The sequence below is a fragment of the Ictidomys tridecemlineatus genome, chromosome 11 (genome assembly GCF_052094955.1).
Source record: "Ictidomys tridecemlineatus isolate mIctTri1 chromosome 11, mIctTri1.hap1, whole genome shotgun sequence".
Classification (NCBI taxonomy): domain Eukaryota; kingdom Metazoa; phylum Chordata; class Mammalia; order Rodentia; family Sciuridae; genus Ictidomys; species Ictidomys tridecemlineatus.
Genome location: NC_135487.1, coordinates 16,875,406 through 17,015,881, shown reverse-complemented (window position 1 = coordinate 17,015,881; position 140,476 = coordinate 16,875,406). Strand labels below are relative to the sequence as shown.

Genomic DNA, 140,476 nt, shown 5'->3' with positions numbered 1-140,476 from the left:
CCGCCGAGAAATGAAAAATAAATATTAAAAAAAAGAAGTTTGGGGAAAATGAAAAAAAAAACATGTAATTCAAAACCACAAAGCCATAATCAAAGCATCAAGTGAATCCGGGTCACACTATAAGCCCCAAATACCTTTTTCTCCTCTAAAATTGTTCTTGTCAGTCTTTTGGTTATAGCAATGAAAAAGCTGACTAAAACCAAGCATGTGCTAGCAATGCTTATTATTATCTTATAAAATTGAGAATGTACTATACATACTGTTCAGTAACTTGCTTTTTACCTAAGAGTATATCCTGTGTAGCACTTTTGATAAACTTAAATCTTTTGCTGCGTGTGTTCAGAATTGTCATATTGAAGATGAGTTGCGTGCCCTACAGTTCACCTAACCAGTCTCCTTCCATTGGACATTTAGGTTATTCCCATGTTTTCCTTCTCTAAATAAAGTTGCACTGACCAAGAAATGGCCAGTGCCAGTTGACTATGTGATCTTGGTTATGACCTCTGTCTTAGTTTCTTCGTGTAAAAGGAAAATAACAGCCGGGTGTGATGGTGCATGCCTGTAATATCAGTGGCTCCAGAGGCTGAGGCAGGAGGATTCCGAGTTCAAAGCAAACCTCAGCAACAGTGAGGCACTAAGCAACTCAGTGAGACCCTGTTTCTAAAAAAAAAAAAGTAGGGCTGTGGATGTGGCTGAGTGCTCCAGAGTTCAATCCCCTCCCCGGTACCCACCCCAGACACCAGACACACACACACCAAAAAAAAAAAAAAAAGACAGGTGAAAAACCAGCCTCTACCTCAGAGCAAAGCCTGTCCAAGGAAAGGGGCGTGACCCTTGTCCTTAGAAAGACCCACAGAGGGCTGGGGATGTGGCTCAAGCAGTAGCGCACTCGCCTGGCATGCTTGCATCCCGGGTTCGATCCTCAGCACCACATACAAACAAAGATGTTGTGTCTGCCGAAAACTAAAAAATAAATATTAAAAATTCTCTCTCTCTCCCTCTCTCTTTAAAAAAAAAAAAGAAAGGGGCTGGGGATGTGGCTCAAGCGGTAGCTCGCTCGTCTGGCATGCGTCTGGCATGCGTGCGGCCTGGGTTCGATCCTCAGCACCACATACCAACAAAGATGTTGTGTCCGCCGAGAACTAAAAAATAAATATTAAAAATTCTCTCTCTCTCTCTCCTCTCTCACTCTCTCTAAAAAAAAAAAAAAGAAAGAAAAAAAAAAAGAAAAAAGAAAGACCCACAGAGCACTCCTAGGCACATACCCACCCTGCGGAATTGTTTATCTACAAATACAGGAGAGATCTGCTTCGCCAGGTGTCCCTGACTCAGTCAGGCTAGGTGGGGACCCATAGCAACCCCCTCGCAGCCACCAATCAGCATGAGACAGGGAAATACCTGGGATGCCAGATGACCCTCCCAGTAGTTTATGGTGGTTGATAACATGTTGTTCCCGCCAGTGAATGTGCTAATCATGTTTTAGAGTTGTTTTATGATTTTCCCGCAGTGTTTGATGATTTGCTAAGAGATGCTATGATGTATGTGGGGGTCCCTGCCTTCCCCAGAGAGTGTATAAAACTGCTGCAAACCCTGGACTCGGGGCCTCTCGGCGTCACCAGTTGCTGTGCACGCAGAGGACTTAGCTAGCTCGCAATAAACACCTCTTTGCTGCTAACATGGATCTCAGTCTCTGGTGGTCTTTTGGGGGTCCTGAATTCAAGCATAACAACAGTTTCCTCCTGGGTGTTCCAAGACATCTCTGAAAGTAACCCTCAACTTACTCTTTAGTGACAGGGTGCTTGTGGCCACACAGCGGTCCTTCTCACTGGACAACAGTGATGATGAATAAAGAGTCCACCTGGGTGGGGCCACCATCCCCTCCTAGCCTAGCTCGACTCTCTGGGGATCCACCTATCACCTATACTCAGTGGCTAGTGGCGGGGGACAGTGTGGAGGTAAGGAAAACCCAGGCCTCCCCCGCCATGCTGACCCTGCACAGGCTTTCTGCACAGCACGAGGTGTGGGCCATGGGGAAGTCAGCTGCAGGGTCAGCGCTAGGTCGGGCCTCCTAAACCCCAGCCAGGGAGCTGTCCTCGTGGGATGGGGACACTGAAGTAGACAGGGCAAAGGACAGAGAGGGCAGATGACAAATGATCAGTGGGAAAGAAGGGGCTAATTCAAAGAAAAGGAAATGAGATGCTAATACTCCCAGAGCACGCCCTGCCCCCACCAAGGTGACCGAGCCTCCAGGGAGCAGCTCTCCCCCCCCCAGGAGCTGCTAATGACACCCGAGGAGCTTCCTTTCTTGCCTTTCATAGGCAAGAAAAGAGGAGGAGGGGGCTGAGAAGAGAGGAAACCTAAAATCCGTAAAGCGGAGACCCCTGGACCCTGGGCAAGAGCTCTTCCGGGTCCCCTCCTCTCCAGGGGAAGAGGAGTCCCCCGCCTTCTTCTGTCTCCTAAGTAAAATTTGCTTTCTAGCTTGCCTCCGCGTTTCTCTGGTGTTTATTTATTTTTTCTTTATTTTAAAGAGAGAGTGAGACAGGGAGAGAGAGAGAGAGAGAGAGAGAGAGAGAGAGAGAGAGAGAGAGAGAGAGAGAATTTTTTAATATTTATTTTTTGGTTTTCGGCAGACACAACATCTTTGTTGGTATGTGGTGCTGAGGATCGAACCCGGGCCGCACGCATGCCAGGGGGGCGCCCTACGCTTGAGCCACATCCCCAGCCCCTGGTGTTTAATTTTACTTATTTATTTTTAGAAACAGGGATTGAACTCAGGGGCACTTGACCACTGAGCCACATCCCCAGCCCTATTTTGTATTTTATTTAGAGACAGGGTCCCCTCACTGAGTTGCTTAGAGCCTTGCTCTTGCTGAGGCTGGCTTTGAACTCTCCATCCTCCTGAAGCCAGATTTAAAGTTAGGTAGTTAGTGTAGTTAGGAAAATCGGGTCTAATACCGAGTGAAATCTAAAATGGAGGCCATGCTGGGAATGACTCAGGGAAAACACAGGACAACTCATGGAATGTTAATGAAGTTCCGAAAAGGGCCTAGGCCAAAGTCCACCTGGAAGTATTAATGAACAGCCCCCAACAGATTTGAAGACAGCCCATCCCAAAGAAATGTTAATGAGCCCATCACAAAGAAGTGATAATGAAGTCCTTCCTGCTCAGACTACTTCTTTGGCCCTCCTGTGTCCCACCCCTGGGGCCTTCCAACCTACATTCCATCACTGAAAGAACTATAAAAAGGGGAAACAACCGCACTTCCACGGATTCCACCTCTTGGGTCCCCTTCTTCCTCCGGGAGAAGTCTTTTCTTCTGTCCTTTAATAAATTTCTAATCTCTACTCTGGCCTTGCCTCGGCGTGCATCGGGGAGCAAGAACTCGTCACCGGTCAACAGCGGTAACACTCCTGCCTCAGCCTCCTGAGTCTCTGGGATTACAGGCGTGTGCCGCTGCACTCGGCTTCAGGTGTTTAATCTTCAACAGTGGGAAACGAGGACCCAGTCCTGTTGTTCAAGAGGGGCATCAGTGTGGCCTTCTTCAAAGGCCCCGGAGTCCTGGGCTCTGTGACAAGGTGACCGGAGGTGGGGCACAGACCCCCTTTATTTCACAAGAGCCAAACCCAAGCCTCATTTCTTCTCCCTCACCTTGAAGTGGCACCCCCCCTTCTCCACAGAAAAGCCCTCTTCACCAGGGCTGATTTTAGGACTGTCAGGAAAGAGTCTCTTGCAAAAGAGTCCATTGTAGATAAACTTCCTATTTTCGTGTCGCCCTGTTTACTTGGCCACTGGCCGAGAAGATACCAGCACTCCAGGTGCTGGACACCCCCTTACTAGTTTTTCACAAACGTATCCAGTATAGTACTTTGAAGAAATGTGCAAACAAGGCCTCTGGCCTTGAGCTGGGCTTCACAGAGATGTCTACATTTTTAAGATAAGTTACAACTGGGCCCATGGTAACAGCTGGCAGGGGGAGGAAAGAAAGGGGAGAAGAAGCTCTCCCCTCCTTTGGTGTTGTCCTTGAAGGGTTAACTTGCCCAGAACAGTGAAAGAAGAAGCTGCTTTTATGTGAATTTCTGCAGACTGTGAACTTCTGAGCCCCTCCCCTTACTGTAAGGGTCCGGCGGAGCGTCTGAGAAAGAGACCACACAAGAGACTGGCTCCATGCAATTGGCAAAAGGGGATTTATTGGGGATCCATTCCAGCGTGCTGGGGCTCCGTGCTTACTCAAGAAGGGAGAGCAGCCCAGAGCCCAGAGTAGGGGTCAAGCAGAGCTTAAGTACACTTTCTGGAGAGGGCGGTGGGCTTTGCATACATCAGAACAAATCATCATGAGGCGCGGGAAAATTGAACAACAACTCTGAGACGTGATTGGCACATTCATTGGCGGGAACAGGTCGGGCGGGGGTGATTGGTCATTCCTAAGCGGGTTACACATTCAAACTGATTGGTTCGGGCCCTGTGACAAACTGCACCGGGCCCTAGGCTAAATGGCCAGTAGGGTGTTGTTTTAACTATCTCAGGAATCTGGGTGTTACAGAGGAACTTAATAATACCTAATCTTTTACATTCAAGCTCTCCAGCTTAGAAACTTTACCCTTTCATTACATGCTGAAACTCCCTGAACTCGGGGTTCAGGGGATGGATTGATTACAGCAAATGCTGTACCCTCTGAACCTGGCTGCAGCCAAATAAAACTGCTTCCTGCTATTGAAGCCAGATTTAAAATTAGGTAGTCAGTGTAGTTAGGTAAATCCGGTCTCAAATCGAGTGAAATCTAAAATGGAGGCCTTGTTGAGAATGAATTTCCGGAAAAGTTGAGCAACTCTTGGAATTTTAATGAAGCCCAGGAAACAGCCCCCAACAGATTTGGAGATAGCCCATCCCAAAGAAATGTTAATGAACAGCCCCAGCAGATTTGAAGAGAACCCATCCCAAAGAAATGTTAATGAACAGCAAACTTGACTCAGAAGTGCCCAGATTACTTCTTTTTTTTTTTTTTTTTTTTTTGAGAAAGAGAGAGAGAATTTTTTAATATTTATTTTTTAGTTTTTGGCAGACACAACATCTTTGTTGGTATGTGGTGCTGAGGATTGAACCCGGGCCGCACGCAAGCCAGGCGAGCGCACTACCGCTTGAGCCACATCCCCAGCCCCCAGATTACTTCTTTGGCCCATCTGTGTCCCAACCCTTGGGACCTTCCCACCTACATTCCATCACCAAAAACTATAAAATGGGGAACACATTCACCCTTCAACTGATTCCACCTCTTGGGTCCCCTTCTTTCTCTGGGAGAAGTCATTTCTGCTGTCCTTTAATAAACTTCTAATTTTCCACTCTGACCTTGCCTCGGCGTGCTTCTCTGGTGTTATTCTTCAACATTGGGGAAGCAAGGACTCGTTACCGGTCAACAGCGGTAACAGTATCTTTGGTGCCTTGCCTCATTTGTCCCTACAACAACCTAATCTTTTTTTTTTTTTTTTTTTAAAGAGAGAGGAGAGAGAGAGAGAGGAGAGAGAATTTTTTTTTTTTTAAAGAGAGAGTGAGAGAGGAGAGAGAGAGAGAGAGAGAGAATTTTTAATATTTATTTTCTAGTTCTCGGCGGATACAACATCTTTGTTGGTATGTGGTGCTGAGGATTGAACCCGGGCCGCACACATGCCAGGCAAGCGCGCTACCGCTTGAGCCACATCCCCAGCCCGAGAATTTTTTTAATATTTATTTTTTAGTTCTCGGTGGACACAACATCTTTGTTGGTATGTGGTGCTGAGGATCGAACCCGGGCCGCACGCATGCCATGCGAGCACGATACCAGCTTGAGCCACATCCCCAGCCCATGGCCCCACTTTAAAATGATCACAGCAGGAACTTGCCGCAGGAAAGACTGGGAAACTTGGATGGATTAATAGAGTCAGGACTGAGAGATTTAGGATAAGGAGAGAGACCTGTAATCTAGAGGGACACACCCTCAAACCATTGAAATTCGGAATCCAGCCACCAGAGGCAGGAAAGATGGTCCCAAATCTGGACCCAGCCCTTGGCCTGTGCCCCTGTAAAATGAGGGAAATACACAAGTGCAGGAAAACTGGTAGAAAATTGTGCAGCTCCTTCCCAACCCACCTCCAGCCCAGCCCCTGATACAGCCCTTTTATAAATATTGGAACCCCTGCCCAAGTCAGGGCTGCTTCTGGCTCTGAGACCACCCGCATTCTCCCTTGAAGGTCTGTCTGCTTCCTGAACCAACCTCTGTCGACGCCTCTGTCTGGCTCCATCACACAGGCCAGGCCGAGAGCCCCGCTGGTCCAGAGTTGGGATCCCCCTCTCTTCCAGGGCTCCTGGGGCTCCATCCCCATGGGGTCCCTGTGCTCTGCCTCAGCTCTGTACACAGGCCAGTGGGATCCGCCTTGCGTCCTGAGATAAGGGCTTTGGCGGGTGTCTCCCCTACCACGCCCTCAAGTGGGTGTGGGGGACCCAGTGAGGGCTGCGCTGGTGGAACCCCTGCCCAGCGCACAGAGACGTGGCAGGATGGGCTCCAGGTACCCACGGTCGATCCGGAGCTGCCTGCCCCTGTGGGCCCTGCTGCTGGAGACAGCTCTCCTCCTCCTCATCTTCTTCACCGCCTACGATGTTCCCTTAATGGACCAGAAAACGTTCATGGGGACCTATCAAGGTGAGGGTCACACCTCCCCGCTGGGGAGGTGCTCACAGAGGTGAACAGGGGCCGGGCTGGAAGGTCTGAGGCTCCCCAACGACAGGACGGAGGTGTTCCTTTCCACCAAAGTCCCAAGGAGAGGAGGTTTCCTCTTCCTCCATGGAGTGCACCAGCTGGCGATGTGAGCAGCGGGCATCAACTCCTCCACGAAGCCCTCCTGGGTTTGTGGGCACAGAGCTTGGGGTCTCCTTTGGGTGTACCCCGAATTCCCTGGGCCGAGGGGTCTTTGTGATTCTCAGCTTCTTTGCTTCTTTGGCAGCAAGGAATTTTGCGTGGTGGCTGTTGATCTGGGGAGTTTCCTTCCTTTTGGGGGTCCCTCCTGTTCCTTCTGGTACTCTCTAGGCTGCCCTCCCCTGCTTTCTTCTCTCTTAGTGGCTGGAAAGTCTGCATTCTGCCTGCAAAACCAGAGCCAGAAGGCATGACTGAAGGAGCGTGTAGGATGGTGGTTATTTTATGTGCAGCTAAAAATATCCAGAGACTGTGATGAGAACAACTATAAACAAGACAGATGTCCACCGCGGTGTGACTTGGTTTTTTTTTTTTTTTTTTTTTAAATCTTGAGACATATTTCAAGTCTCTGGTTGGGCTGATAAATTGTTAATGGCAGTAGATGGTCTCCTTGCAAGATGTCCTCAAGGTATCGATGCAGCCTGAGTCCAGATGTGTGCATTTCCTAAGTGATGTCAACGGAATAGTGAACTGGATTTGAAGGAGAGGCACCCAGGGGTCCCTGGCAGAGGCAATGAGAACAGAAGCAATTCAGGGAAGGGAACGCCCACCCACTGAAGCTTGGCTCTCAGCGCCACAGGAGCAAGACCTGGGCATAATTTTAGTTCATTTAAAAAAAAATTTAGTTGTCAATGGACCTTTATTCTATTTATTGATACATGGTGCTAAGAATTGCTAGACAAGCACTCTACCACTGAGGCAAAACCCCAGCCCTCAATTTATTTATTTTTTTAATCCAGTGCGATCTTCATTCCAATTCAGTGCATCCGTTTGTTTCTCCATTCAATCATGCACATCCAGCTTGGGTTCCAGATACCTGCAGGTTAGAGCTGGTGTTTACTGAGCACCTACTTTGTTGCTACCAGGCAACGCACCGTGTGCTTTACATTAAGCCTCACGGCAACACTATGACGTAGGTCCTATTATGGTCTCGGTTTTTCACGAGGAAACTGCCCACGTGGACGTTAAGTAATTTGCCCAACGTTGCCCAGCTAGCGATAGCATAGCAGATCTCAATTTAGGCATCCTGGTTTTAGTTTCCACGCATTGAACCATTGTGTTCTGTACAGGACGGTCATTTGCCACCTAACCAGGAGGTGTAGGAGCCACTCATCCAAACCCACAGGTTGGCACCGGGGACCTCGTTCTCCACCCACTCTGTGCTGCTAACCTGAGTTTAAAGTGTCGTCAGAAACTCGCTTCCTATGGAAGCACAGGGGAGGACCCGGGGCCCGGGCAGGGAAGACAGGGCGACAGGGAGGGCTCCCGAAGGGAGGTGGACTGTCCAGCCAGGTCTCTGGGCTCCATAGGAGTTAACCACGAGGGAAGGGAGGGCAGTCCCCGGAGCGGGGGACCTGGCCAGGGTTCGACACTGTGGTGTTGCTGGAGCAGAAAGGGAGTGGGGGCCCCAGCGGTGGAGTAGGGAGTTGGCTCCATTCCGCTGACCTGACAGGACGCAGGGACCTCAAGAGCTTGGGTTTGGACCATGGGGAACCCCCCGGGGCATGAGACCAGTGAGGCGGTCGTCCCAACTGTCCACCTGCAGAGGGCTGCAAGTGTCTCATGGTGCTCACCTTTCTTTTTCTTCTTCCCACGATGCTGGGGATGGAACCAGGGCCTCCCACCTGCTAGGCAAGCGCTGCCCACTGACCGCACCCCAACTGTAGGCAGGCGTTTTTGAGCATGTCTGTAGACCCAGCTACTTGGGAGGCTACTTGGGAGGCCGAGGCTAAGAGATCCGGGTCCAGACTGGGAGCACAGCAAGACTCTGCCTAAAAAAAAACTATATATATAAACTATGCACACATTTAAAATGTTTAAAGAGATCAAAATGAAACACATGCTAATCAGTACCTTCGTAATAATTTCAAGTTGTCTTTTTTAAAGATATTTATTTATTTTTAGTTGTAGTTGGACACAAAACCTTTATTTTACTTATTTATTGTTACATGGTGCTGAGGATCAAACCCAGGGCCTTGCACATGCTGGGCAAGTGCTTTACCGCTGAGCCACAGCCCCAGTCCTCAAGTTGTCTTGATTAAGTTCCTGTCAGATCGGACTTTTTTTTTTTTTTTTGGTACTGGGGGTTGAACTCAGGGGCACTCAACCACCCCAGCCCTATTTTGTATTTTGTTTAGAGACAGGTTCTCACTGAGTTGCTTAGAGCCTCATCCTTGCTGGGGCTGGCTTTGAACTTGTGATCCTCCTGCCTCAGCCTCCCGAGCTGCTGGGATTACAGGTGTGTGCCACCGCACCTGGCCAGATCTGACTTTCGATGGACTTTTTTTAGCCTCCGAGTGACTGGAGGGTTGTGCAGGAGGCATCTTGCTCTTCCCTTCTCTTTCTGTCCTCCTGGCTGGCCTTAGCGTTTGGCCGGCCATCTGTGTTTCTTTGCGGGGCTCAGTTAAGTCATGAGTCCATTTTGTGTAGGTTAGTTGAGTTAAACCGACGTAGCTTGATCTGTCTGTCCACTTAATCTAATCCCGGCCGTGTAAACGATAGTAAATATTTAAACCTGCCAAGTCGAAAAAGACATTTTGAGTCAATCAGGAAATTTGGATATCACATGAATATTGTATGACATACAAGAAAGATCGCTAATTTTGTTAGGTGTGGTAAAAGCATATGTTTTTGTTTTGTTTTGTTGTTTTAGGGTCCTATCTGTTGATAAGCATATTAAAGTGGTGTGGTATCTGGGGTTTGCCTTATGCAAAAATAAATAAATAGACAGATAGGTAAATAAACAAATAAATAAATAAAAGATGGAGAGGAGTAATTTCATGTGACAATCATCGAAATTTAGTAATAGGTACGTGGGAATCACCATGCTATGTTCTCTCTCTCTCTCTCCTTCTGTCTCTCTCTCTCTCTCTGTCTTTGTATGCTTACCATTTTCTGTAACAGTTAAGAAAAAATTTAAACTGGGCTGGGGATGTGGCTCAAGTGGTAGCGCGCTCGCCTGGTGTGCGTGCGGCCCAGGTTGGATCCTCAGCACCACATACAAACAAAGATGTTGTGTCCGCCGAGAACTAAAAAATAAATATTAAAAATAAAATTAAAAAAAAAAAAAAGAAAAAATTTAAAAGCTCTGCCATTCCTTGCAACGTGATCATGATGAAGAAGCACTGATCGACCTTCCCAGTAGCCCAATATTCCCTCAGGGCAGCTTCGGAGCCCAGGAGCGTGGAGACTGAGAGGTCAAGCACATGGGGGGGGGGGGTCCCGGGTTGACCTGAATATTAAGTTGCAAACTGACTAAGTACTTTTCGGAAGAATAACCTAGACCTGTGGTTCTCAAAGCGTAGTCCCTGAACAAGCTGTCTCAGTATCCATGAGAAATGCAGATTCTCAGGCATACTAAACAGAAATTCTGGGGACGGGGCCCAGCCATCTGTGTTTTTAAGAACCTTCTAGGAGATTCTAATGCACATGAAAGCTGGAGACTAAGGAAGCTAGACCAGCTCAAATTTTGCCTCTGCAGCTTATTAACTGTGAGATTTTAGGCAAATGATTCAACCTCTCTCTGCCTCTTTGCAACCTGAGTCACATGATGACAATACTTATTGCATTAAGTTATCAAAAGGATGCCAAAGAATAATTATATAGATTGATAAACAGTATCAGCTTTTACTACTATTATATTATTATATTTTTATCCAGCTTTAATTTCTTTTTAGGTGAAAATGAAACTAGAAATGTTAATGGTTTCTTGCTTCAGCCCTGTGGATGTCTGGAACATCTTCCGAGGTGTGTGTTCCTTGTTCTACTGACCTCTGACTGTAGATGAGGTCAGATGAGCAGAGTCGGATGCAAGAGATGTTTGGGAGATAAGATGAGCTGTACTTGGTGAAAGAGGGAGGAGTCAACCATGTGTCCATGCTTGTGATTGGTGGATGGCTGTGCCAGTTCCTGAGATGAGAAGTACAAGGACAGGGAACAGATGTGGGGCAAATGGAACGGAGGCGCCTGTGTGATACTGAGGAGCAGCAAAGTCTACTGATTATCGAAGGCACCATAACAACCATCTCCAAACTAAGTGACTTAAAATAGCAACCATTTAATTTGCTTATGACTAGGATTCTGTGACTCAGCAATTGAGTGGGGCTCATCAGATGGACAATTTTTCTGGTGATTTCGCTGAGGGTCTTGCGTCTGTACTGGGGAGGTTTGACTAGGGCGGGATCATCTCTCATGACCTCATCTGCCTGTCAGCAGTAAGAACTGGTGGCAGCTAGGACCTTGACTGTGGCGACAGGTTCTCCCAGACCCTCATCTGGCACTAGGAGCGCCCCCCACAGTAAGAGAGGGTAAGCCCTGGCGTGGGGTGCTTGGCAAGCCTCTGCCTGTACAATTCTACCAATGTCCCACTGGCCAAAGCCATGTTTCACTGGGGGCTGCCTCATTGGGAGACCATCCCAATCCTGTGCTGTCGACACCACCCGGTGCCCTGTACTTCTCAGAGGCACAGAGAAGGGCTACAGGAAGACAGGAGGGCTTTTCCAGTGACATGGAAATACCCTGAACCCTGGCACCTTGCATAGCTCAGTCTTAGACTGTCCCTCTGGGAAATCTCCTTTCCTCTTCCTGAACTGCTGCCGGTGGGAGCTGAGTGGGTGTAGAGGCCGTGGAGGAGGGAGGCAGGCAGGCCGTGGATGTCGTCCCAATCAACAGAGGGGAGCACAGGGTGGGGGTCCATCCCAGGGCCTGGACACAGAAACAGGCCCAGGCTTCAGGGATAGTAGTGCTCACTTTTCCATGGGCCAGAGGGAGGGGCCGATGGGCGTGGGCACATCCAGAATCACAGGGGCACCCCCGCAGGAGGCCGCTGGCCATGAGATGGACTCTGAGAGGCGAACTGCATCATCCACAGTTCATTCTTTGCAAGTGAATGACCAGGCCTGGGGAGGGAAGAGTCTTGTCCAAAGCCACACAGCTGGTAACTGGCAGGGGCCCGGAGTGGGCCCCCGAGGCTGGGCGAAGCAATTTGCAGGGCCAGCGAGCTCAGTGCCCACAAGGCTCCTCTGAGGGTGGCTCGTGCCATTGTTTCCTCACCATTTTACTGGGACACAGGCTGAACCCTGGCACCTGCACAGATGCCCACACGCTTGGCCACTGTTCGGTCCACGCTGCATGGAGAGGCAGGACCACACAGTGGGGAGGACTGTTGGAATTCACACCCTGCCCCTGCACTGGCTGTGTGGACCGGCCAGGTAAACAGCACCCTGTCTCCCTTGATCCAGATGCAAAAGGGGATCCTGGGCTGCGGAGGGCGGGGCTGGGAAGCACTTGCCCTGCGGGTGGGCATCCTCCAGTGTCCCTGCTGTTCACAGGGAGGCTAGCCGGCTGCCTGGTTGGGCCTTCTTTCTCCAAGTCATGGGTTTTCATTCACCTCTCCAGAAGGCCTGACTTCAAATCCATCTCTGGGCCCAGTTCTTGGGGGCCTCCGCAGCAACCCACTTCTTATCACCCCTGAACACCTTGAGTCCATTAGCTTATCAGACTGATGCGGGCGGTTGACACCAATGGAGGTGCCCTGGGTGGGGCCCCAGGGAGTGAGTCAGGAGTTGAGTGGGTCTGGGCCCGGGAGGAAGTGAGAGGGTGCAGGGGCCCGGGGAGGAGGAGCCTGAGCGAACATTACCCACCAGCTGGGCGCGTGGGTCCTGTCAACAGCTCCTGGAAACTGCTGCCCTAATCTCCTCTTCTTGGCAGGGCACCATTCCCCCCTCCAGGACAGTGCAGGGACTTGGGGAAGAAGGCCAGGAGCTTTGACACCTGGAATCAAGTTGACGTCTAGGCCAGGAAACCTCCCCTCCCCAGCCCTCTTCTTTGACTTTCTAGCCCCAGGGCCCCACCTCTGCCCTCATCCTGGGGAGTCTTCACTCTCCTCCCTCCCCTAAATGGCTCTTCGGAATATTCTAGAACTGCAAGGACCTGTAGGGCCTGTAGGAATGTGAACCCCAGCTTCCACGTGTTGCAGATAGGGAAACCGAGGCCTGGAGGAGGGACCCTGCACCAGGAGTTCAGAGCTGGGATCCACTGGGGTGTGCCGGGTGGCGTTGGGAAAGACACATTCTCTTTGGTCCCCTTGAGGAAAACAGAGGGCTGTCCCTGATCCCTGGGTCTTCAGTGGGTCTGGGCCCTGTGCAGACAACATTGCAGCAAAATGGCGGCTGAGCTTTGTTTAACAACAGTGTCTGACAAAAGGCTGAACTTAAATGTTATCTCAACTGGGGTGTGCTGTGCCCACCCGGCCCCAGGCCTCCCCATTCCCAGTGGTGCCTGCCATTGGCCATTGTACCTCCCTGTGCCCCACGTGCTCCTGAAGGGATCTTGCCCTATTGCCAGGAGGACACAAGCAGGAGACGGACACATTTCCTGCACCGTGTCTGGGGGGGGGGGGTACAGAGTCGGATCCTCCTAACCCTGTCCCCACCCACTGTCCAAGCCCCCAGATCCTGGGGTAGTCGTCCTTCCTTGGGGGCCTCCTGCATCCCCGGGGTTGTCTGATTGATCTGGAAACGTCAACAGCCACCGAAGGTACCAGATGTGGAGGACCCTGGGTGTGCGCCCTCCTCTGTGGAAGTGGACTTGAAAGGATTCTGTAGGATTTTCTCACTCTCGAGATAGCGGGTGTCTCTCTCCCTACAAGGAGCTAATCCTTGGTTTCCTAAATCAATCTTGGCTTGAGCCTTTAAATAAATAAATAGATAGATAGCTGGCCCCCAAGTGCAGGGGCTCTCCAGGTCGGGAGGGCTCAGTGGTGAGAACCTCCTCGGCGTTATCAGGGCCAGGCCTGGAGACCAGAGGCAGCGAGTTCTTATCGCGCTGATTGTCATAATGATGGTAGTGAACAGCTACCGGTTATCAAGCGTCTTCCTTGTGTCCGGCCACACGGAACACTGGAACAGAGTGTTAATTCCTCCAGAGCTGCCAGCCCCCTCCGGGGAGGGAAGAATCGCCCCCTTTAAGCTGAAGGAATGTAAGCAGCATTTAAGGCCACGAGGTGGACATGTCAACCAACGTTTTAGTAGGTCAAAACTGGCCCCCTGTGGGCAGTTTAATAAGGTGTAACCTGATAGGAGATGATGGAGTCAGGACCAAACAGAACCTCTGAACTTGGAGGTCATGCTTCCTTCTCTCCCCCTCCTCCTCCTCCTCCTCCTCCTCCTCCTCCTCCTCCTCCTCCTCCTCCTCCTCCTTCTCCTTTCCTGTGTGTTCTGCCTCCATGCTGGCTGCTGCAGAAACAACGTTAAACATGGAAAATAAAAGAAAGTAAAAGTCTCCCAAACCCAGAGACAATGTCCATAGGAGGAAAAACAGAAAAACCCTTCAGGATCTCTCTCCAGGCATTAATACAGTGCTTATGGACACCGTGGCCTGTGCCCTTCTGAGTCCCTGTGTGTGTTCTACCATGTGATTCTGGCAACCCGGTGACGGAGGATTATTTTTGTCATTCAATAAATGTGAATGGGAAGAGGAGGGAGCAGAGAGCAGAGATGTCAAAGGCAGGGGCTAGGGCCAACTGTAGGCGGGTTACTTACAGCCTCTGCACCCTGGTTTTCACATCTGTAGGAAGGTGATGGTAACCTCCTCAAAGGCTGTTCTGAGGACCAAGGGAGATGGAATATGAAAAGTGTTTAAACACTGTCAGCACATCATATACACTTCATATTCGGAGGCTCAGAGAGGCTGAGTAACCAGCTCAAGACCACACAGCTGGAAAGTGCTCATTTGAACCCAAGTTTGCCTCGTGCTACTGTAAAGCTGCTAACCATTTTTCAAAACTGGAATCAAATCAAAGTGCTCACTCTTCCTTCTGTGGGGGCTCTCCCTGCCATCAGGTGGGACTTTTCCACTCCCCTGCCTCAGCAACCTCCACTCAGGCTCTGAGGCCAGGAATGTCGAGGGACACTGGATGTTTTCTGCTGACCCACCAGGACCCTCGCAGCTGGTGGCAAAGGGGAGAACTGTTTTCGGGGAAGGTAATGTGGTTCATATCCAAAGGAGTTCTCGGCCTGCCTCTGCCTCCTCCTTCCTGCATGACCTGGGTCGCATCACCAAGTCACCGCTGTGGCCTCATTTTCTCACGTGCATGACCGGGGGTGTCCCTGATCCCTAGTATTAGCAGCAATCACCTTTACTAAGTGTCACCTATGTGCCAAGCACAGATCCCAGCGTTCTGCCCTTGTCCGTGTCATTATGCTCATTAATAAAAGTAATTGTGACATTTCCCGAGCGCTCACAGTGGGCCAGGCCTGCCCGAGGTTCTTCACCAGCATGAGCTCCTCTGTCTCACCTCAGCCCTGTGCAGAAATGGGCGATATCCCCATCGTTCAGATGAGAAAACTGAGGCCAGCAGGCAAAGGGATTTGACCAAACACCCTGAAGTGATCCCCAGCGGCCCTCCAGCAGCCTTCAGTAAAACTCATCTCACGCCCACTTCTCTTTGTGTTCTCTTCCTCTTCCTTCCCCACCTTCTTCTCTGAGCAGTCTTCCAGGAGTTTATCATCATGGCCGTCCTGGGCTTGGGCTTCCTCAACGCGTCTTTGCAGAAACAGGGCTGGAGCAGCGTGGCCTTCAGCCTCTTCATGCTGGTCCTGGCCGTCCAGTGGGCTATCCTGACAGACAGCTTCACCGATTGGCTCCTCAGTAGGAAGGTGCCCAACAAACTGACCAGGTAACCTTTGGGTCATTGAAGAAATAGGATCTGAGAGGGAAGGTTCTAGAAGAGTAGGAATGTCTCTTTCTCTTTCTAGCTCTGAGGCCATGCCATGCTAAGGACATTCATATTCTGGAATATTCTTCATTGTTTATCCCAAATGCACAGTTAGCTGGGCATCTGCATTTTATATGATACCCCTGGTCGGTGGTATCCTGGGCCTTCAGATCTGCAGCCCTCCTGGGGTCCTTGCTTTCTTTATGATTGATTATGATTTTATGAAGTCCCTCAATCAACAAAGGCTCATGGAAAAATTAAGAAAAAGAGTAAACAGAAAGAAACAGTCATATCCCACCTGCAGAGACAGCCTCTTGAAAAGATGCATCTTCAGAGAGGAGGCGAAGAAACAACCAGAGGTTGCTGACCTTAAACTGACTTTGCTGCATTTAGATACACTTGTATTAGACACCAGGAGCCAGCTAAGCTAAAGCGTGGTGCTAGAAGTCCCAACAGTGGACCACAAGTGATACTGGTCAGAGAGGAGCACAGAATAACCCGGGGCCATTCACGTTCTCGGGGTTAAGGGTGTTAATCTGGGTGCTCAGCACTTGATAGGAAGAACTAAGTGACATTGTTACCTTAAGAATTTTGTTGTTTGGGGGGGCTGGGGCTGTAGCTCAGCAGCAAAGTACTTGCCTAGCATGTGTGAGGCACTGGGTTCAATTCTCAGAACCACATAAAAAATGAACAAGCAAAATAAAGGTATTCTGTCCATCTACAACTACAAAAAAAAAAATTGAGAAAAAAAAAAGATTCTCTGAATGCTGTAGCTCATTGGTAGATGTTCAGCATTCCTTGGGCTCAATCCCCAACACCCCCAACGAAAAAAAATTAAAAAAAAAAAAAAGAATATTATTATTTTTCCCAACTCTGCCGTGTCCATATAATGGTTACACCGTCTTAGGCACCTGGGGCATCTGAAGCCCTCTGAGGCCACCGCAGCCCCACCTAGACCTTCTGGGCACCGCTGTTGAACAGCTGTCCAGGAGCCTTCACAGGTATCTTGTTTAGCCCTTATAGGTCGAGGTCACCCTTTATACATGAGGTAATGAAGGCTCAGAGAGGGAAGGTCACACAGCTGAGCGGTGGCGATGGCTGCAGCTTATACAACTCTCTGTAGGCTTCCTCACACACTCCAGAGGGGTTGTGACGCGGAACCCAGCCTGGCCAGTTCCCCAGCGGCCCTGGGTGGGTTGAGGGGGGTCTCCACAGTTTTCATTTTAAAGAGTTGTGGCGCTGATTCCCAAGGGAACTGGATCAACCCTGGTATCCACCTGGGCGTCACAAGGGTCCCCTGAGGGACTTCTGACGGCCTGTCTCTGGGCACGCAAGCCCTCAGACTTCTGCACTTGAGCAGGTCAGAGTGGGCGGTGTCTCAGGGCTGCTCCTTTCTCATGTCCCCTGGGACTTCCTGGTCCCTGACTCAATCCTGGAGACAAGATGGGGCCATTGGGGACCTGTGCCACCTGGCCCCAGACCACCTGGATTCTCCTGGCTGGGACCCTCACTGGGCTCCATGGGGACAATGGGCTCCCTCCTGCCAGTCACCAGAGCTGGGCGGATGGGGGCGCCTGGGCCGTCCTGGGGACAGGGTCCTCTGCCTGTCTTCCTGGGCCTCACTTGAAATCATGCCACCTGGCTTGGCACTGAACAGGTTCTGCCCTGAGTGGCAGGGTGGGGCCATGTTGAGCTGCGTCCTTTGTTTCCCTCACAGAGTAAAAGCTGGGTAGAGGATGATTATCGGGAGAGAAAGCGAAAACCAAAGGAACCGTCTGAGTGATTTTTGTGGGTGGTATTGGGGCTTGAACCAGGGCTCAGTGTGTGCCAGGCAAGTGCTCTAGCACCAAGTGACACCCCAACACCATCCCCGGTTTTTGTTTTGTTTTGTTTTGATACCAGGGACTGAACCAGGTGTGCTTTAACCACTGAGCCACCTCCCAGCCATGCTCCCCCTCCCCCCTCCTTTTCCTTCTTTTTTTTTTTTTTAATTAATGTGAGACAGTGTCTTACTAAGTTTCTGCAAGTCCCTCTAAGTTGCTGAGGCTGGTCTTGAACTTGAGATTCTCCTGCCTCAGCCTCTCCAGCCACATCCTCAGCAATATTTTGTATTTTATTTAGAGACAGGGTCTCACTGAGTTGCTTAGTGCCTTGCTATTGCTGAGGCTGGCTTTGAACTTGCAATCCTCCTGCCTCAGTGTCCCGAGCCGCTGGGATTAAGGTGTGTGCCACTATGCCCGGCTCTGATTTTTAAAAAAATTATTATTATTATTATTATTACAGTTGTAGATGGATAGGATATCTTTATTTTATTTATTTATCTTCATGTGATGTTGAGGACTGAGTCCCGGGCTCACACGTGCTAGGCAAGCGCTCCACCACTGAGCTATAACCCCATCCCTCTGAGTGATATTTTTAGGGCTGTATTTTGAAAGTTCCAGAGGACTGTCCCTGGGTGATAATAGCAATGACCACTCTTCTTGTCTCAAAATGAAAAGTGAAAAGAGCTAGGGATATGGCTCAGAGATAAAGCAACCCTGAGTTCAACCCCCAGAACAAGAAACAAAACAAACCAAAAAACCACAAAGCTCTTGCCGGTGAGAGTCCTCAAAAGGCCCAGCTGTCCAGGCATGATGGACGTGCAGCCACCCCTGAGCTAGGTCGCTCCTGGTCCCTTCCCCATTCCCCGTGCCCCCTCTGAAGTGCTTGAGCCTGGAGCAGGACATTATGTCAGCAGTGGACACTGAGGAGCTGTGTCCAGACTTTGGAGCTCGGGCTTTGGATCCGGGCAGGTGGGTTTGAAGGTTACATCTGACACCACCTGGAGTGCGGCCATTGTCAGGAGTCGGTTCTTCTCGTCCAGTGTCTTCTGCACGATGGGGTCCTGAGGGGTCACTCATCACGGTCTTACAGTGGTCACCCTGAGGATTAGCTTTTGGTGGTGACGTTGTCACAAGCCTGTTGTAGAGCATTGTGGTCATAGTTGTGGTGGATGTCACAACAGCAAGGACTCCCAGGGTGGAGGGTCCCCAGAGCAAGATGCTCAGGGGAAAGTGGACTGTGCGGCTCAGTGCTGCCTCCTCCGGGAAGCCCTCTGAGGAGTCCAGTTGGCGCCACCCTCTCCTCCCCAAGACCCCTCTGGCCTCTCGATAGCACAGGCTCTTAGCCCACAGGCTGGGGGGGGGAGAGCCTACTCCCCAGCTTGGTCATAAGCACCTTGAAGACAACCAACAGTGGCTTTCCCTCCCTCCTGCACCCCACAAGGAGCAGGTTCATTTGCCAAGAGGAGGAAGGGGTTGGCACAGCGGCAGATGCCAGCCTCTGGCCATGGGCCAGGTCTCCTGCCCGTGGGGGTGCTGGGTGCACTGTTCCTTCCCATCCCCAGGGCACCACCGGGAGATAAGTGTGATCATCATTCTTATTTTGCAGACAGGGAATCAGGCTCAGGGAGATCAAATAGCAACTCAGGGTGCGAGGCTGGGATGGGAGCCCAGCGCGTCCTGCATCCACAGCCAACCTCTCCATTGCCAGCAGAAGGAATGCAGAGACAGGGTGGCAGGGACCCATGGCGGGTGGGCCGACAGGCCAAGGGCGCCCTCTATCGAGCGTCTGTGCATGGTGACGGCGGAAAAGAAGTCCCCGGGCAGAACCCCAGTGGTCAGGCCAGGGGGCTCCTGGGCCCGGTCGCCTCCTTGACTGTGAGAGCCTCCGAGCACCGCGGGTAGGATGGGCGCGCAGAGCCACCTTCGCTCTGCGGGGGACAGGGCAAAAGGTACCACCACAGCGACAGCCCTCTTGTGGGTGAAGCCTTCTCTCCTTGTCCCCACCTTGTGTCCTCAGTGCCTAGACCAGGGCCAGGCAGAGAGGTGGCCTTCCCACGTGGTCACACTGGCCCTCCCTTGTCCTCCAGTATCTACCCGGCCTCCATGAGCGCCATCACTGTGCTCATCTCCGCGGGGATGGTCCTGGGGAAGGCCAACCTGGTGCAGCTGACAGTGATGACGCTACTGGAAGTGACAGCCATTGGCATCATGAGGACAGTCGGCTCGACATTCTTCCAGGTGACTCCCGGTGCTGAGGGGGGCTTGGAAAGAGGGGCGAGAAGGCGAGTGGGGGTGGGGAGGGCCTTTAAAAATATAAAGACAGGGCCAAGGGGGTCGCAGAGGGTGGTCTGTGCTCAGTGTTTGAACACCGCAGAGTGTGGCCTCTGTTTCCACAATAGGAACCTGTCGGACTGGATATTCACCAGATCATTACAGGATATTTAAAAAGAGAAGGGATTCCCGGGCCCTACCCGTGGAGGGTCCAGCAGGTTGCATGGCCAGTGTCTTCTTTTAAATCAGCCAGTGTGTCCTCTGTGACCTCTGTGATCTCGCTGGGAGAGACATTCACTCAAGTCTAGATCTGAGTCGGGTGCGCTGATGCTCTCCTGTCATCCCAGCCAATCAGGAGGCTGCGAAGGAGAATCCTAAAGTCAAGGTCAGCCTCAGCAACTCAGTGAGACCCCGCCTCAAAATAAAATACAATAAAAGGGGCTGGGGCAAAAGCTTCCTGGGTCCAATCCCTAGTATTGAAAAGAAAAATGAAAAATGTAGGTTTGGAGCAATCGGTGAAGGGGATGCCCGTCTAGAGGCCCCTCTCAGCTCCTCTGCCATAACCAGGACCCCGAGTGGAGACCTGGTGAACTTCCTGGCTGACAGATGAGAAGGATGCCGCCCAGAGGGGGGAAGGGACTGCCCACAGTCCCACAGCAAGACAGTGGCAGAGCCCACGTGAGAACCCGAGCTCTAGCTGGGTTTAGGAGAGAGAGCACTGGACTTGGGGTCCAAGACTGGGGTTTGTCTCCCAGCTCTGCCACGAATCCTGCAGCCATTGGGTTCAAATCTCAGCTCAGCATCACCAGAGCACTTAACCCCCCCGTGCCTCGGTGTCCCTATCTGTAGATTGGGGTGACATCAATCCCCACACCTGGGGCTGCTGGGAGGAGTCCACAAGTGATGGGGGCGGTGCCTGGTGTGTGTGGGGGGCGTTGCCATGGCAATGATGTTTTCCTCCTCCTCACCATCATCCTCAGGCTTGATTGACGGGCATTGTTGAGGTGGGGATAAGGAAGGGGGCGGGGCCACAGGGGCTGGGGCTCAATTTGAGATTTTGGAGGTGGCCGTTCCTGGTCAGGAGTGACCAGGAGTGGCAAGGCCTGAGGTGTGACCGTGGGTGTGGGTGGCAGAAGTCAAATGTAGGGAAAGGTTTCAGAGCAGAGAGGGTGAAGGAAGAGAGGGGAGGAGCGGGGACCAAGGTGTCCTTGGCAGAGTGACGGGGGGGGGGGGGGGGGGGGGCGGGGCAGAGGCTGAAGGGCAGGTGCCAACATCTTCCGGGAGGAGGCCGCGTGTCACTGCGGCTGGGAGGGGCAGGTGTGGGCAGGTTCTCCAGGTAGCTGGAGGAATGAGAGGGGCAGGGCAGTGGTCCCCGCAGGAAGTTCTGACGGTGCCTTCACTTTGGCTCTCTTCACCAGCATCTTCTCTTTTTCTTTGTTTTTTAGAGGAGGGAAAGTTTGTTTTATGCTCATGGTCTCCGAGGTCGGGTGGTCAGCGGACTCCTTGGCTCTGGGCCGCAGAGGAGGCAGAGGGTCATGGTGGAGGGTTTGGCGGAGGAAAGCCACAGGGATCAAGGCAGCCAGGAAGCAGAGAGCGGGAGGGAGAGCGCGTTGGACTTTCTTATAACCCTGCAGACCAAGTGTGTGTTTCCTAAACATGTTCTCCTGCAGAGCCATGGTTCAGTGATGACAGCTGAGAAATTGACATTAATATTATTACCTTATTCAGGTGTCACCAATTGTCCTAATAATATCCTGTTATAACAAAAGAAAAAAGTTATTTTTTCTGGTCCAGAATCACCTCTTCCATTGAGGGCTCCTGTCTTTTTAAAAGCTTATCTGTCCTTAATCCCTTAATCCTTTTATCCTTTTATCTTTCATGATTTTGATGTGTTTTGAAGTCACAAGCCAGTCATCTCAACAAAATGTGGGCTTGTCTTCCACTTCCTCCTGGTAAGATTGAGCGCATGCAACTTTTGGCAGAAATCCTACAACAGCAATGTTTCCTTTGTAGCACATGGTTTCAGGAGATATGTTGTTGGTTTGTCCTGTTAACTGGACATGTTAGCTTTGATCACTTGGTTAAGGTGGTGGCTGCCAGGATCTTCCACGGTGAAGTTACTCTTTTCCCCTCTGTAATTAATGAACCTATGTTGGGAAATGCTTCCTGTGAATACTCTGTTTCTCATTCGGCTTCCACCAGCTGGATTAGCGTTGATTCTGGCCTGAGTCAATCAATACTCTGACAATTGCCAACCTCTGTTTTCTAATTCCATGTTCCCTTCTCCGTCTATTATTTATTCACCCATCTATTTATATCACTATGGGCTCATGGACCCACATAGGCACAGTCTCACTTCCTGCTTCTTCTGTTTCATATAATAATAGATTACAACTCCTTGGTTCCAAGGGAGAGAATATCATTGGTGCTTTCTTAGGCAGAATGAAAGGAATTTAGAATAAAGATTTCAAAACTGTGTGTGGTGGCACACGTCTGTAATCCTACCTACTCTGGAGGCTGGGGTAAGAAGATTGCAAATTCAACAGCAATTTAGTAAGGCCCTCAGTATCTTAGGAAGACCCTGTCTCAAAATAAATAAATGAATAAAAAGAACTGGGAGGTAGCTCAGTCACAGAGCACTCCCGGGTTTAATAGTCAGTTCACACACACACACACACACACACACACCACAAAGAGAAACCCTCCAACCTCCAAGGGTGGAAAATGCAGCTAGACTCAGGAAGGGACTGGACCCACAGGAGGATCGCAAGTTCAAAGCCAGCCTCAGCAACAGCTAGGCACTAAGCAACTCAGTAAGACCCTGTCTCTAATAAAATACAAAATAGGGCTGGGGATGTGGCTCAGTGGACAAGTGCCCCTGAGTTCAATCCCTGGTACCCCCCAAAAAATATATGTATTATGTGCTCTCTTTTCAGGTTTTTGTGGTACCAGGGATGGAACCCAGGGATGCTCTACCACTAAGCTACATCCTCAGCCCTTTTTATTTTGAGACAGGTTCTCTCTAAGTTGCTGAGGGTCTCACTAAGTTGCTGAGGCTGGCCTTGAACTTGCGATTCTCCTGCCTCAGCCTCCCAAGTCACTGGGATTAGAGGTGTGTGCTTGGCTCTTTGCAGTTCTCATAAGGGAGTTGCATAGACTTGCATATTTATGTACAACATAGGGATTCTTACTGTCTTTCGTCCATTTCAGGAGCATTTATTTAGTACCTATTATGTACCAGGAACTCTGGTGGCAGTGAAACCATCCAACTCTGCTGGAACTTCATTCCAGAAGGCAGGTTCAATGAACAAAAAATAGCCAAAAGATGTGGTGTGTTCAGTGGTAAAGGATACGATGGGAAAAAGTAAAATGAAGAAAGGAAATTCGAAGAGCTGGGGGTGGGGGACAAAGTGTCAGGGAGGGCGGGCAGGGAAGCCTTGCCCACGCAACTGAGGGCACTCAGCACAGGGGTGTCTGAGGACAGTGGCACAAGACCCCCGCAAGGCAGGGTTGTAGATTGTGTCTGCCCAGAGGAGTTCAGAAGGTCACACAGGGTGACAATAAGAAACGGACAGAGCCTTGTTTGGCACTGGTGTGGTGTGAAGTCTCTGGGGACAACGCACCTTATTGCTTGCACCCAGGACAGACCACGGCTTCCACCTGCCCTTCTTCTGCCCCTGCTGGAAGGAGCGTCCAGGCACCTGAATGGCCTAGAGCCGGGGCCTGCTGCGGGGTGAGGAAGGAGCAGGTGGAAGGGGGTGCGCAGGAGGTGCTGAGTGCCGGGGCAGGGCTGGAGCAGATGGCGGGGGGCGTCCTGAGGCCCAGCAAGAGTGACCTTGACTGAGGCGGGACCCCCTGCAGGACTCTGGGCAGAGCAGAGACGAGGTGGGACTCAGGTCAACTTCTGCTGCCTGGAGAACAGTCAGTGGGGTAAGGTGGGAACAGGGGTCCTGTGGGAGGTTATTGCAGGAATTTGGGGTGACAGAGTGGCTCAAAGCAAGGTGGGGTCCACGGGGAGAGACAGGAAAAATTCCGCCAATTCTGGACATTTGGGGAAGGCACAGCTGCAGCGGCTCCCAGCAGCCCCCTAAGTGAGCTGTGAAGTCTCACTAACTTAACCCCCGAGAGGTGAGACCAGCCTGTGTCCAGCAGGCGCTCTGGGCTGCGGTGTGGCATCCGAGGAAGTCTGGTTGCTGCCTGTTGCAAAATTTCTATCCCTCGTCCCTCCAGGCGGAGTTGAAATGCAGCTGAAAAGCGGGAAGAAGGGGGTGACGTCCATGTGGCCCTGTGACTCACCTAAATGGACCTGGGAATTCACCCCCGCTGCCCCTGGGCACCTCCGAGGGGGAGGCGGCTGGCAGAGGCGGGAGAAGCTCGGAGTGCACCTGGTGACTTCCAGTCGTGCCTCCTCCAGGAGGCTCAGAGGATGGGGACACTCACGACCCCCTGGGCTTTCCTTGCAGTTGGACCACCACATGGACATCTTGTTCTTCCCCACTTTCGCGGCCTATTTTGGGGTGATTGTGGCCAGGTGCCTCGCAAAGCCTCTTCCCAAGGGATCGGAGAAGAAGACCCAGATGGCCACGCCCTCCAGTCTGTTTGGCATGCTGGGTAAGGACAAGGTGGCCTGGCGACCCCCTGCCTGGGCCGAGCCTCGAGGTGAAGTGTGCGAGGTGAGGGGACAGCAGATGGCTCAGGGTCCTCCTGGAGGTCGTAGCAAGGGTGAGGCTCCATCCTTCCTCCCAGGGCTGTGGTGAAGATGGCTCCCCCCCTCCATGGAGGGCCTGAGGCCCTTCCCGGGGACCCATGCTGAGTTCCTGCCTTTGAAAGAAGCATTTCCTTCCAAGGGCCCCTCTTCACTGGTGCCCGATGGACAGGGAGGCTCACTGCAGCGGAGCTTGGGTTCCTCCTTTGGTCCTCAGCTGAAGGGAGGGAATCGGGCAAGTGAGAAACTGGGGCCCTGAGTAGGAACAGGTGGGAAGGATCCGGGAGTAATGGATTCTGAAAAGCCGCGGGGGAGTGACCAGCTTAGGTGGCCGGGAGGGGCTTGGAAGAAATCAGGCAGAAGTCCTGCGCTACTGCGCGGCACGCCTGCAAAATCAGCCGCTCAGGAGGCTGAGGCAGGGGGATCATGAGTTCAAAGGCAGCCTCAGCAGTTTTGCAAGGCCCTAAGCAACTCAACGAGACCCTGTCTCTCAATAAACTATTAAAGAAGGGCGGTGGGGACTGGGGTTGCGGCTCAGTGGTGGAGCGCTTGCCCCACATGTATGAGGCACTGGGTTCAATCCTCAGCACCACGATAAATAAATAAATAAGTACATAATAAAGGCACTGTGTTCAGCTACAAAAAAACAAAAACAAAAAGGGCTGTGGCTGTGGCTCAGTGATGGAGCCCCTCTGGGTTTGATCCCTGGTACTGCCCCACCAAGAAAAGAAAAAGGAGTCAGGCGGAGGGCCCAACAGCAGCAGGCACGTGAGTATGGGGCCATGGGACCCAATTGAAGCCGCACTTTGATTTTTCAAAAGTGAGCCTTTGGGGCCCGGGGTTGCGGCTCAGTGGTGGAGCACTTGGGAGCGTGTGTGAGGCCCTGGGTTTGGTCCCCAGCGCTGCAGAACTAAAGGGAACTAAGCCCCGGGTTAACATGGGCAGGCTCGGGCGGCTGGGGTTAGATTCCATCTCCTGGACCTTGGTTTCCCTGCCTGTGGAGCCTGCTGGCTGGCCCCTGCCAACTCGAGGGTCCACCCGAGGTGGTGCCGTGGACAGGGGCCAAGCTGAGGCTCGCCAGCTCTAGGGTCCTCCTCTGAAGCCCCGGAGGCTCAGGACTGTGGGGCCCGAGTGTGGCTCTGGCCAGTGACCCTCTGGTCCCCCCCAGGTACTCTCTTCTTGTGGATATTCTGGCCAAGTTTCAACTCTGCTCCGCTGAACCTTCTAGAGGAAAAGAGGACGGCTCTTCTCAACACCTACTTCGCCCTGGCAGTCAGCGCGGTGACGGCCACCTCAGTGTCAGCTTTGGCTCACCCCCACGGGAAGATCAACTTGGTGAGGAAGGGCCTGCTCCCACTCCAGAGCAGCCGCACGGGAAGATCATGGCTGACAAAGCCTTCCTGTGGGCAAAACAGGAAGGAGGCCAGGTGGCCACCACGGCCCTGGGACTTAGAGGCTGTCACAGGGTCACAGGCTCTCTGCAGGGAGTCGTCGAATCACCAGTGTTTATACACACAGGCCCCCATTTCAGCCCCATTTCTGCCAGTAACTGAAGCCAGCTACCCTCCATAAACCTCCGTCAGCAGAACAGACGCGATCAGGGTTACTCAGCCTCTCCTCTTTTCCCAAGAAATCTCCAGATGGAATTAGCATCATCAGAAGTTAAAAAAAAAAAAAAGTTCCAATAGTCACATGACCTTGGTCAAGCCACTGCAACTCGTTGAGCCTCAGTTTCCCCATCTGTAAAATGGGAATGAAGAGAGAATGCACACAAAGTGCTTAATGTGGACTGGGTGCTAGGCGGTGTTAGCTGTTGCCATTGACTTAGTGGGTACAAGTTTGGGGAGGACACAAGAGAAATCCAGAGGCAAAGCCAGTTCCCATGATGATCAGGCAGAGATCCACCAGCCGGAGGTTTGGGGAGAAAATGGCAGATGTAGGGCACGGAGCAGAGGGAGGGAATGTGGTCACCGATGACAATTCATAGCCTAGTTCCAGCACTGAGGGGAGGTTGACATTGCCACATTCGCGCTCCATGGTGACAGTCTAGGAGCACACAGGTGTGGTCATCTGTGGAGGCAGGACTTGGTATAGGGTCAGGAAAGCCCAGAACCTGTGCCGGGGCCCAGGGCTCTGGGGCCTCGTGAGCAAGACCAGACTCCAGCTCTGCAGGAGTGAAGGACACCCAGAGAGGGGACCCAGGAACAAGGCCTGCCTTATGGAACTGGATCCTGTCCCAAGGAGTGGCGAAACCCTGCTCTTCGAAGTGCCCAAGAACACATCACAAATAAGGGTGGCCAGGGTGCTGGGCAACGTCCCCTGCCCACTGATTCCCTGTGTGCTTCCCAATCAGAAGGACTGCTGGCTCCCAGCCTGAGGGGTGGGACTGGGGCAGGCCCATGGATGAAGGCCATGTCCCCACTGAGGGACAACAGAGCAGGAGGGACATTACAGGTTGCTTTGCAGCCACTTTCCAGCTCCGGGCAAGGCAGGTCCTCCGGCCTCGCCTCATTCACCCCTGCTGTTTCTTTGCAGCTTCACGTGCACAACGCTGTGCTGGCTGGAGGCGTGGCTTCCAGTGCGCCAGCCTACCTGATTTCCTCCCCTTGGATTGCCATGGTGCTGGGCCTGCTGGCTGGCTTGATCTCCATTGGGGGAGCCAAGTGCCTGGTAAGGAATTGGACAAGGAATACCCTCTGCTTGGGCTTCATCAGCAGACTCCTGAGTCCCTGGTGGGCACTCTGGGGGGCCATGGGCTGTGGTGGGCATGTGCTGGTCCTTCTTAGGTTGACTTCAAAGCCTGGGAGAGGGACCCACCCTGGTTGGCTGGTGCAAGGGTGCTGGGGAACAAGTACTTGGCTCATTCAAGTTTGCTCAGGCATAAGAAGGATCTGTTTTAAGAATGCCAGGGTTTCTAGAACCCAAGAACAGGGATGTTTCTGGAAACCCTGGAATGACTGCATTTGAAAAGATGCCAAGAAGTTTCTGCTCTGCTTCTTTCTTTGCTTTTCCTGAATATCTGCTCTATTCTCTCTGTGGACCTGCCTCCTCTTCTGCTCCACACGGTAGAATGTGGTCTTTTGCTTCAAGAAAGCAGCCAGGTGGGGCTGGGGAGATAGCTCCCTTGGTATAGTGCATGTACAGGGCCCGGGTTTAATCCCCAGGAAAAAAAAAAAAAAAAGCAGCCAAGTAGAATCTCTTGGTCCCAATTTCAAATTTTCTGGAAAAGGGGCTCCTTGGTTTAACTTGGACTGTGTCACTTAGGCTGTGTCACTTTGCATGGGCTGCTGCTAACAAACTGTGTGGGTGGGAGGAGCAGCACCCAGAGAGGGAAAACCCAGCTGATAATCCAGGTGCTGTCCACTCTCCATAGTTTAATTCTTCCCAGGGATGGATTTTTCTCCCTTCAGTACTCAGCAGGTCATGATTACACCAGAATCCTGCACACAATCGGTTATCAAGTATTTCTAAGAGAAATGTCTAGGGACAACACATCCTAAAGAGTTTGAAGACCGACACAGAGAAAAAGGACTTTTGAAGACTGAATTTGGATAAACAATGGACATTCCAGGAGTCATTTCCAACTCAAAATAAAGAATTGACCAAAGCTTGATTTGACCAAAGATAAGGCCCTCTGCTTTTCATCTCTGCATGTGAACAGATGTCTTTTCATGTCCTCTGGCTTTGGGCACGTGGCGCCCTCTGGTAATCTCAGCAGCTTTGGGAGGCTGAGGCAGGAGGATGCCTCAGCAATTTAGCAAGGCCCTTTCTCAAAATAAGAATAAAAAGGGACCAGGCACGGTGGCACACGCCTGTAATCCCAGCAGCTTGGGAAGCCAAGGCAGGAGGATCAAGAGTTCAAGGCCAGCCTCAGCAACTCAGCAAGGTCAGCCAGATGCTACTGGAGTTTAGATGTCTAAGCTGGCCTGGGTCTGGTCAGGAAATGTGTCCTGGAGCAGAAGACATCTGAGGAGAGTGGTGACAGGTAAGTCATTGAAGAATCGAGAAATGTATTTGAGGCAGAAGGAGCTGCGTGAACAACAGCTTGGCAGCCAGGAGAGCACGTGGCCAACCAAGAGACAGAGAGACGTTCTCGTGGCCAGAGCACGGGGTCCCCTGGAGCTGGTGGAACCACAGAGGTGGAAGGTCGCATTGCCCGAGCTGAAGGACTGACCTAAATTCTTATTCTGAAGACAGTGGAGGTTCCGGGAGGGACAGCCTGACGCAGCTTGCACCTGGGCTGTCGGAGGAGGGAGCAGCGGATGGGAGTCAGTGGTCAGGGCTTTCCTTCGGACTTCACCTTCAACTTGTCTACACCAAGGTTCACCCCCACGCCCCCCCACAGGGGATATGTGACAACACCTTGATGCAACTAGACGGGGTGCTACCCGCGTGTAGAATGTGGAAGCCAAGCCGGGCGCACACCTGTAATCCCAGCGGCTTGGGAGGCTGAGGCAGGAGGATCGTGAGTTCAAAGCCAACTTCAGCAAAAGCAAGGCCCTAAGCAACTCAGTGAGACCCTGTCTCTAAATAAAACACAAAATAGGGCTGGGATGTGGCTCAGTGGTCGAGTGCCCCTGAGTTCAATCTCTGGTACCAAAAAAAAAAAAAAAAAGAATGTAGAAGCCAGGTTGCTGCTAAACATCCTACAAGGACAGGCCGGCCTCTCCCTGCCCCCAGCACGGAATTATCAGCCTCGAATGTGAGTAATGACCGCACAAGTCCCTGGCTACTCAGAGTGTGGGCCGCGGAGCAGCAGCGTTGGCACCACCGGGGAGCTTGTCAGAAACTCCAAGTCTTGGCTGGGGCCGTGGCTCAGCAGCAGAGCACTTGCCCAGTACAGGTGAGGCCCTGGGTTCAATCCTCAGCACCATGTAAAACTAAGTAAGTAAAATAATAGCAGAAATGACAAATCTCGGGCCCCACTCAGAGCCACTGATTCTTCTCTGCGTTTGAACAAGTGTCTCAGGGGATGTAAGTGCACGTTCGAGTCTGAGAAAGGGCTGCTGCTTCTATTTGTTTAGAATTTATTCTAATTTGTTATACATGGTGGCCGAATGCAACTCATTGCGTATTACACATATAGAGCACAGTTTTTCAAGTCACTGACTGTACACCAAGTATTTTCACACCATTTGTGTCTTACACCTGAACTTAGGGTAGTGATGTCCAACTCGTTCCACGTCATTTCTATCCCCTTGCCCCCTCCCTTCCCCTCCCTCCCTTTGCTCTAAGGTTCCTCCCTTCCTCCAGTGCTCCCCCCATCACCCTTATGAGGCAGCCTCCTCACATCAAAGAAAACATTGGACCTTTGGTTTTGGGGGATTGGCTTGCTTCACTTAGCATTATATTCTCCAACTTCATCCATTTACCTGGAAATGCCATGATTCTATTCTCTTTTAGTGCTGAGTAATGTCCATCGTGTGTATACACCACAGTTTCCCTATCCATTCATCTACTGAAGGGCATCTAGGTTGGTTCCATAAGTTAGCTAGTACGAATTGTGCAGCTTTAAACATTGATGTGGCTGTGTCCCTGTGGTCTGCTGTTTTTGAGTTCTTTGGGTATAGACCAAGGCGAGGCACAGCTGGGTCAAATGATGGTTCCATTCCAAGTTTTCCAAGGAATCTCCATACTGCTTTCCAGATTGGCTGCACCAATTTGCAGCAATGTATGAGTGTGCCTTTTCCCCACATCCTCGCCAACACTTACTGTTGCTTGTATTCTTGATGACTGCCATTCTGACTGGAGTGAGATGAAATCTTAGTTTTGATTTGCAGTTTTCTAAGAGCTAGAGATGTTGAACATTTTTTCAGGTTTGTTGATTGATTGCATATCCTCTTCCAAGAAGTGTCCGTCAGTTCCTTGGCACAGTTATTGATTGGGTTATTTGTTTTTTTGTGAGAAAGGCTTCTTTAGGCCAGCCTCATGTCCATCACCCTTGGTGGCCTGGATACCTAGGATCTGTAAAAAAGGGTGGGGAGGGAACAGGGGAGTGTCACTTGCAGATATACTTATAATGCTATTTGTCCCCAGGCGAGTTTTAACTACGTGCAGGTGACCCAGGACTTCAGCGGTGTGCACTACACCTTCGGCCTGCCGGGCCTGCTCGGGGTGGCCACCTACATTATGCTGCTGCTCTGGAACTCTTCATCCAAGGTGTGGGTACCTCGGCTCACTTCCCAGCCCTGTCGCAGTGCACTAGGAAGTGTCCCCAGAGCCCTGGGAGGCGGGTGCATTCGGGCCCAAGCACTTAGTAGGCCTCAGGAAATAAGTTGGTCGATAACTTCTTCCTATGTGACGGTTGTCACTTCTCCAGGCCGCTTCCTCCCTGGGGCAGCTGGGTGCAGGGCCGAGGTGGGGATCATGGGCTTCTGGACAAGAGGCAGGTTATGTGTCCCCCAGAAAATGGATAGCAATAAGCACTCAACTTATCAGAGCTTTTTTTTTTTTTTTTTTTTTTTTTTTTGGTACCAGGGATTGAACTCAGGGGCACCTGGCCACTGAGTCACATCCCCAGACCTATTTTGTATTTTATTTAGAGACAGGGTCTCACTGAGTTTGCTGAGGCTGGCTCTGATCCTCCTTCCTCAGCCTCCTGAGCTGCTGGAATTACAGGCGTGCGCCACCGTGCCCAGCTTGTGTGAGCTTTTGCTGGATGGGGCTCCTGTAAATTGAGACTAACATTTTTACAGATGAACTGATACAGTGTTGATGTGATCACTCATATCATCGTTTGCTGCCTGCTTTCTAAGTGCTACTCATTGTACTAAAAAAAAAATATATATATATATATAAATCTCTTCAGTGATCTGCCCAAGGTCACTTGGCTGGAACCTGACTCTAAGGGTGGCTGAAGTGGGGTTTGAGCTTGTGTTTGGAAGCATCTCTGAGAAACTGTGGAGGGGTGGAGTTCTCTTCCACCTCTTGGATCCTGGGGAGCTCCAACAATTGAGGTGACCATAGCCCCAAATTGTAGGAAGCTTCTGGGGTGGGGAGCCGTCCATGCAGGAGTACTGAGTGAGGAGGACCCCCCGCCCCCCGGGAATGGGGAGGGTGGTCTGTGTGGAAAGGCAACGGGTACCAGTGATGTGTCTGCCACTGTTCTGAGAGCTGTGTTACTCTAGGTAAATTGCTTCCTCTCTCTGGGCTTCAGGACTCCCTTCTGTAAAAGCAGGGTCCCAAACTCAGAAGCCCGGAGGAGCCAGGCACAATGAGGCCCACCCAGGGAGTCTAGGCAACCATCACTGTGCAGGGACCCAGGCTCAGTGTCACCAGGTCCAGTGTCTTCAAGGGAAGCCAAGGTCCACAGCTCGGCACGTGCTCCCCAGACACTGGTGAAAACACTCAAAATCATGAGTAACGTCGGGCGGACCGTATTCTGTTCTGAGTTGCAGACTTTAACCTGTGGACCAACCACCTTCAAGTCCCCGGGGTTCTGTGTGGTTCTGTGGTTCTCCAGGGTGGTGATGCATCACCAGGGAACTTACCAGAAATGCAAATCCTGTGGCCCCACCCAAACCTCCTGGGAACAGGACCTAACGATCTTCTTCTTCTTCTTCTTTTTTTCTTTCTTTCTTTTTTTGTACTGGAGATTGAACCCAGGGCGCCTAACCACTGAGCCACATCCCCAGCCCTTTTTTGTGTTTGAGACAGGGTCTTGCCACAGTCAGGCCTGCCCGGTTGGAATCCTGAGAGCCCCTGGTCCCAAGCCGCAGAGCTGGGTGCTTGTTCACGTTCCCCACCTGGACTTCTGCTCTGGGAAGCACCCATGAAAGTCTGGCCCAGAAGACTGCGGACAGGACGGTGTGAAATCTGCAGGCAGAGCCAGGGCCTGGCCTGGGGGTGGGGACATACCACTCCCGGGAACTATGAGTGCAGTGATGAATTCTCCTTCATCCATTTCTGCCTTCCCGTGGCCTCAGGACAGTCCAAACTGTTATGGGCCAGATGCAGTGGGCCACGCCTGTACTCCCAGCAAGTCAGGAGGCTGAGGCAGGAGGATCACGAGTTCCCAGCCAGCCTCGGCGATTTAGGAAGGCCCTGAACAATTCAGCAAGACCTTGTCTCTAAATAAAGTGTAATAAAGGGCTGGGGATGTGGCTCAGTGGTTAAGTGCCCCTGGGTTCAATCCCCGATACCAAAAAAAAAAAAAAGGGGAAAAAAATCTATAAATAAACAAAAATGTGCATTATAGGTCAGTAGATGCAGGTTTAAACTTCTATTCTGCCACTTGTTATTTTTAAAAAATCTTTTAATTCGAGTATAATCCACATCCAGAAAAGGAAGCTACCATTTGATGACATATCCATGTAAACAGCACCCCACACCTCACCCTGCCTCATCCAGGGTCACCACTAACCTGGCTTCTCGAAGCTTCCGTCTGTTTTGCCTGCTTTTATGCTTTATGTAGGTGCAGCCGCAGAGGCGGCCTGTGCTTTGCATGCCCAGAGTCTTTTGCTCGGCACTGACTGTGGCGATTCATCTAGACTGTTCCTTTTTCACTGGAGAATAGTGTTCCATCGTGCTTGGTCTTAATTCATACAGGTGACGAGTGGCAGTGCTAAGGGGGCCGATGTCATTGGAAGGAGAATTTAATGTTCCGCTGCAACGAGAGGCCCAGCACCCTAGGCAGGGGCCACACAAAACCATATCACATGCAGGGGCCAGGGGGCAGACAGCATGAGAAGGTAACTGGCCCAATGTCTTTATGACAATAGCGGCAGGGGCGTAACTGGGTGGGCATGTCCCCTGTTGGAGTTCATGAGCTTCCTTGTCTGCAGAGAGCCAAGTTGAAGGAGAATGAGGTGAATAACTCTGGCCATGAGTTTGGCCTTATGGTTGATGAGTCGCTGGAGGACCAGTGAGGACAAGTGTCCCGACGTGTGAAGATGATGTGATTTAGTGTCCGTTGTTGATGAGCACGTGGGCAGTTTGAAGTTTGGAAGGAGTATGAATATTGTGGAGTTGCCCCTGTGAATGTTCTAGCACATTTGTTTTGAGAATGCGGAATGCACTTCTGTTGAGTTTAGGCCTAGAAGTGGAACTGTTGTATCATCTGGTGTCCAAATGGGAAGTCTTGGTCAAAATCACCGGTTTTCCATGACAGTGCACGCATATCTAATCACCAGTAGCATGGAAGAGCTCCCCTGTTTGTGTTCTCTAACACTTAGTGTTTTCTTTCTTTTTAATTAGCCATTTAGCTACCAACATAATGTTTCAATTTTAATTTCCTCAAGGATTAGTTAAAAGGAGCACTTAGCCGGGCCTGGTGGTGCATGCCTATAACCCTGCTACTCAGGAGGCTGAGGTAGGAGGATCACAAATTTGAGGCCAGCCTCAGCAATGTAGTGAGACCCTATCTCAAAAAAAAAAAAAAAAAAAATGAGAAGGGACGGGGCTGGGGTTGTGGCTGAGAGGTAGAGGGCTCGCCTACCGTGCATGAGGCACTGGGTTCGATCCTCAGTACCACATAAAAATAAAATAAAGATATTGTGTCCACCTATAACTAAAAAATAAATAAGCAAATAATAAAATACAAAGGGGTGGTGTGGTGGCTCACTGAGAGAGCACCCTGGGTTCGATCCCCAGGACTGGGTGGGTGGGGAGAGAACGTCTGCGGGTTCACACACACGGGCTGCGTTTTTCTCTAAAAGTTGCTGTCAGTGGATCAAGGAATTGGGCGATTTACTTGATTTTTCATTCGTTCCACAAACACTTCCCTGAGCTGTCGCTGGCCTGAGTTGAGCTGGGTGCTGGGGAGGAGGTCCACTTCTCAAGGTAGACAAAGGAGGTAGAGATAGGGGCCTGGCCACCTGGAGGGGCCTTGGCTGCCTTTCCAGCCGAGGTACTAATCCTCCACCCCTGCCCTGCCCGAGGGTCTGCAGGACCCCCGACCCAATGCCACTGGCCAGGAAAGCCAGGTTTATTGACTGGCCAAGACGAAACAGCAGTGCAGTGAGGTTCCTCTTTCCTCATTTCCAAAGGGGGACCTGCCCACCGCCTGCGGAGCTGGGAAATGAGAGACAGAAAAGACTTACAAACTGCGTGTTTGGCCGGACGGTCTGCGGCTGCAGTGGAGGGGAGGGAAGTCGCTCCCAGCTCCCAGGGACCCTGCACTTATTTAATTTTGAAAGCGATGCCCTGGGGGCTGGGGTGGTGGCTCAGGGGCCTGGGCGAGGCCTGGGTCGGATTCTCAGCAAGACAAAGTGATGCCCTGGGGTGGCCTTGGGAAGAGGGGGGACCCGGGAATAGAGCCCGGAAGTATACTCCAGGAATGTGGGGTGAAGATAGGGACCAGCTGGGGCGGGGACCGTGGTCTCCTCGTGTGGCCCATCCTGGCAGTGGCTGATGTCAACTGTCCTTTCGTCCTTGACGACCTCTGCCGTGGGTGCCTGAGTGACCCTCCGCTTTGTCATCTCTAGGACTGGCAACCAGATGCTCACGATGATGGGGGCTTTCAGCTTCGCCGTGTTGATGAGCCTGGCCTCCGGCCTCCTGACAGGTCGGTATGACGCGGGCCCAGGCTCCGCGGGCACCCCGGGCTGGCTCCGTGGGCACCCTCCCCTCCCCGCCCCCCCAACGGACCCCTCAGCTCCAGCTCAAAGAGGCAAAGGGCTCAGACCCTGATTTAAAAAAAAAAAAAAATCATAGAATAATTTCAGAGATGGAAAGGCCCTCGGAGGCCGCCTGCTGCCGACGGGCAGCCGGGAGAGGCCATCACACCTGCCCAGAGCTGCCGGCTGCATTTCACAAGCGAACCCTCCTGTTGGTCAGGCCCCCGTGGGACGTGCCCTAGGAGGGGGTGGAAGCCAAACAGAGGCCCAGTGGCACAGAAGAAGACACATGGGCTGGGTGACACTGGCCTTTCCTCCCTCTGCCTGGGCCTGGTTAGCTTCTCTGCAAATGAAAGGGTTGCAGTGATGACCACCGGGCTTCCTGCCCACGGGGAAAGTATGAAGATGATTCTTAAAGGGACCTGGGTCATTTTAGGGCATGAGATTGGCTCAATGCCTGGCCTTAGCTGTCAATAAAATCTGAGGTGACTGAGTGGACACGGAGGAGCGCTGGCCCTGGGAGCTGACGCTCTGCTCCTGGTGGCCGCCTAGCCCAGCCCCGCCAGCCAAGCCCAGGCTGGGCTGCTGCCTTTAGCAAATGGAAACTCAAGGCGCCCACTTTTCAAATTCGGAACTAAACCAGCACCCTCTGTTCTATCTGGCAACTCTACATGGGGACTCTCGGACTCCAGCTGCCGTCCTCGCTGGTATTTACAGGGTGACACCAACCTGCACACTGTCTGGTGGGCGCCTGGGAGCCAAAAACAGAACAGTGGGAAGGACACCTGTGCACTGCTGGAGAGCCAAGGCCAACTCTTTAGGGAGCTGGTGCCTAAAACCACTGGGCAGGGCGGGCGGGTGGCTCCGTGGTAGTTAGTGTCCCTGCCTGGCCAGCTCCAGGCCCTGGGTCCCTGCCCACACCACACACAAACTCTGAAAAAACCTGGACAGTGGGAGGGGCCAAAAGCCTCAAAAAAACAGAAAGCACCCGCTGAACTGCCGAAGCCAGGCCTGGGGCTGGCTAAGGGAGGCCCCATGGAGCCTTGAGCCTGTCTACAACACTGTCCAGCCGGGCGGGCTTCCCAGTACCGGTAGACTCCAAGCAGCAGATGAGAGGAGGGATAGGTTCCAGGGGTGACACACATGGGCAGAAGTTGGAGGTGGAAACACAGAGCCCAGGAGAGGACAAGCAATTCTTAAAACCAGAGCCCAGAACAAGGAACGCTTGGGCAGCCAGGCGCAGACCAACAGGCCGGCTGGACACAGGCCTCCAGGCGCACGGTGTGTTTCATGGATGGATGTTCCTAACGATGGCTCTGGTTTTTTTTTTTAAAGTCTCTAAATCTGTTCAGTGTCGTCTCTTAAGACAAGAAAATATGTTTTAAGCCAGGCGTGGTGGTGCACGCTTGCAATCCCAGTGCTTGGGAGGCTGAGGCAAGAGGATTGCAGGTTCAAGTCCAGCCTCAGCAACTTAGCAAGGCCCTAAGCTGCTTGGCAAAACCCTGTCTCAAATAAAAAATATAAAGGGAGGGGGAATGTGGATCGGTGGTTAGGTGTCCCTGGTTTTAATCCTCTGTCCCTCCCCCCCACAACACACACACACAAAAAAAAAAAAAAAAAAAAAACATTTTAGAGAGCTGTTCATCAGTGATAAGAGGAAGCCTTAGTTATCTGGAAATTTCACATAGGCACTAGAGAGGATTTCTGAATAATTCTAGCTATGAGATGAGTGCTGTTTACACCCTGCATGCCAGTATCAACTAGAGGTATCAATTCACAAAGAAAAATATCAATTCACAAAGCACGTGACTTCTCTTGTTAATCTTATTCAATACACTGGAACCAATCATAATTTAAAATGCCAAGATAGCTGGGTGCAGTGGTGTGTACCTCTAGTCCCAGCTCCTCAGGAGGCTCAGGCAAGAGGATTGTTTGAACCTAGGAATTAGAGGCTAACCTCAGTAATACAGTCAGATACTTGTCTTTTTCTTTGGTATCAGGGACTGAACCCAACCACTGAGCCACATCCCTATTTTGTGTTTTATTTAGGAACAGGGTCTCACTGAATTGCTTAGAGTTTCACTAAGTTGCTGAGCCTGGCTTTGAACTCATGATCCTCCTGCCTTAGCCTCCCGAGCTGCTGGGATTACAGGCGTGCGCCACCACACCTAGCTAGACCCTTGTTTTTTAAAAACCTCCCCACATAGGTATAGGGATAAACCCAAGAGGAGCCAAGGGATCCCGAGGGTGAAGCTCTCTGGGTAAGAAAAAGAATAGGAATAAAAGCAAGTGGTTATAACTATCCTCTCTACATAAGTGGAGTCTGTTTTAAAATGATTTTTAGTTGTCATCAGCCTTTATTTTATTTATTTACCTGTGGTGCTGAGGAGTGCACCCAGGGCCTCACCCATGCCAGGCAGCGCTCCCCCACTGAGCCACAGCCCAGCCCCCACCGGTGGAGTCTTGAGTTGAAGTCTGGGAGGTGTTGAGGCTGGTGAAGACTGACCGGCCAGGGCGTGTGGGAGTCTCCATCCATGGTGGCTCTAGTGTTTTGAACAGGTCAGGTTTTGAGCAAGGCACCGGTGCCATGGACTTTCTGCTCCGGCTCGGGAAGGGTGTCAGAGTCTGGGCCGCCGAACCTGCTCAGCATCGTCTGGACCCTTTGCTGCTCTTGCCCATTCCTTTTAGAAAAAGTCCACAGAATTAGTGAAACGGGTCCAGGAAGGACAGTGCTTCCACTTGCCTGACCCCAAAGGTGGGCCCCACAGGATTTCTATTGAGACCCCAGCGTCTACGCACAGTATCCTGATTCATCTTGAGATCACAAAGGCTGCGCTCCGCGTGTTTTAACACCCAATTATCATTTGTTTAAGGTTTGCTTCTAAGACTCAAGATCTGGAAAGCACCTCATGAGGCTAAATATTTTGAAGATCAAACTTTCTGGGAGGTAAGATTTTTTTTTTTTTTTTTACCAACTCACATGATAGCTTCTGAGTGGATAAGATTAAAAAGGTATCTGGGTGCCCATGTCAACGTGGTGTTTATCAGACAAAAAACCAGGTGAACAGCATCTGGGAGGAGCAAATCCATGGTGCACGCGCCTGAGAGGGGTGTGTGTGTGTGTGTGTGTGTGTGTGTGTGTGTCGGTGGGAGCTGGTAAAGGTCATTGTCACCCCAAGGCCTCAGTGTCTCTGAAGATCAGGGAGGAGAGAAGAGCCACGGGCCACACTGGCCCTCCCATGTGGATGACTCAGCAGGCAGATAGTGGGACCAGAGGGTCATGGAACCTCCACTATAGGAGTCGGAGACACCCCAGAAATCTTTAACAGCTGCTCAGAGTGGAGGCGTGGCCAGTGCAGGCCCTCACAGTGACAGCCCCGAATCTAGAACACAATTCTGGATAAACTAGAGTGGACACAGGGAAACGTGTAGAAGAGGAATCTGGGGTCTCGTAGCCAAAGGATTCAGCACTTACAGGGCTCAAGGGCTGGGGCAGACTCCGACAGCGTAGCTTTCATGGTCGTGACTGCTCTAGAAAGGGGGTCGGGATCACGCCCGCCACCCACTGCCCTCCTCCCTTCCATTCACGACCCCAGCGCACAGCACTCGGATGTGTGTCCTTGGGAAGCCAATCCTCCAACCAGGGTCATGGCAGCTGGGCAAGCAGGGTCAGTATGGCCAAGGGAGGCTGGCCGAGAGAGGTCAGGTGAAGGCCCAGCCTCGTGCCTTGTGAGCAGAAGAGGCACCAGCTCTTCTCCCAAACCAGTCCTTCCTCCACCGATCTCCAACACACTGACCGTGAAGGAGACACAGAAGCAGCTTTGCTGTGGGCCTGGGCGAGCGTGCTGTCAGGGAGCAAGCAGAGGGGACCTGGAGAGAGAACGGCCTCTCCTTCCTCCTTCCCTCCCAACAGCTTTATTTAGATACTACCGACATGCCATGGATCACATTTACTTAAAGTCTACTCACAATTGGACCCATTTCACATGTCTATGACCCCATCACGCAGTCAAGACAGGGAACACGTTCATCACCCCCAAACATTGCCTTTTTGAAATTGCTCACTCTTTATCCCTCCTTGTTCCATTCCCTGGCAAACTTGCTCAACTACTTTCTGTAAGTGTAGTTTGCTTTTTCTTTTCTTTTCTTTTTTTTTAAGAACCCAGGGGTTCTTTATCACTGAGCTACATCCCCATCTCTTTTTGCATTTTTAAAAACTTTGAGACAGGGTCTCACTAACTTGCTGAGGGTCTTACTAACTTGCTGAGACTGGCCTCAAACTTGCAATCCTTCTGCCTCAGCCTCCTGTGTCGCTGAGATTATAGGCATGCACCCCAGTGCCCAGCCCTATCTCACTAGGCTGTATGAAGATCAAATGAAGCAATAATATTTGTAACAACATCCTGGAAAATACAAACCACTAAGTGAATGTGGAAGTTTATCACTAGGGGTTTAGCCACCCAGGGAGGGTTGTGTGAACACAGTGGCTCTCACAGAGCAAGCCTGCTGTTTCTGATTTTGTGCTAGATGCTTTGCAGCATCATCAGATTTTATCCTCACAATAAGCTTGTATGAGGGCGAGTATCCCAATTTTAAAGATAAGGAGATTGGGGCTGAAGGAGTTTAAGTAACTTGTCCAAAATGACAGCTAGTAGATGGAAGAGAGGAATCAGAACAGATGTCTCCTTGGCTCCAGAGACACCACATATGCACGTGCTGCGGGCAGCCAGTGGAGAACAGCTCTTCTGCCCACCACCACTTGGGCGGTCTGCTGATTTATTTTCTTGCAGCTCAGTGGAACCATTTATTCAGAATAATACCATTTCCAGCTTACATTTGAAAGCCAAATATCCATTAAAGAGGCAAGGATTCAAACTTGCACAGCTGATAAATCCAGGAGTGTTTTTTGTTTGTTTTAACTGTCCAACAAGACATTTTAAACATTATTGGATACCCTTATTGTACTTCATTGAACCAGTTGGAGTTGAAAGGACCATTAAAGCTAGCTCTGGGGCTGGGAGTGGGGCTCTGTGGTAGAGCATGTGCTTTGCTTCTCTGAGGCCCTGGGTTCGATCCCCAGTGCATAATAATAATGATGATAACGATGATAATAATAATCAATGAAGCCAGCTCAGCTGTTCCTTCCCTAGGGGCCCACACTTTGGTGCTGTCTGAGACGGGGTGTCCGACTCTTCCTTGTCTGGTTTGTGAATACATGCACATTCATGCACTAACTTATTCCCCTACAGATGAACTGCTAATCTGTGACAGACATTAAGTTCTGGGAGACCAACTAAATGAAAACAGTTCTGGGTCTCAAGGACACAGATGTGCTAATCTTTTGTTTCCCTGTAGTCATGGTGATTCTCAATGGATACTGATTTATAAAATTCAGTTCAGAACATATTTTTTCATGGGTCTCGTCTTTGCTGAGAGAATGAATCGTCTCTCAGCTCCTTCAGTTCTTTATTTCAATTAGTAAACCATGGACTTTATTTCATGCTTTGCAAAGCACACAGACTCCCTGACATCTACTGTTTAAAATTAACTCCACAACCAACCTTTCTGAAGTCGGATGAGGAGCTTTTTTGTGAGTCTACAGAGGGCAGGCTCCTGTTCTGAGCGTGCTGAGGAGGACCCAGGAAGTGGGGCTTAAGCACTTAGCTGGGAAGAATCTGCGTGTGCACAGATCCACCTAGTAGGACTGTCACCCTGGCAGTAGCTGCTGGAAGAATAAGAGGAAGGAGGTCATGGGTTGGGGACGTCACGGAAAATCAACTTGAAGTTGCGCTGGACTGGGCTAGGCAGCCGGAACTGAGAGGCCCTCCAGGGGAAGAGAGCGTTTGTGAGGACAGATGGAGTGTGCAGCAGCCCGGCTCCGTGGAGTCTGTGGAAAGGCTGTGAGGTGGCTTGAGCCCTGGTGACTGGAAACTCCCAAACTGGAGTGGGGCAATTTCGCCATAAAATGAAAGTTTTAGGGGCTGGGGATCTAGCCCAGCTGGTAAAGTGCTTGCATCACATACACAAGGCCCTGGGTTCCAATTCCCGGTATCAGGAAAAAAAAAAAAAAAGAAAGTTTTGCACTCAGTAGGGTGGCAGGACCAGCAGGCAGGGTGGACAGTGCGCTGCGGATCATCCACGGGCTTCTGGCTGCAGTATCTGCAGCACCACACCAGGAGGCCCCTGGTGCTGCGGGTGGAGCCCAGGCCTTGGTGTGTTCAGCGTGTGCTCTGCCACCGAGTTACACCTCCAGTGCCTGGAGGTCGCTTTTTAAATGATTTTATACCAAGAAATATAAACATCATTACCCTCTGGACCCCAAAATGCAGCAAAATGTGTTGAGTTCCTCTTGCTGTTTTTTTTTTTTTTTTTTAAGAGAGAGAGAGAGAGAGAGAGAGAGAGAGTGAGAGAGGAGAGAGAGAGAGGAGACAGAGAATTTTTTAACATTTATTTTTTAATTCTCGGCGGACACAACATCCCTGTTGGTATGTGGTGCTGAGGATCGAACCCCGGCCGCACGCATGCCAGGCGAGCGCACTACCGCCTGAGCCACATCCCCAGCCCCCTCTTGCTGTTTTAAGCAGATGTATTATTGCATAATTTTTTAAATTATGAAATTTAAAAAACCTAGCCTTGCCACCCTGGTATCACCCCCTTCTGGTTTTAAATAAATGTTCTAAGCACACAGGAGGGTCCAATAAATGGTTGTCAATGGAAGGAGAAAAGCCAGCTTTTAAAGTAGGAAAATAGATCAGGAGCCTGCGGTGGCCTTTTCCGGTCTCAGAGGCTTAAGAGCTCTGTTCTGGAAGGGGCTCTGCATGCTGTCCTTGCTCACCGGGAAGGTGAAGGCCTGGGCAGTTCACATTGCTGGGCTCCATTTTTTTTTTTTAATCTATAAAATTCGATCGGGGCTGGGGATATAGCTCAGTTGCTTGCCCCACATACACAAGGCCCTGGGTTCAATCCTTAGCACCAAAAAAAAAAAATTTTTTTTTTAAATAAAAATAAAATGAGATCAAACTCCACATTCTAAAAACGCTCTGAGGCTGTAGCTCAGTGGTGAAGTGCTTACCCTGCATGTGTGAGGCACTGGGTTCAGTCCTCAACACCACATTAAAAACAAGTAAAGATACTGTGTTCACCTACAACTAAATAAATATTAAACAAAACAAAATGCTCTGGAGTCAGCCAGACCTGGGCTCTCCTCACGTGAGCTTGTAGAACACTGGCCTCCCCTCTCTGCAATGCAGGTCGTGCTAGCCACTCTCTCACTGGGTAGTTGTGCCCTGACTGATCTGTAGGAAATGCCCCCAAGGTCAGCACCCCACCTCCAGCCAAGGACTGTAACCCAAAGTCACAAAACACGCAGTGCGGCTGCTCGGCAGCATGGCAGGCTGACCAGGCACTGAAGAACTCGGTGCCCAGTGGGGGATGCAGAACACACTTCCGACAATTTCAACTGTTTGCAAAATGGAGTATGCTACTTCATGTGATAAGAGTGAGCGCCCAGGGCTGGGGATGTGGCTCAAGTGGTAGTGTGCTCGCCTGGCATGCATGCGGCCCAGGTTCGATCCTCAGCACCACATACCAACAAAGATGTTGTGTCCGCCGGAAACTAAAAACTAAATATTAAAAAATTCTCTCTCTCTAAAAAAAAAAAGTGAGCGCCCAGTTTCCATTACTAGAGGTTTTCAAACAAACACCAAGTGACTATTAATCTAAATGCGCCAGGTATGCTGAGGCACACCTATAATCCCAGCAACTCAGGAGGCTGAGGCATGAGGATATCCCAAGTTCAAGGCCAGCCTGGGTAACAAAATTAAAAAAAAGTGTTCAGGGGCTGGGGTTGTGGCTCAGTGGTAGAGCGCTTGCCTAGCACATGTGAGGCACTGGGTTCAATCCTTAGCACCACATAAAAATAAATAAAATGGGCTGGGTGTGGTGGCACATGCCTGTAATCCCAGTGGTTTGGGAGGCTGAGGCAGGAGGATCACGGGTTCAAAACCAGTCTCAGCAAAAGTGAGGTGCTAAGCAATTCAGAGACCCCGTCTCTAAATAAAATACAAAATAGGGTTGGGGATGTGGCTCAGTGGTCGAGTGCCTGTGAGTTCAATCCCCAGTAACCAAAAATAAATAAATACATAAAAGTATTTTGTCCATCTACAACTAAAATAAACCAGTAAAAAAATTAGGTTCATATAAGCTTCAAGAGTTCAAGCCACAGCTGTACGAGGTGGTGCACACCTATAATCCAAGCTACTGGGGGCAGAGGCAGGAGGATCGCTGATTGAGGCCAGCTTCAGCAACTTAATGAGAACTTGTCTCAAAAAAAAAAAGGATAAAACTGGAATCAGTATGAATATAAAATGTAAGAGGGTTCATCTCTAATATAAATGTTTGCTTTGCTTTTACAGTTTCCTCACTTGGCTGCCGGATTTTAAGCAAAAGCATCCAAGAATAACACGACAGACTGATCTTGGAAACAAGCCAGCTTCCTGTCCCTGGTGCCCATCTTTGTACGTGATATCACTACAGCAAGGTCTTCTTATGTTGAATGGCACAAGGTCAGAGATGGATTTGACATTAAAAAATAAAAAACTGAAAACTTGCTTAAGTAGTAATTTAATGATAGTTTCAAATAATATGATTTCATTAAAGATGATACTACCAGACCAGATGATACTATGCAGACACATAATTAAGGTTTTGGCTCAATTCTATTAACAATCATTAGATTCTTTCTCATGCTTAACAGAAGGGTGCTAGACAGGTAACTGTTTGCAGCAGCAGCAGAGCAGAGATACAAACTGGAAAAATGAAGAACTCACTCACATTCAGTCCTTGCAAACATGCTTTTAGCCCAGCACTCTGAGCTTGTCCTGAATTGCATTGTGGGGACAGAGGCTGGGGTCAACCGTGGGATGGAGATGGACTGTCTCAGGATTGAACTAGTTACCTGACCTTGAGGGAAGATGTTTCCATGGTCGTTTCATGTATAGAAGAGTGGATGGATTTCAACTTGTGAGATGCCCTCCCATTTCCACATTCTATACATCTATGCAAAAAAACTCATAAGCCCCCGGGCATGGTGGAACATGCCTGTAATCCCAGCAATTTTGGAGGCTGAGGCAAGAGGATTGTGAGTTCAAAGCCAGCCTCAGCAACTTAGCAAGGCCCTAAGCAACTCACTGAGACCCCTATGTCTAAATAAAATACAAAAAACGGCTGGGGATGTGACTCAGCAGGTAAGCACCCCTGGGTTCAATCCCTGATCCAAAAAAAAAAAAAAAAACCCAAAAACCTTGTGAGTCATTTCTTGGGGGATGACAGCAGCAATATTTCCATTTCTTTGAACAGTGTCCTGATGACAGGGAAATATTCAAACTACCAGTAGGCAGACAGTGGCTGACATGGAAGAGTCCCATACATCCAATTCATCGAAGATAGAGCTTGTGTTTCACGCAGGCTAACATGTACCCTATTTTGCAGAGATAGGAAGCCTGGGGGACAAAGGAGTTCCAAGAGGAACAGACTCAGGGCTTCTGGTAGCTAAAATGTCATTATGATTGACCTTGCTGGTCTGTTGAGCTGAGTGGCTCAGCTCAGATATAAAATGAAACACAGGATCCCAATTTATTATCAGAACAACAAAGAAATGGTGTCGCCTGAGAGCAGGTGTCAAGTCCTTCTCCTTTCCCTCTTTCCCTCAACGATAAACGTGAACATTAGAGTCCGGGACGCTGTGACCTGGCTGCGTTACATCTTTCTTCCTTCCTCCCGAATCCGTGGCAGTGGACGAGTGCCCGGGAGCTGGGTCACAGGCCTCTCTCTTCCAATGTGCTCGCTCCCCCATGGGAGCCCCTCAGGTGCTACTTATGCAGAAATGTGGACAGAAATTGTTGGTAAAACTGCATAAACCAAAACCAAAGTATAATGAGAAAGAAGGCTGGCCACTGAATAGTTTTGAAAAACAAGAAAATGTTTATATTTAAGATTTGACACAAAGAGGCTACAATTAAATAACCACATTAAGTCTTGGGGCACTTCACTGTAGTTTTGGACTCAAATCAAACAATTCTTATATTCATAAATCCATAATTTCTTTTGTGACTTATTTTAATTTTACAAATCAGACCATGATAAAACCCGACAGGAGTCCTCGTGTGAAACAGTGTCCCTCGGCGCTGCGAGTTAATCAGTGCACACCGCAGGTGACTGGGCTGGCTGCCCTCGTGACTTCAGCACTGCGCACCTCGAAGCGGAGACTACACTCGGAAATAAGTTTAGAAAATGGCTTCACAAAATACGGGGGGTGGGCGGTGGGACACCCACGCAGGGCTTCGAGCTGCATGAACCTCGCCTTCACTGCCACAAGTCTTCTGTGCGGCCAAACTTAAAAACCAGTCCTCTGTGGATAAAGCAGAAACACCACGTGACTGCCCGGAGTGGCAGAAAGGGACAGTATGAGAACGGTGGGACAGGAGCACCAGAGTGACTGCTCAGACTGCCTCTCTGCGGCCCAGCGCCCTCCCATCCTGCTCAGCCATGCCACTGGCCACACGGCCTTCCCAGACCTCACCCAGAGGTGCTAGACGGGCATGTGATGCTTCCAAGTCAGCTGACGCTTTGTGACCCTCACAGACCTGATTTTGTCAAATTCACTCAACACCCTGTTGAAGGGCGGGGCTGGAGCCTGGGGCCTCTGCTCGCCAGGCAAGTGCCCCCTCACTGAGCTGCTCATCTGGTCGGCAAAGCACCTTTTTTGGGTGTCCAGATGTGATAGATGTGAGGGCCATAAAGATAACTGAGAGTTCCTGTCCTCAAACTGCTCACGTATGTTACCACAATGTGGCCAGCGGGGGGGGGGGGGGGGGGGGGGCACAGAGATGCAGGGCTCAGCCCACCCGCAAGGCAGGGAAGGCTGGTAGGTGACAATGTATGGGTGGCTCTGGGGACAAACAGGAGTTCAGTTGGAGTCTGGTGGGAACAAGAGCCTGCAAGGGATGGACTAGATGCTTCAGGGAGAGCAAGCAGCACCTCAAAAGGCAAGAGGCCTCAGAGAACCAGCGGCCGGGGAGGAGTCCAGCGCTTGCCCAGCACATGAGAGCCCTGGGTTCCGCCCAGCACTGCCCCACCCCCCAAATCTCAGCGGGCATGGCAGAGCCAGAAACAGCAAAAAAACCCACGAAAAGCCCAAGTGACGGGTGTGTCAGGAAGATGCCCTCCCAGCGCTCTGGCCTTGGGCTCAGGCGACGTGTGTCCACGCTGTCCTCCAGGCTCCCACTGGAGAAGCCCAGAGTGCAACCATGTTTATAAAAAGCTGTCTGGAGTGTAGAGGACAGGTAAGAGTCCATCGGGGCCAGGTGACTGTTGAAGAGACGAGGAGGAGGACAGGGCACAGAGGCCGCCAGGCTTCAGGGAGCCAACCACAAGGCGGCCAGCTCCCATGATGCCATGTGGAGTGGAGAGGGCAGAGGCCAGCCTGCAGGCTGAGGGGCAGCTGGTCCTCAGTGCCAGGCAGTGGGACTGCTTGGAAGAACGGCTCCTATTGAAAAGGGACACCCAGGTAGCTCCAATTGGTTGTTAATGAAAAAGTCAAAATTCAGATTTTTATGTCAACTCTCTTGATTTTTAAATGTTGGCTCAATAACAAAAATAATTCTATACTGGCCAAATAAAACAGCTGTGGCAGGTTGGGCTGGATGGCCAGTTGATCTCTTAGATCCCTCAGAGCTGGGTTTTGTTTTAGAAGGAGACTGGTCACCTCTGGTTCGGACATCCGCCTCTGACTGCTGGAATGGTAATTCATACCTTCGCTAGGCACTGCTGTGCTGCACGTCAGAACCGCAGGCAATCTCTACAACTGTCCCCACAGCAGTGTCCACCAGCTGAACTCAGTTTCAATTTGCTTTTAGTACTGCCACGGAACCTAATCTGTTTTTAACTGAATAACGGTTCTTCTTTAAGTTCGAACCTCAGCATGTGACTTGAAGGAGAACTCTGAACATGGCCGCATTCCCTCTCCTACACACAGCCACACCTCCCTGCAGACTAACAGATTCACTCAGATTTTATTTCATAAGGGGGAGGAGAGATTTACTCATTTTATATTTTTTTAGTGTTATAATCTTTTTTTTTTTGAGAGTGAGAGAGAGAAATTTTAATATTTATTTTTTAGTTTTCGGTGGACACAACATCTTTGTTTGTATGTGGTGCTGAGGATTGAACCCAGGCCGCATGCATGCCAGGCGAGCGCGCTACCGCTTGAGCCACATCCCCAGCCCAAGTGTTATAATTTTTTTTAAAATTTTTTTTTAAGAGAGAGTGAGAGAGGAGAGAGAGATAGAGATAGAGAGAGAGAATTAAAAATAAATAATATTAAAAATAAAAATAAATTAATAAATTAATTAAAAATAAATAATATTTATTTTTTAGTTCTCGGCGGACACAACATCTTTGTTGGTATGTGGTGCTGAGGATCGAACCCGGGCCGTATGCATGCCAGGCGAGCGCGCTACCGCTTGAGCCACATCCCCAGCCCCCAAGTGTTATAATCTTAAAGGGAGAAAGGAAACAACTAATTAAGCAACTGGTTGAAGACTTAGCAAAAGAGAAAGTGCCAGCTGAATTCACCTCAGATCTCACCACACCAGGCTGTGCAGCTAGACAACCTCAATCTGAATTTCAGTCACCTGGTCTCAGGTTATCTGTGTTTTCTGTGCCTGTTTGCTCACATAAAATGGTGTGACACCTTAAGAGTGGCTATGGAGATTAACAAAGTGTACATGTGAATGAAGCACTAAGAATGGTGCCTAGCACACAGTAATTGTTCAACAAGCTTCAGTTATTATTTTCTGCAAAAAAAGTCAATAGCTTTACTTAAAAACAAAACCCTCTGAGGTTTCTCCATCAGTTTCAGGACACAAGGTTTAACTGAAGAGGACATGTATCTTTTTTTTTTAAAGAGAGAGAATTTTAGTATTTATTTATTTATTTTGGTGGACACAACATCTTTGTATGTGGTGCTGAGGATCGAACCCGGGCCACACGCATGCCAGGTGAGCGCTACTGCTTGAGCCACATCCCCAGCCCAAGGACATGTATCTTGCCACATCTAAATTTATATTTATTTTCAAACTGACTTTATAAAATGGCAAAAATGCCTGGTGGTGGAAAAGACTAACTGTGAATACCAACTGCTGGCTCTTACTAAGGGCAACCAGTAGTACCTAATGGTTCAAGTGGGAGGTGGGAAGGGATGGGGAAGAAAAAGTTCTATAGTTTCCCAACTGTTTCTGGATTAGGACCTTCTTTAAAAACTTGAAGAAAGCCACAGACTCTGCCCGGAACAAGCAGAACCCCCCCTGCTTGTACCTGGCAAGGCCTGGTGGCTCCCGCTGTCAGAGCCCCCGTGGCCCTGCTGCGGGAACTCCTGAGACACAGCCTGGAGTGGCTGGGTGGCGGGGCTGGCAGGGCAGGACAAGCAAACACAACATAGAACATAAAAAAAGTGGATTAAAAGCTGAAGAGGTGAAAAGCGCAAAACCAACCTACCCAAAAAAGATGAAGGCATTCTGGAAAAACACAGCGATTCCAGGATACACTATGGGTTTTTCTGTAAAAAACAAATGAAATATTTAGAAGGTTATGACCTCAAAACATTTATTTTTGGATGTACCAGCAAATGTCAGTTTTCTTGCCTAAGATAATTGATCTTTCTGGTTACTATGGTCGATGCATTAAGTAATGTAAACAGCAGCTCCCTTCCTTCCCTTCACAATTTTTTTTTTGCCCTCACGGAGCAGAATAAACTAGAAAGAAAAAAAAGTGGACTGGTATAGGAAATACGGCAAATGATGACATGTGACACAGGTGGCCAGGAAGACCTCTTGAGAAGCTGACACAGGAGTGAGGACATGAGGAAGAGAGGGCAGGGACCCTGTAGCGGGGGAGCAAGGGCAAAGGCCCTGAGGGGGGACATGCTGGCCTCATAGAGGGACATAGAGGGACGACTCCTTGAAGAGCAGGGAAAATGGGACAGATCAAAGAGGCAAGGGGCAGGCAGGTGGCGAGCGTCCTGCAGAGCCCTGCAGCCTCATAAGGACCCTGACTTTAATTTTGAGATGAGAAGCCACTGGAGGGTTGAGACAAAATGTGGCACGAGGTGACACATTTTAACAGGATTCCTCTGGCTGCTGTGCTGAACGAGACTATGAAGGGGGCAGGGGAGAGACGGGACCCAACGTGGAGCCACTCTCGGGAAACCAGGCAAACAAACAAAAGGGATGGAAGGGAAACATTCCCAAATATTTAAGAGTGGTAAGGTTATTACAGCTTCTTTTGCTTTTTTTCATTTCTACATTTTTGGTAACAGTTTTGATAATAAATCGGGTAAACAAAAGAAAAAATACATACATCTTACAAATGCCTATCATTCCTGTCTATAAGATTTAAATAATTTTAATAAAAATTTATGAAACCCATGATTTTAATATAAAAGTTTCGTTTTATTCTTAGAAGTAAGGTGTTAAAATAGGAGCTAAATTATCTCAATTCAGAGAGTTGACAGTGGCATGCGACAGCCTGGCCAGGACCAACAGCACCAGAGGGAGGAGGAGTGTGCAGGGGAGTTGGCCTGGTGCTGAGGGGTGCGTCCAGGGCTTCCTTCCAAGTTCTGCTTCCATGTGACCTCTGGACCGTGAACTGGTGATTCTCTAAGAGCCAGCACATTTTTGAGGCATGGGGGTTTTCTTACCTAAGGATTTAACACGTGTTTTCTTGCTAGGGATTTAACGTGGGCGCTCTAACTTTGAGCTATATTCCAAGATATTTTTTTATTTTTATAATTTTTTTTTTAGTTATAGATGGCACAATACCTTTATTTTATTTATTTACTTTTATGTGGTGCTGAGGATTGAACCCAGTGCCTTTCACATGCCAGGCGAGTGTTTTATCACTGAGCCACATCCCCAGCCCCCCCCCCTTGTTTTTATTTTGAGACAAGTTATTGCTGAGTTGCTTAGGACCTCACTAAGTTGCTAAGGCTGGCTTTGAACTTGTGATCCTCCTGCCTCAGCCTCCCAACTGCTGGGATTACAGGTGTGCACCACCACACTTACCACACATCTTAACTATTCTCCAAAAGGAGAAATAAAAAAAAGTACATTGTTATTTTTTAAAAAGAACTAAATTAGATCTAGGTTAGTCCACTTCTTGCATATCACTCTTGTTATGCTTTTACTCTGAGAAGTACAGGTGATTTCATCTGTAACATTGAATGGGTTTCATATTTTTCTTGGGTCCCTCAAGGTGAACTTCAACCAGGGATCTAACGCACGCCTTCTCCTGAGCTTTCCTTACCCTGGCTTCTATGGCAGACATGGATGAAATGTTAGTTAATTTTCCCATGTAAGAGGAAAAGACATCATCACATTACCAGGGAGACGTAACTGAATACATCTCAAGTCTCGGGTGTTAGAGTTTGTACAGACACTGTCTAAAAGTCAAAACTTGCTTAATAGCTAGAGAACATACACATTCTGCTTCTGAGACTTTGGGAGGCCAGAAAAGTTCTGAGCTATTTGCCATTCCTACCAGACTCTGGACTGGAAGAAAAGGTACAGAAGAAAGGAAGGCTACAAACATATAAAACAAACAGAACCACACACTAACAGGAAGGAGGGGTGTGCTCAGGTATAAATGCGTTGCTAGGAGCTGGCCCATCTACATGAAAAAAGCTTCATTCTAAAATAACCAACTTCAATGCAAAATTTCAGTGTTCCTTAAAGTAAAATGCAGCCGGCATCTCTCTTACCTTTAGCAACATAACCTCCAAAGAGAATCCACATTGATGTGATCAGAGAGCCGAAGGCCAGCATGAAACCCAGGAACAGCCAGATGCGAGCACCTGCAAAGAGGGACTGTTACCAGAGCTGCCTGGCACAGGGCACAGCCGGCTCAGTTAACTTCCAAAAAGAAAACAAAAACAAACAGGAAGTGCATTAATGTCTACAACAGGAACAGTGGGAGAAGGCGTGTTAGGAACCTCACTGGTGGAGATGTCGGCCTTTTTCTTTCTTGGTTACAGAATGTGTGTCTCTAAAAATCTACTGGTCTGTGTATTCCAAGTGGGTATATTCTGTATTTACTTTTCCCAATTTCCTTTGCTAAAAAACATTTTACTTAATCTTCCTACAAAATATTTCACATTTCTCACTATATTCAGAGGTTCATTCTCTTATATATTTCTAGAAACTGTGCTCCAAAGTTTGAAGTTCTCCAAGAGCACTTTCAAATGATAACACAAATGTACTTTTATTTTATTTTATTTTAGGTTCTGAGGATTGAACTCGGGGGCACTCAACCACTGAGCCACATCCCTGGCCCTTCTTCTGTATTTTATTTAGAGACAGGGTCTCACTGAAGCTGCTTAGCGCCTCGCAGTTGCTGAGGCTGGCTTTGAACTCGTGATTCTCCCATCTCTGCCTCCCAAGCCGCGGCAATGACTACCTGTGCCACTGCGCCCAGCCTGACACATTCTTTTTTTTAAAAAGCCTTGATTTTTTTTAAAGAGAGAGAGAGAGAGAGAGAGAGAATTTTTTAATATTTATTTTTTAGTTCTCGGCGGACACAACATCCTTGTTTATATGTGGTGCTGAGGATCGAACCCGGGCCAGGCGAGCGCACCAACGCTTGAGCCACATTCCCAGCCCTGACACATTCTTAATAATACAGGATTGTACATGTGTGAGTGGTTAAGATGGTGAATTTTATAGGATTTTACCACAATTTAAAAAATATTTCTATGGGCTGGGGATGTGGCTCAAGCGGTAGCGCGCTCGCCTGGCATGCGTGCGGCCCGGGTTCGATCCTCAGCACCACATACCAACAAAGATGTTGTGTCCGCCGAGAACTAAAAAATAAAGATTAAAAATTCTCTCTCTCTCTCTCTCTCTCTCTCTCTCTCCCTCTCCTCTCTCACTCTCTCTTTAAAAAAAAAAAAAAATATTTCTATGATTCTATTTCAAAATGCTAATTCAACCAAATATGGTAGGCAAAAAAAGAGGAAAAAAGAATATATATGGTATAGTTTATTTATTTATTTATTTTTAATTTTTTTAGTTGTCAATGGATCATCTATCTATTTATTCATTTATATATAGTGCTGAGGATCGAACCCAGGGCCTTACACATGCCAGGCAAGCGCTCCACCACTGAACTACAACACCAGCCCTATATGGTATAGTTTAAAATACCATATATTCTATTTTGCATGTGTTCCCATGAACTGTTCCCTACCGGATCCAGCGGTCACCAATGGCTACCTGCTACTGCTGAGGGCCATGCACTTAACCTGGGAAGTGTTCTGTACTGTCGGCCAACTCTGACCAAAGGTGACTTCAACTTTCTGCTCTATATACCATCCTCCCTCTGCCCTTTAATGCAGTTCTCATTTTGAGGATGAAAACGTAGATAGTAAAACGCTGGTTGCACTTATTTACCTGTTTGACCAAGACAACCTTCACTGTAGCTATCACCGCGGACTTGTCCATTCGATACTGCATTAATCCTGTGTGAATAAATAAAACCAAGAAGTCAGGACCTCAGACCCTGAGAGGAAACTGCCTTTGTTGTCAAATTATTAGATAAAATAAGCTAAAGTCTCCCAAATTCGATGTCAGGCCTCATGAGTCCTGGGTAACACGTTCATGTGACTTTACTTGAGTCATCTCAGCCAGCCACCTGCCAAAGCTGTGGCTGTGGCCCCAGAAGGCAGGGTCAGCACTACCTGTCAACTTGCTTGAAAATTCTCTGACTTCACCCCAACCTACTAAAGCAGGACCTTCAGGCTGGGAGCCCAGAAACCTGGATTCTGATCTTCAAGTGATTCTGAGTATGAGATTCTCAAAATTTTTTGCTAAGATTAGAATAGGTAAAAGAATATTCAGCAGAGTTCTCCTGGTTTCATTTGTATACATCAGGCACACTCAACAGTGAACTGTGTGTGGCAGTGGTAGAAAGGAAATGGGCCCTTATCAATCCAAAATTTACTTAAAATGTAATTTGGAATAATTTTTTTGTAATAGTTTTGTATTAGTGCCCAATGTTTGGAGCATAATTGTAGTTCAAATAAAATAGTAACTTTTTGCTTTGATGCCATTATCAAAGAGATTCAGGTGGTAGAATCTCCTTTTCTTCAATCCCTGATACATATTCTAACATAAAAAGTCTTTTACTGTTTTATAAAGTATCACTCTAAATTCAATCTTTGGAAAAATTTAAATGTCGTGGGTTTAAGTTCACAATATATCAAGTTGAAGTTACAAAATATTAGACATATATCATCCTTGAAACTCTAGCCAGAGCAATTAGACAAAAGAAAGAAATTAAAGGGATACAAATAGATAAAGAAGAACTTAAGCTACAACTAATTACTGATGACATGATTCTGTATCTAGAAGATCCAAAAAATTCCACCAGAAAAATTCTAGAACTAATAAATGAATTCAGCAAAGTATAAGGATATAAAATCAAAAACCAATAAATCAAACACATTCCTATACATCAGCGATGAATCCACTGAAAGAGAAATTATGAAAAGTACTCCATTCACAATAGCCTCAAAAACAAACCAACCAACCTGGGAATTAATCTAACAAAAGAGGTGAAAGACCTCTACAATGAGAACTACAGAGCTAAGAAAGAAACTGAAGAAAAACCACAGAAGATGGAAAGATCTCCCATGCTTCTGGATAGGCAGAATAGATATTATCAAAATGGCCATATTGGGGTGGGGATGTGGCTCAAGCAGTAGCGCGCTCGCCTGGCATGTGTGCGGCCCGGGTTCGATCCTCAGCACCACATACAAAGATGTTGTGTCCACCGAGAACTAAAAAAATAAATATTAAAAAATTATCTCTCTCTTTTTTAAAAAAAAAAATTCATGAGGGCAGAGCCATGTCTATCCTGCTTCCCATTTTTATTCTCAGTGCCAGACCAAGGCTTGGCATAAAGTAGATGCTCAATAAAAGTGTTGAAAAATACATTTAACTCCTAATTGTTTTACACAATAACATGAGGTCTTAACTTATTCATACAAATCAAAGTTCTAGAATGATTCAAAATACTTACAATTATTTTTTATGAACTCAATACTAACTTTTATACATAAAATTTATTTTAAAATAACCTTCATATTAAAAAATGCAAATGTTCAGGTTAGTGATTTTTAGCTCTTTTGTTTTTCCTTGCTGAGCCACATGAATCATAGCTCTCTCTGAGATACCTTGCCCTTCTCTCCACCATTAGGTACATTTGGAGTGAATGATTTCTACTTTTTTGTCTGGCATTGGGACATATTTATTCTCGGATTTACAGAACAGTATTTTTTTTTCCTGCAGTATTTGACATTTTTCAACTCGATACCTCATAATCCCAGAAATTCCTACACATTTCTACAGATATGACTACTCTATAGAACCACAACAATCAGAACCATGGTCCCTTAGTCATCCATTCTATGGACCCTATCTGAGCTTCCCCACTTACATCCTCACTAGCAAAAGGATCTTGTCCAGAATCATGGGACACATTTTGTCCTCACAGTGGAACATTTCCTCAGCCTTTTATGACTTTTATAACCTTGATGCTTTTGAAGAGCTGAAGATAGGTATTTTGCAGACTCTCCCTCATTAGGGTTTGCTTAATGTCTCACGACTAATCTTGGAGATGCATTTGCGGCAGAAAGAACACACAGGCAACAGAGTTCTTGTCAATGCATCCAGCGGGTGGCACAGGGCTTTGATTTGTCCCATTGATGATGACGTTGACTTTGATTGCTTAGGTGGAATCTACCAGACTTCACCTTAGGTTTCTCCCAAGGCAGCTCGGATTCTGTGGGGAAGTACTACGTGTGTCTTGCTATAAAACAAATTTTCTTTTTATTTTTGTATTTATTCATATCATTATAGAGCCATAGATTCCTATTTTATTTGAAGGTTAGAGTATATTTCCACCATTATTTATCTGTCCCTTATGTGACTCCTGAGGATGCCTTGAATGTCGAGATGTCCTTGAGGTTCTTCTGACACATCCCACCCATCGGCGAGCGTTTCTCGGAGGGTCCGCTCTCCTCGCATGTTGTGTGCCCGCACTCTAGAAGCAGCCATGTGTTTAAAGAGCTGGAGCTGGAGCGGGGCTGGGGCTGGGGCTCAGGGACAGCACACACATCCGGCATGTGTGAGGCACTGGGTCTGATCCTCAGCACCACATAAAAACAAATAAATAAAATAAAAAGGTATTGTGTCCATCTACAGCTAAAAGGAAACAAACAAAACAAAACAAAACAGAGCTGGAACCCTTTCAGGAGAGAATGGTATTTATAATCTAAGATCTGGGTGTAGGTGCACTCTTTGTTTTGGGGGTATAGGTGTCCTTGGACTGTTCTTCACCCCCATTATGGACAGCCTTGTCACCTTACAAAAGAGTCCCACATCCCTCTAGGGCTGTCTTCTCATGGCCCTCCCTACAGCCCCGCCACCCATCCTGTGCAGACCTAAGAGCCAGAGGTGGCTGTCCACCTGTGCAGACACTTACCACCCTGCCTTAGCCCTGGCATGCACCTGGCCCTCTGCTGGGGATGTCTATCATCCCTGACCCCACCTAATGGTATCTGAACTAAACTTTGTCAGGAAGAATGGAGGAAAAGCTGAGCACAGTGTCACACAAATGTAATCAGAGCAACTTGGGAGCCTGGGGTGATAGGATCACAAATTCAAAGCCAGCCTCTACAACTTAGCAAGGCCCTAAGCAATCTTAGTGAGACTCTGTCTCAAAACAAAAATAAAAAGAAATGGGTTGTGGCTCAGTGGTAAGGAGCCCTGGGTTCAATCCCCAGTACCAATCAATCAATCATTCAGTTTAAGAGTATAGAAAAGAGGGCTGGGAGCAGTGGCACACACCTGTAATCCCAGCAACTCTGGAGGCTAAGACAGGAGGATCTCAAGTTCAAAGTCAGTCTCAGCAATAGCCAGGCACTAAATAACTCAGTGAAACCCTGTCTCTAAAATACAAAATAGGTCTAGAGATGTGGCTCAGTGTTTGAGCACCCAAATTCAATCCCTGGTACCAAAAAAAAAAAAAAAGAGTATAGGAAAGGAGAAATAAGTTGACTACTACTTTAAAAATATATGTATAGGGCTGGGGTTATAGCTCAGCGGCAGAGAGCTTGCCTGGAATGTGTGAAGCACTGGATTCAATCCTTAGTACCACATACAAATAAAATATAAGGCATTTTGTCCAACTACAAAAAAATAAAAAATAAGTATATAAAAATACATGTATAAGAAAAGGTGGAACAAATATCAAAATGTTATAATTTGGTGGGATTATAGGTAACTTCTATTTCTCTTCTGCATCTGGTATATTCTGCATTTTTAATTAAAAAGAGTAATACATAAAACTTTTACTAACATTTTAAAAGTCACACTAGAACTTTTTTAAAAAAATATTTACTTCTTAGTTATAAATAAAATAAAAAGGTATTGTGTCCATCTACAGCTAAAAAGAAACAAACAAAACAAAAAAATCTTTATTTTATATTTATGTGGTGCTAAGGATCGAACCCAGTGCCTCATGCATGCTAGGCAAGCGCTCTACCCCTGAGCCATAACCCCAGCCCCTAGAACTTTATAAGTAAGAGAAAAAGCCAGGTGTGATAGCACATGCCTGTAATCCCAGCTACTTGGGAGGCTGAGGCAGGAGGATTGAAAGTTCAAGGCTGACCTGGGCAATTTAGTGAGACCCTATCTTACAAATAAAAAATAAATAAAAAGGGCTAGGGATGTAGCTTAGTGGTAGAATGCCCCTGGGTTTAATCCTCAGTACTTCAAAATTAAACAATCAATCAATCAATCAACAAGTAATTAGCAAAAAAGTAGCTGCTCTTTGACTCCTATGCACTTGAATTACAATTAAGAATTCTGGGGGCTGGGGATGTGGCTCAAGCGGTAGCGCGCTCGCCTGGCATGCGTGCGGCCCGGGTTCAATCCTCAGCACCACATACCAACAAAGATGTTGTGTCCGCCGAGAACTTAAAAATAAATATTAAAAATTCTCTTTCTCTCTCCTCTCTCACTCTCTCTTTAAAAAAATTAATTAATTAATTAATTAAAAAAAAAAAAAAAAAAAGAATTCTGGCTTAAAAGGCCAGCTGGGTCATGGTTGGACACTACCTTGAAAAGACGTTCACTGAAGCCAAACAGATGGCGAAATCTAATGAAAACCTGAGTCAGCTCTGCGATGGCTAAGTGCCAGAAACGCAGCAGGGATGCTGCGTGGCACAGTCCACTCAACCTCCTCAGCACGTTCCTCCAGTCAGGGCCGCTACCGCTCCACAGTGGAACAAAATGATTTTTTTAAAGATCTGAGGACAAAATGAATGAACAATATAACAAAAATAAAACTTTTTAGTTGGGACCAACTGTGCCAGCTCTCTAAAGGGACTTTAACAGCAAAATTGCTACAATAAAATAAATTGCAACAAAATGGAAGGAACTAGAAACAGCTGCTTACCAGCTGAACTTCAAAGAAAAAGACTCCAGCCCTTTGCTTGGCAGGTGGCTCCTGAGGTCAGACCCTTCCCCTGTGCATGGTTAACTGTTCTGCTGCTGAGGGTAGCCCCATCAGAACCACATTACCCTTACAGAAGCATAGGGAAAACTTGAAATTAACGTGGGAAGTTTCAATTGGATTAGGTGAAAGCCTAGAAGAGAGAACTCCAAAACTCAAGGTAACTGTTCAGAAACCTCGACAGTGACGGAGGTCAGGACAGGGGCGTGTGCTGGGGTGGTGAAGTAGTGACTGGCAAAAAAGCAAGACAACATTCCAGGGTGACAAAAATGTTTCAGTCTTGATCTGGGTGGTGCTTATACAAGTCTATACATAAGCAAAGACTTATTAAGATGTAATATGATCTGTGCACTTCGGGTTCCTCACTGAATATATTTGATGCTATGTTTTAATATAATAGAGGAAGATTAAAAAACACCACCTGCGGGGCTCAGTGGCACATGTCTGTGATCCCAGAGACTCAGGAGGCTGAGGCATAAGGATCACAAGTCACAAGTTCAAAGCCAGCCTCCACAACTTTGCAAGGCCCTAAGAAACTCAGCGAGACCCTGATCTCAAACAAACAACAACAATAACAAAACTCAGTGGTTAAGTGCCTCTGGTTTCATTCCCTGGTTACCTCCTCCCACCAAAACAAAACAAAACAAAAAACCCCACAAAGATTTGGGTTAAAAAGGTCAGAAAAATGACTCCCCTTTTCATCTCCCTCCTAAAAGCCTAATTAAAAATGAAAGTATAGGGAGGAAAAAAATACAATACCAGAAAAACAAAAAGAATATGAGGTAGTTCTCAGCAGATGAAGTTTTCTTTACATTTGTGAAATATAAATCAACACAGATTAAGAGGAGCCTGCACTTAGAATCTGTATCCCTCAGAAGCAGGACAATCGAAAGTTCAAGTAGTAATCCCAATGACACTCTTCACAGAACTAGAAAAAGCGATCATGAAATTCATTTGAAAAAATAAGAGACCCAGAATAGCTAGGCAGTCCGTTACAAAAAGAATGAAGCAGGAGGCATCATAATACCAGACCTTAAACCATATTACAGAGCAATAGTAACAAAAAAGGCATGGTATTGGTACAAAAACAGACATGTAGACCAATGGTACAGAATTGAAGACACAGAGACAAATCCACATAAATATAGTTATTTCAAAGGCGCCAAAAACACACACTGGAGAAAAGATAGCCTATTCAACAAATGGTGATGGGAAAACTGGAAATTCATATATATACACAGTGGAATATTACTCAGACTAAAATTCATATGTAGCAGAATGAACCTCTGTCACCCTGCCCAAAAACCAACTCAAACCGGATTAAAGACTTAGACACTAGATCAGAGACTCTGTGCCTAATAGAAGAAAAAGTATGGGTGGGGGTTGTAGCTCAGTGGCAGAGCACTTGCCTAGCATGTTTGAGGCACTGGGTTCAATCCTCAGCACCACATATAAAGGTACATCAACAACTAAAAAATATTAAAAAAAAAAAAAAAGAGTAGGCCCCAATCTTCATCATGTTGGCTTAGGACCTGACTTCCTGAACAAGACTCCTAAAGTGCAAGAAGTAAAATCAAGAATCAATAAATGGGATGGAGTCAAACTAAAAAGCTTCTTCTCAGCAAAGGAAACAATCAATAATGCAATGAAAGAGCCTACAGAATGGGAAAAAATCTTCATCACATGCACCTCTGACAGAGCACTAATCTACAGGGTATATAAAAAATTTAACACCAAAAAAACCAAATAACCCAACCAATAAATGGGCTAAGGATCTGAACAGACACTTCTCAGAAGATGATATACAATCAATCATCAAACATATGAAAAAAATTTCATCCTCTCTCACAATTAGAGAAATGCAATTTCATCTCACTCCAATCAGAATGGCAATTATCAAGAATATAAGCAATAATAAGTGTTGGCAAGGATGTGGGAGAAAAGGCACACTCATACATTGCTGGTGAGACTGCAAGTTGGTGAACCACTATGGAAAGTAGTATGGCGATTCCTCAGAAAACTGGAAATGGAACCACCATTTGACCCAGCTATCTCACTCCTCAGTTTATACCCAAAGGACTTAAAATCAGCATAGTATAGTGACGCAGCCACATCAATGTTTATAGCAGCTCAATTCACAATAGCTAAACTATGGAACCAATTTATATGCCCTTTAACAGATGAATGGATAAAGAAAATGTGGTGTATATATATACACAGTGGAATATTACTCAGACTAAAAAATACTGAAATTATGGCATTTGCAGGTAAATGGATAGAACTAGAAAATATCATGCTAAGTGAAATAAGCCAATCCCAAAAAACCAAAAGCCAAATGTTTTCTCTGATAAACAGATACTGATCCATAGTGGGGCAGGGGGATAGAGAAGGAGGAAGGAACTTTGGTTTGTGTGGAGGGGGGGGGCTGTGTGAATGGGAAGGACAGTAGAAAGAGACGGATATTAATATCCTATATACGTGTGCGATTACTGGAGTGACTCTGAACCATGTACAGCCAGAGGAATGAGAAGTTGTGCACCATTTGTGTACTACTTGTCAAAATGCATTCTACTGTAACATAAATTGATCAATTAAAAAAAAAAAAAAAAGGAAGTGATCACTTGTGTTAAGTGCTACTGAGAGGTGGAATACAATAAGACCAAAAATCATCTTTGGATTTGGCAATGGAGAAATCCCTTAGAAAAAGGTTTCAATGAAGTGGTGGGCAGGCAGAAAGCCTGATTACAGTGGGCTGAAGTGATCAAATAGGCTCCGGATCAAGTAGCTATTGGGCAAATAGTTTAACCTCTGCCTTTCAGTTTTCTTATTTGGTAAAGGGGAATCACAACTCCTTCCTCATAAAAATGTGGTACAGACTGAATCTAAAAATTCTTAAACTACATGCAAAATTATTTTGAATGTTTTAATGTGCTTGTTATCATGCTTAATGATATAGATTTAAAAATGGGGTGCTAGGATTGTGGCTCAGTGGTGGAGTGCTCACCTTGCACATGCAGGACCATGGGTTCAAGCCTCAGTACCACATGAAAATAAATAAATGAAATAAAGATATTGTGTTGAACTACAACTAAAAAATAAATATAAAAAAAACGGGAAAGACTCTATATGTATTAAAGGCCTACTATAAGATCATTTTTTTAGGAGAGAGACAATTTTTAATATTTATTTATTTATTTATTTATTTTAGTTTTCGGGGGACACAACATCTTTGTATGTGGTGCTGAGGATCAAACCCAGGCCACACGCATGCCAGGCGAGCGTGCTGCTGCTTGAGCCACATCCCAAGCCCTACTATAAGATCTTAAAAAGAAAAAAGTTCAAGTAGTAGATAACAAGAGCCACCAGACACTACAGCAGAGGCCTGCAGTATGTCAGATAAACAGTCGATCTTGAGGGCTAACACAGAAGAAGCATAAAGGCACTTCAAACAAGAAAACCCTTGGAAATTAAAAAAAAAAAAAAAAAACAAGACCTGAAATGAAAATATGGCTCAGGTGGGAAGATGATACCGAGGTGATTTCCTAGAATGTGGAGCAAAAAGAGAGACAGGAGAAGCTAACAAGATAGTAGCCTCCAAGAGGAGTGCCAGAGAGGTGACAGTTTCATTCTCAAAGACAGAATCCAAGACAATCTCCTGGAGCAAAAACGCGTGAGTCCTCTGAGTCTTCTTAGCAGCATAGGAAGGATAAGATCAGATGCCCATCAATGACCCCAGGGCAGGGACTCCAGGTTCTGAGGTAAAATTACATTGAACCTAGAATTCTACATCTAACCAACCTATGAATACAGCATGAGGGGAAATGGAAACATTTTCAGACAAACAAGGATCCGAGAGCTTACCTTCTCATATTATTTCTTAGAGTTGTTTGAGCATGAATCAGTAAGAAAGGTGAAGACTGGAAACTAGGGAAAAAAGTGGACCCAATCCTGAGTCAAAAGGGAGGGGAAGTTCCACTTTGCAGCTCTACAGGTGGCTTATGCTCTTATACACTTCACACTGAAACCGACTGGGGCTTTTGGAATGGAGAGCTCTAGACCAAAGTGGATAACTATACAGTAACAAACATCATTGAGACTTTGGAATGATGACAGAATATACAAGAAAAGAGAGAAAAGGCAGCTAGAAACTCCAGGAAAAAACATAAAGCTGAACATGATTATATTTCAGTCCACACAGTAAGCAACCATCAAGATCAGAATAGCTTTTAGCAGAATGAAAGGGGCCTTCCAGCACACATAATTCTTTTTGTCAACAAGGCAACCAGAAATGCCAGGAAAAACAGTACTAAGTAAGAAAGGAGGGCTGGGGCTGGGGCTCAGTGGCAGAGTGCCTGCCTAGCATGTGTGAGGTACTGGGTTCGATTCTCAGCACCATCGACTAAAAAAAAACCAAAAACAAAAGAAAGGCATCACCCAAGTATGAAACAAATTAACGTACAGCAGGGATTTGAGAAGCTCATAGAGTATAAGAATATTGTCAAAATACATTTGAAGGGGCTGGGAATGTGGCTCAAGCGGTAGCGCGCTCGCCTGGCATGCGTGCGGCCCGGGTTCAATCCTCAGCACCACATACCAACAAAGATGTTGTGTCCGCCAAATACTAAAAAAATAAAATATTAAAAATTCTCTCTCCCTCTAACTCTCTCTCACTCTTTCTTTAAAAAAAAAATACATTTGAAAATCTGTTGAGAAGTGAGGAGTTACAATATTCAAACTGCTATCGTAACACACTGGCTTTGCAGTGAATTGTGTTAATTGTTTTTTTCTTTTTGGTCCTGCAGATTGAACCCGGGGGTGTGCTCAGCCATATCTCCAGTCCTTTTTTATTTTTTGAGATGGGGTCTCATTAAGTTGCTGAGGCTGGCTTCTCCTTCTCGGCCTCCCATGTTGCTGGAATTACAGGTGTGTACCACTGCATCTGGCCTTGTCTACTGTCTCTAAGGAGGAAATGATCCTGTTAAGTCAGGTCACATCACTCTCCTCAAAACTCTCCAACAGCTTCCATCACGCTCACAATGATGCAAAGTCCTCACATGGCTTTACTCTATACCACGTGACAGAGAAGCTCGACCACCTTGCCCATCACCCTCTCCCTTGATCACACTCTCCAGTCATGTGCGTTGCCCTGCCATAGAGCCTTTGTAGAGTAGAGCACCTGCTGTTCATCTGCCTGGATGATCCTCTGCTGTCTATCCCCACGGTCAGCTCCTTCATTTCTTTCCAGTCTTTACTAAAACCACCTTCTTGTGAGAGCTTCCTGGATCCTATATAAAATGTCTACCCATCCTGTTCAGAGCTCCCAGCTCCTTCTCTGCGTTTCTTCCTTGCACTCATCATCATGTAACATGCTGTGAATTTAACTTCTCCTTAGCTGCTGTCTTCCTACTCATTAGAGTATAATTCCATAAGGGCCGGAATTTTTCTCTATTTTAATCACTACTGTATCTCCTGCACCTAGAACAGGAACCTGGAATACAAAAGCTTAATAAATATTTGAGGGAAGAATGAATAATCCCTTAGATAAAATACTTGGATTTTTTTTTTTTTTTTTGGTACCAGGGATTGAATTCAGGGTCACTCGACCACTGAGCCACATCCCCAGCACTATTTCGTATTTTATGTAGAGACAGGGTCTCGCTGAGTTGCTTGTGCCTTGCTTTTGCTGAGGCTGGCTTTGAACTCATGATCCTCCTGTCTAAGCCTCCCTAAATATGTTTTTTGATTTAAATGTGAGGTTTTAAATTCTAGCAGTGCAGAAATAAAAGTCTAGCTGAGAAAAGGGGGAGACAGACATGGGAGAGGAGAACAGAAGGAAGACTGGAAAAGAGGACTGTCACTTTTCTTTACGCCCTTCTCCACTATTTGATTTTGAAATCATGCCCAACATTTTAACTTGATAATATTTTAAAACTGTAAATCTTGCAATTATATATAAAACAATTTGACCTTGTGGTGACCTATGCAGGTGCTGTCAATAACAATGGCACTTACATGAGGAAGGCAATGGTCGCTATCACACCACAGGCATGGTACGAGTGGTTGAACTCTTCCATAGTGGGATACATAACAGCTGCATCTATGATGATCCACCAGCCTGTAAAAAACTGAAACAAAAACAGATGACACCAATGAGAGACCCTATCTCTCTCTCTCTCTCTCTCTCTCTCTCTCTCTCTCACTATTCATATATATCAGCACTATCACATCTGACTGGCTGGAATGAAGACAAGGTATTTAAGTGAAGAGGTCCCTTCTAATGAGTTTCAAAAATTTCTTAAATGTTCTGTTTCTTGCATATAATTTTCTTGCATATAATTTGCACGTGGCTTAATAGCTGGTTAAGCATTACATGCCCTAAAGTCTTTCAATTGTTACTTTATATTGTTGTAATAAAGTATTCAATCTAACTTTGTGAACTAGGAAAAAGTTACAATAATGTTATGGGAAAAAAGAGAACTAGATCAGGGGCTGAGGTTGTGGATCTGAGGTAGAGCCCTGGGTTCCATCCTCAGCACCAGATAAAAATAAATAAATAAAATAAAGGTATTGTGTCCAACTACAACTAAAAAAAAAAAAAAAAAACAGATCAGATTCCAAGTGACACAAGAATTGCCCTGTTACTGATATTACAGGCCTATAGGAAGACATGATTAAAATGAAGAAAAATTATTTAAACTAAAAATGAGGAACAATTATTGTTTGTAGAGTTAGCAGTCCTCTGAGTGTCATGGAATGACAGCTCTGCAGTATTGCTTCTCCTCTTGATGAATTACGTACCTTCTTAGATGGTTTCGGATATGAGTTTAATACAATTTGAATACCAGATCATAATCTATCTAACTGAAATTTGGTTATGGATATTATCAAGGGCAGATACATAATAAAACAAAAATACATAGATATTTTTATCATCTGAGCAGAAATTTATAATAAAAGTAACCAAATTCTTTTTTTTTTTTAAAGAGAGAGTGAGAGAGGAGAGAGAGAGAGAGAGAGAGAGAGAGAGAGAATTTTTAATATTTATTTTTCAGTTCTCGGCGGACACAACATCTTTGTTGGTATGTGGTGCTGAGGATCGAACCCGGGTCGCACGCGAGCGCGCTACCGCTTGAGCCACATCCCCAGCCCAAAGTAACCAAATTCTGACAAGAAGATTGAAGGTTTTGAAAGTAACCACCTATTCTACCCGTTTCCATCCCTGACCCAGTTAGCTCTAGAAATTGCCATCTTCTGGCAATTATTTAAAATAGCAATTATAGATTAATCAAGATACTCCTATTAGGTTAAAAACAGATCCATAAGCTATTAATGACATTTTTATTGGCTAGCATGCATAATGACTCACTATTTTTTTTAACCCTCAGATTGATGTATTCAAATTTCTTTTCTTTTGTGGTACTGGGGACTAAAACCAGGCATGCTCTACCACTGAGCTACATACCCAGCCATTTTAACTTTTTATTTTGAGACAGGGTTTGCTAAGTGCTCAAGCTGACCTGGAACTTGTGATCCTCCTGCCTCAGCCTCCTGAATAGCTGGGATTACTGGCATGCATCGCTCTGCCTGGCTTCAAAATATTTTCTTCATGGAAAAATTATAATAAAGCTTTAAAAAATGTTTATAAGGAGCTGAGGATGTGGCTCAAGCAGTAGCACGCTCGCCTGGCATGCGTTCGGCCTGGGTTCAATCTTCAGCACCACATACAAATAAAGATGTTGTGTCCTCTGAAAACTAGAAAAATAAATATTTTAAAAAAATGTTTATAAGAAGTCAGTATGGTGGTACTTGCCTGTAATCTCAGCAACTCAGAAGGCTGAGGCAGGAGAATTGTGAGTTTAGGCCAACCTGTGCAATTTAGTGAGATCCTGTCTCAAAAATTAAAATTAAAAAAAGGGTGTAGGTTAGGCATGGTGGCACATGCCTGTAATTCAGTGACTGGGGAGGCTGAGGTTGGAGGATCATAAATTCAAAGCTAGCCCCAGCAACTTGGCAAGGCCTTGTCTCTAAATAAAATATAAAAAAAGGGGCTAGGGATGTGGCTCAGTGTTTGAGTGTCCCTGAGTTCAGACCTTTGAGGAATTTGCATGTAAATAAGAATTTTATTCTGAAAATTATTTCTAAGCAATATATTTTAATGATGCCCTCCTATTTTTCTTATGAGACTGAGAAGAAAGTCAACTTTGGATTATGGAAAAATGCAATCATATCTTTTGACTGGTTTTAACCAGATTGTTTCTTCAATACTGCCTTGTATCTTACAGTACTCACTATGATGAGGCATAATACTTTTTTATTAAATAAAAAAATTTTTTTTCTTTTTTCTTTGGTGCTGGGGTTCGAACCCAGGGCCTTGTGCATGCAAGCCAAGCACTCTACCAACTGAGCTATATCCCCAGCCCATAAAAAATGTTTTATCATGTCATTTTTACCATGCAGTTAAAATAACCCAACCAATCTACTGAATCAAATTTCAAACCATTAACAAACCCTCCCCATAAACAAAACATCAAAATTTATTAAAATAAATTTCAGAGGTTTTTTAAAAGGATATATTTTGAGGGTCTGGGGTTGTGGCTCAGTGGTAGAGCGCTTACCTAACGTGTGAGGAACTGGGTTCGATTCTCAGCACCACATATAAATAAATGAAAGGGGCTGGGGCTGTGGCTCAAGCAGTAGCCCGCTTCCCTGGCATGCGTGCGGCGCTGGGTTCGAACCTTAGCACCACATACAAATAAAGATGTTGTGTCTGCTGAAAACTAAAAAATAAATATTAAAAAATTCTCTGTCTTTAAAAAAAGATGAAAAACATAAAGGTCCAACTATATAAAAAATATATTTTAAAAAGAGTCCAGGGGATTGGGGTTGTGGCTCAGTGGTAGTGCACTTGCCTGGCATGCGTGAGGCACTGAGTTCGATTCTCAGCACCACATACAAATAAATAAAATAAACAATTTTTTAAAAAGTTAAAAAAAAGAGTCCATATTTTGAAACATCACAAAGAATTCAAAACATAAGCAAAAACACGTCACAATAATAGACAAAATTATCAGTGACACTTACCAGAACACCGGCAGCAACAGAGGCAATAGTATTTCGTTTTTCCCCCCAATCAATGCATTCTGAGCATCTCATACCTTCTAGAAATCCAGACATTTTTTCAGATCACTTAAAAAGAAAACAAAACACAACTAAATAAAGCATTTTCATTTACTCTTCGAACCTGATTTGTGTTCGTGGAAAACAGTTACTAGCTCAAGAATAACTTAATACAGTTAACTGGGCAAGGTGGCTGAGGCAGTTGAAGGCCAACCTCTGCAACCCAGTGAGACCTTCAGCAACTTAGAAAGATTCAGTCTCAAAAATAAATAAATAAATAAAAGATAAAATGGACTGGGGATGTAGCTCAGTGATAAAGCATCCCTGGGTTCAATCCTCAATATACCTGCCCCCCAAAAGAGAATTAACACAAGTAAAGTATTTTGGTTCCACATATTGCTTCAGAATATTCAATTTAGTTTCTGATGAACTGCCACATAACTTTGAAAAACAAAATCTGGTCCCAGGAACTAGGGAGGCTGAAGCAGGAGGATCACAAGTTCAAAATCAGCCTGGACAATTTAAGAGGGGCTGGGGACATGGCTCTGTGGTAGAGTGACCCTGGGTTTACTCTAATACTGTTTATAAAAAAAAAAAAAAAAAAAAGAAGACAGTTTTGGTACATTTAAGTAATATGAACAAAGGTGGGTATCCAAATATTGAAAAAAATTAAGAATTTAACTTCTGAAAGCTGTCACATCCTATTTAGTACATTAAGTGATTATTTATTTATTTATTTATTCTTTCATGGTGCTGGGGATTGGACCCAGGGCCATATGCATGCAAGGCAAGTACTCTACCAATTGAGCTATATCCCCAGTCCTAAGTGATCACTTAAATGATGTTAAATAACAGTATAATGATGACTAACTCACAAGAATTCTTTTGTATTGCTTTAATTCCAAACTAAGTTATTACTTGTTTTTGATATTTACAGTCCAGGAGCACTGACGTCCTGGGGACAGTGGGGGAGTGATAAACTTTGGCTGAGTTAAGAGCATAGAACCTGATTTTTTAAAATTTCACGTGGAAATTTACACATTTTTATCATAAAACGTATATTCCTTCATGTCCAGATATAAAAAGAATAAAAAGAAAACACCCCACTGCATTTTACCTCTACCCACATCACTTTCTTTCACCTCATTTTTTTTCCTTTTCCAAACCTTTTGGTGTCATTTCTATTTAAAAAAAATATTATTTTAATACCTCTAGTTCTGGTTCTAACAGAACCCCCTCCCTCAAAAGCACGTAACTGAGATTAATATTAATTCAGACCATAAATAAATAATCCACTTCTATTTAAATCAACACAGCAGAACTAAACTGTCTTTAACAAATTACATACAACACTCCTCCACGCCGAGCCTGAGTTACATGTAACTTGCTAACGTTCCAGAAACACCCAAACTCCTGCCGCAAATCAGAACCCGTGCACTAAGCTGCTCTGCAGCCAGCAGTTACGGATGCCCAAAATCCAGGACGTCCTAAAAAGTGCAACCACTTCAATTTTTAGCTTCCTTACGAAAACCGCTGATGATCACCAAGGCTACTAGCCTGTGGGATGAGTTCCATTCTGAAAATCCACCCTTTTCTCCTTCCCTCGGAGGAACAGGAACCCGGTTTGGTTTTCGGTTCGCGCAGCGGCCCCGCCCCGCATCCGCTGCAGGCACCACCGCAGCCCGCCGCAGCCCGCCGCAGCCCACGCTCCGCGCGGCCGAGGGACTGGAGCTCTGGGAGTGGACGCGCCGGGGGGAGGTGACGCGGGTCCCGGCTGAGGCGCGGCCGCCCCTGGCCGTGCGACCCAGCCGGACTACACTCCCTCTCGGGGTCTCGTCCAGCCTTGAAGTGGGGTGGGGGGTCCCAGGACCCAGGGGTAGGCCCGCCGTGCCCTCTCGACCGCCCCGCTCCCCCGAGCCCGGGGGGTCTGGCCGCTAGGCGCAGGGCTCAGGGCGCAGGACAGGGCGCAGGACAGGGCGCAGGACGCAGGAAGTGGCCGGGGAGGGTCCAGCGGGGCACAGCCCGACCCCGCAGCCTCCCGCAGGGCGGGGAACCCGACAGGACCGCGTCAGTCAAGGCTGTAAGGCCTGGGCAGCCGGCGGCCGCGCCCCCACTGCCCCTGGGCACTTACGTCCAGCCCCGCGGGTGCAGTAGGTCCGGAGCCCCGGGTCGCGTCGCGCCGGGCAGCCTCACTTTCCCCGACTTTCGGCCAAGAAAACAAAACAGCCACAGGCCGCCAGACGCCCGGATGTAGCAGCTCCGCCCCGGGACCGATGCGCAAGCGGAGACGGGGCGGAGGGCGGGACGCCGAGGGGAGACGGGGCGGCCCTAGGGGAGCCACGCCCACCGCGCCGACGCGTCTGCGCATGCTCAGGCGCGGTTGGTGGGGAGTCGTCTTTGCCAAGTTTCCTTCGGTGCTGAATGCGGGACGTGCTAGAGCCGAGCAAGCCTTTCGAGGCTGAGTGTGAGAAGTCTATCTCTGTCCTAAGCTCTAGACAGGGAGGCGTTCATTAGACCTTAGTGACCGTCTTGAGTGACGCAGCGCATTTTCTAGTGATGAGGTTGGTCCCGCCGCTAACGCAGGTGTGCACGGCAGGTGAACATTCGGGTCCCGTGGTGCAAAACGTGGTGGCTTGCGGACTCGCAGCCCTACGCGTTCAGGCCTTTAGAGGACTGTTTGCTTTTGTTGGAGCTCCGCAGCTCCACCTCGCGGCGAGAGGCAGCTCAAGTCTGGAGGCGGGGCTTGTCACTTCGGCCTCTCAGTGGGTTCCCTGAGCTCCAGGCCGGCCTCCTCGACCCTCTTTCAGGGCTTGACCTTGGCGATTTGTTTCAGGGAAAGATTTCTCAGCCTCGGCCCTACTCACGTTTGGGGTCGGATAATTCTGTTTGTGGGCGGCTGTCTTGTGCTCACCTGCCGTCCACCCAGTGTTTGCAAGCGGTTGTCACAACCAAAGGTGTCTCCAGGCTTTGCCCGATACGCCCTCGGGGGGAAAAGGTTGAGAACCACTATTTATTTAGGAGATATCCTGGATTTTCGGGAAGCAACCGTTTTCAAAGAAAGGAAGATAAGCCGGGAGCAGAGATGTCTTAGCCACGCGAAAGACGGGCGCGGGAGCCCCTCTTGCAGGAGCTCTCAGTCCGGGTCCCAGTCGGCGTCCAGGAGTGGGAGGCGGCCCCGGGACAGAAGCGGGTCAGGGTCTCGACTGATGGAGAAGGCGCCCCCGGTGGAGTTAGGTGCTGCTGGAGGTTTCACCCACAGAGCCCGACGAGATCCCTCAGCGCCTAGACCGAGAGGCGCCGCTGCTGCCCCGGAGGGATTACCCGTCTCCGCGGCACCGATCCCGGAGCAGGTCCTGCTCCTGGAGAAGGTCGTACTATTAAAGAGCTACGCGACGCGACCTTGGCCCAAGGGTATACCGAGAGAAACCGGCTAGATCGAGGGAGAGGTCCAGGAAAACAACATTTGTCATTAAAAGAGGCACACAGCGGTTGTGCGGTGGCACAGACACGTAATCGCAGTGGCTTTGGAGGCTGAAGCAGGAGGATCGCAAATTCAAAGCCAGCCTCAGCAATTTTCCGGGACCCTAAGCAACTTAGTGAGACCCTGAAATAAGGCATATAAAGGACTAAGGATGTGACTCTGTGGTTAAGTACCCCTGGGTTCCATCCCCAGTACAAAAGGGAAAGAAAAGGAGAAACAGTGGGGGGCGGGGACCCAGTGTGTGGTTAGGCTAAAATTGTTATATTGTTTCTTTTCTTTTCTTTCTTTCTTTCTTTTTTCTTTTTTTAATGGTTGTGCTGAGGACCCAACTCAGCTAAACATGAGCTGTACTACTGAGCTATCCGCCAAACCCTGCAGGCAGTACTTAATGAAACTTTTTAAATGTCTATTAATGACTAACATTAGTTTACCAGCTCTTAGCTGCATTTCTGTTTTTTTGTTTTGTTTTGTTTTGTTTTTTTAGTGCTGGGGATCCAGGCCACAGCTTTGTACATAGTAAGTAAGTGCTCTACCACTGAGCTATCCGCCTAACCATTTATAGCATTTTTTTTTTTAAAAAAGAGGATACTGAGAATTGAACCCAAGGGTGCTTTACCACTGAGCTACATCCCTAGCCCTTTTTATATTTTTTTTGGAGACAGGTTCTCCCTAAATTTCTTAGAGTCTTGCTAATTTGCTGAGGCTAGCCTGGAACTTGGGATACTCCTCAGTCTTCCCTGAGTTGCTGGAATGACAGGTGTGTACCACCATGCCCTGCTCTTAGAAGCATTTTCAAACCTTGACTAAAGCTACCTGGTGACTGTAGGAGAAAAGGCATTGACTTACCTTTCTCTTTTATTCTGTCTCTACCTTTTTTTTTTTTTACTTTTACATCATTATCATGTGATTTAAAAACATGAGTAAGCATTTTATATTGCTGTTATAACAAAATGATGCTTTGATATTCTTAGCTTTGGGGGGAATGTATGGAATTAATGAGTCTATGTTTGTCTTTTGGAGACTGAATGGAGCTGTTGGAAATAGCAGAAAACAGTGCAGGGAAAACTTTAGAAACAACCAACCTTGACTTGCCAAGGAGTCTCAGAGCTAAAGAAATAAGCTGTGGAGCAGGTGTACCAAGTAGTGATGCCAAGATGCGTTCTAGCTGGGGATATAACTCAGTTGGTGCAGTGCTTGCCTTGCATTCACAAGGCCCTGGGTTCAATCCCCAGCACACACACACACACACACACACACACACACACAAATTGCATTCTATTCAACGCCTTTAGAGACTATTGCCAGAAACATGTGATTCACCATTTTTATTCGATTTATCTCAGATAAATATAAAGATTATTGAAATATAATTTGCTAAAGTCGGAACAGCAAACATGAAAATAGCAAGCAGACTGTCACCCACAAAAATGGGAGAGTAAGCGATTATTTTTTTAGTGAGCAGCTACTCTGGATTGTCTGGGATTGTTCTTGAAAGTTCCACATTTCAGGAAACTATTCTTGGGTGCAAAAAGTCGTGGTTTTCAGCAGAGCATGGAAAGTTGGGAGGGGTGATATAAAACCACATGGTAGCCCCAAAAAGAGCATGAAATGGTAAAAAAAAAAAATACTTTTTTTAGCAGTAAATGAATATGGCAGTGGTCTGTCTTTTGCTGGAGGCTGAATTGGCATTCGTTACCTAGGTTTATGGTAATGGGTCCTCCATTGATGGATTCCTTCAGAGCAACTTAAATTCTGAAGCGGGTGCAGCTTAAGTTCTAATCGGTGTTAACCCTCCAGTTAACTGTTGTGCTTTTGCTCATCTAATTTTAACTTTGTGATAGTATCCTGAGTACACCGCCAGGGCCAGCATGACCCAGACATTACCAAAAGGTAAACAGCTACTTTATTTTAATGACAGGTGCAAGACACATATAATTGACTTAGGGACGTAAATTATTCAAACAGGTCAAGAAGACCATTTGAAACTCTTTTTTTTTTTTTTTTTTTTCAAATCAAAGTACCAAAGAGCTAAGGCAAACAGCTTTTTATTGCCATGATTCACCACATCACTTGATATGCTGTAGAGAGCATGATCATGCAGGAGGTACAGAAAAGAAATTGGGGAGGAGCTGGGTGTGGTGATGCTTATCTGTATCCCAGCAATTCAGGAGGCTGAGGCAGGAGAATATTGATGTTGAGACTAGTCTGGGCAATTTAGTGAGACCCTGTCTCAAAAATAAAAAGTATTGGGGATGTAGCTCAGTGGTGAGTGGCTCTGAGTTCAATCCTCAGTATCTCTCCTCCCCCGAGAAATGTGGGTTTGGGTATGATGGAGAAGGGGATATAAAAGTACACATGGAGACTGAATCTCCCAAGTCCAGGATGAGACATGAAAGTTCTTTTGAATCAGTGCAAAAGGTACCCCCCAAAGACATCAATGTTCAATTGAAAACAGTAGCCACTGAATTAGCTTGAGCATACTACATAAATACTCATCATCATATCATCCCCTTGATTGTTTTATGGGAGACTGAGTAAAGTTGCATTTCCTGATTGAGAAGTTGCAACTTAAATGTCCTGTGGGCGAACAAAAGGGGAGATTTTGATAACAGGTGTGTTAGCACCATGCAGTGCAGAACTGATTTGGTCAGATCTTACCAGTGATCATGCTCTCTACAGTATATCAAGTGGTGAATCATGGCAATAAAAAACTGTTCGAGGGCTGGGGATCTAGCTCAGTTGGTAGAGTGCTTGCCTTACATGCACAAAGCACTGGATTCAATCCCCAGCAACACATACACACACACACACACACACACACAAAACAAAACAAAACTGTTCCCCCTAGCTCTTTGGTACTTTGATTTGAAAAACTGTTTCAAATGGTCTTCTTGATATCTGTGAAGATTTTGATGAAACCACAGAAAAATAAAAAATTACTGACAGCTTGTCCACATACAGACTAGATTTTGCCTATCTATGTATTCAGCATAGAGTACACATGTAAATTTTGGCAAATTCCATTCTGTCTATAAGCTTCTTACCAAAGAAAATGAAAAGATCTTACATGCTTAATGTCCTATTCAGCTTGTACACAAGACTGCTGAAAAGGGGTGTGATTTACTTTTCCATGATATTGAGGCCTTCTTAATAAAAGTTTTTCATTACTTCTCAGTTTCCTCAAAAGATGCAGATAAATTTTTTTTTTTTTTTTTTTTTTTTTTTTACTTTGTAGCAATAGAAGGAGATAGACTGTTTAGATCTGTACCTGTCCTGTGGCTGACATTGTTGCCAGTCATAGAAACGATGTTACAATGTTGTTTTGCTGTAAAATCTCCTTCTCAAAATGCAAGAAAAGGGGGCTGGGGATGTGGCTCAAGCGGTAGCGCGCTCGCCTGGCATGTGTGCGACCCGGGTTCTATCCTCAGCACCACATACCAACAAAGATGTTGTGTCCGCCGAGAACTAAAATAAATATTTAAAAAAAAATTTAAAAAAAAAATGCAAGAAAGGGAGAATGTCAGGCTGAGGATACAGCTCAGTTGGTAGAATGCTTGCCTTACATGCACTAGGCCCTGGGTTGGATCGCTAGCATCACAGATAAATAAATATATAAATAGAAAAACTGAGAATGTCCACCTTTAATCTGGAAATTGAGGATGAGAATGAAGAAAAGTGTTAAACTACAATAGAAATTTATATGCTTTTTGTCCAGAACTATTTAGACCTTTGAAGAAGCCATAAGGAGCCTAGAAAGGACAGGTTGACTGCACCTGAGTTATTCAATATTATGAATAAGTTGCAATACAAACTCCTAACAGTGAAAAAATGACTCATTGTTTTTTTGAAAGAAGGTTGCTTAATTCAGATTGCCTCTGGTGCTTGGCTGGGCATGTAGTACATGCCTCTAATCCCAGCAGCTCTGGAGGCTGAGGCAGAAGGATTGTAAATTCAAGTCCAGCCTCACTCAGCAACTTAGCAAGGAGGCCCTAAGCAACTTGGTAAGAACCTGTCGAAAGAAAGAAAGAGAGAGAGAGAGAGAGAGAGAGAGAGAGAGAGAGAGAGAGAGAGAGAGAAAGGAAGGAAAGGAAAGGAAAAGAAAAGAAAAAGGCTGGGGATGTGGCTCAGTGGTAAAGTGCCTCTGGATTCAATCCTAAACCCTCCAAACAAAAAATTACCTCTGTGATTTAAAACCATTTTCCCCAAGGAGAGGTTTAACTTAATAACATTCACTGTACTTCAGAATGTTTAGAAATAATGAGCATTTTAGACAGGCATAGCCTTTATGATGTAGAGGATGTAGAGAACTGACTAACAGGTGGTCTACCCAGACAAGCCAGTAGATAAAAGATAGATGGACATATTTTGGAGAGCTAGAAATAAATTCCTACAAGTCTGAAGATCTGCTGTTGCAAAACCCTAAGTATTCCATGCCCAGTGTTTTTGTTGAGAGAATATTCCAAGTGATGTCATCACATTGGACTGACACCAGGAGTCTGTGTAATGTGGACTTGATAAGAGCAAGCTACAAGTCCAGGAGAATTTCACATCTGACTGTGTTCAGTTTTACCACTGCAAAAAAAGAATGGTGTGCTCCAGGTTGCAGGTGGTTCACAGAGGTATTACTGGAAAAGGAAGGCAGAAGAGTAAAACGTTACACATCCAGGCATCTGGCGCCCAGTGGTAGTCCCAGCTGCTTGGGAGACTGAGGTAAGAGGATTGCCTGAGCCCAGGAGTTTGGGGCCACCCTGGCAACATAGTGAGACCTCATCTCAAAGAAAAAAAAATAGTTTAAAAATATCCTATTAAACTGGGTGTTGTGGCACAGGTGGGTAACACCAGCTAATCAGGATGCGGAGGCAGGAGGATTATAAGTACGAGGCAGCCTGGATATCTTAGTGAGACTGTGTCTCAGAATAAAAGAATAAAAAGGGCTGGGGGTGTAGCTCAGTGGTGGAGTACTTGCCTAGAATGTGTGAAGCCTGGGTTCCTTTCTTAGTAACATACACACACACACACACACACACGCGCACACACACAAAAAAAAATCCCATGAAATCATGAGACAAACAGGCCACTGTAGTTTCAAAAGCTTATTTTTTGCATTTTAAGAATATTGAGAAGACTGGGGACGAGGCTCAGTGGTAGAACGCTTGCCTAACACATGCGAGGCGCTGGGTTCAATCCTCAGCATTACATAAAAAAAAAAAAATGAATAAATAAAATAAAAATATTGTGTCCAACTACAACTAAAAATATTTTTATAAAAGAATATAGAGAAGTAAATATTCAATATGAATTTTAAAAGTTAATTGCTGTATCAGTATAGAAATATATAAAATTGTTCTATATTTCTTAGACATTGTTTATTCCTATTAATTATTATTGTCTCTTTTAACTGGTCCTTTTGTTTAAATAATCACATTTATGTAGCTGAAAGATAAATAATATAGCCTATATGCTTTTAAATAGACACTTTTCATGTTTTTTTATTAAGAATAACAAACGTGTATAAGTGCTCTACCCGTGGTATTAAGGTAGGTTTGTTTGGGCTTAATCCTAGATTGTCTTCCTACAATCAGGCCTTTTAAGCTTCTTAACTATGACATTTTGGTCTCTATTTTAAGTGGATTCTCTTTGTGGCTTTTCTCCTCAGGACCAATTATCCTTCGTGAAGAGAAGCTCTGAATAATTACTTTTGGCTCATGGGATAAGGCAGACTTTTCAGTTTGAGCTGGGCCTGCACAGACAAACCCAAGGAAAGACTTTTGAGAGAGAAACAGTTGAATTAGGAAAAGATCCAGTACTGGGTGCGTGTTGACTTGTCAAAGAAAAATAAAGGGATTCATTTGACTTAAAAGGTCAGTTGCAATCATTTCATAAAGGGTTTTCGTGTTTGGGGGTCAGGAATTGAACCCAGGGGCACTTAACTACACTTGGCCACATCCCCAAGTCTTTTTTTTTAATTTTGAGAAAGGGTCTTACTAAGTTGTTTAGGGCCTCACTAAGTTGCTGAGGCTGATTTGAACTTGCGATCCTCCTGCTTCAGCCTCCTGAGCTACTGGTGTGCACCTGGACCACAAAGGGCTTTCTGAATGCCTAATGTGAATGGGTAGCAGTGGATCTCCTTTTAAATCCCCTGCACAAGAGAGTGAGATGTTCTGAGGGACCTGGAGACCACCTGGGCATTAGTTGCTAGGACGTGTTGAAGGAGGATTCAATTAGTGACAGGAAGACTCTCTTAAGAAATTTCATAACAATGAAGCAGAGTGGTTAAGAACTTGGACTTTGGCGGGCTGGGGTTGTGGCTCAATGGTAGCCATATGCTTGCCTAGCTCTGTGAGGCCCTGGGTTTGATTCTCAGCACCAGATATAAATAAATAAAATAAAGGTCCATCGACAACTAAAAAATATATAAAGAAAAAAAAATTTGGACTTTGGAGGCAGCCAAACCTGCATCCAAATATCAGCTCTGACTTCAGCAAGTCACCCAATCCTAGTGCCCCCAACTGCCCATGCTAGGGATTGAATTTAGGGCCTTGTGCATGTTTGGCAATTACTGTACCACTGAGCTACATTCCCAGCCCCAAGTCACCCAATTCTAAACCTTGTGGATAGAAAAAAGTTTGAAGCAAAAGGGAACCTTTAAAAAAAATTACAAAATATAATGTAATCTAAAATTAACCATTTTAATGTACATAGTTCTGTGGTGTTAAGTCTATTCACATTTTGTGTAACCATCTCCATTTATACATGGATATCAGTCACATTGTTTGGAGGGCTTACCTTTTTAAATGAACTTATGGAAAAATTATACTACAGAAAGTTACCATATAAATGTCACCTCTCAGCTTTCCTTATTATATTTCATTTGTCACAATCGATGGACTAATATTGAAGACTCTTGGTTTTTACCTACTGTCCTTTTCCGTTCCAGAGGCCCATCCAGAACCCCACCTTTCACTTTGTCGTCGTATCTCCTTAGTCTCCTCGCGGCTGCGACAGTTTCTTATGCTTTCCTGGTTTTGGATGACACGACAGATTAGCAGGAATGTTGTAGGCATGTGTGTAACGTGTGTAACATTTTATGATAAAATTTCTAATCAATTAGGATTACTGTTGAACCCTGACACAAAGAAAAGACCACCAACTCCAATTTTAAATCAAATTGAAGCAAGCTCGTATTTGTGTACACAAAGAGAGCTGATCAGCGGCTGTCTCCCCTAACATGGGCTAGAGGCCAGCCCCCCAGCTTTCCAGGAACAAGGTTTTATAGCACAAAAAGTTGCAAAGGAGAGTGTCTTGAGAACTTGCAGCCGACAGGATTCTGACAAGCACAATACAAAGGCAGGTAGCAGGTTAATGATCTAGATGGCATGATATTTCAAGGTAGGGAGTAAATTCACATCCCAACGTCAGAATTTATGGGGTACCACTGAGGTTTCAGAGAGGGTTGATATCTGGTCAGGGGAGCCAGGCAGGGGTGAGCTCAAGACAAGGGCAGGAATTTCAAACAAGTTTAGAAATCACAGTAATTTATAGTAAAACAGAAATTAACTTTCATGACTTTGAGATGAGATGGCTTCCAATCTTGAGATGGAATTAGGCTGGGTTCATCATTACACTGTTGGGCCTGCCTACACACACACACACACACACACACACACACACACACACACACACACACCGGCCTCTGGTATTGTTTCCCACCCAACCTTTGCAGTTGTATCTGACTTCATCTCCCTCCCCTGTTTCTCTACACAGCAGCCAAACAGAGACTTGAAAAATACAAAACAGATACTATTTCTTTTCTCCGAATGCTTGTTGCAATGGGCAAAAGATGCAGTTCAGGGGGAAAAGTAAAGAATCTCCATGCGCTTCTGCCCCTTCCAATCAATACTTTATTCACTCAAATCACTCAATACAACTTCACTCTCTAGGTTCTTAATCAAGGAAACGACAATCCTTAATGCTAGGCACTGCAATAGGATAATCCATTCACAGCAAACAATTCTAGATTAACTTAAGCACTGCAAACACACTTTTTAAAAAAATGTATATATTTTTTAATATTTATTTTTCAGTTTTTGGTGGACACAACATCTTTATTTTTTTATTTTATGTGGTGCTGAGGATCAAACCCAGCACCCCGCGCATGCTAGGCGAACGCTTTACCACTTGAGCCACATACCCAGCAAGAACACACTTAATCATAACAGGCTCTTGATAAACATTTCCTCCGTGCGCTAAGCTCAAGTGTCAGATCTAAAGTCTCCAGCCTTAGGCTCTAGTCCAGCAGATGCACACTCACTCAGACCTGGTGATCAGATCAGGAACCAAGGCAGGCTTCTCCTGGGGTGGAGCTGAGGGCTGGCTGAGGAGAGGGTCGTAGGGGGAAGTTGTGGCTCTCACTAGGGTCAAGATGTGGCTGGAGAGTTTGAGAGCCGTGAGGAAGACGCAGAGGATCAGCAAACGAGGAGAAGAGCTGAGATGTCAGCCCAGGTCCTCACCAGTCTCTCAGCGTGAGGGCATCAGTGTCGGCTGGCTGAGTGTCTGTTCATTTGCTTTAATATTTATACTAACCTCTGGGACTTTTGACCCCCTTTCAATCATTATCAGCTGCTGAGAAACTGATGTGACTCCATTTTTGAGAAACCAGCCTCTACCTCAGAGCAAAGCCTGTCCAAGGAAGGGGGCGTGACCCTTGTCCTTGGAAAGACCCACAGAGCACTCCTAGGCACATACCCACCTTGCTGAGTTGTTTGTCTACAAATAACAGGAGAGATCTGCTGCGCCAGGTGTCCCTGACTCAGTCAGGCTAGGTGGGGACCCATAGCAACCCTCTAGCAACTATCAATCAGCATGAGACAGGGAAAATACCTGGGATGCCAGATGACCCCCAGTAGTTTATGGTGGTTGATAACACATTGGGAAACCATGTAGTTTAGCACGTACACCCCTCGTGGCTTAAACCAATCAGCTCAAAGGAATCCCTCTTGTACTAACCAATCACCCCTACCCAACTTGTTCCTGCCAGTGAACGTGCTAATCAAAGTTAAGAGTTGTTGTTTGATTTTCCCGCAGTGTGAAATTATTTGCTGTGTGATGTAGTGATGCAAAAAACCCTATAAATCTCACTGAACAAAGGACCAGGACTCACTCCCTGGGACCGCTGCTTTGGAAACGGTTGTGAGTCCAGGCTGGAGCTTGCAATAAGGACTCCTGCGTGATTGCATCGGATTCTGCTCCTGGAGGTCTATTGGGGTCCCACGAATCTGGCATTACACTGCCACCCGATCTCTCAGTGACATCATTTACCCTGGGGTTAAAACATCTGGTCTGGTGGCCCCACCCTGATCTTTTTGCCTTTCCCCCCTTATCTGGGGGGCTGACAGCCTGGCAGAGGCTTCACTCTGGGTTTGTCAGGGTGGGGAGAAGGGACTTGTTTGTGCCTGAGGAACATTCTGGAAGTTTCCCTTAGGTGAGCCTGGTGAGACTGCAGGTTTCAAACTGGAGTTTTAAAATGGAGTTGCTAGGCTCAGGCCCAAGGCTGTCCTCACAATGCTTCAGTGGCTTCTGCTTTTGTAAAGTAAAATCCTATGAGAGCCTTGTTGCCCTGGCTCCTGAGGGCCCGCCCTGAGGGGAGCTGATCTGTCCCCCCTGCTGGTTCCCTGGGCTCTGTCAGTCACAGGGTTTCTTTGCTGACCTTGAAGGTCACCACACTCCTGCCCAAGGCCCTGTGCTCCTCCTCTCCACCTGGAACTTTCCCCTCCACACCTGCATGTGGCTTGCTCCTTCACTTCATTCAAGTCTGCCCAGGGGCTGCCTCTGGGGACAAGCTTCCTGATGCCATCGTGCTTGGCAGCCTGGTGTGTAAGTCGTCCTCTTTCTCCTTACCTTGGTTCTGATTCCCAATATTTGCCACTATCTGGCATTACATTTTGTGTCTGTTTATTTATTTATTTCTTTGTCTCTTTCATGAGAGCAGGAACTTCAGCCTATTTCCTTATCACTGTGTCTTAGGCTCAAAGTTATCACTCAATAAATACTGGTTAAACAGGTGAACCAATGAAAGGGATTTTTCTTTTCTATAAGCAAGTTGGGTTATTAGGTACAGTGGTTTACAGTCTATCATTCCTGAATCCTTACATGTCTTTTTTCTTTTGGTACTGGGGATTGAACCCAGAGGTGTTTTACCATGGACCACATCTCCAGCCCTTTTTACAAATATATATATTTATACTAAGTTTTGGGGCTTTTGACCCCCTTTTCAATCCTTACCATCTGCCATCGGGTCTCTCAGTGACATCATTTACCCTGGAGTAAATTTAGTTGGATATATTTAGCTGTTGATGTTGGAGGTGGCTAAGGGGACAAAGCACCAGGCAACCCGCATGCAGGAAAGAACAACCAATCAGGTGCTGCGGGGTCTCCTGACCAATCCTGGAAGGACACGGAGCTCAGCAAGATCCGAGGAGGAGGAGGAGGGACTCTAAAAACCTCCCTTTCCAGTCCCAAGCCCTCCATTCCTGCTCTAAGCCCCCCAAAATTCCAATCTGGCTGAGCCTGGGTGCAACTCTGTTGGACTGGAGGGTCTTGCCCCCAAGGGAATCTCAATAAAGCCTTGGTCAACAGCTTTTAATCTTCCTCCTTTTGGTCACCGGTGCCTGACCTTACAGTTAATGGACCTTTATTTGATTCATTTATTTATAAGCGATTCTGATAATTGAACCCAGTGCCTCACACATGTGAGGCAAGTATTCTACTACTGACCACAACTCCAGACTCCTCTCCAGCACTTTTTATTTTTGATTTTGAGACAGGGTCTCACTAAATTCCTGGCCTCAAACTTTCAATCCTCCTGCCTCAACCTCCTTCTTGAGTTGCTGGGATAACAGGCATGCACTACCATGCCTGGCTCCTACATATCTTTGAAGGCAACAATTTTCTGATTTTCTAACAGTCTAAATAGACTATGAGTTAGTTAAGAAAAGGAGTTTTAGTACATTCATGGAATCTAGAATAATTCCTAGAATACATTGAGTGCTGAATAAATGTATCTAGTATAATTAATTGAAATGGAATTGTCAGTGAAGGAAATAAGGATCCAAATTTTCTCAAAGCAAATTCTTTATGACAGCAGAGACAATGGAACACTGAGGTTTATACAATGGGACAATAATCACAAATTAAAATTATCTTCATTTGCATGCTGTTTGTTAATGACTAGTGTTATGGACTGAATACTGTCCCCTCCAAATGTATATGTTGAAGCTCTAGTTCTCAATATAATTATACTGGGAAACGGGGCCTTTAATAAGCAGTAACTGAGCCCAGCACTGTGGCACACGCCTGTAATCCCAGTGGCTCTTGAGACAGAGGCAGGAAAATTGCAAGTTTGAGGCCAGTAGGCAACTTAGCAAGAACCTGTCTCAAAATTTAACAAACAATTGGGCTGGGGATGTGGCTCAAGCGGTAGCGCGCTCGCCTGGCATGCATGCGGCCCTGGTTCCATCCTCAGCACCACATACCAACAAAGATGTTGTGTCCGCCAAAAACTAAAAAATAAATATTAAAAAATTCTCTCTCTTTAAAAAAAAAAAAAAATTTAACAAACAACCAGGCATGGTGGCACATCAGTATAATTCCAGTGACTCAGGAGACTGAGGCAAGTGGATCCCAAGTTCAAAGCCAGCCTTAGCAATTCAGCAAGGTCTTGTCTCAAAATTGAAAATAAGAAATGGACTGGTGACATAGCTCAGTGACAAAACTCTCCTGGGTTCAATCCTCAAAACTGCAAAAAAAAAAAAAAAAAAGTAGGCAATAGTTAAAATGAGGTCATAAGGGTGGGCTCTTGATTTCATAGGGCTGATGTCCTTGTAAGAAGTTGATGACATACCAGGTTAGTGCAAGCACTGAGGAAAGGCCATGTGAAGACATAGCAAGAAAGCAGGGACCCACAAGACAGGAAGAAAGGCTTCACCAGAAGTCTGCTGGCACCTTGACCTTGCACTTGCTGCCTCCAGAACCGTGAGGAAATAGATTTCCATTGTGTAAGCCACTGGTCTGTGGAATCTTGTTATGGCAACCCAAGCAGACCAGTACAACTGTTCAAGATTCCAATTGTGGTGAGTGGAATCATTCTAGAATGTGAAGGACAAAATGGAGATACACACACACCCCTTCCTGGTACTGGGAGGGAAACCTCCCATTCCTTCTGCATTCTGTGCTATATTGGGGGGGAAAAAAACATGAAATAAAATACTATGTTTTTCAATCAACACATTGGTTCTGGTTTCCAAGTAGTGCTTGTAATTTAAAAGTTGTGAAAAAATAGCTGGGCCTGGTGTTATATGTCTATAATCCCATCAACTCCTGAGGCTGAGACAGAAGGATGACAAGTTCAAAACCAGCCTGGGCAACTTAGCTAGACCCTGTCTGGAGAAAGAAAAAGAAAAGAAAAAATTCTGAAAAAAAACTTTACAATCAAATTTTAAATATACAACTATATTCATGTAAGTGTAAACTTGGTATTTGGTAGCTTGTTCATTTTTTATTTTTCACTGTGCTTTTATGGTAGTAAGGATTGAACTCAGGAATGCTCTGTCACTGAGCCACATCCCTAGACCTGTGTGTGTGTGTGTGTGTGTGTGTGTGTGTGTGTGTGTGTGTGTATAGAAATACATAATATATATATATATATATATATATATTTTTTTTTTTTTTTTTTTTTTGCTGAAGCAGGCTTCAAACTTGCAATCCTCCTGCGTCAGCCACTCAAATCGCTGATTACAGGCATGCACTACCATGCCTGGCAGAATTTTCAAAGAAAATAATACTTTGGTCAAAACAAGATTCCTCACAGTAATAAGGATGATACATATGGACAGAGTCAGTGATTAAATTGTTTATGCTTTTCTTAAGCAATGGAGTTAATGTTGACCAAATAGCTATTAACATTTGTGTAAGATAACTGCCTATTCATTTCCACGTCTGTCTGGTAAAGAGTGACACGTGACACGGAGAAATAGAAAAATATTATGCTGACATGCATTTGCAAACAATGATCAGAGGTGTGGCATCAAGCTTTTAGAAGAGCATTTGAAAACTGTCCCACACTGATAATCTCTGTGTCCTGCAATTGGGTAAAGACAAAGTTCTCCCCTGGGTCGAAAAGGAGGGCTAAAGCACAAGCACTAAAGGTTCACAAAGCTGCAATTTTTTTCCCCCAATACTGGGGATTAAACCCAGGCCCCTGTACATGCCAGGCTCCTGCCCTGCCACTAAGCTCCATCCCCAGCCCAAAGCTGTTAATTCTTCAAAGCACTGAATAGTCTTCACAAAAGAAGTACAAATATCTTGAGACTCTAATCGTATGTTTTGATTAAGAGTCAGTGAAGCACAGGATTGCTATGACAAAGCAGTCTCTGTGAGCTCCCTGCTACCTGTCAGAAAAGCGGCCCTGCCAGACATTTTTTTTTTGGGGGGGTGGGTGTTTACTGGGGATTGGATTCAGAGGTGCTTAACTACTGAGCCACATCCCCTGTCCTTTTTCTTTTGATATTTATTTTTTGGGGGAGGATCTCCCTAAGTTGCTTTAGGGCCTTGTTAAGTTGCTGAGGCTGGCTTTGAACCATACCAGGCGAGTGCGCTACCGCTTGAACCACATCCCCAGCCCAACTAGTGCTAATTTTATGTGCTGTTACATAGGATCAAATTCTCTGAAAGAACTGGTTTAAATAAAAGTATATATGGGGGCTGGGATTGTGGCTCAGAGGTGGAGCGCTTGCCTAGCATTCGTGATGTACTGGGTTCGATCCTCAACACCACATAAAAATAAAATAAGGAAATTGTGTCCACTTATAACCAGAAAATAAATATTAAAAAAAGACATCCTAAAAAATAAAAAAAGTATATCTGCCTTTTCTAAAAACAGTGTAGCATTCAAATTCCTATGATATACTTCATGGTAGGGCCTGAAGTTTTGTTTTTCCTATAACTGATAAAAGAGGAAATACTGAGAAATGAATAAATTAATGGATAATCAAGCATATTCAGAATTCTAGAAAGAAACTGTTAAGAAAATGAATGCCAGATCTTTAAGGAAACTACCATTTTCTTTTGGCTTCCCCCTTCTCTGAAAATAACAATAACTGGACAGATTGAAAATGTTTTTGATAGTTTTCCATTTTCCTTTATATATTCAACAACATAATCCTCAAGAGAAAGGTACTAAAATACAATCCTTGTTTATTCTAATTATGTTGATCAGAAGAACTGACATTAAATGTTCAATTTGTTCTTAGGTTTTTTATTTTTATTTTATTTTGTAATTGTAGATAAACACAGTACCTTTATTTTATTTTTTTCATGTGGTTCTGAAGATTGAACTCAGGGCCTCACACATACTAGGCACTCACTCTACCACTGAGCCACCACCCCAGCCCCGTTCTTAGGTGCTTTATTTTAACAATATCTAAGAGCAAAAGAAATTTAGCAGAAGTAATTAAGGTTAAAGCATCTTTAACTAATATGAGTAGCAGATAGGGGGAAAAAAACCTCTCTGTGCAATATAAACTCATTATTAACTCATTTCTTCATTCAAATACCAAAAATCTCTAATATGATAAGATCACATGCTGGAGGAAAAAATAATAGACTGGTCTCATTTTAAACTGGAGCTGGAGGTGTAGCCTGGCAGTTTAATCTGCAGGTCCTGGGTTCCATCCAAAAAGAACTCAAGGAAAAAAAAAAATTCATGGTTACTAACTTCAGTTGAGTCTATGTGATGCCCAGTTATCCTGCTATGGTCAAGTTCATTTCAAATTACTATATTTAGACCTCTTTAGATCTTCAATATCTCCTACCCTCCTTAGACCTTCTCTCTTCAGACTTTCAATATCTCCTACCCTTCTCAATCTCAACTACTTATTTCACCTGGGGGAAAAAATTACAAGAGGACTTCTGTAAGCACTCACCACCAAGCTATCACACCAGCCTCACTTGTGTGTCTGTGCACTGCCTCTCCACCTGTTAAACTCAGTAAATGGCCTGTGTTCCCTTAAGGCCAAACCCTCCACTTGTCTGGAGAAAGCATCCTCTTTCCTACTCAGGAGCGAGGCTCCCCAGCTGTCCAGCCTCTCCTGTATCATCAATGTTCTCCTTTCTACCAGACTATTTTCATCAGTGTATAAACATGCCACATATATTCCTGCCTATAAAATCTTGATCTGACCACATTCTCTAGCCATCAGTCCAACTATTGTCTTCTCTTTACAATGAAACTCCTCTAAATTCACTGTCGGGAACTAGAAGGAAATTCTCCTTCAAATATTAGCCTGACAGCCCCCTGGGAGACATTCTGCCCTGAAGGCATCCTGCAGCTACCTATCTCCCTGGAACACCCTGCGGTTATCAGGATCCTCAGACATCTTGCAGCTGGCAGTTTTACCCACCCACATCCAGCAATTGCGAAGAGCTTCCCCATCCCCAGCATATAAATACCCCTGTGTGAACAATAAAAGTTTGCAGCTTGATCAGAACTTTTGTCTTGCTGTCACCCTTCGTGTCTCTTGTCCCTTCATTCCTCCCCATCTAGGTTCGCTGCCCACGTTGATGTGTCCTGCCGGACGGGACAATTCACATACTCTAAGAGGAATATAATTTAAAAAGAATAAAGTGTTGGTGAAGATGTGCAGGAACTGACATTCATGCATTGCTGGCAGGAATGTAAAACAGCTGGACATTTCCTCAAAAAGTTAAAAAGAGAGTTAAAAGCCTTTTTTTTTTTTTTTAAAGATAGAGTGAGAGAGGGGGAGAGAGAGAGAGAGAGAGAGAGAGAGAGAGAGAATTTTTAATATTTATTTTTTAGTTCTCGGCAGGTTGGTATGTGGTGCTGAGGATCGAACCCAGGCCGCACGCATGCCAGGTGAGCGCGTTACCGCTTGAGCCACATCCCCAGCCCGTTAAAAGCCTTTTGAGCATTATTTCTCCAAATGTTTCCTTTCCTCCCATCCAGGCAGGTAGAGTGTGTGGTACCTCGGTAGGTCCAGGGAACTGGAAGGTGGACTCAGTGCTTCTGATAAACAGGGCCCTGCTGGTCTGACAAGCAGATGCTCACCCCCATGGCCCACCATCTGCCCCTTTATCTTACAACTCCCACCCCAACACTTTTTCTCTAGTCAAGCTGGTTTCTTTTCTGTCCCAAAATTCTGAAATAGGCATTTCTATTTCCAAGTTTGCTAAGACCTTGTTCTAAAATATTCCCTTCCTTTCCCTATGGCTTTCAAAACCTGTTGGAGATTCTATTTCATTTCTTCATTCAGTAAACTCAGAGTTCCTACCATATGCATTTTGCTGCCCAGAATGCTAGAGTAAAAAATAAGTTCCTGTCCTTGTGCAGTTTACATTCTGGTGGGAATAACGCACTTACAAAGTGAATAAATAAGTATTTAATTACAGTTGTGATAAGTGCTAAAAATAAGCACAGGAAAGTATGATGACCTAAAATGAGGGAATGGCCTGCCTGGGGATTATAAAGGTGTTCTCATGCACTGTTGTGACAACTATTTAGGAAAGTAATAAGGCTCATTTCTGCTTGGCAGCTCTCACCATTTTGAGGTGCTCCATAGGTGGAAGCTGCTCTAACCTTGTCTCTCTGAGGGAACTGTGCTTACCCCCACCACTGTTGGAGGTCACTTCTTGGAGTAGTGCTGGGTCTTCACTGCAATCAGCTGCTTCAGGTTGAGTCCTGTACATGGCTCTGTTGACCTTGACTTGTGGATCAGGAAGTTCTGCTACTGCTCTGACATCTTTGGATGTTTCTGAGACACGTTTTTTTTTTTTTTAGTGAAAATACTGGAGCCATGGGCAAGTCCTTAAGTTAAAAAATTAGAATAATTTCTGACACTTCAAAACTATGGAGACTAAGGGCTGGGATGTGGCTCAAGCGGTAGCGCGCTCGACTAGCATGCGTGCCGCCGGGGTTCGATCCTCAGCAGCACCACATACCAACAAAGATGTTGTGTCCGCCGAGAACTAAGAAAAAATAAATAAATGTTAAAATTCTCTCTCTCTGTCCCCCTCTCTCACTCTCTCTTAAAAAAAAACAAAACTATGGAGACTAAATTATATTGTTATATTGTGTTCATGTACGAATATGTAACAAATCCTATCATTATATACAACTATAATACACCAATTAAAAATATTTGGCACATGCTGAACACGGTAATCCTGTAATCCAACACTTGGGAGACCGAGGCAGGAGGATCATGAGTTCAAACCAGCCTCAGCAAGTGAGGTGCTAAGCAACACAATGAGACCTTGACTCTAAATAAAATACACAATAGGGTTGGGGATGTGGCTCAGTGGTTGAGTGGCCTGGAGTTCAATTCCTGGTAACCGGAAAGAAAAAAAAATGATGGCAGGGTGTAATTTAATGAGGCCCTAAGCAATTTAGTGAGATCCTGTTTCAAAATAAAAAATAAAAAGGGCTAGGGATGTAGCTTAGTGGTTAAATTCCTCTGGGTTCAATCCCTAGGCGAAACAAAATTTCTTGTCAAAACTTTGTTTTCATTAAACTTTTAGTTTAAAAAATTTAATTTTGGTTATGTAAGGGATGAGTATAAAAATTTTCTTCACCTATCCAACAGTATACAATACAATAAACATTTTATAAATATTTGTGAAAGTGTACTCCCTTTCTCCACAAAAATGTCTTAACTGGGCTTCTCCAGGAATCTTCTCCATGGCTAATATTAGGACTGTCAGCAAAAGAGTCTCTGCAAAAGAGTTCAATGTAGATAAACTTCCTATTTTCGTGACGCCCTATATTACTTGACTACTGGCCGGGAAGATATCAGTACTCCAGGTGCTGGAAACCTCCTTACTAGTTTTTTATAAACATATCCAGTATAGTAGTTTTTAGAAATGTGCAAACAAGGCCTCTGGCCTTGAGCTGGGCTTCACAGAGATGTCTACATTTCTAAGATAAGTTACAACTGGGCTACATGGTAACAGCTGGCAGGGGGAGAAAAGAAAGGGGAGAAGAAGCTCTCCCCTCCTCTGGTGTTGTCCTGGAAGAGTTAACTTGCCCAGAACAGTGAAAGAAAAAGCTGCTTTTATGTGAACTTCTGCAGACTGTGAACTTCAGAGCCCCTCCCCTTACATGCTGGGTATAAAACTCTGAAACTCCCTGAATTCAGGGTTCAGGGGATTAATTGATTACAGCAAAAGCTGTGCCCTCTGAATCTGGCTGCAGCCAAATAAAACTGTTTCCTGGGATCTTCAGGGCCTTGCCTCATCTGACCCTACAACAAAAGGAGAGGAGGAAAAACAAGTTTGTTTGGTAGAGATAGAAAGATAACCGTTAATGGCTTGATACAATGGCATGACAACACATTGCAGAACTTCTAAATGAACAATGGGAAGAAAGAAGAGATACTTTTTTCAGGCAAAATAAAATGGAAAAGTGAAAAACACAAAGTGTAATAAATAACAGACACCAGCCGGGAGGGGTGGCACACACCTGTAGTCCCAGCAGCTTGGGAGGCTGAGACAAGAGAATCAAAGGTTCAAAGCCAGTGGTGAAGCGCTAAGCAACTCAGTCATAACCTGTCTCTTTTAAAATACAAAATAGGGCTGAGGATGTGGCTCCGTGGTGGAGTACTCCTGAGTTCAATCCCAAGTACCAATAAATAAATAAATAAATAAATAAATTAATTACAGACACCAATGGAAACGATAAGGCCAACATTGCATTGAACAGAAGGGGCCTACCCTTATATTTCAACATTACAGTTGCTCCAATAAACGTAAAAGGATGAAATTTACATATTGGGGGGAGGGGAACCTTTCATTTTGGATTTAAGTAAATTAGATATTGTTCATTTAATTCTTCTAGGTATTATTTACTTGTTGAAACATTTAAAACAATGCCAACATATTATGAAAGGATTCTATTCACAGTTCATCATATATGTCAGAATATACCTAGCAAGACATAAGCAAGATATATATGAAAAATGCAAAATTTCACTGAATGTATTGGTTTCCTATTGCTATGGTAACAAACAACCATGATCTCAGTGGCTTAAAACAACCCAAATTTATTATCTTGCAGTTCTGTAGGTGATTAGTCTCATTGGGCCAAAGTAGTGGTTCAGCAGGGCTGCTCAAAGGGAGAAGCCCCAACTCAAACAGGTGTTGGCAGAATTTAGTTCTACCAGATTGTATGACTGAGGTCCTCATTCCCTTACTCTCAGCTGGGAACCACTGGAGGCTCCTACAGACCCTTTTCTGGTTCTTGCTCATAGCTCTCCACATTTCTGCAGCAGCAACAGGGCATGGAATTCTTGTGCTTTGACTCTCTCTTGTGATTACACTGGGCTTACCCTAACATAATCATGTCTCCAGGTCATTAACCTTAATTACATCTGCTAAATTTATTTTGCCATGTTAAAGCAACATATTTATAGGTTCCAGGAAATTAATAATGGTATCTTTGAGGTGCCATTAGTCTTGTCTACCGCAGTAAAGGACATAAAAAACAAAACAACCTCAAATGGTGGCTAGGGGTGCAGCTCAGTGGTAGAGCCCTTGCCTAGCATGTGTGAGGCTCTGGGCTCCATCCCCAGCACTGCAAAAACAACCAAATGAAACAAAAATCTTAAAGGCTGAAATGTCCTATTTTTATTTTTTTATTTTATTTTCATTTTTTAAAGAGAGAGTGAGAGAGGAGAGAGAGAGAGAGAGAGAGAGAGAGAGAGAGAGAGAGAGAGAGAGAGAATTTTTAATATTTATTTTTTAGTTCTCGGCGGACACAACATCTTTGTTGGTATGTGGTGCTGAGGATCAAATCCGGGCTGCACGCATGCCAGGCAAGCACGCTAACCCTTGGGCCACATCCCCAGACGGAAATGTCCTATTTTTAGATGAGAAGATTTCCTAATTAAATATGTCATTTCTGCCTAAATTGGCGCACACATTCAGAGTTAGATGTACTAATGATAACTGAAGTTGAATTTTTCCATCAGGTAAGTAGATAGTTGTTCAGAAATTATATTGACAGAAATAAAGGTAGCTGACAAGAGGCAAATACACCTGCATTTGGCACCAGGACAAAGTAACATTTCACACTGTGCTTCCAATAGCCTATTAATATCCAGGATTCTTAGGGTCATTATTTATTTATTTTTTGGTACTGGGGATCATCTTAGGGGCACTCGACCACAGAGCCACATCCCCAGCCCTATTTTGTATTTTATTTAGAGTCAGGGTCTCACTGAGGTGCTTAGTGCCTCTCCCTTGCTGAGGCTGGCTTTGAACTTGCCAACCTCCTGCCTCAGCCTCCCAAACTGCTGGAATTATAGGCCTGTGCCCCTGTGTCTGGCTTCTGGTCATCATTTTTGTCACACATTTGTTATTATGTACTATTCAAAGACTCCTATCACCACTTCCTGATTCAAAACCAAAAGTTCAAGATTGCAGTATGGTTTCCCTTCCTTTCCCCAACACATTGTGTTTACTTATCAAAAGTGGAAATTTAGGGGGCTGGGGTTGTGGCACAGAGGTAGAGCACTCACCTAGCATGTATGGGGCACTGGGTTCCATCCTCAGCACATAAAGATATTGTGTATACAGATAACAAATAAATAAATAAACAAATAAATATCTCTGTGTGTGCGCGCGTGCGTGCACGCACAGGGGATTACATTCAGGGCCTTGTGCATGCAAGGCAAGTGCTCAACTGAGCTATATTTCCACACCCTTAAAAAAATAAATATTAAAAAAAAAAAGGGCTGGGGTTGTGGCTCAGAGGTAGAGCACTTAGCATGTGCTGGGCTCTGGGTTCCATCCTCAGCACCACATAAAAATAAAATAAAGGGGGCTGGGCTTGTGGCTCAGTGATAGCTCGCCTAATATTATGCATAAGGCACTGTGTTTGATCCTCAGAACCATATAAATATAAAATAAAGATATGTGTCAATCTAAAACTAAAAAATAAATATTAATAAAAAATAAAGGTATTGTGTCCAACTAAAAAACAAACCAACCAAAAACTGAAATTCTGGGTTGATCCTCAGCACCACATAAAAATAAAGGTATTGTGTACAACAAACAGACAAACAAGTAAAATTTAGGGGCTATGGTTGTAACTCAGTGGTAATGTGCTTGCCTAGTGATACCACGGGTTATCAGTGATGAGTCCTGCTCCCTCACCCGTTGAAATCCGAACATTAGAGAAGCATGTGGAGGCAAGCATATAAAGCAGGTATATATATATATATATATATGTTTTAGTCGTAGTTGGACACAATATATTTATTTTTATGTGGTGCTGAGGATTGAATTCAATGCCTCATACATGCGAGGTGGGTGCTCTACCACTGAGCCCCAGGCTCAGCCCCTAAAGCAGGATTTATTTTAAAAAGTGGTAACATAGTGAAGCCAGAAGTAGACTGGCAGTTGAAAGTGACCACAACAAGAGATCTTTATTGCAGCAGTGCAAAAGAGGAGAAAGAGAAAGAGAGAGAGAGAGAGAGAGAGAGAGAGAGAGAGAGAGAGAGAGAGAGAGAGAGAATACGAGCGCACTAGAGAGAGAAGACAGAGAGAGCAAGGGAGAGCGAAAGCAAAAGAGGGAGACAGAGAGAGAGCAAGAGAGGGGGTCCCGGCAGGAGGGAGTTTTTATAGCCCAAATCTAATGGGGTCTCTGGGTCTGCAAGCTGCCTTGTTGGCAGACAGTGATTGGATCATACAATAGCGTCATCTTCTGCCTTCAGGCAGAAGGGGAGGGGCTAGATTTGGGTTTCCATTGCCCTAGAAGGGTGGGGGTCGAGTGTTCAGCCTTGAAGTGGAGTGTTCAGACTTGATGCAAAGAGGTGATAAAGTACCAGACAGAGGGGGCTTTGAGTGCGTGGGTTTATTCTGCAGCTAACGTTTGTTCAGCCTGCCCTGCACCTAACAGCAGTCAATATACATAGACAAATCCAGTCAGGTCAGATGAGTCAGGCCAATCTGAGTGAGTCCGGGGAAGGAGGAGACTGTGTCCTGAGGAATTGAATTGTTAATTCCTTCAGAGCCCTTCCTCCACCCTTACCAAGAACCTGCCCCAGCTCCAACCTGTGATGAAGGTAACCTGTCCTTGGAATTGCCCCCCTCCCCCAAGGAGCTATAAAGTTGTTAATCAATGTGTCCTGGGCTGCACCATTCTGCCCTTCCCCCTTCAGCCCACCTGGTTCCCAGCTTTTGGCAGTCCCATTGGGCATTTCTGGGTTATAGTCACGTTTGCAGTAAGGAGAAAGACAAGGAGCGCAGGAGAGCAAAGGAAGGCTAGGACACATAGAGTCTGTTACCCCTTTTTACATAAACCCTGCTTCATATGCTTTCCCCCGCCTGCTTCTCTAATGTTCAAACTTAAACATGTGAGGAAGCAGGACTCCTCACCGATTACTGGTGGTATCAATAGACTTCTCCCAGGAGGAGAAGGGGGCCATGGCTGGTATCCTGGTATCCCCAGAATCGAGGTGTTTGTCCTAGGTTTCCTTTGTTCTCTGGCCTCTCCCCCTTATCTTTTTCCTTCCTGTGTATGTAACTAGGCCCAGGAATGCTCTGTCCAACAGCCAAAAGGTGGGAGCCAGGTGGGCTGAAGGGGGAAGGGGCGGATGGAGCACATTAATTAACTTTATAGCTCCCTGTAGGGAGGGGCAATTCCTGGGACAGGTTACCTTAGCAACAGGTTGCAGGGAGCAGGTTATCTTGATTGGGGCATTCCAATCCCTCAAGGGGCAGTCTCCAACTTCCGGACTCCCTGTAATTGGCCTCCTTCTTCGGAGCTGACTCCATTTACCTATCTGTACCCCTGCCTGTCTAATTCTGACTTCTTTAGCAGGAGTGAGGCACTGGGCACAATCCTCAACACCACATAAAAATAAATAAAGGCACTGTGTCCTTCTACAGTTAGAAAAAATAGTGAAATTTATGTCATGTTTCTGTTCACTCACAAGGCTTCATAAGAACGTTTGCTGAAAGTTACAGTAAGCACTCTATCTTGCTTGAGATAAGACTTTAGAAAAAAACAATTTTTAATAATTGTTTTCATCAAGATAATCCTCAAAGATGTGGATGACACTCTGCACACTGAAAGCAAGGCAGATGACGTCCGTGGGTGTTCAGGTGTTTACCCGTCCACTTGGGTGCCTGTGTGGGGACGTGGGGTGAAGATGATCAAGAGTTGAGAGCATCCGTACGTCCCTCCAAAACAAGTGGTTCTTAGACAATGCACTTGCAAAGGAATACAGATGTCGGACGCTCCTTACTTAAGTGGTTAGTTCATTTAATTAAAAAAAAATCAATTAATGCTGAGCGCGGTGGTGCACGCCTGCAATCCCAGCTACTGGGTAAACTGAGATTGAAATGGGAGGCCAACCTGGGCGACTTGGTGAGACCAGGTCTCGAAATTAAAAAAAAAAAAAAAAAAGACGAACAAGTCTTGGGGGTAGCCCGGTGCCGGAGCGCTCCTGGGTCAAGCCTCCGCACGGGAAAAGCAATCAACCCTCACTTTTCAAGCTAACCGTCGTGCTCTATTCCCACAAAACGCTGGGGTGCACCTATTCGTAAGTCCCTGGAAATAAAAAGGCCGTCGCCGGTTCACCCGGCGCCGCCCTTGGGACAGGTCCCAGGCCGCCTCGCCGTGGAGGGCAGCGCTGCGGCCGCCAGCCCGTTCTTCAGCTTGACTCCGGTCACCGGCCCGAGCCGGAGGGAGCCTTCTCCGTGACGTCCGGGGAGGGCCGACCGGCGACCAAACGGCCTAGCCGTGGTCTTCGGAGTCGTCTCACCGCCCGGTCCACAACCCTGTTCCCGCCTGCAAAATTCCTTTCGCCATGTTCAGATGGCAGATTCACGGGTTCCCGGAAATTAGGGCAGGGTATCTTTAAGGGCCATTAGTTTGCACGTCACAGTAACAGGCACGTTTTTAGATGGCAGGATTCCCTGCACTGCGACCGGGTCACACCAGCCGCCGCCCCCACTCCCCTCCCGGTTCGCGGCTCCCAGTTCTCACTTAACGAAAAAAACAAAGCCGCAGCAGGATGCCCGGATGTAGGCGCCCACGCATGCGCATCCAGGTGGCAAGAGCGCGAGGGGGTGGGCGGAGCGAGGCGGCCGGGTGTCGGTTGGGCCGCAGGAGAGCCACGCCCATCGCGCCAACGTTTTTGCGCATGCTCCGGGCGCCAGCTTCTAGTACTTTCGCTGCGTCGGCGAACTTCCTCCCACAGTTGGCGTCCGGACGTCGGAGGTGAAGGTTGTAGTCTTAGGAATTCCAGAAGACTTACGAAGATCACCTCCAGCGTCCCGAGCTTGGAGAGGGAGCCGTCCGTTGGGCCTTTCTCTCCGTCCTGCTAGGCGTTGACGGCCAGCGGTGAGTTTCCTGCCGACGAGACGGAGGCTGCGCTTCTGGGCGCGGGTGCCTGGGGACCGGACGGGTCGGGCGACCGGGCGGCGGCGGAAGGCCGCGGTACCTTTGGGGCATTGGGTTCGCCGCCGGGGACCTGACCTTTGGTACTTCGCCCCCTGTGTCGCAGAGGCCGTGAGCTTGCGGAGGCGCGCGCTCCACTGAAGGAACCCTGGCCGCAGGCGCCATGTCCAACTACGTGAACGACATGTGGCCTGGCTCGCCGCAGAAGGACTCCCCCGCGACCTCGCGGTCGGGCCGCTCCAGCCGCCTGTCGTCGCGGTCGCGGAGCCGCTCCTCGTCCGGGAGCTCCCGGTCCGACACGCGCCATTCCAGCCCCGCGTCCTCCCGGAGCCGCAGCCGGCCCCGCAGGCGCAGCAGGTCGCGCTCTCACTCCCGGAGGCGCCACCAGCGCAAGTACCGGCGCTACTCCCGGTCCTACTCGCGGAGCCGCTCGCGCTCCCGCGGCCGCCGGTACCGGGAGAGGCGCTACGGGCCGCCGCGGAGGTCTCACCGCTCGCCTTCGCCCTACCGGTCCCGGAGCAGGTCGCGCTCCCGTGGAAGGTCGTGTTACAGAAGGTCGTACTACGCCATCACGCGGGGGCGGCGCTACTACGGCTTCGGCCGCACCGTTTACCCCGAGGAGCACAGCAGGTGGCGGGAGAGATCCCGGACCCGGTCGCGCAGCAGGACCCCGTTTCGTTTAACCGAAAAAGGTGGGGCATTTGGGTTCAGAGCACAGCGAACTTCCCCTTTTTGCATGGGTGGAGACAGTAGGCTAGGCAGCCAAAAAAGGTGTTTGTGTGGTGGTGGTGCTGGGGATTGGCCCCAGGGCCCTGGGCATGCGAGGCATGCACTCTACCAACTGAGCAATGTCCCCAGCCCCTAGGGAACCAACGTTGTGTCGTTTAAGTTTTTTGTTCGAGGGAAAACTGTAGCTGGTTAGTAGTTGAAGTTATACTATAATGGTATCTAGCATTTAAATTGACTAAATTTTTTCTCTTTGAACTGTGACGTTAATGGTTCAAAGCGAGGAAACCCTTTCCCTTGTGGTTGATTGTTCTTAGTACAGTTTTTTTTTCTTCCGGTACTAGGAATTGAGTTCAGGAGCACTGGACCCCTGAGCCACATCCCCAGCCCTATTTTGTATTTTATTTAGAGACAGGATCCCACTGAGTTGCTAAGCCTTACTGTTGCTGAGGCTGGCTTTGATCTCGGGATCCTATCTCGGCCTCCCCATCCGCTGGGATTTCTTCAGTGTTACAAGTGTGGGCCTGGCATCTATACGGTTTTTTAAATGTTAGCTACTTAGTTGTTGAATTGTATTGATGAACAAAATAGTATTGAACTTAATGAGTGATTTGGTATCCTAGATAGAACTATAAAATTAGGTTTTTTGGGGGAGATTGCTACAGGATTAACAAATGTCTTGGTATTTATTTATTTATTCAAAAATAGATCGAATGGAGCTGTTAGAAATAGCAAAAGCCAATGCAGCAAAAGCTTTAGGAACAACCAACTTTGACCTGCCAGCTAGTCTGAGAACTGTTCTCTCAGCTAAAGAAAGAAGCCATGGAGCAGATGTACCACCTAATGGTGTAAAGTCTGAGGTAAGTATTCTAAGTACCAGAAGATCTTTCTTCCTAAAGCTACTTACTGCCAGAAAGATCTGAAAAGCCATTTCATTTATTTATTCTGGGCTACACTTCTTGGGAAGTCTAGCTATGTAAAATTTGCCAATAACAAAATAGATCCATGATGCTAGACAGTATCAACACTCATCAAATTGGGAGAAAATGAATTTTATTCTGAATATATTGTTACTGGTACTGATTTCTGTATCAAGTTTTCCCTACTCAGTCTTTATAGATGAGTGTATTTTTCTCCTGTAGCTTTCATTTGCAGGATTATGTTCCCACATATCTGTGCTCAGCATACAGTATAGTTTATCTGCTTTATTTCTGTCTTATAGAAATCATGAATGTGGTCTCCAGACAATGATGAAGAAAATCTGTTGGTAATTGATACATGGGCTAAAACATCAGAGGTTTAACTAAAGTTTGTTCACACACTAAAAGCTTAGTTTTGTGTTGGTAGTTCCATGTGCATGCTAGAATTTGTGACAGGTTCCATTTGCATAAGGTATTAAAGACAGTTTTTAAGTTAAGCAAAGGTACACTTTATAATGGTGGGGCATCTGTGGTATAGATGTCCCGTTCATAATATATGCAATATATTCCAGATGTTTTGAGAGATTGCAGAAGAGGAGTCCTGCTTCACTTGCAGATAAGTTTATTATAATTCTCCAGAAATATGCAGGAAGTGTGTTGACAAATTAACACTGTACTTCTAAGTTAAGTGTGAAAATCTAAAGTTTAAAATTGATAAATGATATAAGGTAGAAATTGATAGAATAAATCTATCATTAGGATCCAGGTGTGGTTTTGTTCGGTGTTATTAGACAAGTAAGGTCTTAGTTGAGTCATGTATTGATTAGGTACCCAACTGGCAAATATCTTATTAGTTCCTTGAAACTAGTTATTTCTGGTATGTCTTGACATTTAAAAGTTACTTGGATTTGTGGCAGGGAAAGAAAATATTGTTGGCAAAATGTGCCTTTTATCTACTGCTGTATATTTGAGTTTGCTAAGTGGAAAGTTTTATCTTGTTTAGGCTGTTAACTATATGGTGTTAGATTCAACTTGATTTGTGTGTCTACAACAAAATTTGTAATATATACAACTAGGCTTTTTAATACAGTTATTTAAAAAACCAAGGATGGGTTTTTTTGAAATGTCTTTCTCTTACCCGTCTAGCTGTCGGAAAGGTTAACAGAAGATGGAACCAAAAATCCCAGTGAAAAATCTTCCCAGCAGAAAAACATAGCTTTTAGCTCTAATGTAAGTATATTAATGCATTAGCTATCCAAAAATTCGGTTTAGAATATTATTTGAAATATGTAGACATTTATCTTTTAATCTTTGACTTAAGCCCTGCTAAGCTTAAGCCTCTTTGTAAACAGAATCTATACCACTTTTACAAGTGGGCATTATATGGGCACCTAGTAATACCTTTACATGTACTTGGTTTCATTATTTTTCTTTGAATATTTCTCTCCTTTAATTTTTTTTTTTTGAGAGAGAACTTTAATATTTATTTTTTTAGTTATTGGCGGACACAACATCTTTGTTTGTATGTGGTGCTGAGGATCAAACCCGGGCCACACGCATGTCAGGCGAGCACGCTAACGCTTGAGCCACATCCCCAGCCCTCCTTTAATTTTTTTTCCTTTAATTTTTGAAATAATTTTATTTTAAAAATATTAAGTTGATGGACCTTTATTAACTTTATTAATAAAGAATCCAACCCAGTGCCTCACATGCTGGGCAAGCACTCTACCACTGAGCCACAATCCCAGCCTGATTTTATTTTTTTAAAGGCTTTAAAAGCAAATCTCAAACTGATGCTTGTGTAGGCCTGTCTCCCCAACCCCCATAATTTCTTGGCTTTACAGTTTAAACCAAGTTACAAATTAGGTCCCTGCTTTGCATTTGGTAATAATGTCTAATAGAATTATTTAATGTGTAAAATGTGGAAGCTGGACTGGGGATAATATAGCTCAGTTAGTACTTGCCTTGCATACATAAAGCCCTGGATTTGATCCCCAGCACCACAACCACAAAATGTGGGTAGAAGCTGACTTAATTTATTGTCTTACAGAATTCTGTAGCAAAGCCAGTACAGAAGACAGCTAAAGCTGCTGCTGAAGAGACCTCTTCAGGATCACCAAAAATAGATAAGAAAAAAAGTCCCTATGGACTATGGGTACCTATCTAAAAGAAGAAAACTAAGGTTGTCTAAGTTGCACTTTATTCCAAGTTTGTTTTTAGCATTACTCCACCCTTTGAGTCATTTAATAGTGGTATTTGTTAATTAAAAATCAGGAAAAGGTACATATACTTTCTAGTTAAAAACATTAACATTTTATGTTTCTCTTTTAAGATATGAAAGCCCAAAATGGACCAGAGTTTACATACAGGTGGGAGTCTTTGTAAATACCTGTAAATATTGTATAATATCAGTTGGTTATACAGAAATTTGTAAGGCAAACACAGTGATTGAACTGTGTTTGTGTTTTTGTATATTTGTTAATAAATTACTTATTTTTATTGTCTTGTCTTTATTATGTATTAATTCCTTAACAAGTCTTAAATAGAAAGGGGGGGTTATCTTTAAAATCAGCCTTTCTCATTAAGTCCATAAATTGACAATATATTGGGTTCACATAGGCCTCTTGTTGAGTTTGAGGAAAAGTGGAAGGAACCTCAAGTCTCCCTCAAAGCCTCTGAATTTTAACAGTATTCCCTATTCATGTGAATACATTCATTAAGGTTTGAGAAGCTGATATAAATTTTATGAAATGTGTAGTATACTTTTGAGTTTCAGGGCGGGAAACTAAGCCAGGAGGTGGTGAAATGGAGTGCCTCACTAAGGTGTGAAATCTGTCAGTTGGCATTATTTGTGCGTTTAAGAGGCCAAGTCATTTTGGAATTCCCCCCACCTTTATGGTGCTGGAGATTGAACCCAAGGGCACCTTACTGAGCGACATGTCTTCCCCCCAATCTGTCCCCCAATTTTGAGAAGGTCCAAGTTGTGGGAGTCTGTCTTTAACTCCTGCCTCAACCTCCATAGTTAATGGGATTGTAGTCATGTGCTGTTCTGGACAAGCTGATCTTATGTGACCTTTGCAATAGTGGCATAACGTTTGAATTGAGTTTTAAGATGCCAGGTTCAAACGTCTTAAGCAAGGGCAAGGAAGCATGTTGTGCTGGAACCTAGGCAAAAAGTATAAATCCTTTATAGAATTGTGTGTCATTGAAAAAATGTAAACACTTGTTCCCTTGGACCATACTATGTCTTGGTGTTTTCCCTTAATTTTTAGCGTAGTAACAGGTATAACTAGAGAAGACAACACCAAGAGTGACAGTAGATGGTGCAGGCTGTGCAAAAAAGATGTGTTCAAAAAGGGAATACTTTGACGTGGATTTCTCATGCCAAGAAATTTTTCTAATTTTTGGGTTTAATGCAACTCTGATGCTATATAAAGGTAATATAGACCTTGTAAATTAGGGGTTCAGTCCTGCAAGACTACCTGCTCCCTTGGGGTGCTAATTGCAAGTGTTCCTCGTGTTCATTAATCCTGGTTTGATTATTCACCTACACAGGTTCACCTAGTGTGGGGTGGGGTTGTGTGGCTGGAAACTTGGTGACTTACAAAGGATACAAATGAGATTCAGGGAGTGAAGTCCAGAAGGGAGCATCTCTGGTGCTTTGGGATGTGTCACCTTCCTGGCACAAGGATGTTTACCCCAAACCCCAGTCTCTGAATATGGTAGGGGTTTTATGGAGGTTTTATTACCAATTAGTGATTGAATCATTAGCCATGGGGTGATTAACTGACCCCTCCCCTTCCCAGAGGTGGGGAGGTGAGGCTGAATCCTTTAATTAATCATTTGGTTCATTTGGCAACCAATCCTCCAAGCTACTAATTAGCATAAGCATGGTATAGTTAAAGGGGACTTACTGTAAATTAATATCACTTAACCTTTATCAGGAAAGGTTTTAGGAACTGCCAAGAATGGGATGAAGGTCAAACGTTTCTGGTGTCACACTCAGGCTGTGCTGTCCATTATTTGCACTTTCCAATAAATTATGTATTTAAAAATTCCGTTACTTTATTATACTAGCCAATTCTGAATCAGTGGCCAGGAAAAGTGCAGGTAATAGAATATTTTATCAGTTTGGTGTGGTGAGACACACCTGTAATCCCAGTAACCCCAGGGCCTGAGGTAGCTGCAAAGCCAGTCGGCAATTTAAGGAGCTACCATCAAAAAAAGCTGGTGATAGTGGTAGTGCCCCTGGTTTCAATCCACAATATTTTTTTCCCTAATATTTAGGTTTTCAGCAGACAGTATGTGGTGCTGAGGATCGAACCCGAGCCGCATGCATGCCAGGCAAGCATGCTACTGCTTGAGCCACATCCCCAGCCCCACAATATTTTGACCAAATGTTTTAACTTCCTTTCTTTCAAGGATATTTGCTTTTTGGAAGATGGTAATTTTTTTATAGGGCCATTAGAGGATGTCTTCTTTTCCCTGTTTGCTTCGCATGTGTACTGTGGGATAGGCAGCACCTGTAATTGTGATTGCTTCCAAGAGAGAAGAGGACATAGGTGAATTTCCAGAAGCCATTGTTGGCTTCCTTGCATTATCTACTACAGTTGGGTAAGACAAATTACTATCAATTTAGCCTCCTACCTCAAGCTTTTGTCCAGATATATGACAAATTCAGCACAACAATGACTTACCTATTTATAATATAATTTTTAAGCCCAGCATGTATCACATTAAGCACAGACGACTTTTCTGTCTGGTGTAATGGTGCACATCTGTAATCCAAGTGACTCTGGCAGCTGAGGCAGAAGCATTGCAAGTTCAAGGTCTGCTTCAGCAACTTAGTGAGACCCCAAGCAATTTAGCAAGACCCTGTCTCAAAAAATATAAAGGGCTTGGGGATGTCACTCGGTGGTTAACTGCTCTTAGGTTTAATCCCCAGTACCCTGCCAAAATTAAGTCCCAAAACTTCTAATAACAAGTGAATATAAGCGGTAGCATCCTCCCCTGGCATGCATGCGGTCTGGGTTCGATCCTCAGCACCATATATAAACTAAAATATAAATATTAAAATTGTCTCTCTCTAAAAAAAAAAAGTTAAAAAAAGAAAAAAATACATAAGCATGTGTGCATGCCTTTAATCCCAGTGGCTTCGGAGGCTGAGACAGGAGAATCACGAGTTCAAAGCCAGCCTCAGTTTTCCAGTCATTGGTCTTGTTTTTCAATTCTGTAATAGACACAAAAACACATTTTAAAATATTTTTTTGGTCTGAAAAAGCAATATCTCTTATTAGAAAAATACAAAATGTTCATTGATTTTTCTTGAATTTAATTCATAAGTTAACAGTACTGTCAGATGATATGAAGTTTGGGAATAACCCAGATTCACATGAAATATAAGGCAGAACAATTATAGTGCACCAAAAACAAACAAAATACCCCCACAAAAACAAAAACCAGAGACTGTACAGCACAAATAGATACTAATATCTTTGAGGGTAGGTGGACAACTTCTATTTGATGTCTTTTCTACCAATTTGGATCCAAAATTTCCTCATAAGGAAAGAGTGATTGTGTTTCATATGATAAAATACAATGAAGTCTTTTCAGGAAGAAGGTGTCAGGAAAAAAAAAAAAAGTTCGGGCTGGGGCATACAGCTCAGTGGCTAACAGCCCTAGTTTGATCCCTAGCACCACAAAAGAAAACAAAAAACATTCTGTACTTCTAAATATCCTTGAGCCCAGCAAACAGCCCTTGGGGCCTATTTAACTCTTAGCCTTTCTGTTTCTTCCCCTCCAGCTTTACCCTAGGCGCTATCAATTACACCAAACAAAGGAAGTCACATCCTATATTTCAAAAATGTCTTTAGGGAAAATTTAATGGGATCTAAAGTAACCCTCCCTAGATTATTCTATAACCATCTTTTTTATCGCCCTTAATTCTCTGCCCCTCCCCTTAGTTCTTTATGCAAAATAAAATGTATTCCTAGTAACTCTAATCCTATCTATCACCTCTCTAAATGTAGCATACCAGGTACACAGTTCCACACTTCTTATTTCTCAGTATATTTTTGAGATCTTTCTAAATATATGGAGAACTACTCCGTTTGCCACATGGTGTTTCATTGTAGCATAATCTGACAGTCGTTTGTTTTCAATTTTTTTTGCTATTGCCAAAACCCAAAAACCTGAAATGAATAACGTCATAGGTAAGTCATCGCGTGCCTATGCAATTGTATCTGCAGGATGAATTCCCAGAAGAGCCATAGCTGAATCCAAGAGTAATTCTTTTGTTACTTATTGCCAAATTGATATTTTGTGATATTGTCTTCTAACTCTCAAGGGGTTGGACCAATTTTCAGTTTTACCACCAACGTATTCATATTTCTCAGTCTTACAAACTCAGTGGTTTTGAACTTCTAGGTTTTTGTTTTCCCCTACTGTGTTGGGAATCCAATCCAGGACTTCACACATGCAAGGCAAGTGCCCTCCAAAGAGCTACACATTTTGCCACATCATTTTCCAGAACCAAAATTTAAATACATCTCTTAAGATTCTGATGGGAGTAACATATTTATAAACTCACTTTGGCGATTTTTTTGTGATAGTCTTCTAACTCGAAAAAATTATCCTTCATTTATTGAGATTTAACTTTGCCTACTTAGAATTTTTTTATGTTATTGTTAGATATTCTTTTCATTTGAGAGATCACATTTTCATTTCTACGTGTAATTAGCAGTTGTCAGCAAACAATTTTCATACATTTCTCTTGTACACTCAGCACCTTATTGCTTCATCTTAACTTTAGCACTGTTATTAATTATACTGTGTCTCCTTTGGGCATGTTAAGAGAACAAGATTGGACCGGCCCCAACAGTCAAAAAAAACTTAAAAGACTTGGGCTGGGGATGTGGCTCAAGCGATAACGCGCTCGCCTGGCATGCGCGGGGCGCTGGGTTCGATCCTCAGCACCATATTAAAAAAATAAAAAAGATGTTGTGTCTACCGAAAACTAAAAAAAAGTACCCAAAAAAGTTCTCTTTCTCTCTCTCAAAAACTTAAGACTATGGAAGTATCAATCATGTCTCTACTGAGACAAGGCAGTCGGGAAGAACTTGATGTTCTAGGGAACAGCACGTAGGCTAGGAGACTTCCTACCAAAACCTGAGCCCTTCCTTTCTAGCCTTCCTTTTCTGAGGACTTTCCAATCCTTTTTTCCCCTGCGTCACTTCCTGCCCTCGGCTCTGCAGCCTTCTGCGGCTGCGTAGAACCTTGACCAATTTTAACAACTCGCTGTTAAAAGGGGCAGGGATTGGTCCTAAGTTCCTGAGGCCGCCCGGAAGGGGCGTGGCCTGTAGAGGGCTGTCCAGAGGCTGACGGAAGTGCTCAGTGTTGTTGCCGGAAATAGGAAAAGTAAGGCTGTAATGGCGGCTGCGGCTGAAGTCGAACAGGTAAGTACTGTGGCCTTACTTGGGAGGGTTTTGTTGATGAGTTTCGGTGAGAGGTAGGGGTGAGTGATGGAGGCGGAGCCCTGGGCGTCGGGTCAGGAAAGCGCAGACTCCGCGGGGTCTGTCGGCAGTGGGGTCGTGGCCGGGCTGACGATTCGCCGGGACTTGGCCTGGAACCGAGCCCGGTCTGAAGCCTGATTCCTCACAGCAGGTGCCGGTGGACCGCGCTGAGGAGGGGCTCCGCACAGCGGCGGAGGAGCTGGCCGCCCAGAAGCGCGAACAGAGGCTGCGCAAATTCCGGGAGCTGCATCTGAAGCGCGTGAGTAGCCCGGGGCCCGGCTCCGACCTGCCCCTGTCCGGCCCCGCACTCGTTAGTCAGACCGCGGAGCTGGCTCTTCCCCCGAAACGAGAGGCCCGTCCCCGCGGCTCCTGACCCTAAAGCTTGTCGAGATCGCTCGCTCCCCGTCCCGCCCACTGGATTTAACTTGCCTGGGCTGAGTTGGGGAGCCTGGTACTCTCGGCCCCCTGCTCTGTGGCTCTAACAAGCGCTGCATTTTACTGAAGGAAATACGTAGAGTTAGAAATTGGAAGAAACCTGTGTCGTGTCATTAAGAGCTTTATAATTTGACTAACAATCAACAAACCGCTGAAACTCCACAGTGTGGTGGTTCAGCTAGATGAAGGCCTCTTCTGAAGTAGAGGACCAACCTTATTTATTTATTTAAGGACAAAACCTTATAACCAAAAATTAACTGCAGTAAATGCAGTTTTGAGGTAGGAATAAAGTGCCTTGGGAGTGCAGAGGAGAGATTAGTGTAGCTTTAGGGGCTCCAGTGAGGTGACACTAAACCACTGTTTGAAAGAATAGGACATGGGACAAGTAAAGGGGATGGAGGAAGAGACACTCAGTGGAGGGAGCACATGCAAAGAAGGAGAATTCATATTAGGGATAAGAGTCCAGCAAACAGCTGGCTACAGTTGGAACTGGGAAAGGAAAAAATCCCCTGACTTTGATCTTGGAGTGGCCTGCCTGACAGCTAGGCCATGTTTCCACAAAAGTTCGGCATCACTCCAAATATTGTAGTGAGATAAAATCAAGAAGACTGTTTAGGTCATAAAAGTGACCAAACACCACTCACTGTATTACCATACATATATATACTATATATACATACATTTCCATATATATATATTTATATATATATATATATATATATATATATATACACACATACACACACACACACTATAGTCTTACTCTGTTCCTCCTGTCTCCTATCTAAAAATTGAAGGTACTTCATCCTAGAATGCCCCTTCCTTTGACAATGCCCAAATCAAAGCCTTGAATTTGAACTGTAGTCATCTGATACAAACTCATATTTTGTAACTAGGTCTTTTAACATCTTCTTACTGAAATGTTCCCGTGGTTTGTGCTCTCCTTCAAAGCAACAAATGCAACTTTGTTTGATGGCAAATCAGAGGGCATTGCCAGAGCTAAGAGTGTATGAGCGGGCTGGAGATGTGGCTCAAGCGGTAGCGCGCTTGCCTGGCATGCGTGCGGCCTGGGTTCGATCCTCAGCACCACATACCAACAAAGATGTTGTGTCCGCCGAGAACTAAAAAATAAATATTAAAAATTCTCTCTCTCTCTCTCTCTCTCTCTCTCTCTCTCACTCTCTCTTAAAAAAAAAAATAAGAGTGTATGAGGGGTGGAAATTGAGACCAGTGTCTCCAGTGTCTCTCTTGGCACTTGTTCTATTTTGGTGGTGTTGGGGATTGAACCCAGGGCCTCGTGTATACTAGGCAAGTGTCCTACTACTCAACTGCGCTGCCAGCCCCAGGAGTATCTCTCTGTGTCCAGAAAAAGTTGATTTGATAAACATATAAACATGCTTAAGTATTTACTTGGATTGATTAATGAAAGCTTATCTGGAATCTATAGGAAATATGGCTTTCTGGACTATCTGCCACCATCCTGTGACCTAAGAAACATCCAACTTCAGTTTTATATAAGAAAATGTACTTATTTTGTTTTATGCATTTATTTTTGTTTTAAAAATCAATTCTTGGGGCTGGGGATGTGGCTCAAGCGGTAGCGTGCTCGCCTGGCATGCGTGCGGCCCGGGTTCGATCCTCAGCACCACATACCAACAAAGATGTTGTGTCTGCCGAGAACTAAAAAATAAATATTAAAAATTCTCTCTCTCTCTCTCTCTCCTCTCTCACTCTCTCTTTAAAAAAAAAAAATCAATTTTTCACTAGTACTTCAAATGGGAAGTTCCTTTTATTGCTTTCAATGTAAATAAACTTTTTAAAAGTAGGGGAGTCTTAGAAATGATTAGTATATTAAGAGAGGTATTAAAGTTCTTAAGCCCCAAATTAAGTCTTTTTCTTTGAACTAATCAGAATTTCGAGGTTTAAAAGTAGAATATTTTCCAGTGCTCCTGTGGTATAGGTCTCCGACTTTGTAAAACCTTGTTCTGATCCAACTTAAGGGACCACAGGGCTAAACAGGGGCAAATCTGATATTAATCTCTAGGCTCTGGAATTCTGGAAAACCAGTGCAGCCCGATGCATTTTTCTTGATGATATGCCTCACTAGGCTGCTGTTCCCTTGCTTAAGATCATTTGGTGGCTGTTGTGGTTTGGATTTGAAAATGTCACCCAAAGAGCTCATTTGTTAGGCAATATAGCAATACTCTGAGGTAAGAAGATTGGATTATAAAAGCTGTGACCTCATCAGTGGATTAATCATTTGATGGGTTAATCATTTGAATGGACTGCTGAGTGGTTAAGTGTAGGGGGGCGGGTGTACCCTTAGAGGATTTGTCTTGTCTCTAGCTTCCTTCTCTCGCCTTCCTGAGTGCCATGAACTGAGCAGATTTCCTCCTTCTCACTCTTCTGCCCCTTTCCTTGGGCCCAGAGCCCTGGAGTGACTGTCATGGACTGACCCTCAGAAATTGAGCCCCAAGTAAACTTCCTCTCTGAGTCATTCTTGTCAGGTCTTTTGGTCACAGCAACAAAAATCTGACTAACGGTAATGGCTATCTGTTGCGCCTGGGGTAGATAGGGAGTGTCAACGTGTCTTTCCTGAGTTTCCTCAAAAAAGGCAAGATCTATTTGGATTTCTTTTCATATATATTTTTTAAGAATAGTCGTAGATGGACAAAATACCTTTATTTTATTTATATTTTTGTGGTGCTGAGGATTGAACCCAGTGTCTCTACCGCTGAGCTACAACTTTAGTGCCTTCTTTTTGTATTTCTGATAAACTTTTTTTATGGTTTTAGAATGAAGCTCGTAAATTGAATCACCAGGAAGTTGTGGAAGAAGATAAAAGACTTAAGTTGCCTGCAAACTGGGAAGCCAAAAAGGCTCGTTTAGAATGGGAACTGCAGGAAGAAGAAAAGAAAAAGGTCAGGAACTACTCCACTGCCTTCATGAGCTACGTCTTCCATCATTCTCTTGCATTGAGACAGGAACATGGTCATTGATAGCCTGGCTCCGCAGCCAAATTTTGGAATTGAAAGCTTAGCTCCGCTCTTCAGTGGCTGCCACACTTTGGGCGAGTTATTTAACCTTGAGTTAATTATAAATTAAATGAGTTAATGTATGCAAAACATTCAAAATAGGGTCTGATACCTGTTTAAACACTAAGAGGTATCATTTGCTCCCTTATATACCACATCAAATTCCTAGATTTCTTTCATATAGCAATCATTTTTTTAAAAAGTATTGCTTAATGTCTTTTTTCTGTTGGTCATCTGTGGACGCCCCTTTTTTTTTTTTTTTTTTCTTTTTTGGGTACTGGGAATTGAACCCAGGAGCCTTTAGCCACTGAGTCACATCCCCAGCCCTTTTTTTATATCATATTTAGAGAGAGGGCCTTGCTGAGTTTCTTAGGGCCTCGATAACTGCTGAGGCTGGCTTTGAGCTCATGATCTTCCTACCTCAGCCTCCCATCCTGCTGGGATTCAGGCACATGCCACTGTGTCTATCTTGTGGACACCTTTCAACACTGAGGGACAGGAACTTCCTTCCTAGCTTTACTTAATGTCTTTATTCAAACTTTGCTGATTTAGATTAAGTAATTGCTTGAATTATAATTGAGGGAACCAGTTCTTCTTTTTAGGAGTGTGCAGCAAGAGGGGAAGACTATGAGAAGGTGAAGTTGCTGGAGATCAGTGCAGAAGATGCAGAAAGGTGGGAGAGGAAAAAGAAAAGGAAAAATCCTGACCTGGGATTTTCAGGTAAAATTGACCTTTCCTGAATAAGCCAGTCAGACAGCATTGGCTTCAGCTTTCTGCTTTTCTGAGCGGAGGCTCGAACTTCCTCCCTCCATGGAATGTTTGCTGAGAGGCCTAAACCCCAGGGAAATGCACATGCCTCTTAGAGGATGGAGCTGAAAAAGGCTCTGCGCCTTCAGCCCAGTTCTTCTTTGTGGTGTCTGTACTGGCATATTCTGGATAAGAGACCATGGATTAGTGTCTGTGCACATGTTACTTAATAACAATTTGATTTTTTTCTGAATAGTAACGGCCAAACAAGGACACATGTCATCTGATTCTCATTTCATTTTTAGATTATGCTGCTGCCCAGTTACGCCAATATCATCGGTTGACAAAGCAGATCAAACCTGACATGGAAACCTATGAACGACTGAGGGAAAAACAGTAAGTCCATAGGTTTTATGTATGTTGTTTTCTCATCTTGGGGGTCTGTGTGTATTTATGTGGGTGTATGTGCACACACCTACACATACAAGGGTGTAAATACTGGCACACTTTATGCTGAGCTGTGGGTTATTAGCAGTTCCTAGGAATGGTCTCTATTTTTTCAGCACTATTTATGATTCAGTTGATAGCAGTTAAGCCTCGTCATTCCCCCCCCGCCCAACACACACACTGTGGCTAAAACCCAGGCTTAACGCACCGCTAAGCTGCATCCCTATTCTTTTTTTTTTTTTTGGAGACAGGATTTCACTAAGTTGCCGAGGGTGGCCTTGAACTTGCAATCCTGCCTCTGCCTTCCCCGTCTCTGAGGTTGTGGTGTGTGCCACCCACACCCACACGGCCTGTCTGTTCACTTTGTTGCAGTTAAACTAACCATTTGTTTCTCTTTCAAGCTGGCATTCTGAGTGTTGATAGCTAAGACCCAGATTAGCACAGGTAGATATTATTTATGAGGCAGAAAGCTTTAGTGCTGGGGTGGGTGAATTTTTTTTGTTTTGTTTGAAGGATTAAACCCAGGGGCTCTGTACTACTGAGCTATATCCTCAACCATTTTTATTTTGAGTCAGGATTTCACTAAGTTGTTCAGGGTCTCAGTAAGTTTCTGAGGCTAGCCTCAAATTTGCGATCCTCCTGCTTCAACCTCCTGAGTCTCTGGAGTTACAAGTATGAGTTATCCCAGGTGGGGTATTTTTTTGTTGTTGTTTTTGTTTTTTTAAATAAAGGACCAGATAGTAGATGTTTGGAGCTTTTTGGGCCATGTGGTCTCATTATAGCTGCTCACCTGTGCAAGTGCAATGTGAAAGCAGCCATAGAGATCCGTGAATGACTGAATGTGTCCCAGTAGAACTGTTTTCAAAAACATGTGGTGACTGTAGCTTGAAGGCTGCTGCTTTAGTGGAAAGAGATCCAGAGCTCAGAGCTCTAATCCCAACTCTGCAGCCTTTGATGAGCCCTTTCACGCGGGGCCATTGCCTTGTGCATCTGAAGGATGAAGGTGTTGGAGTAGGTGATTTCGTAGGTCCTTTTTAATTCTATATCTTTTTTTTTTAATTTAAAAGTAGAATGTCACAGTAAGTGTATGTATATATCTTGTCACACCATGAGATCGTGAGTGGTAATTTAGTTCGAATTTGAAAGTGAAAATCTGTGGTGGTGTTTTAAGTCCATTTTGCTGTCTTTTCAGTGGAGAAGAGTTTTTTCCGACGTCCAACAGCCTCCTTCATGGGACACACGTGCCTTCCACAGAGGAGATTGACAGAATGGTCATGGACCTGGAGAAACAGTGAGTCCTCAGAGCAGCCTGCCTGTTAGCTGCTAAGTGACAGGATGGGCTTGGTGTGTGTCTCAGGCCGTTGTGCTTTGAGAGAGTTAAATAGACAGAAACGACACTTGCTCTTGTCTGGCCTGGGTCCTCAGCGGTTTTGAGGATGGGCAGCCATGTGGATTCAGTCCCCACGATCTGGAATAGAGATGCGCACATTGATGGAATGGGACCATCATGTGTCGGCTCTCCATCACTGGGACAAAAAGTTGAGACAAGTTACAAGGAGGAAAGGTTTATTTTGGCTCACGTTTCCGAGGTTTTAGTCCACGGTTGCTGGCCTGTTGCTCTGGGTTGTGGCAGCTGGTGATGATGGAGGCCCACGTGATGATGGAGGCCCACGTGATGCAGGAGCCTCTTCACCTCATGGGGGAGGCAGTGAGGTTCGAGTGAGAAGGAAAGGGCTGGGATCTTGGTGTCCCTTCAAGGGCACACCAGGTGACCTGACTTTTCCAGCCAAGCCCCCCCTTGTGAGAGATTCCACCTCCTCCCAGAAGCACTGTAGGCGAGTGCCAGGCTTTCCCCACGAGGGGCTTCGGGGGGGCGTTCCAGGCCCACCCTTCAGCAGTTAAGAGTCAGAGGAGGAAGAGCTAAAGAAAATGATTTCAAGAGATTTCACTGTAACACCCGCTGCACTATATGTTGGAAGAAACGAGAGCGTCCTGTGAATGTGCCGCAGTTCTATTTGTTTCATTTACTTCGTTTTTGAATATTTTTAGCTGTAGTTGGACACAATACCTTTATTTATTTATTTCTGTGTGCTGCTGAGGATCGAACCCAGGGCCTTGTACGTGTGAGGCAAGTGTTCTACCGTGGAGCCCAGCCCAGCCCAATTTCCTGTTTTTGTTTTTTTTTTTTTAATATGGGGGATTGAATCCAGTGGCACGTAGCCACTTACCTGTGTTTTTTAACACTGATGGAAATGAATACCAGGTAGAGCAGAGTGCGTTTTAACTTTAGGAACTGTATATGTAAAGTGTTATTGTTGTGTCTGGCACATAGCAATGCACCGGGTTAACCGGGGTCATTGTTACTAACATAAATAATATTATAATAATTACCTTATTTTAAGTCATAAGGTATTTGTTCAGTTCCTAACCCTGGGTCATTGCTCATTTAGACGGAGTCTAAGGAGGAGTTTATATTAGTGAATTTCATGGTTAGCAATTTCAGCTTGAAGTTGGTGGAGACTGACCCGCTCCTGACCGGCGCCCTGGGCACTGAGTGCTGGTTCTGCTCTTCACTGTCTGCCTGTGGGGGCGGGCAGCAGAGCCCCTTCTGTGAATGTGCCTGCCTGTCATTACTCAGATCAAAACAGAAGGCGGTTTTGAACTTTAAAAATGTTTTTCTTTCCCCAGAATTGAAAAACGAGACAAATATAGCCGGAGACGTCCCTACAATGATGACGCGGACATCGACTACATCAACGAGAGGAACGCCAAGTTCAACAAGAAGGCCGAGCGGTTCTACGGGAAGTACACGGCCGAGACCAAACAGAACCTGGAAAGAGGAACGGCTGTCTGATCCCTTCAGGAACTGCGTTGGACGATGGAGGACGGAGTGAGAATTTCCACTGGCAAATGGAAAGTCTCTTCCCAGCTGTCCCAGTAAACCAGAGCTCAGCCTCCGCCTCCCCACTCAGCCTCCTCCTCCCCACTCAGCATTCCACAATAAACGTCTTTCTTCCCCGTGCACTTCCACGTAGACTTCCCGTTTTTGTGCTTGGATATGAGATGTATTTCTTGTAGTGAAGTTGTTTTGTAAAGATCTACTTTGTATAAATCCTAATTATATTATTTTTCTATGTATCTTAAATGTGTATGATGGTCTAATCTTTGAAGGATTTTGAGCTCGGTGCTGGCAGCGCACAGGTGCAGTCCGTGGTGTGAATATCATGGTGGATTTGACAGGATCTAGAGCTGGTCTGGGGGCCACTGGGGCTGAGAACTCTGAAGCTGAGGACAGTGCAGGTGGCAGTCGGCTTGGGAGGGCTGGTGCGGCCCACCCAGGACTGCCCAGGACCAAGTGCAGGGACAGCGCTGTCAACCATGTGTAGTTAGTTCCCTTTTAAAAGAGCAATTAACTGCTGTGGAATAGGATTCCTCCTTTATCATGTAAAACAAATACCTCCTAAGTACACTTGGGCCGGCCACTTCTGTTAGTAGTGGGCACTTCAGAGTTTAGAAAGGGGAGCGGCGCCCAGGGCGGGGCAGCTCAGAGGGAAAGGGGAGCTGTGCGTCCAAACGCCTGGGCGGGGCCAGCACCCGCTCTGGGCCAGTCTTGCCCATCGTGCTTTCTGTGCCCTCTGGAGCTCCCCTGTCGTTTTAAAGTGGTCCCAGATGCATCAGTGGGAGCTTCGAAGCATGTGTCCCTGAGAACTGGCAGCACAGTAAGCACTCCATCTCCACCCAAGTCAGGCAGTGTTTGTATGTTGATCACAGCACTAAATTGCTAATGAGGATGTTCTGAATTCAGGCCGGACATCGACTACATCAACGTGAGGAACGCCAAGTTCAACAAGAAGGCCGAGCGGTTCTATGGGAAGTACACGGCCGAGATGGCAGGTCTGTCGGGCTTTGATGCTTCTGAAAATATTGATTACGTCTCAATCTTTCTGTTCCTATTTCTACTACCTTAGTTCAAGTCCTTAGATCCTGAATATTAGAGAAGCCCTAAAAAGCTTTCAAGAGGGGCTGGGGTGTGGGCTCAGCGATAGAGTGCTCACCTAGTGTGTGCGAGGTGCTGGATTCAATCCTGAGCACCACATAAAAATAAATAAAATAAAGGTATTTTTAAAAAAGCTTTCAAAATATTGTCAAATAGAACGTGGTATGTATTTAAAAGAACAGTTCAAAGACGGGTGTGGTGGTGCGAGCTGGAAATCCCAGCTACTCAGGAGGCCAAGGCAGGAGGATCCAAAGTTTGAGGGCAGCTTTTATTAAAAATAATAATGATAATAATAAAAGGCCTGGGGATGTGGCTCAGTCACAGAGTACCCCAGGTTCCATCTGCAGTACCAGAAAAACAACCAGTTCACCATGACTCAGGTTCATTCCAAGAACACAAGACTAGCTCAGTGTTATTTCTCCTTTATCACCAACAGAGCCCTGAATCTTTGTGAATTTGTGGTAATATTTCCAGTTAAACACTTGCTTTCCCAGACTGACTTGTTGTGGTAGGTGTTCATATGTCATTAGTTCTGGCTAATAAATGAAATTTTATTTTGAGAAATCTTTTGCTTTCCTGATTTTTTTTTTTTTTTAATTTTCTTGATTTGGGAAAGCTGGTTCCTGCTTTCCTCTTCCTTCTTTCCCATTTCTTCTTCCTGCTTGGATCACATATATGATGCCTGGAGTTGTGGCAGCCATTTTGTGCCATGAAGTAATAAGCATAAAGACAAGAATGTGCAGAGGAGGCTGAGATGGTCCATGTTTGCATTGCTCAGCTTCTGCTCTAGCCTTAAACATCCACCTGTCACTTTCCTATGTACACTTCGGTGTGTGGTAACAGACATGTGCACTCCCTCCCACAAATGCTGGCCACTTCTGTTAGTAGTGGACACTTCAGAGTTTAGAAAGGGGAGCAGCGCCCAGGGCGGAGCGCTTGTGGAGGCCTGCAGACCCTGGGCGCCCTCCCTGGCCGCTCAGAGGGAAATTACTGACACTGTTGAATGAATTTATGACCTCTGCGTGGTTTAATTTCAGGATTGATGTCAGCAGATTAAATGATTAAAGGCAATACCCATAGTTTTTTTCTCTAGAAATAAATGACTACAAAAGAGACCAAGGAAATAGTCTAGTTATGCTATTAACAAAAATCATATTTAGTATAAACTTAATGAGAAAAACCTAGGGTTTATGTGAAGAAAATTATAAAATCTAATTGAAGCCAGGCACGGTGGCGCATACCTGTAATCCCAGCGGCTCGGGAGGCTGAGGCAGGAGGATGGCAAGTTTAAAGCCAGCAAAAGCAAGGCACTAAGCAACTCACTGAGACCCTGAGCCTAAACAAAATGCAAAATAGGGCTGGGGGCGTGGTTCAGTGGTTGAGTGCCGCTGAGTTCAATCCCCAGTACCCAAGGAAAAAAAATAACAATCTAGTTGAAGAATAAACAGGAGACTTCTGCTTCTAACCCAAATGGAGAAACAGATTTCCTTTCCTGCAACAACAAAAGATAGCTTACGTGAAACAAAGAGTTTTCAAAATGCCGGAAATGAGACAGAAGGACAGTGATTCCTAGGAGAGCCACAGCTTCTTTTGTTTGGAGAGCTTCCAGGCTGTGGCACACAGAAGCCAGTGGAGTCCCTTAGTTGAGATAGAGCTAGAAAGTCTAGGAAGACCAGGGTGGTGAGAGCTAAGGGCAGGCCAGCTGCACAGGGGGGCAACACAGAGAACGCACAGGAGGCCCCTACGTGTAGGTAGAGTGTGGGTCTGCTGTGTATAAAAGGAGTTTCCTCTCCTGAGACAGAACCACCTGAAAGGATCAGAGGGATTAGAACTTGGCATTTGTGAGGGGCCAGGAATAGTGTTTTTTCCATCCGGCGAAATAGAAAATCTCATATTCAATGGGTGTGTGAGGCCAATTCCATTACTGTAACAAGATACCTGAGACAATCAGCTTATGAAGAGGAGAGGTTTATTGTGGTCCACAGTTTGGAGGTTTCAGTACATGGTTGTGGACCCATTGCTTTTGGGCTCATGGTGGCTGGACAGTGCAGGAGAGGAAGAGGAAGACACCAGGGTTCCACAAACTTCTTCTAGGGCACATCCCCCATGACCTAGGGTCCTTCTAGGTCCTACCTCTTGGTGGTTCCACCCAGTCCCACCAGGGGCAGCAGACAGGCCTTTCACCCGCGGGCTTAGGGGGGACACATATCCGATCCGCAGCAACGTGGCATTGAGTGACTAGTGAGAGGTTCCTGCCTCAGTCTGGAGAATAATGAACCCGGTGAACTCTGCTTGGGTCTTGCAAAAGACAAATCTTAGCAGACAACACGGGGAGGAATCAAACCGTCCCCATGCAAGTCAGTGCACTCCAGAACCAGGATCAGATGACCCTGAGAAACCCAGAGACGGTCAGTATGTGATAGCACGAGATCCTCCACGCTCAAACGGGAAAGAGGAAGCGTAAATCACCCTTCAATCTAATCTAACCAGAACTGACACAGGCGTTAGAACCCATGGACAGGAATCCAAAATTACGACTGTACCCGACGAGGTCGAGGGGTGGAGGACTCGGGCACAGTGGGTCACGCCTGCAATCCCAGTGACGTGGGAGGACCAGGCAGGAGGATCACAGATTGAAGGCCAGCCTCAGCAACTTAACAAGGTCCCAAGTAACTTAGCAAGACCCTGTTGTCAAAGTAAAAAAAAAAAAAAATAGAGTCGGGGATGAAGTCAAAATGCCTCTTAGTTCAATCCCCAGTTTAAAAAAAAAAATATATATATATATACATAAAAGACCCACATTGAGCTTCTAGATGAGGCAGCCCCAGCGTGTGAGATGGAAAACCCACTGCCCGCTGGACGGACCCAAGCAGGTGACACACACGCCACAGGGCAAGGCTGGTGGGAGGGCGAGGCCGTGGAGACACAGAGACAGGAACCACCCAAAACTAAACAGGAGGCAGAACGGAAACCCAGTCGGGGCGGCGGGGCTCCACACAGACGTGGGGCTCCGCTCTTTCTTGGCTTGACCTTGGCGTCTCTGTGGAGGGACAGTCCACGGCGTCTGGCCAGGAGGAAGGGCCTCTGTCCCCCAGCTGTGGAGCTGGCCGGGGAGCCCAGAGGCCGGGGCTTCCGTTGCCTGGGGAGGGGCTGGCACCACACCCCAGAGTGGCCACAGGCCCAGCTGCAAGTCAAGGTCAAGGTGCTGGCCCGAGGGTCGGCGAGGCCTCCCTGTCCATCCAGAAGGTGGCTGCCTCCTCTCCGTGTCCCGTGTCCTCGTGTGGCCTTTCTCAGTGCTTTTACACCCCTGGTGACTCTTGGTCCTCCTGTAAGGACACGGGCTCTGCTGGTCAGCGCCACACCCATGACCTCCCTCACCCTCTCTGAGCCTCCACCCTACGGGAAGGCTCTGTTTCCTGGTGCGGTCACCTGGGGGGTTAAGGTGGCACAGGACTTTGAGGAGGACACAGGTCAGTCCCCACCATCACTCAGCCGCTCGGTGCCTCAGTTTCCCCAGAGCGTCCGGTGCTTAGACCCGTGCCTGGCCATCATGGGCACGGGGAGAATTACCACTGGTCAGATGTCCATATCAGCCCTACGAACTCTTCCTATCCTGGGCCTGCGTCCTCGTCCTCCTCCCCTCCAGACCAAGGTCACACCAAACTGAATCTCCCCAGGCCACTTTGACTTTCTATTTTGAGACAGGGTCTCCCTAAGTCGCCAAAGACCTAAGTTGCTGAGGCTGGCCTTGAACTTGAGATCCTCCTGCCTCAGCCTCCCGAGTCCTGGGATCACAGGTGTGCACCACTGTGCCCAGGAAAGGTCTGGATCTCTAGGTTGGGAGCGGACCATTGAGCACAGATGCAGAAATACTCAGCAATCTCAGAAATGCCCCCTAGAATGTATGGGAGATGTTCATTCTACACATTGAAATGTAAAAGAACCACATTTTAAGAAGAATCCTGCCTTGGCACTTCTTCTTTTTGATATAATAAAAGCCCTCAAATAAGACCAGCCTGTCCTCACCTGCTGTTGAGAGCTGGTGTGCCCAGGGAGGGCTGGAAAGGAACAGGGTGGGAGGGCAACCAGGAGCCGTTGACAGAGGCCAGGGCATGTCTTCAGCGCCCCCTTGTGTCATCCCAGGAGCGTGATTTCAAAATCAGTCTTCTCACAAGCCAGAGGCTTTGTTATGGAGACATCATCATCATCATCATCATCATCATCATCATCATAATGATTTTTCTTAGTTGTATTATGAATCCACGGTTATTGTAGAAATCACATCCTCCGATTTGGTGGTGGTAAGGGGTGGGAAGTGCGGAATCTTTTTGTGTGTGGTCTTGGGGATGGAAACCAGAGGCGCTCAATCCCTGAGCCACCTCCCTAGTCCCTTTTAATTTTTATTTCAAGACAGGGTCTTGCTAAGTGGCCCATGCTGGCCTCAAACCTGCCATCCTCCTGCCTCAGCCTCCTCCTAAGTTGCTGGGATCACAGGCGGGAGCCACGGAGCCCGGCACCGGGCCACATATTCTCACAGTTCTGCCATCTTCTGCGGGTGGGTGGCTGCTGGTACCGCACGGTGGCTCATGACTGCACAGAAGAAATTAGTTTCCCTTACTCTACGTAATTAAGAGAAGAAAAAAAAGTATTAAAATAAAACATTTAGAATTTAAGCTTTTCACTAATTCTGGATATGCTTTTGCTCAACCTGGACTGGTTCTTTCTTCTGCCAGATGGACCAGGAATACAGAACGCGGGGGCCCCTTTCCCTGGTGATGGACGCAGGTGTTCTACCACAGTGGCCTAGGGCTTAGTCAGGGATTTTTTTTTTTTTTTTGCAATGCAAAAATTTACACTAAGTTAAACTATAAAGTAAGATTAAACTGATGTCTGTACCTTTTTTAAAAGAAGATATTTGGCCAATGAACCATGAGAAGATGCTCAACAGCATTAGCCCTTTGGGAAATGCAGAGTAAAACTATGAGATTCTGGCTGTAATAAAAAAGATGGAGGCTCAGGGTAGAGAGGGTGTGGAGAACCGGGACTGCCAGCCAGGAACGTGGAAGGTGTGGCAGCCTGGCCACTCCTAAGAGGTTACACATAGAGTGACCATGTGACCCGACAATTCTACTCCCAGAAAAACACTCCCCCCCCCCCCCAGTGCTGGGGATTGAACCCAGGGCCTCATGCACACTAGGCAAGTGCGCTACCACTCGGCTGCACCCCCCACCCAGATTCTATTCCTCCATGTGCACCCAAGAAAACTGAAGATGTGATTTCATTAAAAACTAGAAAGTGAGGGTTCATGGCAACACAATGTATCACACCAAAAAGTGTAAGATGCCCATTGTCGGTCGATGAACGGATAAATAAAATGTGGTATATCCATTCTGTGGAATATTATTCAGCCATAAAAAGGAATGCAGCTATGACATGGATGAACATGGAAACCATTTTGCTAAGTGAGAGAATTCAGGCACAGAAGACCACACATACTGCATGATTCCATGGATAGGAAATGTCCAGAACAGGTAAAACCAGACAGACAGACAGTAGATTAGAGGTTGCCAGGGGCTGGGTGAGGTGGGTGAGGGAGGGTGGGGCCTGACTGTGAGGGGGCATGGAGTTTCCTTTTGGGGTGATGAAAACACTCTAGAATTATGCTGTGATGACAGTTGCACAACCCCGTGAACACTAAAAACCACTGAACCGCGTGCTTTAGAAGTTTCGATTTCATGGTCAGTGAATTATATCTCAACAGAGCTGCTGTGGTTTCTGTTTGTAACTAAAACACAAAAAGACTTCCGTGGGGTGTGGAAGGTCTGTTTGGTGTGCAGGCTGTGTGGCCTTCCAGAAACCCCCAGCCAGAGAGGCTGAGGCAGGAGGGTTGCAAGTTCAGAGCCGGCCTCAGCAACTGGGTGAGGCCCTAAGCTACCTAGAGAGACCGGGTCTCAAAATAAGAAAAAGAGCTGGGGTGTGGCCAGTGGTTAAGCGCCTCTGGGTTCAATCTTTAGTAACAAAACAGACACCCCAGGCTGGTGTGAGTTCCAGGAGGCCCCTGGACAAAGCAAAGCAGATAAAACGAATTCCCCCTAGACACAGGCCATTAACCCCCCGGGGGAACAGTGATCACCTCCATCCTCCCCTGGCAAGCCACTGGGAGCACCCATTCCAAGGCAGAAAGCGTTAGAGACCTGGTTCTGTCTGTGAAACCCGCCCCTTGTCTTCAGGGACATTGGACCAGGCAGAAGCAAACAGGAGATGAGCACAATAAACAACCCAATTACAGACCTTGGCAGGAGCTTCTAGATACTGGACAAAACAAAAAAGTGGACCAAGAATGAGGCACTGCAGGTTTGTGGGGAGGGTATGGCTTTATGGCTTTAAATAAAGTGGTCAGGGTGGGCATCTCCCAGAGGGGGGCATCTCTGGGAGGGGGGCATCCCTGGGGCCGGGAGCTGGCTGTATCAGTTAGCTCCCTGTCACTATAACAAACAGGACGCGGGCTGCCTGGGAAGCCAAGAGGGGTTCACTTTGGCTCTGGGTTCTGGAAGCTGAGTCCGAGGCTGGGCAGCTCCGTGGGCTGGGGCTTCGGGGAGGGCAGCGCAACATGGAGAACGTGCGTTGGAGCAAGTGCTCAAGTCTGGAGCCGAGGAGAAGGAAGGAGGGAGGGAGGAGACACACTGGGTCCCACAGCCCCCCAGGACACGCCTCCCATGGCCCAGGGGCCTCCTCCAAGGCTCTGCTTCCTGAAGGCCCACAGTCCCCCCCAGAGCACCGCCCCAGGGACACTGCCCATAGTCCCACCAGGACAGCATTGGGGAGCATGGGGGGGGGGCAGCCAGAGCCCAGAGGTGGAGCCGGCGGGAGGCCAGGGGCCGAGCCGCGGAGGAGCAGGGAGCTCAGCGTCTTGAACCTGAGCCTCGAGGAGATGCAGCTCCCGTCCAGGAGTTGATTCCAGTGAAGCTGCTTCCCACACGGGCAGCTCTGCCCTGCCCCGTCCAGGGAGGGGGCCACAGTGCCATGACAGGTATGAGCAAGGACCAGGACCTTCTGCCATTGGTGGTGGTGGCCAATTTAAATAAAAAGAGAGAGGAGCAGGGGTGGCTGTGGCATTTACAAAGTTTTTTTTTTTTTTTTTTTTTTTTTAAGAAAGTCACAGCCACTGGCGATGGCTTTGACTGTGACCCACAGGATCCCCGGCTGCAGCGGGAACAGAGAGAGATTGCTTTTTTTTTTTTTTTTCCTGTTTCTTTTTTTAAATAGAAAAGTGTGCAGGTGGCTGACTCAGTGACCATCAGGGACTGTTTCTCGTTGGGCATCCTGAGTGGACTGACCTTTGTCTTTGTGCTGGTACCCTGTGGTCACCAGGTGGTGCCAGCACCAGGTACAGTGTCCCCACACCAGAGTCCATGGAACAGGAGGGGGAAGGGCAGGGACACCTCTCCTCTGAGGCTCCATTGATTCTGGAAGGTGTCCTGGTGTCCCAAGGCCTGGCACCGTGTCACGGGCAGGATCTGCTCATGAAGGCAGGGGGTGGGGTCCAGCTTGGGTCAACCCACGTCCTGGGGCCCGCCAGCACTAGGGGCACCGATAGCACAGGCGCGGTTCAAACCTCGACTTGAGTCACCGTGAACCATGGGCCAAAGCTAGTCCCACGGCCCAGCCCAAAGTCCAGGGGCCAGGACTCCATGTGAGTCCTCCATGAAGTATGCTCCGGGTTCAGGGGGAGGGGATTGTAATTCCAGTCACCCTCCAGGGAACTGAAGGTCACATGAGCCACTCTTGCCTAGACCACATTCTTGGTGGCCATGGATGGCGGAGGACAAGCACAGCCCAGGACTTGGGTGTGGCAGTGAAAGCAGGGACTCCAGAGTGGGTCTTCTCGGATGGCTTTATGTCCCCAGCCTCAGACGTGTCACCGGTGAAAGAAGGAGCTGGGCGGTGGCACCTCACAGCCACGCAGCAGGGTGCCACGGCCCGTTAGCTCAGTCCCTGAGAGCTGGGACACTGGAGCCATTAAGGAAGGAGGGAGAGGGGACAGGGAGATGGGAGGAGGCCACCTGCCTGCCTGCCTGCCTGCGGGTCCCCTCTGGGCCCCAGGCTCCCGACCTTCATTCCTTGCAAACAGCCCTCCCTCCAGCAAAGGCACCGCGACCCGCTGTTTCACCAGCAGCCACCGAATCCACGTCCAGTAGCTCTGACCACGGAGGTCGGCCTTAATGGTGGCCTCGGACTCTGAGACCTGGAGCTGATCCACTTTCTCCAGCCCCGTCAGGACGCCATCAGCCACTAAAGAATGTCACTTCACGACCTGTCAGGCAGGAAGGACCCAGACCGTCTCTGGTCCCCGTGCGGGGGCTCCAGAGCCCTCAGGGGTCACCGGGGTGTTCATTCCAGAGAGTCCTCAATCAGACAGACGCGAGGTCACACCAGCGTGGCCGCGGCACGTGTGGAAGGCAGGGGTCTGGGAAGATCTGAGTCAGAAAATGAGCCGTCAGCTGCCTCCCATCTGGAGATCAAATAGAAACCGCTGGCACCAAAAACCCTTCTGGTCCCTGTCATTTCCGTTCTCCTGGTACATCCTCGTAGCAGGGTCCTCATACGGTTCTCCACGCGGACAGAGATCCAGCTGCCCGCCAAGCGTGGAATGCGAGTCATCTGCCACCGGGGACCACGGTCCCTTTTATTTCGTCAGGTCCCCCGGGATGGGTAGGTGGGAGTGGGCGATGGCGCTAGGGGCACGTCAGGGTGCATGGAGGCTGGGGCTGGGGCTCCGTGGCAGAGTGCTTGCCTGACCTGTGGGAGGCCCTGGGTTCCATCCTCAGCACCGCATAGAAATAAATGCATAAAAGAAAGGTCCGTCAACAACTAAAATAAAAAATTTTTAAAAAGTGTACGCAAAATTTTTAAAAAGTGTGGAAATGCTGGGCAGTGGGATTTGGCGACAAATTTGGGTAAATATAAATAAGGCACAAGAAGTGAAATCCAGAGAGAGAGATCTCGGTTTCTAGAGGAGCCTTTTGCTTTCCCTGCCACGTGGCAAGTGTTTATAAGGCTGCCCATGAGCAGGGACCGCTGTCACTGCTAAGGTTCTGTGTGTGCCGAGATCAAAAGCTGTGGCTCGTTTCCACTGGTCTCCTGCTGGATTTCATCGGCCACACCAGGTCAGGGTGGTCCGCCAAAGCGGGTTGGAGGGCCGGGGCGTGGATTCGCTTTTCAGAAGAGGTATGTGCATCTGGCAGTGGGAGAGTGGCCAGAGAACAGAGCCAGCAGCAGTTCTATTCTATTTAGATATTTAAAGTGTTTTTCCCCGGGTGGAAAATAATCTGTTTCTCGTTTAGGTTGATTTAAAAATCACTGCCATGTTATTGTAAATAATGTGACACCTCATTTCTTTAAAGAAGCTTGGAGTATGGTTATGGAATCCCAAGTACACAAATGACAAATTGGCTTTGTGAACTTGATTCTTCTCTGTGACAAAGGATGTGTCATTTTTGTACGCTTTTGGAATTGAGGGGATTGTAGACGTAGGGCAGTACCAGGGACTGCCCACTAGGTGGCAGTACACCTTTAGATTTTTTTTTTTTTTAAACGTGCAGCCCAGGGGTTCTCAAAGGGTGGTCCCGGGGCTGCAGCTTCAGCACCATCTGGGGGGATTTGTTAGAAATGGGAACTCTGTGGCTCCACTCCATAACCCCTGATTCAGAATCCCTGTATTAACAAGGTCTCTGGGAGATTCTGCTGCACTCTCAGGCTTGCGGGATCCTGATCCCGTCAAAGCGAGAGGACTTTCCACAATCTGCCAGCATTGTAGGTGGCCCCGTGTGGTGGGCACGTGCGGTGACAGAGAGACATCAGAAGACACCGCGTCTCAGGTAGCTTTTACTCCGGAATGTCCCCAGTGTCTAACGTGTCCCTCATTAATCATGTCTGGGGGTAGAGTAGGGAAAGCCCTGGCCAGAACAGCAGTGAGCCTCCAGATGCAGGAGATTCACCGTGATGGTGCACAGAGTCCCGAGAGCTAACAGACTCTCGGCCCAAATCCGACTCATCAATGTGTTTGTAAATAAAGTTTTACTGATACACGGCCACACTCATCCCATGCTCCCTGGCTTTCATGATACAGCGGCAGAGTCTAGAGGTTCCACCGAGACGGTGTGGCCTATTAAACCTCAGATAGTTCCTGTCTGGTCCTTTGCAGAAGAAGGTGTGGCCATAGATGAAGGGATTATCTAGCAAGGCCCAGATTGAGCACCAGGCCCAGGACACCCGAGGGACCCAGGTGAGAGACCCAGAGTAGGGAAATGGCCAAGAGATTCTGGGGAGAGGGAAGGGAAAGGGAGGGGTATGGGGAGGGTCTTGGCCTGCTGGGGCAGGGGGATGGTTTGCAACCATGATTTAAGATGCCAGTGTCAGGGCTGGGGATGTGGCTCAAGCGGTAGTGCACTCGCCTGGCATGCCTGCAGCCCGGGTTCAATCCTCAGCACCACATACCAACAAAGATGTTGTGTCCGCTGACAACTAAAAAATAAATATTAAAAAAATTCAAAAAAAAAAGAGATGCCAATGTCCATAAATGCAAATAAGCACCAGCAGCTCTACTGACTAGAGTCACCTTTATGCATTTGTCATTTACTCATCTGCCAACCCCAACTCTTTACCTATAATGAACCAAGACTGTGCTTGTTGGGGTTTTAATGTACATTGGCTTAAAATTTTGAGCACTTGCTTTCAGAAGACTGGAAGTGGGGTGCAGAGGAAAAGTGCAGAGGGTCAAGCCTGTGATCCCAGCGACTGTGGAGGCTGAGGCAGGAGGAGCTCAAGTTCAAGGTCAGCCTGGGCAACTTGGTAAGAACCTACGTCAGAAAAAAACAAAAAGGGCTGAAGATGTAGCTCAGTGGTAAAGCACCCCTGGGTTGGATCCGTAGCACCACCAAAAAAAGAAAAGAAAAAAGAAAAACGTGCAGACAACGAGACGACATTTGCTAGTAAAACAGAAGAGGCTCCATTCTAAATGTTGTTTCCACTTGTTTCCACCCTTAGCATGAGCGTCTGTGCTGGAATTTCTTGAGCAACATTTTCCACCTATTCTGAGTCTCTTTTGTCCCGGGCAGTTTTCAGATATTGCACCTGTCGAGTTTCCACCACGTCCCGGACAAACACCAGTCAATACTTCCACCAACGCAAGGGGGAAACGGTTCCGGGGCGCAGGTCGACCAGTTGGACCTTGGGCTTGGACCCCCCGCCCCCCCAGTGAAGCCTGGGGCTGGTTAGAGCGCCCCCTCCTGCTGGTCTTCCTGGTGCTATTCTGGGTGCTCTTTTTATAGCCTGGCAGCGGGGCCTCGCAGACGGACTTAAGTAGTTATGTTATTATCCTTCCTCGTAGGACCCTGATTAATTAATCATACAGAAATGGTTCCCCATTTAGTCCATTAGGTTAAATTGAGGGGTTTCGCCAGAAGTGCCAGAAGCCGTGCTCAGGCTGTGGCGGTCCCCGGACTGTGAGCTCTGAGGAGCACCTGGGAGACGCGAGGCCAAGGGACCAAGGTGCAAGGGCTCTTTACCTGTTGAACTGGAAGGGTCCCGAGAGCCAGCTGCCTGGGTGACGGTGACGCGGAAGCTGGCACGTCTGCGGTGGCAGAGGTGTCCACGGGACGGGCAGGTCCGTGGGGCCTGGGGCCACACACGGGACAGTGGTGGGAATGAGCAACAATTCTGACAGCGGAAGGGACACAACTGGGGGAGATGGGAAAGGGGGATCCAGGGAGAGGCTCTAGCTCTGCCCACCCCTCGCCCTGCACAGAGTTGCTCAGGAGGAGCCCAGGTGCACACGGAGCCCTGAGGGAGGGGACCCTGGGGGTCCCTGTGCCCTCCAGACAAGAAGCACAGCCTGGAGGTGTGTGTTCCGGGCCACGTGGTGCCTCTGGGGGCAGAGGGCTGGGGTGGGAAGGTCAGGCCTCCCCTGGTTTCTGCTGGGGTTCTCCCTGGGTCCCGGGGCTGCCATGTGCTCTCCCTGTGCCTGGCCACTTGGGATTTCCCCTCTAAGAGGCTTGACTGCGACAGGCCCCCCCAGACGGCCAGCCTCTGCCAGCCTCGCTGGGCCCTGAAGTGCCCCCTGGCCCGCGGTGTCCTGTGTGCCTGCTGCCCTTGGCCCCGCCCTGGAGACTGGAGCCCTGGAGAGCAGGCCCGGGTCCTCGGCCTGGGGCTGCAGCTGGGCCCTGCGCCTGCTGCCTGCCAGGTGGAGGGGGAAGGAAGTTGTGCCCAACAGCTGCAGAAACCAGGCTCCGTCAGAAGGGCTCAGCCCACAGAGGCAAATTGCTTTCGAAAGAAACAATCTGCGGAGGCCTCGTGGTGATGGGAGGGGGGCCCTGCCGGCTTCGCTCTGGATTTGGCGAAATGTCTCAAGCTATTTTCCCAAAGCCCTGGATTGGGCCAAACGGGACGCGGTCTTGGCCAGAGGCTTTCTTTGCCTTCACTTTTAAGCGCAAGCTGGCTTCCAAGCTCCTTGGCTGCTTTGGGTCCATCTGCTCCCGAGGTCCCAGGCGGCTGGGTTGTTTAGATGAGCAGGTTTCAGGAGCCAGAGGCTGAAGCAGGAGCAACGGGCCCTTCCCACAGGCCACTGCCCAGGGTCTGTGCAGAGGGGAAACTCGAGGCTGAGGTCTGGGATCCCAGCCCTGGTCCCCCGGAGCCTCCTCATTTTGTTCTTCTCTTGGATTCTAGAAATGCTCCAGATCCCAAAGCCACAGACTCCCGGAGGCCAATAATGCGGTGGGCAGAGAGCCTGGGCTTCAAGGTCGATCGGGGTCTCTCCTGGCCCCAGCTCCCCCATCTCGCTGTGGGAGGGTCTCGCTGTGGAGCCGACCCAGAGCTCCCAGCTCTGTAATGAGGTCCAGAGCCCCGGCCGTCAGCTCTGCTGAGGAGGCAGAAATGGGATCTCAGAGGCTCTGGCTCCTGGTCTCCAGCTGCCCCTGGACACGCCAGGGCTCCGGATCCCCGCTGGAAGGGCAGACAGGGCGCCCTCGGCTGGTCGGCACCCCGCGGCGGTGGCTCCCTGTCAGAGCTGGGATCGTCACAGAGGGGCTGCTCCTGCACAATCAGGGGCTCCAGACGCCCAGGGCCGCCTCTCCAACGCGTCCAGACTCTATTTCGGCCTCATATTGGAAAAATGTGCAACGATCCCTTCTGAGCCAATTCCACTGGGGCCCTGGTGACAAACCACTCTGGCCGTGTCTCGTGGTTTTCCGTGTCATCAGAGCCCTTTGACGGAATTATGGCTGCTGCTCGGGGCCCTGGCTGTCTCCCTGCCCCCGTCTCCCTGGATGTGGAAGGAGCTGGAACCGAGCTGGAATGTGGCTTGCTGCCCTCGGCCTTGGTGCCCACACGCCACCCAGCCCTGGCAACGGGGGCAGGGAGCCTGGGCAGAGCCGGGCGTGAGCGGGTGGGTTCCACATTCCTTACTTAATTAAAGGACGTTCACAGCCCCCCAGGCCAGGGGCTGCCGGAGCTTTCTTCCTGGGCCAAGGGGAGGGCCAGTGGGGGGGCCAAACGTTGTCACCTATTTTTTTTTTGAGGGGGGGAGACTGGGGATTCAGGTCAGGGGCATCAACCACTGAGCCCCGCCCCCAGCCCTATTTTATATTTTATTTAGAGACAGGGTCTCACTGAGGTGCTTAGCGCCTCGCCATTGCTGAGGCTGGCTTGGAACGCGCCATCCTCCTGCCTCAGCCTCCCGAGCTGCTGGGATGACAGGCGTGTGCCCTGCACCCGGCCAGTGTCGCCTTTTACCTCCGTTCTGTCTCTGCCTCGTCTCTCTCCGTGCCCCTCTGTCTGTCTTCTCTCGCGCACACACAGCCTGAGGCGAACCGGGAGCCCCAGCTTTGGGGGCGCCAGGATGACTTCTTGGTCAGGACTTAGAGTTTGGGCTAAGCCGGGTCCAGAGGGCGAGTCCCCGGTCTTCCCTTCAGTGGCCATTTTGTGGCTGGAGGCTGGGGTGCGGAGAGAGGGGGCTGGTGGCTGGCAGGGGCAGGGGTGATCCAGACCTCCCACGGTCCCAGGGGGCACTGGCCCTGCACGGCCTCCCCTGCCCGGCCTCACCGCCACCCAGGCCCGAGGACATCCCCTGATGAGCAGGAGCTTGGGAGACCATTGTTCTAAAGACAATAAAGGAGATTGGGAAATGGGCTGCGGTCACTCCCGGGCGCCCCAGTTAGTGAGAATTCGCGGTGTGTGTTCCCGTGGCCGAGGCCGATCTCCAGGGGACACGTCGGGGATCAGGAGAGGCTCAGGCACCCGAGGAGCAGATGAGCAGCAGCCCCTCCCCCGTCCTGTGCAGATTCCAGCTTCATGAGTGGTCACCGGGGGCCTCCACAGCCAGTGTCCATCGGCATGGCCATTAACGAGAGTGCAAACTGCCCACCGAGGACCCTCGACCTGTCACGGGCTGTCCCAGCTGCTTTATGGCTCTGTGCGCCGGGTCCCTGATGGCCCCACTGTCCCTCTCTTCTCTGCTTGCAGTGACCTGGACTTTGGAGCTTGTGGGTCCATGGGCTTCCCGGGGGCCGGCCGGTGTCTTGGAGGCTCGGGGGGGGGGGGCTTTTTGGACTGAGCCACAGGTTACAGGTGGCATTCAGCCGCAGGTGCTCCCGGGGGTGGCCGGAGCTCCATCAGCTCCAGGGCGGGGGTGAGGCTTCCGTGGGACGGTGGCTTCTTACCAGGCTCTGGCTGCCCGCTCCCCAGTCTTCCTGCCCTCGGCATGTCCAGTCGGGTCAGCACCTCAGCCTCGAGTCCTCAGCTGCCGGAGGGTCCCCTCCCTGGCGGCCTCTGCTCCCTCTTGGGTTGGCTTTGCCCACTTGGAACTACCCCTGGCTGCTGGTAGCAGCAGAGAGATGGATTCTCATGACCCCCCACGCGCAGAGCTGGGGGCCCTGCCTCTCTACCCAGATTCCACTTGCTCTGTACCGCCTTCCCCAGGCCCCGGGCTGGCCTCATCTGAGCCCTCCCAGTCCCTGTCCTGCTCGTGTCCGTTCATGTTCCGGGGCCGGGCTGTTCCCTTCAAACCCTTGCTCTGTCACTTTGACCAGCTGTGTGATTTTGGACACATTACTTAACCTCTCTGGGCCTACGTTGCTCCTCTGTTAAACAGGTTCTTAGAGCCAGCCTGCATCGTGGGTGGTGGGGAGAACCAAGGGACATGCCCCGGGTCTGAGGCTGGCCTCAGGAAACAGCTGATGGAGGATTCTAATAGGATTTTCACGGTCCCACTGACCCATCCCACACCGCCTGCCCGTCCTGTGGCCACCCAGCCCGCCTGGGTCTCACTCTGTGTGAGTCCAGCTCCTTCCTGGGAGCTCTGAGACAGGCAGCGCAGGTAGGCACAGGTACGACTTCAAGGTCCCATTGCCCACCTGTTGGCCCCCGGGTGTCCTGGGACTTGGGGCCACACGGGAAAAGCTTGGCCTCCTACTGTCAGGGTGGCCTGCAGGTGGCACCTGAGGGTCCCTGCTGCCTGTCCTTCTGGGGCACCTTGGAGTCCTCCCTGGGCCAGCCTGTGTGCCCCGTCCACCCCCCTCTGTCTCGGGGAGGGAGCTTCTCCTCCTGGAGGCTGGCCAGCTCTCTGTGGTGGCTTGGGGCCTTGCTGCCGGCCCCTGCCCTGGACGTTGACAGAAGCCAGTCTAAGGTGTGACGGGGCCCCCTACCCTCAGGCCTGTCCCACTCCTTCCCTTCTCCCTTCTCATTTCCGCTGTGGACCACGGAGGGGAAATATCGACTGCGAAAGGGCCACTCGTCAAGATAAAAATCACACAGCCTCAGAGAGGTGCCAGGGGACAGGGCCCGGGGCGTGGCCCAGGTAGAGACCCCAGACTGGCCTCTTGTGGCTGAGCTGCCGACACGCTCTCTGCCTCAGTTTGCTCAGCTGCCAAATGGGAATAACGACAGCTGCCCGTGTGTGTGAGTGTGTGTGTGTGTGTGTGTGTGTGTGTGTGTGTGTGTGTGCGTGCATGGTCTGGGGACTGAACCCGGGGCCGCTCTACCACTGAGCTACACCCCAGTCCGTTCAGTTTTATTGAACTTGCTAAGTTGCTGAGGCTGGCCTTGAACTGGCGATCCTCCTGCCTCAGCCTCTCCAGTAGCTGGGGTTCCAGGTGTGCGCCCAGGTGGGAATAACTGTCCCTGCACCCCAGGGCTGCTGGGGAGGAGGGGCACGTCCTTCCATCCCACGCCGGAGCCGTTCCTGGCCCGCGGTCAGCTCCCCATGTGTGTTCGCCAGTGGATCAGCCTCTGCTGGAGTTTGGGAGAACATTTGCGGCCCAGATGCAGAGCTCCAGGCTTGGCTGTTCTTCCCAGCGACCCAGGGACCTCCAGCACGTTTCACCCCACAAATCTTAACCGTCTCCCGCTGGGCTCACAGGTGGCCAGCAGCTCGGGCTGGGCTGGCTTGCCTCGCCCACCACGGTGGCCTTATTCATTCCGATGAAATGGGTTACTAGGTGACTGACTCATCCAGGGCTCTGGTGACATTTTTGGTGCTGGGGATGGAACCTGGGGCCCTGCACGTGCTCTGCCACTCAGCTGCACCCCAGCCTGGTCTAATCACCATCCCAGCCACCATTCAATTTCTACGTGAGCCCTGCAGGGGACATTCAGATTATAGCAATATGCCAAGGAAATGAAATTGGCCTGTTCAAGAGACTGGACTCTCTGGGCAGAACAAATTCATAGTAGCCAACATGAGAACCGACCTAAGCGTGCGGATGAACAGGTAAAAGAAAATGTGGTACGTGTGCACTTGGAATACTATACAGCCCCCCAAAAGAAGGAATCCTGTCATTTGTGACAGAATAGTTGGAACTGGAGACCGTTATAAGCCAGGCCCAGGAAGACAGGTGCTGCACGCTCTCCCCCATCTGAGGATCTAAGATAGTTGATCTCAAGGAACAGAGTAGCATGGGGCTGGAAAGGAGGAGGAGGGATGGAGAAAGGGAAGACGTGGGTCAAGGGGCACACAGTTCCCGTCAGACCGCAGGGGTGCGTTTTTAGAGGTGCATCGCGCTGCGCGTGACCACGGTTGGCAGCAGCGCACTGGTGTGCCTTTCAAAATTGAAAATGAATCCATTGTCTGGGCTCTGTCCCCTGTCAATGTCCCTTTGTCCCCTGCCAGGCCTGATGCATGGCAAGTGATTAAAAACGTCAACTCGGTGCTGTCCTCACAGGGCCATGTGTGAGTGACAGGAGATGAGGCTGGGACAGGGGAGAATGGGGGATGGCGCCCGGGCCTGGGGACCCTGACTGCCTGGGGAGGGGCGTGTGAGCCTGGGGCAGGGTGTGACTGGCACCGTGTGCCTGTGCAGAGTGGGGGGGGAGGGCTGTGCCCCCGGCCTGGCCAGAGCCAGCGAGGGCCCCCTCCCCAGCAGGGCTGTGAGCAGCTGAGACCCCCAGGTGGCACCAGGGGATCTGCAGGGCGTGTCCCCAGCCAAGGGTGGCACTGGGTGTCCCCCACCTTTGGGCTTTCATGGATCAAACCCAGTATCTTGTTCCACCTCGGGACAACTTGGGGTGACAACCTTCCTTTACCAGTCGAGGATGTTGAAACGTGGCCAGAAACAGACCCCCCACCGAGCGGCATGGAAAAAGGACGTTTTTAAAAAGGAAGTGGCATCTCTCCCGCTAAAGGCCATTATTGCCAAGAAAGGGCGGTTGGCAACCTCACTAGGGTCTTCTACTTTTTGCCTCAGGCCAGTGAAAATGTCCCCGGGAGCGCGGAGCAACGTGCTGGGACCAGAGCTGGGAATCACCAAGGTGACAGCCCAGGATGCAGGGACAGACAGCCCTGAGCTCTCCTCCTTCCTGGCCTCCTGCTTCCGGGTTGTGCAAGTGGAGGGGAACCCGGTGCAGTACCCGAAACCGCCACAGGAGGGGACTCGTGGGCCGGAGTGTGCCTCCGCGTAGGTCCTGGGGCCACGGCTTGGTGACTAGCTGTGTTGCTTGGAGAAGTTACTCAACCTCTCTGGGTTTTCAGTTTTCACTCGCATACAGACGGTACCCTCTTCCAGGGTTGTTAAATTACATGGATGAACACGGGGGGCCTTGGGAGCAGTCCCCGGCGACACACAGAATTGGATCTGTGTTAGTGATTGTCATGACGATTATTAAGAAGATGGCTTCCGCTTTTCTGGAGAACTTCCAAGAGCCAATGAGTCACACTTTGTGTGGCTTGGAAGGGCAGAGCAAGGACCCCACGAACACTTGCAGTGAGCCAGGGCCCCCCACCCCAGACCTAGGGCTCAGAGGCGGCTCCGGTTCCTCCCTGAGGTGCCCAGGGAGGAGGTGACCAGTTCCTTTTCAGTGCAAAGCCAGGGCCCCCACCTTCACCCCACGCGGAGCCCCAACTCCATCAGGGCCTGAAGGTGGCTTCTGTCACCCTCCTCTGACACCCAGCTCTGGTCGCCACTGCCAACCCCAGGCCGCCGGGACACTTGGGGACTTGGCTGGCCACCCCCTCCCATCTCCGCCCCGTGTGCGCTGGAGCAGGCCAGCTCGGCTGTTTCCAATTGTTAAATCTTGGGGAATTTTATGAGCCATCGTCATTAACAATCAAATTACAGGAGCTCACAATTAGATTAGGTGGAAGAAGACAATGGCTATTCAGAACTCCCACTTCCTAATTATTTCCCTCCAAGTTGCTGTTACTTATGCTCTGGGGGGTACTGGCGGTGACTGTGTCTGTGTGGGGGGGACTCTGGCTAGTGACTCCACACCAGGAGCTCAGATTGGCGGCGGTGGAAGCGTTGACACCACAGAGATTGGCAGAGCCGGGTCGGGCTCCTCTCCCAGCTCCACCAAGCCTCCGCCTGGGGGGGGGGCGGATTTGGGGAGCCTCCCTGGCAGGGAGCCTGGTGAGGTTCCAGAGGAGCCCTGCGACCCACGGCCTCCAGCACCGGGAATGGAGCCCAGGGTGTCCCTAAGCATCAGCTGATTTCATTTCTGGGTCCTGGATCCATGAATTGTATTAAAGCCATTTTACCCTCTTTGCCTCATTGTTAGGAAACACGGTGGGATTCCCATTCTGCACCCTAACCTCTTATGTAGCTCCCCGTTTTCCGGCTGGGCCTTCCTCTTTGTCTTGTCCCCCTGTCCTATTTACAATTGGAAAACTGCCCTGTTCACATGTCAGTAGGGATGCATAACAATTTGTTTTTTCCTTTGCCTGTTTATGGACATTTGAGTTATTTCCAGGTTTGGGCTATTATGAATAAAACTGCTATAAATATTTAGTTTAGTCTTGACATATATGTATTTTTTCTTTTGGTAAATACCTAGGAGAGGAATGACTGGGTGGCATATCAGAAGAGTTTTAAATTTTAAGAAACTGCCAATTTCAGTATATTTTATTTGTTTACTGTGCTGTGTGACCCTGGAGAAATGATGTAAGCTCTCTGGGCCTCACCCTTGTCATAGAACTGGGCGATGCAGCTCTCATCAAACTCTACCCGGGTAGAACTGTGACAGGACAGCCAGGGCACGGTTCTCTGGAAGAGGGGAGACCCCCAGAGCGCAGGCCTACACCCGCGGGCACTTATTTAAGGCGGGGAGCCCTCCTGTGATAAGTAATCGGGTTCCATTCCCCCAAGTCAGCGGGGCACCCTGACCTTCGGAATCAAAGGCTCCAGGCAACATCAAAACTCCGCCCCCCGCCCCCCCCCGCCCCCCAGCCCCCTCCACGTCCGAACAGCTCAGCGGCGCGGTCCTGGGCGAGGGCTGGGGCGGGCTTCCTGGCGGGGCCACGGGGGTGTCCGGCTTCACTGGGGGCTGGCTGCCCTGGACGTTTCTGGAAGAGGTGGGGGCTATCAGTGAGGGTGTGCGGGGGACCGTGAGGGTCCCCCTGTCGCCGTGGGGAGGGGGTGTGGCCAGCGATGGGGTCGGGACCTCAGGCGGCAGGCGGATCAGGGGACCCCGGAGGGACTGGCCTTGCTGGTGCCCAGCACCCACGGGGGGGGGGGGCGGGTGCCGCAGCCTCCGGTCCCCAGTGCGTGGCAGAGGGGACCTTCCGCGGGGTCGGTCCCCTCTGCCTGCCTCCAGGGCGCAGCGGTTCCCGCGGGTCCTGGGCGGGGCGCAGGGGCAGCGGAGGGCGCTGCGGGCGCGGAGGAGGGAGGCGGAAAGGAAAAGATGGTGTCAGCAAAGCGCGGGGCCCAGGCTTTCCTGTTCCTGGAGAGGTCCAGTCGGGTGTGCAGAGCTCACTGTGGGTCAGGGCGGCTGCTGGGGACAGGCTGGGGAGGCCGGGCCCGCCACCACCTCCTGGCACCAGGTCAGGGCCTGCAGGCCAACGGGGCTGGCCAGTGAGGGTCAGCCCGGCCGCCCGTAGAGCGCGGTCCAGCCCTGGGGCTGCTTTGACTTGCCCTCACACCAGGCCCGAGTTCAAGTCCCAGGTCCTAGCTGCAGGCAGAAAGGCTGGGACTTCTCCTGCCAGGTGGAGTGGGCGAGGCTGGTGAGACCTGGGGGTGCCCGGGAGGAGAGGCAGGGAGGTCGAGGCCCGGGAGGTCTGCAGCAGGACCCGGTTGGCAGCCAGAGGCGCTCTGGGAGGTGCTGGGATGCGGCTGGACAGCTGGGCTGGGGCGGGAGGGGCCTTTGAACTGTCCCCTGGAAGGGCTTTTCTTTAAAAACGGGCAAAGCTGGAAACCTCCCCTGGGTTCCCGATTGGAACCCCGCCCACCCCCTCCCCTGGGGCGCTGCCCTCCCCTAGGATCTCAGGGAGGCTGAGGTCTGAACCCTCTGGGTTTCCTTAGAGGTGGAGGTGCTCCTGGCCTGGCCTGCTGCACAGTCTCAGCAGAAACTCCTTCATCCCCCGCCTGCCGGGTGCATGGGGGCTCCAGGCAGGTGGACCCGAGGGCCAACCCGCCCCACCACCTGGGGAGCCGGGTCAGTGGGCGTCGGCGATCCCCAGACCTTGGGCGGAGGGTAAGGACCGACTGTCCTGAGGCCCTCAGGTGGTGGGGTTGAGACTTTCAAATAGATGGGAGGTTGGCCGGTCTGGGCGGAGGCCAGGGGCCTTCTGGAGGGCGGCTGAGGACGTGCCTCATGGCTGGGCCCAGAGATCCAGCTGCGTGGTCTAATCCCAAGTGTGTGTGGGGGGGCGTGAGCCCTGACTGGGTCTCCCCAGCCCCAGTTCTGATGTTGTGAAGTGGGGGTGCTCCTTCATCCACTGACCCCTGCCCCCCCCCCCCCATGTCAGGGGGATCTCTGTGCTCAGCAGCCGGCCAGCACTCAGTCAGCCTCAGCTGTTAGCAAGACTAAGGGCCAACTGAGTCCAGAGAGGTTGAGGCCTCGCCCCAGGCCACACAGCACAGCAGCCCCGTGACTGGGTGCAGGTGCCCTGGCCTGGAGGCTGGGGGCCTGCCCACCTCTCTCCTGGTCTCCCTTTGCCAGATGAAGACCATGGTCTGCGGTATCTTTGCTGGCTCAGGGAAGCCCACGTTTTCAGGGGGAGGGTCTCTGCAGGTGGGGGACCCTTCTGAAAGCAGTACTAGTGGGAGCCCCTGCCTGTCCCCACCGCATCCCTCCACCTCAGACTCCTCTAGGCGAGCCCCAGGAGGCCCCGGGGACACACACACACGCACACGTGTTTCACACACATGCACACACATGAGCACTACACATGCACACACTACACCCCACTTCTCCTCCGGGTCCCTGTGGGGCCCAGCTGCAGCAGCTGGCCAGCTGTGGGTGAAGGGCTCTTCACCATAAGTGAGCCGGGAGGCCCAGACAGGCTGCCCGAGAGCGAGAAGCTCTTTACTTCTGGTTGGTTCTGGAACCAGGGCAGTAATTGCAGATGCAGGCTGCTGTCCAGGGTGCAGGGCAGCAGGGCAGGGCTGGGCCCGGCTGCCAGGGGCCCCTGGGAGCCTTGCCCTGCAGAGACCTCTCGTGGTGTGTCCTGGCCTCCAAGCTGCCTCCGGTAGTAGCTTCTGCGTTGAGATCCATGGAAGCCGGTCTCAGGAGGACCAGCAGGCCTGGGCATGAGAGAGGGGAAGAGGAGAGTGGGGTCCAGGAGGGCCTCTGCCTGCAATGGCGTTCTGAGGTCAGTGGAACCGAGTGGCCCGTAGAGACCCATTGGGCTTTGAGGCCATGGGGCCCAAGTCACTGCACCTTGCCAGGCCTCAGTTTCCCTCTGTAAAACAGGACGACAAGACACCTACCTCACAGTGTTGGGAGGCCTGAGTGAGCGGTGCAGGCCGAGGCCCAGCGTGGTCCCTGGAACAGCAAGTGTGCAGCTAACTCCCTCCAGGGAGGAGCCTGCTGTGGGCGGAGCCTCTTGAAGAGTCCCGAAGCCGCGTGTTGGAGAAGGCAGGGAAATCACAGTCTGTGTTTGCACTTGAGGAAACTGAGGCCCGGGCAACCCGTCCAAGGTCACCTGGGCCTCTGCTCCCTCATTAGGAGCTGGAGAGTCAGCTGGGGGCTCGTTGGCCTGAGCAGGTGCCCTTAGATCTCCTCCTGGCCCTTGTCACTAGATGGCAGATTCTACCCCCTTCCGGAAAAGTGGTGAGGGCCTGAGGTCCCGTGTCCTCCTGCCGGTGCACTGGGCTGGGGGGGGTGTCAGCCATCTTCCCCAGGATCTGCCCCCCCCATCAGCTCTTGAGTGGGTCCGAGCCAACAGCCCAACCTGTGTCCTGTGGGCGGCTTGGCTCCCAGGCAGGACTCTGACTCCAGGAGCTGCCGTCCCCTGTGGATATCAGGGGCAGTCCCTGGCCTCCATCCTGCAGGTCACCAAGAGGCAGGTGTGACACAGGGAGTCTTTCTCTTCCAAAATGATTTTTTTGGACCACGACTCTAAGCCACCCTGTTTGGTATAAGATGAATATAATTGGGCAAATCATAGTTTCTGAATATTTCTAAAATTCATTTTCAATGTGTTTCTAAAAGGGGTAAATTCTCGTTCTAGGCTCAGTGCGGATGTTCCAGACTGAAGAGGCCCCGTTCCTCCTCCTCTTAGGTACCGGGCGGTCCCCGGAGCCCTAGGCCAGCGGTTTATTGTTTAGTTTGAGGCAGGGTCTCCTGAGCCGCGGAGGCGGGCTGCCAGGGAGCTGGGCGTACAGCCCGAGCCTCCACACCCGGCCGCAGAGGTTTCTTTTCTTTTCTTTTTTTTTTTTTTAAATTGACTTTCGAGGTTCCCAGACCTTCACGTGGCGGGTTGGGAGTCGCGCTGGGGTCTCGTGCGCCTTCGCCCAGTCCCTTCCCCAGGAGCATCTCACGGAGGCTGTGGCCAGCAGTGTCCCCCTGGCCGGCTGACCGGGAGGTAGCCAGGGAGCCCTCTTCCTCAGGGCAGGTGCCCGGGCTCCGCGGCGTCGGGCGTGGCCTTCTTTCCCGGGAGCCCCGGGTTGAGACGCGGTTCCTGCAGTCACACCGCGTGGGTCCAAACCTGGGCCCGCGGGGCCTCCGTCCTCCCACCTGTGAAACGGGGCCACGGCAGTCCCTGCCCTGGAGGGGTCCTCTGAGGAGGAGACCACGGGCATGGGGGGCCCAGAGCGGGGCCTGATGGCATCAGAGTGACTCGCGTCAGCCTGCAACTGAGAGGCACAGCCGTGGGGTGGGTCCGAGGTCCCTGGCGCTTGCCAGCGGGGACTCGGGCTTTGGGACCAGAGCGTGGCCTTGGGGGGCTCCTGTGGTCGATGCTCGGGGCCCCCCTCCTTTCTCCTTCCTCTTTTTCTTCCTTCATACCTGGTGGTTGAGGGCTCCGTGGGCCCCAGGTGGGCTGCTGGGGACACTGTGGTGGGCAGGGCCGCTGCTCCAGTGCCCCCTGTGGCGAGGCGGACAGAGCAGGCGCGGCTGCCCGGATGGTCTGCGGCCCATTTCTGCTCACCCCGGCGCCAGGTGCTCAGCCGAGGCCCGAGACCACGCTGGATGCTTTTCTGGGGAGAAGGCTCTGGTCTCCAAAGCAAGGTCAAGGCCAACCCCTGGCAGAAACAGTGTCCTGGGTGACGTGTGCAGCCCTTCCGTCCAGCTTCTGAGGGCGCGGACCTCCCCCATCGCCCAGACAGAGCCGCCGTGCGAGCTCACACAGAGCACGGGGCAAACACAGGAGTCCCAGGGACCCCGGTCAGCGCTGAGGTCACTGCTCCACCCTCCTCCTGACCAGAGACTTCACGGGTCCGGTGGCGGGTGGTGGGCAGGAACCCGACCATGACAACTCGAGTTACCAAGGGTGGCAGCGCAGAGAGGGTTGACCCTGGAGGATTCCAGGAGGCCTCCGAGCAGAGGCACCGGCCTCCCAGCCTCCCCAGCCTCCCTGTCCCCTCACACCCTGGCCAAGGCACACGGAGGACTCTCCACTCCTCCTCAGGTTCCCTGATTTCCACAGGGTCTTGGGGACAGTGGATTTTATGTGTGTTTCACTCGCTGACCCCCAGGGCGGGGGGTGGAGAAGGTCCTTCAGGACCCCCCCCCCCCCCCCCGCAGTCTTTCCTCTTCCAGGAACTTCTCCCAATGAACAAGAACCTGTGGACACTAAACCACGCCTGGGTCTGTCCACCGCATCCTGCTAGGCCCAGAAAGGGCGTCTCATCCCACCCTAGGGACGTGACCTTTTTCAGTCCCGACCGACACTTGTGACCTGACCTTGGCAAAACAAAGAAACAGACCCTCATCCGGCTAAGGCAGCCCCCCTCGACAGGCGGCAGGTTCCTGCGTCTCTCACTGTCTCGGGACAGCTTTATTAAGTCCTAATTGGCATTTCATGAAATTTGCCCATTTTAAGTGCAGTTCAGTGCTTTTTGGCCAAATCACCCAGTCCTGCCACCATGAACACCGTCTAGTTTTGGAACATAATAATAGGAACCATAATCCTGGTTCCTATTCTCAGCCCCAGGCAACCAGCAATCTCCTTGCTATCTCCATAGATGTCTTTTTGGATGTTTCATACACATAGGACCAGATAACATGTGGCCTTCCCGTCTGGCTTCTCCCACCCAGCATCATGGTTTTGAACCCTGGTCATGTTATGGCAGGTATTAGTACTCCATTCCTTTTGATGGCTACATACTATTCCACTGTATGGACGTACCACACTTTATCCATTCACCTCTGGAAAATTATCTGGTTTGTATCTAGTTTCTAGGTTAAAGTTGCTATGGACATTTATGTAAGCGTCTTTATGTGGACACAGGACTTCGTTTCTCCTGGGTGAATACCTACAAGTGAAAGTGCTGGGTTTTTAGTAAATGCCTATTTAAGTTTTTCAAAATTGCCAAACTGTTTTCAAAGTACCTGCACCATTCTCCACCCCCACCAGCGAGGCATGAGAGCTGCAGCTTCTCCCCCTCCTCACTAGCCCTGGTTACTGAGTGTCCCTGCCAGCTGCTCTTGGTAAGGTAGACGATGACAGTTGCTATTTAAAGACTTCTGGCCTTTGTCTGTTTCCTGTTGCTACGTGGCACATGGTGGAGGGCTTCCTATGGCAGGACAGAGCACCCTCCGGGACCCATGAAGCCATGCGCCCGGGCTCCATCCCTCCCCAAAGGCTCCACCTGCAAATGCCTTGACAGGAGACTTTGGCCTGGGAATTCCAGGGACCCACGTAAACCCTCCCCCTCACCCTGGGCCAGACCTGGGTGGCTGTGCTCTGGGCTTGGCACAATTCTAGGAACAGGTGTCCTCGTCGCGGCCACCCAGGAGCTGAAGGGACTTCGGAGCAGGGTGGGGACCTGAGCCTGTGGGAGCAGGGGCCGGGAGGCGGGGACACCGGGCGCGTCCTGGGGTCAGGAGGACACTGGCAGGACGGCTGGGCGGGGAGCGACCTCTGCACACGGTCAGGAGGGCCACCCTCGCCCGGGGGACGAGCTTGTCTGGGACTGACCAGCCGTGCCCCGGGCCAGGGCAGCAGGCTCTGGACTTTCTGTCCCTCCCTGGGCCGGGAGAGAGCCACAGGGTGGACGAGTCACAGAGTGGCACCCCTTCTTCCCGGGGTGGGCGCTCGCCAGGCGCCTTGCTCCGGGTCCTTGGGCGTGAATCGCGACTCTGGGCCGGGAGAAGGCCCCAGCCTGCCCGGGCCCAGCGCCCTCCGTAAATCACAGGTGTCCGGCCGGATTGCAATTACGATCCTTCAGGCCCGACGCAAACTCGCTGGCTGGTGAGAGGAGATACCTGGTAATGCGTTTAGCCCCAGTTAACGCGGTTAGGCGCTCGCTCTGTTGAAGATGAGAAAGTGCCGAGGGGCCTGATCGATGCAGCCGCAGCCCAATTTGCTCGAGGCCGGCTTTGGGTTTCAGTTAAGTGGGCCGAGCCCGAAACCAGGGGCCCCGTTTTATTACATTACCCTCTGGACCCTGGAGCTCAGCCCGGGGCGGTGTGTGGGAGCTGGGCTTTGTGCACACGAGTGTCTGCAGGCCCTGGGCGCCCGTGCACACGCCCCCTCGCCCACTTGAGTGTGCAAACAATCCCTCCCGGGGCGAGAAGGGTTGGTCAGCGCCCCTCCCCCGGGACCTGAAAGCAGGGGTCTGAGCCAACGCTGCTCATTTAGTCCTGCCCAGCCGTCCCGTCCCCGGGCCTCTTGGCAGATAAATGATGATATTTGAAGGTATTCTTGAAGTTTCTGATGGAGACGGCTCCTTAAGTGCTTTTAGAGCAGGCCTATACTTTGTAATACTTGTCAAATTCTGGCTGGTAAACTCCTGGCCTTTAAGAGCCGGAACCTCACTCTGTTTCCTGAATCCGAGGGAACAGGTCATTAACTGTGAATTTCAAATGAAGCAGATTTACAGTAGAGATCTCGGGAGTCGCAGAGGAGAGGCAGATGCCCAGGAACCCAGGGTGCAGAGAAGCACCCAGAGAGAGAGCAGCTGATGGCGGAGCGGGCGGTTCTTTTGGGGGTTTTTTGTGGCTCCTTGGGCCGGGTCTCTCTTGTTGCGGGTTCCTGATGGAAGGACTTTCTGGCCATTGAGCTCCCAGAGCCTGCTGGGGGAGGGCCCCCCCGAAGGGTTGCTGGTGGGAATGCCACCCCCTGGGGTCCGGCTGGATGAGGAGGGGAGCTTGGGGGTACAGGTACAGCTGGGGAAACGGGGAGATCACAAAAGAAGCGCTGAGCCAGGCTCAGCGGGATCCAGGGTTGGTTTTTTTTTTTATGGTGTTGGGAATCAAACCCAGGGCCTGCCCCCTACCACTGAGCTGCCCCGCCCCCCCCCAGCCCTGATGGTTAACTTTTTAGCTTGGCGAGGCTGCAGAACCCTGTTGTTTAACCATCACAGTCTTGGTGCTGCTGGGAAGCTATGTGGTGGGTGTGGGTCACATCTGCAGTTGGCTGTCTTTAAGACAGGATTACTGTCCATAAGGTGGCTGGGCCTCGTTCAATCAGGTGAAGACATTATGCCTTGGACTGTGTTGTTGTGAGAGGATGTAATGCCTGGAGCTGTGGCAGCCACATTGTTACTGTGAAGCCATGAAAATATGCACGTCACGGCTAATTGCTCATTAGCTGAGGAAGGCAGAGAAGAAGGGGGAAGGGGTGTAAGTCCTCTTGGAGCCACCAAATGACCTCTGGCACTGCCTTTTCCACTTCACTTGTTGCTAAGTCAACCCAAATCTCTTCATGGCTTCAGCCACTTTCACTCAGGTTTTCCGTTGCTGGAAGCCAAAGGTTCTGGCTGATAGAGTTGAGATTGTCCTTCCCGACACGGGTGTGGCCTCCCCTGTTTCATGGGGACTTAGTTAAGCACCTTGACTCTGCCCCTTTCTGAGGGCGCAGGCTCGGTGTGACAGTGTGCTCACCGCTCTCCACGAGGCCAGGCGGCCAGTTCGGACCCTCAGTCCTCCAGGAAGCCAGGTGTCCCCTCCCACCCCGGGGTGCCCAAGTGTGGCTGTGACTCACCTGCCCCACCGAGCTCCCCCAGGACTGCGGTTGCACTTGGAGGGACGTCGTTTGGTCCCGTGTCCCTCAGCGCCTCCTCTGGTGGGCCACT

The 140,476-nt window shown here is 48.1% G+C and overlaps 4 protein-coding genes and 2 long non-coding RNA genes across 12 annotated transcripts; 4 read left to right on the top strand and 2 right to left on the bottom strand.

The window, feature by feature from the left end:
- The first annotated feature begins 19,207 nt into the window (after positions 1-19,207).
- Rhce (Rh blood group CcEe antigens) lies at positions 19,208-43,621 on the top strand. Of its 2 annotated transcripts, XM_078025622.1 has the most exons (9): positions 19,208-19,378; positions 19,568-19,718; positions 24,215-24,362; positions 25,625-25,791; positions 26,992-27,126; positions 30,493-30,617; positions 34,881-34,960; positions 37,886-37,959; positions 43,427-43,621. In XM_078025622.1, the coding sequence occupies exons 2-9, from the start codon at positions 19,584-19,586 to the stop codon at positions 43,451-43,453; spliced, it is 891 nt and encodes a 296-aa protein (XP_077881748.1). In that variant the 5' UTR covers positions 19,208-19,378; positions 19,568-19,583; the 3' UTR covers positions 43,454-43,621. The 2 variants fall into 2 exon arrangements, with proteins under 2 accessions (XP_077881748.1, XP_077881747.1); XM_078025621.1 differs by lacking the exons at positions 19,208-19,378; positions 19,568-19,718 and adding an exon at positions 21,613-21,703.
- A 1,349-nt stretch (positions 43,622-44,970) lies between these two features.
- On the bottom strand, positions 44,971-69,046 carry Tmem50a (transmembrane protein 50A). The gene is made up of 7 exons (XM_005317620.5): positions 68,890-69,046; positions 66,723-66,827; positions 63,654-63,766; positions 52,514-52,581; positions 50,827-50,919; positions 48,567-48,627; positions 44,971-45,420 (listed from the first exon to the last, which is right to left on the bottom strand). Exons 2-7 carry the CDS (start codon positions 66,813-66,815, stop codon positions 45,375-45,377), a joined length of 474 nt encoding a protein of 157 aa, XP_005317677.1. The 5' UTR covers positions 66,816-66,827; positions 68,890-69,046; the 3' UTR covers positions 44,971-45,374.
- Positions 69,047-69,084: 38 nt separating this feature from the next.
- LOC110599292 (uncharacterized) lies at positions 69,085-82,520 on the top strand. Of its 2 annotated transcripts, none has more exons than XR_002485292.3 (3): positions 69,085-74,949; positions 75,896-76,100; positions 79,324-82,520. It is a non-coding gene; the product is annotated as an uncharacterized LOC110599292 (long non-coding RNA). The 2 variants fall into 2 exon arrangements; XR_013427603.1 differs by having other exon boundaries at positions 77,177-82,520.
- Positions 82,521-94,484: 11,964 nt separating this feature from the next.
- On the top strand, positions 94,485-98,859 carry Rsrp1 (arginine and serine rich protein 1). 4 transcript variants are annotated; one of them, XM_078025618.1, is made up of 6 exons: positions 94,486-94,657; positions 94,821-95,406; positions 96,149-96,300; positions 97,507-97,590; positions 98,411-98,542; positions 98,693-98,859. In XM_078025618.1, the coding sequence occupies exons 2-5, from the start codon at positions 94,878-94,880 to the stop codon at positions 98,525-98,527; spliced, it is 882 nt and encodes a 293-aa protein (XP_077881744.1). In that variant the 5' UTR covers positions 94,486-94,657; positions 94,821-94,877; the 3' UTR covers positions 98,528-98,542; positions 98,693-98,859. The 4 variants fall into 4 exon arrangements, 2 of the variants coding, with proteins under 2 accessions (XP_077881744.1, XP_077881743.1); XR_013427601.1 differs by lacking the exon at positions 98,693-98,859 and having other exon boundaries at positions 94,485-94,657; positions 96,149-96,707; positions 98,411-98,483; XR_013427600.1 differs by lacking the exon at positions 98,693-98,859 and having other exon boundaries at positions 94,485-94,657; positions 96,149-96,707; positions 96,933-97,590; positions 98,411-98,483.
- A 2,186-nt stretch (positions 98,860-101,045) lies between these two features.
- LOC144367946 (uncharacterized) lies at positions 101,046-104,026 on the bottom strand. Its single transcript, XR_013427602.1, has 2 exons — positions 103,834-104,026; positions 101,046-101,590 (listed from the first exon to the last, which is right to left on the bottom strand). It is a non-coding gene; the product is annotated as an uncharacterized LOC144367946 (long non-coding RNA).
- On the top strand, positions 103,681-111,680 carry Syf2 (SYF2 pre-mRNA splicing factor). 2 transcript variants are annotated; one of them, XM_078025619.1, is made up of 7 exons: positions 103,681-103,814; positions 104,020-104,130; positions 107,102-107,227; positions 107,944-108,061; positions 108,394-108,484; positions 109,728-109,826; positions 111,224-111,680. In XM_078025619.1, the coding sequence occupies exons 1-7, from the start codon at positions 103,788-103,790 to the stop codon at positions 111,387-111,389; spliced, it is 738 nt and encodes a 245-aa protein (XP_077881745.1). In that variant the 5' UTR covers positions 103,681-103,787; the 3' UTR covers positions 111,390-111,680. The 2 variants fall into 2 exon arrangements, with proteins under 2 accessions (XP_077881745.1, XP_077881746.1); XM_078025620.1 differs by having other exon boundaries at positions 103,682-103,814; positions 104,023-104,130.
- Positions 111,681-140,476: the final 28,796 nt, after the last annotated feature.

Bases quoted from the DNA above. Each gene is read 5' to 3' on its own strand.
- Tmem50a (XM_005317620.5), bottom strand. From the start codon at position 66,815: ATGTCTGGATTTCTAGAAGGTATGAGATGCTCAGAATGCATTGATTGG. The intron at 63,767-66,722 runs GTAAGTGTCACT...TTTTTGTTTCAG, and splicing joins CTGTTGCTGCCGGTGTTCTG to TTTTTTACAGGCTGGTGGAT. The intron at 48,628-50,826 runs GTAAGAGAGATG...TGTTTTTTACAG, and splicing joins TGGAGGTTATGTTGCTAAAG to AAAAACCCATAGTGTATCCT.
- Rhce (XM_078025622.1), top strand. From the start codon at position 19,584: ATGAGCGCCATCACTGTGCTCATCTCCGCGGGGATGGTCCTGGGGAAG. The intron at 24,363-25,624 runs GTAAGGACAAGG...GGTCCCCCCCAG, and splicing joins CAGTCTGTTTGGCATGCTGG to GTACTCTCTTCTTGTGGATA. The intron at 25,792-26,991 runs GTGAGGAAGGGC...GTTTCTTTGCAG, and splicing joins CCCACGGGAAGATCAACTTG to CTTCACGTGCACAACGCTGT.
- Syf2 (XM_078025619.1), top strand. From the start codon at position 103,788: ATGGCGGCTGCGGCTGAAGTCGAACAG. The intron at 103,815-104,019 runs GTAAGTACTGTG...GATTCCTCACAG, and splicing joins CTGCGGCTGAAGTCGAACAG to CAGGTGCCGGTGGACCGCGC. The intron at 109,827-111,223 runs GTGAGTCCTCAG...TTCTTTCCCCAG, and splicing joins GTCATGGACCTGGAGAAACA to AATTGAAAAACGAGACAAAT.
- Rsrp1 (XM_078025618.1), top strand. From the start codon at position 94,878: ATGTCCAACTACGTGAACGACATGTGGCCTGGCTCGCCGCAGAAGGAC. The intron at 96,301-97,506 runs GTAAGTATTCTA...TTACCCGTCTAG, and splicing joins CTAATGGTGTAAAGTCTGAG to CTGTCGGAAAGGTTAACAGA. The intron at 97,591-98,410 runs GTAAGTATATTA...ATTGTCTTACAG, and splicing joins ACATAGCTTTTAGCTCTAAT to AATTCTGTAGCAAAGCCAGT.